General features: G+C 48.0%; 1 protein-coding gene across 1 annotated transcript; it reads left to right on the forward strand.

Moving 5' to 3' along the window:
- Positions 1 to 5,869: 5,869 nt before the first annotated feature.
- On the forward strand, positions 5,870 to 50,108 carry LOC116941051 (uncharacterized). Its single transcript, XM_032951642.2, has 12 exons — positions 5,870 to 6,847; positions 8,785 to 8,924; positions 10,254 to 10,447; positions 20,574 to 20,734; positions 23,880 to 24,020; positions 24,449 to 24,570; positions 28,185 to 28,353; positions 30,494 to 30,642; positions 41,779 to 41,894; positions 44,008 to 44,134; positions 46,293 to 46,426; positions 48,114 to 50,108. Exons 1-12 carry the CDS (start codon positions 6,345 to 6,347, stop codon positions 48,243 to 48,245), a joined length of 2,088 nt encoding a protein of 695 aa, XP_032807533.2. The 5' UTR covers positions 5,870 to 6,344; the 3' UTR covers positions 48,246 to 50,108.
- The last annotated feature ends 94,071 nt before the right edge of the window (positions 50,109 to 144,179 follow it).

A 144,179-nucleotide genomic window follows, 5' to 3' on the forward strand; every position in this document is an offset into this window, starting at 1 on the left:
CACACACAAACAAATAAAACCACCGCACGTAGATCTTAGACACCGCGGGTATAGACCCCCGGGTTCTCTGCGTGCGCGCACCGCATCCCGATGCGGGGATCGCGGCAGCGACGGAGTGAGCAGCGAGCTGGGGAGCAGCAAGGGGACACGTGGAGGAGGGACGAGGGAGGGAAGGGGGGGGGGGACTCGGACAGACGGTTGGATGGGTGGGATGGTGGTAGGGGTGCGGTCGGGATGGGTCCTGGGGTCTCACGGAGGAGAAGGCCGGCTGCTGCAAGTCGCGCCGTAACGGGGCCAGGGGCGCATCCTCCCAGGCGCGCTCGTGGCTCAGAGCGCACTGCGCGACGAGGGCGGCGGCGAGTGCCAGGGCGAGCAGACGATTCATGCTGCTGATGCTGCTGATGATGATGCTGATGATGAAGAAGAAGCTTGCGAACTCTGGAAGAAAACGCGCGCAACAACAGCCGGGATTAGCTCTCTCGTACGTCTGTTTCGGGCTGTACCGCGTGTTGTACATCACGATGTCCGACGTTTCGCCGCACGTGGTCCTCAATGAGCTCCCAGCAGGTGAAGTAGCTGAACGTAAGAATTCGTGCGGTACAAGCCAGATAAGCATCCGAGAGCTATGTCGTACAACGGAACCGCGAAACATAATCAGTGACACTGCTCTCTTCTAAACCGAGCGTCGGATGTAAATGCGCAACTTGCATTCACTTTTATGGGGTTTGGGTTCCAGCCCGGCGCTGTCCATTACGCGAAAGAGTTGCCAGCGTGCGCGCGCGTGTGTGTGTGTATGTGTGCGTGTGTGTGCGTGTGTGTGTGCATGTGTGCGCGTGTATGTGCGTGTGTGCGCGTGTATGTGTGTGTGTGCGCGTGTATGTGCGTGTGCGTGTGTGCGCGCTCAGAAGAAAGAAAACACCTCCGACGGCCCCTGTAGACAATCATTAACACGCAGTATAGAAACATGGACACTGTCACATGCTTACAGCAGCCAGGCTGGCTGGGGTATAGACGAATTCTAGAATTAAAAAAACACGCGCGCGTTCAATATGCAGACACGCAGACTCGCACATCGATAACACGGCAGCACAGAGTATGCTCGTAACTACAGGCGCAATTAAAATGAACGATGCACGCATGAATTGCACTCTGCGTCGATGCGATTACATTTCGTGAGTACATTGGTACGTGGGGACACGCGCGTTCACCAAGCTGCACCTGTTGCGTAAAAGTCTCGAGCGTTAATGCGTCTCTAAGCGAAGACAAGCAACGCGTGCCGTTGTTTCTAATTCAGTGGAAATGCGCAATTCACCCGAGTCGCTGTATTTCCCGCAACAGCTGAAGACCGTGCTGCTGTTGCTGCTGTTGCTGCTGCTGCTGTCTTCTGCTGCTGCTATGCCCGTTACTGCGGTGCCTGCTCGTGCCCGGACAGCCTGCTTCTACTTTGCGCACGAGCTGTTCTGCTCCAGTCTCTCTTCGCTCCCGGATCTCTGTTCGCCCTCCCTGTGCGCTCCCACGTTTTTATTGCCCGAGGCTCGAGTGACGGGGCTCATCCTCCCGATAAATAATTTAAGCAACGCAGCGCGTGATGAACGGACGCACACACACACACACCCACACACATGCAGACACACGCGCAACTGACGCGCACGCCGCACTGACACGCGAGGAACCTGCGCACGTCAAGAGAGACGTCAGCACTGGCTCCACCACTCTCCCAGCTACACTCCTCCGTACGGGAGACTGTGTCGGACGCAGGTGCGGAGCTATTGAGTGTGCAGGCGGTGCAATTGAACAGAGGGCCAGCGGACGGGGGAAGACCAGGTGCCGAAGAGCGGTGAAATTTGACTTAACTTTTTTTGTATGTTATTTTACCAGGTAAAGCAAATTGGGCTAGATAGCTATTTTTTAGAAGCGACCTGTCCACAAATTATAGCCCAATGAAGTGGCTTATCATGTGGACATTTATAGCATCCAAACATTCTAAACGCACGTTGATTCTAAATGTGGAGGGGAAAAACCCGGAGAACCCTGAGAAAAATCTACGCGACCACAGGTGAGAGAGACACGCAAACTCCAAATATACAGCAGGCATCAGGGTCGGGATCGAACCCACGACCTCCTGCATACCAGGCGATGCAGTCAACATCTCGCCACGTGCCAACTTCGCTACGCCATGCACTGGCCAGGAGAAGCGAACCGCGTGACAAAAGAAGGGACAGGCACGTGCTGGCATCGATGAGTCTCTCACCATGATCTCGCGCGGAAGCCGCAAAGCACTTGCGTTCGATTGCCGCTCACGGGCACGGCTCATGCTCAGATGAGGGTCTGCAGTCTGTGGTGTTCTTTGGACTCAATGCGTTCGTGACATCAAGAAATCCGTCTTCAAGACAAATCTTAAGAAGTCCGGGTTTTTTTTTACACTGGAATTTCCAGAATGAATCATATTCAATGGCAGAATGATTTTGTTTGAGCACAATTATGAGAGCACTGCTCTATTAACCCGACCATATAAATTCGATTTCCGGCCACGGTTAGCATCGATGGCGAGTGATATCCGAACCGGTGATGATTCCTCTTTACTAACCCGCATTGACAAGCTAATGGTGAAACCACCGTCACGACCTACACGGCATGGGGGAGGCCTTCATGCAGAAGCGAATTGACAATGCGGCAGATGTTTGTTTCGAATTTCACATAAGTGTTTTTTTTGTAATGTTTCAATGCACATTATTCACGTCGTAATTTGCCGTCATTCAAAAAATGCACCGAGATTCGGTTCAATATTTTGGGCACAATTAAAAAGAACGTGTTGTTGTTGTTGTTATTAGGGCACCAGATGCGCCGCGAACGTCACCACGGGCACTTGTACACGAAAATACACTCCAAGAGCACAACCTAGGGGCCGTCCATAAATGACGTCACGCACCTGGGGGGGGATCAGACATTTGTGTTGAGAAATGTGACGTCACATCAAAATGCGCAACTTTAAATAACTATAGACAACACGTTCTCCTTGATTAAATATACTTTTTAATATTTTTTTTCTCCTACAACACCAGAGTGCAGCGCCACATTGCATACGCACTACAATGGAAATAGTTTAAAGCGATTTGAAGCATGTTTTATTTTCAAAATGGAAATATGGTTTCGGGGGGGGGGGCAGGGCTTTGTGACGTCATACATGAGGGGGGGTTTAACTTTTTGTGACGCCGTGTGACGAAAGGGGAGGGGTCAAAAATCGTCCAAAATCGCGTGACGTCATTTATGGACGGCCCCCATAATGAATTTCCTCTCGACAAAGTTTCACTTCGTAGCAGTCGTGACAGCACCGGGGGGGGGAGGGGAAACTCGCACCCTTTTTTGTAACGCAACTCTGGTTTCTGTCAACAGAGGGGGCCTTGATGGCATCGCGTGGCTGGCATGAGCACGAATACGAACTGGACGGTACGGATTAGGAAAATGAAATGGAGGAAATACCGGTGCAGTTGCACCGCCTGCACACTCGCTAGCTACGCCAGGGGGGGCGACTAGCCAGTGCGTTGATGACGGGGACCAGATCAGACTTGGGGAAAACCGGTGCCACGTGCTGGGGGTTTAGGCTTTTAGTCCCAAAGCCGTTCAATTACAATAAGTTGCATCCCAGCCTATGGATGGCCAAATCACCTGAATCTCGTAATCTCAGTTGAGCCCAGATAGTGGCTGGATGGGCGATCACCATGCATAATATGTATTATCGGCAGCTGCGAGGCTACGTGGTGGGTAGCAGAGGGAATTGCAATATAATTCATTGTTGTACTGTGCTTCTACGCCCCCACGTTTATTATTCACTGCCTTCAATCCGCACTGACTGGAGTGGTGAAGTATGGTCAAAATAATTCCCACCACCCGCACGGCGTGGGGAGGCCCTCATCCAGCAGTTTATTGACGCAATGCCTCTACTAACACACAGTTGTACATTGGCAGACTCAAGCGGCATCCAGTTAACTACCGCTCACTAATAATGCTGAGAGCCCAAGAATGTTGCCATTAGTCAGCCACTATAATGTCATCAAGAGTTAAGTGCTTCAATGCACTTCAGTTAAAAGTCTCAACACGTTTGACCACACACTAGCTTAATGCTAAAGAGTATTTCCAAAAAAAAACTATCGTATCCAAAACATCGCAGGACCGTAAATAAGTACGCTTAGAGAACAGCTGAACAAATCAATTGGTTGACCAAGCATGATATTGTGCATCCCGTCGCGCCAACGACACCGTTATAATCCATCATCACCATCATCATACAACCCGTAAATCGAGTTTGTCCTGTGTGAGTGTGTGGCGTTGTTGCACGACTCCACTGGAGGCTGTCGAGCCTGAACCCGCACGGATTTCTGCAGTTTGCGTCAAGGATGTTGCACATTGGAGGGGGCCATCAACCGCACTGGGAGGCCATTAACCACTGTCGTGTCCTGTTGTGATGGGTTGGGGTCCGAGGCTATGTGTACTTTAAGGCCACGTGAAGTGTCGAACGCCCCGCTGGCAGGAGGTCAAAGGACATACCTAGGTGCCCATGGGTCGACTGACTGAAAGTGAACCTAGCCTGGTACAAGCACCGCGGTGACGTCGCCGCCACTTATGTCGAGTGTTGTTGTTGAGGGGTCCGCGAGGGGGTGGGGTTGGGTTTGCGTGGGGGGTGGAAACATTTAATGAATAACCCTGTAACAAAAGACATGTTCCTGGGTAGTGTTATTTCTAATTGCGTATGCTTCAAAAGTACATAAAATTGCTATTATTCCCCACAAACTTTACTTTTGTGACCAGGACAGTTATACAGGGTGTTTGAAAAAAATTGACCCAATTTCAAAGCAGTATATTTCACGATGGCAACATGTTACAATTAAATTTCGATTTAAAGCTTTCGTGACTGCAATGATTCATCTTCTTTGGTTCTTTCGGTAAAGTCACGTAGAATGATAATAAAATAATAATAAATTTAATAAATTGATAACATTTATTATTTTATTATCATTCTACATGACTTTACCGAAAGAACCAAAGAAGATGTTACAATTACACAAAAAGTTACAAACGGTTTAATGAGTTATCGAGTTTTACTAACCATTTTATAAATGCTCTATGTGCCCTCCATCTGCTGTACGGACAACATCGAGACGATAGTTGAATTTGTCCCAAACGCCTCTCAAAGTGAAGTCTTCTCTTCCACTGAAGTCACCGCTGCCGTGATTTTGTTTTTGAGGTCATCCAGATTAGTCGCTAATGGTGGCACAAAAACACCACGGGTCTTTGACGTATCCCCACAAGACAAAGTCGCAGGGTGTGGTGATGTCTGGGGATCTTTGGGGCCAAGAGTGTAGCCACAAGTCTTGGGGTTCCGTGCGACCTATCCAACTTTGAGGCAGTGTTGTCTTGTGAATGACTGAGGCTAGGGGCTGTTTGTGCGCTGGGAGAGGCATCTGGTGGTCATCATTTGAAACTCCATGCCCCGCCATTTCAAGTGGTAAGCGTTTCATTCATGGGCGGTTCGTGCTTGCAGAGATATAGCGATTTCAATCGGGTCCATCTCTTAAAAACACCCTGTATTTTTAAATGTACATATTTTCGATGTGAAAACGTGTGCATTTGCGTCATTCCTTCATGTAAAGTCCTGGTCACGAAAGCAAAGTTTGTGGGGAATAATAGCCATTTTCTATACGTTTTAGGCATAAACAATAAAAAAATAACACTTTGTACTCAGGAACACAAATTGTGTTACATAATGTTATTCCTTCCCCCCCCCCCTCGTTCCCACCACGAGACCGAGCGCGTGACGCTCGCAGGCAGGGCAACTGGTGCGCTGTTGTTAGTGGCGGCTTCCCGACCCCACTATTATTAGTATAACACGCTGGCCTCGCTATTATTAGCATAATAACACGACGGTTCCGCTATTAGTAATATAATAAACACGCTGGCCCCGCAGCAGCGGGACACGTGCTCACAACACGGAAGTGAAACCATCTCGTCAACTTCCACTTCTCCACACCCCCCCCCCCCCCCCCTTAGTCACGGGGCTTCTTAGGCTGACACTCAGCAGACACTCAACGCATTGCGCGCGCGTGTGTGTGTGTGATCTGCCTCTGTCTTGTCTCCGTGTGCTGCCCGTGTACACGTTGATCGTCGCGGACGCGGTTTTCAAGACACAGCGGAGTTGACGTTCTCGCTCGCTCCCTCCGCTGCCGTGGCTCTCCCCGTGAACCCACCGTCAGCCGGCTCCTGCCCGGACGTGCGAGGAGGTCTCGGGGCAAGACGTCGGTTGCCTCCTCGGTGCCACAACTTATTCTCAAGATCGTCCTCCAGTCACGATGACTGCCGCGCTGCTACTTCTGCTGCTGCTGCTATCCCAGACGCCGTCCACAAGCGCAGCAGACCATCAGATCGACGGCGACGACTACGACGATGACCATCACCACCCGGCTCGCTACTCCCGCATCAGCGCCTTCGTGAGAAGCCGCCACCACCATCACCACCACCACCACGACGCAGTGGGCGCTGGGGCGAGCTCCCCAAAGCCTCGCGACTCCAAGTTCGAACCCGGAGCGAGTGCGCAACCCTTCGCGTTGCAGACCCTCAACGGCTCGTTCGTGTTCCCCGACGGCCTGCCCGACAACTCGTCCGTGCTGGTGCACGCGTTCACCAACAGCTCGGGTTTCCTCGAGTGCCTGTGGGCGAGCGCGGAGTCCCTGAGGACCCTGGTGGAGGCGCTGCCCCGCAACGTCGTGCTGCTCGTGCTGTCGCTGGACGAGAGCGCGGCGGCTGACGTGGCGTGGCTCCGGGAGCGAGTCGACGCCGCCGTAGCGCACAGCGGGTGCGGGTGACCTCCACTGACCCCCCCCCCACACTGACCCCCCCCCCACTGACCCCCCCCACTGACCCCCCCCACTGACCCCCCCCCAACTCCTTCATGCTTTGGGGGGGGGGTGTGAGCAGACATTGAGTTTTGTTGTGTAGCCTGTGAGCCCTATGGGGAGGGAAGGGTGGTCAACCCTCCGCCGCACGACGAGATCGTCACGTTTATAGAGACGAGTTTTATTTTTTAGTCGTGACATTGTGTTGAGAGCGCATTCCGAATGAATGCAAGTCTTAATCCGAATGAATACGGATTAAGACTTGTCGGGTGGTGGAGGGTTTTTATATGACAATCGTTTAACCACCGCGTGGCCTGCCCAGAAACAAATATGGATCATTGTGTCGTCAACTAAACCCTACGCTTTGAGTCAATGTGTACATCCTGAATATATCTGTCGATACGTGTCAGCCCCACGGGAGTGCATTATTTCAGCAGCATTGATTCCGTTAAAGGAAACTCTGGACCCGGTTGCAACACACGATGTCTTATCGGCAAGCAGAGACTTGCTTGAATTCACGTGTGCCTCCAATTGCACACAAACTCAAATACACGTGGTCGCGTGTTTATTATTAAGCAGCGGATCATAAAAGCCTCATGGGGGAACGCCTTGTTAATAATTTGTCTGCAATTGGGACAAAGCACACCCGTAGTTAAACAACATTCTGGGGGACACGCAGGTTGCCCCATTCCTCAGTGGACATACTACGTACAATGATCGGATGGTAGTGTAGCGAGGCTGGCATTAGGCCCTCGTGCAAGGAATGAGATGGGGCCCCATATTCCCAGTTCCTCCCCTTCTCTCTGCAGACCAGCACCTGGGCCCGTCTGACCTGTGGGCCCTGGTGCAGTTGCTCCACCAGCACACCCTACGCTAGGCACCGTGTTGACAGATTACCTCTACCTTGAGAGTTATCGCTGCTGCTCCAGCCTCTGCCACCCCCCAACATTATCAATGCCGTGGCTGCCTCTTGAACCTGGAGGTACTCGTGTAAGGAATCGGAGGAATGTTTGAATTTATTCGGATAAAGCTTTGGCAAAATAACAACAAAAAGCCCCACACTGCTTTCCTAGGTTATTTTACGAGTTGCTATGGCCCCTTGAGAATTGAGTGGGATTACTGTGATATACACTGCAGTGTCTTCTTCATTGCTGCCACCTGACAACTGCATGTTATGGGGCCCTTATGAAAGTCATGGAGAAAACAACTTTAATCCGTACAACTAATGAACGACGCGATGTTTACTGCTGTAATTGGCCGCTGGAGTCCTCGCAACGCGCTGCTGTAATTGGCAGATGCTTCCCCGGCGACTTTTTACGGATTGTAAATTGGCCAAGAGTCTTACCGAGAAACATTTGCAAGCCCTTAACGCAAATTGGATGGAAGGGCCATATTTCCACAGTTTTAATGAATGAATACATCCTGCAGATTTTGCACTTTTACAAACGAATTCCTTGAAGCTTGTTTGACAACTCTCTGAGGGATGCATGTTAAAACAATGCCACATCAGGGTTTTCTGAGGCTATTATGAGATTGGAGAAGGAATATTAGTGTAAAAAGGAACTATGGCTAAAAAGGGACATCACAGATATTATGAAAGGATACGATCATACTGCCGTGGCATGTATGATGGATGAAGAACGATTTCCCAACATTCTACTGCATGACGAGGGCTAGAGGATGTCCGAGGGGGAAAAAATGGCTCCATAGCATCAAAAAAAGTCCGGAACTGGGAATCGCGTTTACAAAAGTGGAGAGGCGATAGACGGAGACTCGGTGTGAAGTTGACCGTGAGTGGCCTGCCCGCGCCTGCAATTAAATCAAGTAAAGTTAGCATGAGATTATCACAAACGTAACACCTCCCCCTGTTGTCGGTGACATTGCTGGGCCCTGGCAGGAGGTGGGACCTGCAGGAACGCATCCACTACGTCCCCGTGCAGGTGTCCAGCCTGGGGAACTGGATTCCCTCTCTGCTCTACGAGTGGCAGTGCGACGACCACAACTGCGGCCTCGCGCAGGTCGCCTTCCACTGCACAGGTGCCCCCGCGTCCAAGCTCGGCGCCGTGCCCGCCACCGCGCCGAAACGGCGGCGCGGCTATCGAACGTGCGGGCGGTTCCAACCGCGTCGGGCCCACGGAGCTGGAGAAACCCGAGCGCAGGTTTACGATGAGGGGAGAGAAATTGGACTGGGGTGGGGTGGGTGGGTTGGGGGCAGTTAATGTCTTGCACCAGGACGTTTGCCAACCAGGCTACTACGCTACTGCCTCCAGCCAGGGTGTCATCGTGACATATCCACAAGATGATCACACATGTGCGATGTTTTTTGTAACGGTGTTAAAAATGGTCAAAATGATAATAATAATAATCCAGCTGAAAGGGAGAAGATTACATTTTCTTTCCCACTATTTGGTGAGTCAAATATCACGCTTCTGCTGGCATTCATGTTGAGAGCGCTTTTATTGGGGGTTGGCCAGGTGGCTCCGGCGTGCCGTGCTGGCAAAGCACCGAGCTGGCAAAGCACCGAGCTGGCACCACTGGGCTCCTGAGTTTGAGATTGGGCAGCCACCTGTGATGGAAAGCACCTCCAATTAGCACGGTTGGCTATGTACGGTGTGAAAGAAGTTCAACATCCATGCACACGTACGTACAAACCGGGTTTGTCAAGTACGGCGAGTTGACGGTCTCAGTGCAGTCACTCATAACTGTACACAAAAAAAAAACACACGTTAAATTATTTTAAATATTAAATCTACTTGATTTGTTTTTAGAATTTCAACCTAATTAATCTCCATGTCATGTCACCATGTGTTACGACATGCTGTTGATAACAAAATGACGATGTACACGTACAGCACTTTTGTCAGTCCACTGCTGGATGATGGCCTCCCCTGGCCGTGTGGGCTCATCGGGGCAAATTCACCAAACTGTCACCAAGCTGGTAATTACGGGATGGTGGAAGCGGAGCGGTGCATGGACATTGGGGCATAGTAGAGTACAACATTGGATTAGGCTGCACTGCCCTCTGCTGAGAACATAGCACCGCAGCAGCCTACAGCAACTTGGAGTGCATGGTGGTCTCCCATCCCAAGCTCTATCCAGACGCAACCCAGTCAGTCTCCCAGATTTGACATATGTACGTACGTATGTTTAACGTCTTTCGCACCATACGTAGCCAACCATGCTATTCGGAGGTACAGGCGGGAGGGTACAACAAACTTAACACTAGATCGGACCCATTTCAGGTGATTTGGTCATCGGAAATTATACCGTAATTGGCGGGGAGGGGGAATTACAAATGAAATGAATGGCTTTGTTGAGCTGAATTTGTGATGGATGTTGCTGCGTGCCATGTGTCCCGTGCGCCAGGGTGGAAGCTGCCGCTGGTAGTGAAGCGTTTGGACGCACGCTACGACTGGCTTACGGGCTCGTGGGCGGACCAGCCACTGAGCCTTGTGGACGGCGGGGACGGGTGCAGCCGCCGCCGGAACGGGCGGGACGGCGGGCTGGCGGGCTCCGTGGCGTGGGTGTCCGCGGCCGGCAAGTGCTCCTACTTCACGAAGGTTCGCGGGAGACGTTTTTACGACGCGTCGATTCGTCGGCCGCAGACCGATTGTTACGCTCGAGATATGCGCGCACTCTCATCATCGCCGTCATCGTCAGCAGCAGCAGCAGCTGCTACTGCCATGATTAATCCGCTGCTGGGCGGAGGCCTCCCTGAGCCGATGAAATGATCCACTCCAGCACCTGCGCACGACCCAAATTCGTCGCTCAGTCTCTGCGTCGGACGTACCCCAGGATGGGTTTGCGGGTACGAATTGTTTATTATTAATATATGAATATATATTATATATGAATATATATTAAAAGATTTGTGGACATTTATGTAAATGCAAATAATAGTGATTTTTTTTTCCACGTTTAGGTTAACTGAGCGAGCGAGACAGAACGTATATGACAGTGCACACAATACGGGGAATACTCGCTTGATAGTCCAGTACAAATGAGACAAAAATAATACATTCTTAAATAAAGTGACAGCCCGAACCATGATAATTCATCTATGCACATTTGGGGGGGGGGGGGCGGGGGGTTGAGGTGAATAGTTTGTTTTGTTGGTTTTGAGAGCAGTGTTGACAAACCCAGCTGATGCCCGGTGAGAACCAGTTGCAGGGGGCCCTCCTGAGTTGTAGCATGGAAGTGCAAGTGGTGGCGTAGAAGTGTCAATCAGGGGCCTCAGGCCTGCAGAGCTGTGCTGGCTGGTTGGTGACGTGTAGCTTGCGGGCATGGATTACGAATGGACAGTCTCCAGCCTGAGAAGGCCACACTGCTTGCCTTGTCTTCCGTGTTTTAGCTTGCCTACGCGAGGCCGATTAATAACATTACAGATAATGTTTAACACGTAGGCTTTCGCGACCAATATTCATAATAAAGGTTTTTTTGGGTTAGATTTTAAATGATGTTAATTCACTATTCAACGCACCGGTGGGCTAAAGTATTGAACTTTTTGTCTTTTGTAAACGTGGCAAATTTTTTACTGTTTGGCCGTGTCGGGTGGTGGAGGGTTACGGAACATTTATAAATAACGCGATCTAACCCAAAAAACCTTTATTGTGAATGACAGATAATGTTTGTGACACCCATTCACCAACTCGCACTGCTCACCGGCGTGGTGAAGTATGGTCAAGCAGGGGAGGCCTTCATCCTGGCGATGGATTTGCTGAAGGGCTGGGAATTATTGATTTATGTTTTGGTGTATCACATAAATTGGGTTCTGATAAGTGACACAGCTGTCGGGATTGAGGCTTGCGGCTCAGGCTTCCTTGCTGAAAACAACCAACCCCTCTCCACCGGGACGTAAGTCATGGGATTAAGTGGATTAGGTCCGGCGCTCGTGTCAGAAATGAAACTCTGGTCGCCGCGCTCAAGCGCACGTGCAGTCGCACCTCGGTGCCAGATTTAAAAATAACGGCATCATGCTCAGCCACAGCACGACTGATCGTGTTTAAAATAAAAATAAAAATGCATGTATATTTGACAAGGACAGGTTGATGGCATGTGCTCAAGTGCAGACATTTAAAATTAAAAAATTTTAGTTAGTGTCGTGACATCGTAAAACAATGTCGACGTTTTCGCTCGGCGTGAATGCGTATATATTTTTTTTATCACGCCCCCGTGGCTTGTGAGTCAAGTTTCCGAGTGAAAATTTACAGGCTGGGCTTATGCAAGGAGCAAAGGTTCATTCCATCAGCAGTCCCATTGTTGTGTCAGCCAGAGCCGTGCATGTTGTTGTTGTCCCTTTGTTGTGGGAGGAGCGGTAGCGGTTAGCGCGCTGTGACACGAACCTGGCAACACGAGTTCTGTTCCTACTCACGACCAACACCAGTGACGATTATCCGAACCGGTCCTGGGCCATCCCTAGGTCGACTCGGCCTCAAATAAGTACCTGGTGCGGGCGTGGTGTTGACCACCCACCCCCTCGTGTGCTGTCGGCCTACCTAGGCGCTCGCAAACAGCACTTGCCCCAAAAGCCTGTTAAGGCTATATGGGGTGGGGGGAACATTTGTCTTTGTGCACACTTGTAGAGCCGGGTGTGTGAGGATTCACGCTGCTCGTTTGCGCGAACGCAACAAAGACGGTCACTGCATGCACTTCTACGGCCGTCTGGAACGCTCTTCCCTTCCGATATTAGGAAGCCACTGGAGCTATGCACTTTTAAATGTATATTGAAAACGCATTTCTTAAGAACAACTTTTTGTCCTCAGTTTGTTGTCCTTCCCCCGCACCTCCGATTAGCGCGGTTGGCTACGTACGGTGCGAAGGAAGCTCAACGTAGTACATACACACGTACAATACGAGAGTACGTGCTGCGCTCGGGGTAAGTAGTTTTGTGAGAAGACACCGTGCTTCCATCGCGGCAAGCCCACAGCAATGATCGGAAGCGTTGGCTCGTGACGCCTGCGTGCGGATGTGTGCACGTCCGCAAGACCACAACAAGTTTTCGTTTTAGCCCTAAGGAAATCGATCGGGTTTTCTTTTCCTGCACGAAACGCATTTTTGCAGCCTGAATTCGCTTCACTTCACGCCACACGGCACTTTGTCAGTCCGCTGCTGCTTGAAGGATTTCCAGTGCAGTGTCGGCGGCAATGGCAGTTGTTCGACCATACTTCATCTTGCTGGTAAGTGCGGGTTGACAAGTATCTCATAGTTATATACCAGACTGTATGAACCCATCCCTTTAGTCCTAAAAGTGAATAAGGCAGTGATATAGTTGCATTATATTATCTGCTACATTTCACATACACGATATATATATACCTACAAACATACACACATCGTAGGGATGCGGACCTAATTTGTGCAATGATCCAAAAAGAATCAAGCCTAGAGGATTTGAAATTTGATCCACAGAATATGTTTTTGCTTTCAGATTGCCCTGAAAGCCAGAAGTGATGCCAATTACGCAGTTTTCCTGCAAAAAAACTATTGTCACATGACATTGGGTGACATAAATCAAGGTATCTGCCATGAGTACATAACGGAAATGGTCCAAACAAGTACTTAAATTGTCCTTAAAAATATATATTCCTAATATATACAAACTAGTAAATATGGACCGTATAGTAAACCAATGTGGTCTGTACTCCATCAAAGGATGAGATATCGCAACACTACACGAACTCTCTCCCGAAGCCCTCTCGTCGTGGCTAGCAGACCTCGACATTGGCATTTAGCTCACGAACATATTGCCGCCAGGCGCAAGAATTCAATATTAATAACCGCGTAAAATGAACTTTGCCTTGTTACATGTTACCTCGCACAGTGAAGGCAAGCACAAGAACAATTGTTCCCTTTTCGTTTAGATCCGATCTCTTCGGCTTTGCACGAGAGACGGTTGTTGTTGTTGTTGTTGAGAAGATTCGGCAGGTTGTGTGATCTTTAAACGAGGTACAATGAGGACAATTCAAATCGATCGTGGCGATGAGGCCTGCGAAGGCGCGCATCCCACCCTTGTCCGCTCACTGCAGCCTGAAATGGAACCGGCGGCCCTAATGTTGCCACAGCGAGCCACAGAAGTATGATTTTTTTGTCAATAGCTTTACCAATCCACTGTTTGATGGAGCATTCCCCAATGCCATGTTGGTTGGTTATGATGGGGGTTGGGGGGGGGGGTTGTTTGACCATACTTCAGGGTTGTTAAAGATGGCGAATCTTGACCGGATAGTTCAGATGTCACTCGCCACTGGTGTTAGCCGTGACCAAGGAATTGAACTCGGATACCCGGAGACATTCGTGCAATGTGCTGTCCACTGCGCCACCGCTGTGTGGTATTCAAAATAAGTCCTTTCGATATGTGCCGGACAGCATATTGGTTATATTTGTAACGTAACTCTCCAGTTCAGATATCGCTCGCAGGCTGATGTTCGCTACAGTCGGGATTCAGCCTCTCATGCTCGATAGTTTTAAATGCTCCAAATAAAACTTGATCATTTCCTTATGCAAGGCACTCCAAAGGGTTTAATTCCAATTACAAGAGGAAAAAAGAAAAGGTTTTGCATTAGGCTTGGAAGTAGAAGGTATTGATTACCGTTGACTGTAATTCATCATCGCCCACCCACCGAGATGCAGCGCTACGCCGGACGTGCCCTTGAACGTGCCGCCGATGGCCCACATTACGACAGGATTGGGGCTCGTTCAGAGGAAACCTGCACTCCACGATCATTCTTGACCAAACGTTCAATCGAGCTCTCCGCCCTGCAGAGCTGTGTACTTCAGTTTAACACGTAGTAAGCTTTTGCGACCAACATCATCCATAATACGGGTTTTCTGTGTACTTCATTTCGTTCCGCGTGTCCACTGCATACCCGGTCGTAAGCGTAGCGGACGATTGTGTCATTTCATCATGGGACCTCCTTTGCCAGTACCGAAATATGAGAATAGGTTTTTATCCTTTTTTCTGGCAACAAACTGAAATCTTTTACAAGGAATCATGTCTACGTTAATCACAATACCTGTGGTCAGAATGCAAACTTAAAACATACTCTGATAATATATGCATTGTCTTTGAAACTGATTGGTCCACACCAGAGTCTCAAAACGGTGTTAGACCAGAGGATGCCAAAAAGCATCCTCTGGTCTAACACCGTTTTGAGACAATGCATATATTATCAGAGTGTGTGTTTTTGTTTGCATTCTGACCACAAGTATTGTGGTTAATGCATACATGATTCCTTGTCAAAGGTTTCAGTTTGGTGTTTTAACATCTTAACACCTGTTTTGAATGTGCCATTCTTTAGAAATCCCCGTAACTTAACACCCAACGACATTTATTGAATCGCTGGGGGCGGGTGGGTTGGGGGGGGGGAGGAATTTCCCAAAAATCGATATTGGAAACCCCATCGTGGCATGGTTACAAATCCACATTCGTAACTCTTAGGCGGGTCCCCCCGGGGGCATCTCTCCGGGTCCCACTTGCGCTAATTGGCACTCGTCGGCACTAATGGCACCAAGGCTTGGAACTCAAGCGTGCGCTCCAGGGAAGGAGAATCCACAGTGGAGGGAGGTGCCGCTCCCCGCTCGCTCTACCACGGCGTACGTGCGTGAGGTGTTCATTATGTCGCGAAGAAAGTCGCGGCGATTTTCTGCGCCAATGAACATCAGAGGCTGGTGCTCATCTCCCGTTTGCATCCCTAAGCCAGTGGTGGAGATTCCTCATTTCTATAGAAGAGGGTGAGGGCCTATCTAGAGGAGATCAACTGTTGACTTCTCCGCAGTGTGAGTACTCAATTTGTCGACACCAGAGAGATGATGGGAAGAGTCAACCGCCCCCCCCCCCAACCAGGAATTTAACTCATAACCTTCCAATTGTGAGCCGCTCGGCTGCTGCTTGGCCACCTGGCCCAGATGGCATTATTTAAGGGAGAGAGACGTTACTGTGAGGGTGCCTCTGAAAAGATTGCGACGCAGCGATTCTACATTGGCTGATTTACAATGAACGATTGACACTCGCACGCGCTCGTGCGAATTAGCGGTGGCGGCAGCGGTGACGCGGGGGGGCCCTGGCGCGATCGGTGGCCACGTGGAGCGGGGTCGCTCGCTTGACGCCGAATAGCGAGCGGGGAAGTCTGACGTGACGACGTGGTTGGGAATTGCACGGACGTGGTTTTCTTGTTTTCTCGCTCTTTTTAAAACTGGAGCCAGAGGAGCGACCAAACGTAGAAACAGAAAAAAAGGTTGCACTTAGAAGAAGACGACCTGATGATGCGGGCAGAGATGAGAAGGAAACCGGCACTGTTTGGACACACACGCGTGATAGGATGGACAACAACAGGAAAATTAACAGCGAGTTGTTCGGAAAAAATAGAAGGAACCGGAAAGAGAGGAAGACCTCACGGAGAATGGGCTTGACGACAGCATGAGAGATCGAAGCCAGAAGGATGCGGCCACTACTTGACCGTATTGCCACAAGACGGAGGAAAGCGGAAAACAAATTACGAGATGTGCAGTGGACAACCTACGGGCAATCTGCCCTTGGATTATGATGATGATGAAGTGTGTGATTATATTCGGGAGAATTCGCTCTCATAATCGAGCGAAGTGCCTTCTTTTCTTATCCTGCGAAGTGCAACTCGGTCGTGTGCAGCGCAGGGAAATCCCATCGTTAGGCTGTACTTCTACGCCCCCACGCCTACGCTGCCCTCCTTCAGCTCGTATCGACCAGTGGAGGAGGGGGGATCCTTATCCAGCAGCGGATTGACAGAGGGCTCTATATACAGTATGAGCGGGGGGGGGGGGGGGTGGCGGGGGAGGGGGCGGAGAGGTCAAAGGTTGCTTGTTAGACATTTCCATTAAAAAAGTTCACCAGGCTATCGATTACACGGGGACAGGTGAGGAGTGTGGGGGATGAGAGCAGTGTGGGGGGCGTGAGGAGTGTGCTTCCGGGAGGGTAGTCATAATAAAAGCGCTTTAATTTTATACAGCGTCATTCATGCTTATAGCATCCCATAACGCTGTACATTTATTATATAAAAGGACTAAATCCTGCATACAGCCACTTACCAAGCAAATGAAAACCCTCCTACCAAGAAACATCAAAAGCTAATAATTAATCAAATGAGGTAATGGCAGCTGTTGACTGCAGGGCACAGCTCTGACCTTTTGACCTCTTAACACCTCGTTTATGGTGCTGAAATATGCTACCTACGAGCGAGGCCTTGGAATGATTTCGGTAATGACCGTGGCATTGCATCTCCCGCCGTAGCATAGCAGGAGGTGAAAATGTGACGGCTTGTGAGAGGCTTGACAGGCTGGATAAGTGGCATTTCTAGTCATATTTTTACACAAACTGGAAAAAGAAAAGGGTTGGTGATTGAGCTGATGGCTGTGATAATAATTGCAGGTCGCCCCTTCCACGTGGAACATTACCTGCCTGCAGGCTCGGGGCTTCTAGTTTGGTGGCGTGAGTTATGGGGAAGAGGGGGGGGGGGGGGTGACTGCGTTGGACGCCAAATGCGTTTTGGTTATTGCCAAGGTCACGGCGCGTACATCGCAAGGATTCCGTTGAGAATTTCGCGCATTTTCTGCGATGACTCATCGCCGGAGCCCCCGCGTTTTTGCGTTTGTTAATCGCTCCTTGGAATGTTGAATCGCGGTAATCTCCAGCCTTCGCCATCGAGACTCCCGTCCAAGCCTTCATCGCATCACCGCTCCCCGCCACGACCTCTCCAACTCCCTCGTCGCCAAACTTCAGATGATCCAGCAGGCTGCTACTAGACTTCTCGCCCACACCCATGAACGAGGACACTTCACCCAAAGTATTCCAATGCCAAGTCGTAGCTCGCCACGCTCTGGTGCCTGGGGCAAGTTCCTGCTCTTGCCCGCTCGCTGCTTTGTTCACAACAATTCGGTCTACGGCACGGTTCCAAACTCTCCACCTGCGTGTATGTGTAATGACGACTTGACACACTTCTCTTGAGATGGCACTTTATTGAAGACACGTTCACTTGATATCAGGTGGAAATCCCACTGCAACAGTCCTGAGTCTCCATCTCCCTTGTATATCAACACGAGGCCACGCCCCTCTCCTCGATCATTCTCGGTGACTCTGGACGCTCACTCCACCGCCAGGCTCCACCGTCCTCTTCCGTCACCTGACGACGCTCCCTTTTAAAACATTCCCGTAGCCACCAGCCTGATACCCCCGTCACTACCTCCCGTGGCCACTAGTCCCCTCACACCGCATGCAGGCTCTATTGTCATTACATATGTATTCAGAACTTCTTTTGCACCGTACGTAGCCAACAGTGCTAATCGGAGGTGCGGGGAAATTGAAGATGTTTTGGCTATAACTGTTCATGAATTTTACCATCAATTTTCGTTCAATTTTCCAATACGGAATTAACAGGATATTCTATTATGTTAAAAATTAAGAAGACAAATTTCGATTTAAAGCTTTCGTGACTGCAAGGATTCATCTTCTTTGGTTCTTTCGCTAAAGTCACGTAGAATGAGAATAAAATAATAAATTGATAAAAATAAAATAACACAATAAAATTCTTACGACGTTTCGGCCACAACACAAGCGGCCTTCATCAACTCCAGCGCTGTCCTACCAGACAGTCTCGTCCCTTCACCTGATGAAGGCCGCTTGTGTTGTGGCCGAAACGTCGTGAGAATATTATTGTTTTATTTTATTTTATCAATTTATTATTTTATTCTCATTCTACGTGACTTTACCGAAAGAACCAAAGAAGTTGAATCATTGCAGTCACGAAAGCTTTAAATCGAAAAATACAAGCGGCCTTCATCAGGTGAAGGGACGAGACTGTCCTCCAGACAGTCTCGTCCCATCCTTTGCTGTGTCCAAGGACAGAATGGTTTCTCAAATTATTAACTCTAATAAAATAGCATGTATTAAAGAATTTGATAATCAATAGAAAGTATGAGCAGTTTAAACTTGCTTCCAATACAATCCTGAATCAACTTCACAACCGTTCTCGCCATGTAAAGATCCTCCATGAAATTAACCCTACGTACCTCTCGCATCTCACTCTACTCCCCACCCCCCGCGCACACTCTCGGCTCCAGCGACCGAGGCATTCTGTCGAAGCCCCCAGTCACCCTTCGCCGAACGGGAGGGTCGTTCATTCTCCTCTGCTGGTTCCATAGTCCGGAATTTTATTGGGGGGGGGGGGCTTCCTTCCCCCAGCCACCAGTGCTGTTGACTCAAAATCCAGCCTCCAGATCTTCCTCTTTCGCCTCTGCCTTTGACTGGCGGACTCTTCTCACTGATTCTCGCTGCGACGTAAATTTGCCCACGGTTTGTGTGTAAGGCGCTCCGAGACGCTGTGGCATTTAGACGCTGCGTACATTCGCGTTGCATTGGAACAAAAAAAGAAGAAACCCCCCCTGCAATGCAGGCAGGCGAGCACAGCAGACACTGCGAAAATATGATACAGAGCTCAGGTGTGACCATAGCATAGCCACCACTGCATGGCGGTGTATAACTGGCGATGCAGTAGTTGGCATTCGAATATGGAATGAGGGGACAAAATTCCCACGGAACACACTGTCTTCCTCTCAGCCAGAAGTTCCATTGCTGCACTAAACTATTTAATATTTTTTTCCAGGTAAGGCCCACTGACTGAGCTACATAGCTCTTTTGCAGAAGCGACCTGGCCACAAATGATAGTCCAATGAGAAGTGGCTTATCTTGTGGAAGTGTATAGCAGCCAAACACTCGAAACGCACGTGTTTTTTTAAATGTGGAGGGGAAAACCGGAGGACACGGAGAAAAATTCACGCGACCACGGGGACAGAGACATGCAGACTCAAAATATACAGCAGACGTCAGGTTCGGGATCAAACTCATGACCTCCTGTATACCAGGCAAGGTAGTTAACATCTCGCCACCACGGTGGGCAGGGAGTCAGTTGCTCGGATTTTCTCTCTCCATGAGCTTCTCCTCTGCGTCTCTTCTTGAGTCGCGTCTCATACCTCATCCCACCGCATCCTCCCATCCCTCGCTCGGTCCCCCCCTGCTCCTCCCTCCCTGCACTGGAGGCATCTCCACGGCTCTTCTCGCTGCGTCTTCTCTGTCTCTTCTCAACACGTGCCTGAACCATCTTGAGTCTCGCCTCCCGGGCCTACGCAAGAATATTAGTTACCCACCCTCTATCTACCAATGGGTAATTGTTAGTATGCTGAAATACGACAGTTAATAGCGTGGTACCATTATAAAATTAACATTTCTACCAGTGCCCCATGGTTTATAGTGCAGTCTTCAACGAGAAATTCACTTAGTTGCTCTGGCCTCTCTATCTCTTGGCTATAAAGTAGAGCCACTTCCCAAAACGTTAGCTGTTATACAACCTATCCTCTTTCGGGCAGTGTTATCGTCAAATGCTTGTTGAGTGTTTTTTTTTTAAATATACCTATTTTTTGTAAGTTATATTTTTCAAGAAAGCAAACAGAAACACACCAGCAGGACACAAGAGCTCACCGTGTCAGCAGTAAGACAACCAGAGTTGTTATCTAGAGCAGGGTCGAGAGAGAGACAGAGAGCTGCGGACGAGAATGTGTGGAGCTTTCCGCGTGTATGTTGAACTCGTTTGGCACCGTGCGTAGCCAACCGTGCTGATCGCGGCGCCCCACATGCGACCGCGTGTGATGTTTGGCCTCCTCCCGCAGGTGCATAACATGATGGCGTCAGGGGCAGCCGGCGTGCTGGTCCACGCCGAGCCCGGGGCCAGCCTGCAGGACATGAACTGCGTCGGGCGGGAGTGCGACACGATCATCGACATTCCCGCCACCATGGTGCACGACAACCCCGACGTCACGGCCCAGATGAGGTGCGCAGCACAAGGCCCCATCAACGTCCAGTGGCGTAGCCTGGTTGGCGCGGGCCCTGGTACGAGGAATTAAATGCACCCCGCCCCCCCCCCCATCCTGTGCAATTGCCCGTGGGCACCGGTGCAGTCAAAGTGCCTGCACACGCAATACAAGGGGTGCCGCGGTGGTGAGATGTTAACTACCTCCCGTGATATACAGGAAGTTTTGGGTTCGATCCCGACGTAGACGCCTGTATAATAGGAGTTTGCGTGTTCTCCCCGTGGTCGTGTGGATTTTATTCAGGGTCCTCCAGTTTTTCTCTCCACATTTAGAATCAACATCACGCCTTTAGAGTATTTGGCTGCTCTACATTTCCACGTGATAAGCCATTTCGTTGAGCTGTCATTTGTGGCCAGGTTAAAAAGAGCTATATAGCTCAGTGGGCCTTACCTGGTGAAATAAAAATAGTTACGTTATTTTACATTTTTCCACTTTACAGCAAAGCGGGGGGCGCAGAACGCCGCCCGTGCTTGTTAGCGCCGTATCGCTTGACTCGACGCGACCGTGGATTGTGAGCGGTGTACAAATTGTGGTATTACACCAATGTGCCTGCGGTTCTCTCACGAGACTCGTTTTGCTGCCGCGTGATGAACGTGTTTAGCCTTCGTCAAAATGAAATTAAACACTTTGTCGTTTCTCAAATTTGGCTGAGAAGAAAAAGGCAAGTTACTTGCGGGGGGGGGGGGGGGACGGGGGGGACGTGTTGATTAAAATTAAACATGCAAGAGTGTTGCCCATCGTCAGACCCTAGGGGATCTGGTGTTTGGACGAACACGACTGATAACTAGCATGGATATCTTTTTTTTCTCTTTTTCTTTTCTCTTGCACTTTAACTGTTGAAGTCTGTTACAGTGGAATATGAATAAATAGGGGTCACTCGGCATACACGAACGCAAAGGATGAGGTCGCGGCCGCGCTCGCGCGCGCGCATGGCCCGTCACGGCGGGAACGCGCGCGGACCCACGAGGCTGCCGGAAACACGGCCCGGACCATCTGGCCCTCTCCGGTGAAGCGAGCCAGAGCCTGGCATCACATGGGGATGAAGTGGGAGATTTGTTGTTCAATTTAAAAGAATTGCGATGAGTTTGTTGCGCTGTTTAATTTGTCCCGGATAGGAAATCGCCGCGGTAATCCGGGAAGTAGCCTTTTCGTTTCGATCTCCTGGCATGGCATTTGAGATGATGGCGTCAAATTTCTTTCAATCCTCCCCGCCCCCCACCCACTGATCCCCCCTCATCTGTTCAGTTGGTGTAAGTACTCGGGTCAGCTTGGGAAAAATGTGGATACTCCTACCTCCACCAAGATGGAGGGGGGCCTCGAGGCCGTCCCACCAGCAGTGGTGTGAGCAAGCAATTCCCAGGCTGCACCATTACCTTCCTGCCAACCCCCCCCCCCCCCCGCTTTTGGAGGCTGTGATTGTTTACTCTCATATCTTCACAGTGCCACTGGTAAATGTACACTTACCCCGAGCCAGCCTGTCAAACTAACGATAGTAACTATGTTTTATTTTGTCCAGGTAACACCCACTGAGCTATATAGCTCTTTTTCATATGCGACCTTGCTATCACAAATGAAAGCCCAACGAGTGAGATTTATCGCGGCCAAATACTCTAATGCGTTGTTCAAAATGTGAAAAAAAAATGCACGCGACCACGGGGAGAACATGCAAACTCCAAATATACAGCAGGCGTCAGGGTCGAGATCGAACCCACGACCTCCTGCGTACCAGGCGAGGTAGTTGACGTCTCGCCGTGGTGGTGAGACGTTAAGAAGCTGCCCCGACTGCACGAAGCGCAGGACACGCTCGGCAGTAGCACACCTCTTTGCTGGTACGGCGCCGTCGTTTGTAAACATTAAAACACACGCTGACGATGTTGGCAGAGGTCACTCTCCAACCCACCCCACCCCCGTCAAGCCATGCAGAGAATGAGGCGTCTGCCTTCTGCGCTAAACTGCACACTCTGCCGATTGGACGGCACGCCGTACAGTGCTGTCTTGCGATAACAATGCATCCAAAATAAAAAAATAAAAATTAAGAAAACGACCAAATGCACAAAGTTCCCCAGGGAAGTTGGCCGGCGAGAGAAGTTTCTGCGGCAGCCGTGCCAGCTGGACAGCAATGGCCGCCATCCATCCCTCCACTCCCTCTTGCCGTTGATCATTCTGAGTCCAATGAAGCCATTTGTATGCCCATGACCCAGGGCAGCTTCTGTCGGGTTGTGGCGGTGCAGTTTTTCGCTAGCTGCGCTATGAACGCAGCGACACGAGTTCATTTCCCGACCACGGCGAACATCGGTGGCGAGTGACATTTGAACCCTGAACCGGTCCTGACCACTACCCCCTCGCCCTCCCCACTTCACCAACCCGCAATAACCAGCATGTTGAAGTATGGTCAAGCAATGCTCAGGACCGACACATCATATGGAAGCTCTCATCCAGTCGAGGATTAACCAAGGGCTGTAAATTATTCACGTTACATTATTATAGTGACTGTATTGTGGTTATAGCGTGGTCTACGACTTCATCTGGAAGCTACAGCTACTTTTAATTTCGTAGGTGGTGATTCAGAGCAAGCAGGAATAACGAGAGACACACGCCGATGATAATGCACGGAAGCTGCGAATCGTATAACTTTGACTGCATATATCTGTGAAAGCTACACTGCATTCTATAGAACCGCGACAAAGCAAAGATAGCTTTAGTGTTGTGCCGACTCAGCTGCTGGTTTCAACATTTGTGTAAAGATCTCATGAGCAAAATAGTTTATTTTCCTGTCTCACAAGTGCTTTGCGCGAAGCACCTATGCTTGGACACTTTCGCTTCTCTGCTGGAGATTAGTTTCCCCACAAGAACACACTGTATTCACCCGGGCTCAGAATCACACTTGGCAAAGTTTGCACTTCCACTTCCTATTTGCACGGCCGGTTCACACGTTCCATGGCACAGGTGGGTTACCCCGGAGCCGGCCACGATTCAATTTATTTGCCCATGCGGCACCGTCTCCCTTTGTTTGATCCCATTGCTCTTGTTGATAACAAAAAAAAAGTTCCTCCTCGCGTCGCTAAAAGTAATAAACCGCTGCTAACCCCTTTCTCGCCACGGCAGAGCCGGGGTCACGGTGAACGTCACCTTCCAGCACACTCCGTCGCCCACCTTCTTTTTTGCCATCGATCCGCAAGGCCGGCTGGCTGAGACCGGCTGGTTCCTGTACCCGAGTTTCAACTTCCTGGCGTGGCAAGCCCAGTGGTGAGGCGTCGGGGCCGTAGCGACGGTCGATTCCTCCGCCCTTGGTGAACGTGTCAGCGCATCGTCATACGCGTGGGAAATACATTTTCGCGCGCGCCCGGTGTTTTGGTAATGGGTTCCCATGATGCCCGCTACGTTCACAATATAAGCAAAAATATAATTATATTTCGATAATATTTTCTGCTCCTCCCCACCACCCACCTACCACCCGTGAAAAGTAGTTCACGAAAGCAGATATCGCAGACCTACTTCTAAATTCCACCAAGTGACCACTGGTCTACACAGCAGGGGGCAGCACTTTCCCACCAGTGCTGCCCCTTGCTGTGTTGTTAGTGAAGTGGACCTCGTGGAACTACTGCTGAAATCCCTTCACCCGCGCTGCACAGCAATCCCTCTTCAGTGCTCTGGGTGTGCTGCTGCGTGTGCAGGTTCAACTACCTGGGTGGGCTTTACATGCGACTGGCCGACAGAGCGAGCGTGGTCAGCGTGCTGGACAACGCGGTCATGCAGGGCGAGGACGGGGCGGCCGCCACGGTGCTGCTGCCTCCCGGTAGGCTCCCACTCTCCTGCTCTCCCACTCTCCCTTTCTCCCGCTCTCCCGCTCTCCCACTCTCCCACTCTCCCGCTCTCTCGCTCTCCCTTTCTCCCTTTCTCCCGCTCTCCCACTCTCCCACTCTCTCGCTCTCCCTTTCTCCCGCTCTCCCTTTCTCCTGCTCTCCCACTCTCTCGCTCTCCCTTTCTCCCGCTCGCCCGCTCAACCGCTCTCCTGCTCGACCGCTCTCCCACTCTCTCGCTCGCCCGCTCTCCCGCTCACTCGCTGTCCTGATTGCTGGCTCTCCTGCTTTTCCGCACACCCGCTCAGTCGACTCTGGAAAGCGCCCCCACGTTCCCGCACATCCCAACGGTGGCTTCGCCCACGCTCGTTGGCACCGTTGCAGAGAGCAGCGTTGCGTTTTTGTTTTCACGTTGCCCACACAAATGCATGCTGCCCTCAACTCGTCCTGCACCCATCCGCACACTCGGTACATCTAAACTTGACTGCTGTGACTCTCCTCCATAGCCTCCTCTGTGGCCTCCAGAAAACGCTGCTGCCAGAATTCTCACTCGCACCTGTAGAAGAGACCACAACCACTCCTTGACTCCTCTGATCCCTTCACTGGCTCTCGGTCAAATGCAGGGAAGTGTTCGAAACTCAAGCTCAAATTCTTCAAGATCCTTTGTGAACTCACCCTCCTGCCTGCCGCTCTCCTCCCATCTCACTCTGCTCCACTCCACGTGCTCTCCAACCTCACATCTCACTCTACGTCCCTCCATGCACTCTCCGCTTCAGCAACCGAGGATTTATCACGGGGCTCCATGTTTACATTTGCTCCGTGGCAAGTCGCTCATTCTCCTCTGCTGCCCCCACAATCCAGCCCTCCATCCTGCCCCTGTTCAACTCTAGGTTTAAGACCTTCCTCTTTTTCTCTGTCTATGACTAACTTCCCTTTTCTCTATATGGCATATATGCCCACGTGCTATGTAGCAGAGTCTTGAATTGCCATCGTACAAATCCAAACTACAGTGCGTTGTAACGTGAGCCCAGAACAGGAGTGGAAAGTTCCGTGAACCTACTGTACATGTTAAGGGAGATGGCAGCGTTTTGAACAACAACATCAACCAAAACATCTGCTTTCACAATCGTGGATCGCTTGCACAGTCACAAGCGCTGCTCTGGGAGAGGAATCTTGGCGCAATTCGTAGAGCCCGCTCACCGCGCGCTTGGCCAACGCAGGTCCAAACCTGTATCCCCTACGCACCTCGACGCAAACACAACCCCCCTCACCCACCCCGCAAGTCCCCGCTGAAACGGTCCCTTGTTGCTGTCATAGCAGAGTGACGATCGATATGTTATTCATTTGAGTGTGCAAACTGTCCCCGCGTTTTTATTTTTTTAACTCTGCAACGGCCCAGATTGCAACTAGCCGTGTGCCACTTTCACCTTGCGGCGTTCGCAACAGGTGAATTGTCTCTAAATTATGATGCAAAATGACTGTTTAATTCGCCGTACGAATAGCCTTGCGCATGCATGTGTGTGTGTGTGTTGAACGTCTTTCGTGCCGTGCGTAGTCAACCACGCTAATCGGAGGTGCGGGGGAAGGACAAACTAAACACAAAAAACAGAAAGAAATGCGTTTTCAATCAAGATGATTTAAAAGTGCATAGCTCCCAGTGGCTTTCCAATATCGGAAGGGAAGAGCGTGCCAGACGGCCGCGGAAGCGCATCTGAAAGCACGTGCGACACCGGCGCGTCAGTTCAGCGCCGTGAAATAAATGAGCAAGCTTTGTCTTTTCGCGCACGCCCACCTCCCGTGTGGAGAAGGACAGCGTTTGAAGTGCACCCTGCGGCCCACACGTTAATGGATTTTGCTTGTTACACAAACGTGGGTTTGCAATCCATGCACGGCGATCCATTCCGATGCATTGACCGTCGCTCGTAATGTACTTTTAGGGCTCTCAATGGGAGTCAATTCACCCGCGAATCATTTTTTTTTTTTTACAGCCCACTAAATACGTTAAGTAGATGCAAAGTAAATAAATATATTCGGGACCCGATCTGCGTTTCGTACGCTGCAAATCGATAGCGAAAAATATCGCGTTGCAGCAATTAAAGAAATGTCACCGCCAGCACGCGGAGAGCGCAGCCGTTGAATTTTAACGATGGCGATCGCAGCGATCGACGGAAGCTCGTCGTTACAAATCGTTTCATGCGTCCCGTGAAGGTGTTTCGGTGTTGGCCACTTCAAAAATTGCGCTGTCGTTCTAGGGACCTTCACTCGGTTTCTGCCGGATCTTTCCGTCGCTCGTTTTGTTGCAGTGAAATATTTACGGTGTGAAATTGCAATCTCAACAATGTAACGTTTAAAGAGCCTTAACTCGTGTAATTAAGGTATTGTGAAATGTGAAATGTTTTGACGGCACGGCGAATGCTGTCCATGATGCCATCACTTTCACGGTTTAATTATTTGGTTGCGAACTGACAGCGTTTGTGTCACGAGCGTTTCGAGATTCTAACGATTAGAAGTGCACTAGGATTGGCTTATGTCGAATTAACTTCAGTTTGAAAAACTTTTAAACTAATATTTATCTCGTAACATATCGCACTTTTTTGTGATACTGTATTGACAGTGGCTCATTAAAAAAATAACATTTGACAGTAACATTGCACTATAAAGGGATTAAAAAAAAATAATAATGATAGGTGAGTTTTTGGACAAAGGAAGATAGAGCCTAAATTTTGACTTAAAGCTTTCGTGACTGCAGTAATTCATATTCTTAGCTCTTTCGGTAAAGTCACGTTGAAGGGAAACAATAAAATATTAAAATATATATAATATTATAATATTTTAATATTTGATTGTTTCCCTTCAACGTGACTTTACCGAAAGAGGTAAGAATAAGATAGAGCCTGTGAAGAAGGTCTATTGTCCGAAACGTCTCCAGTAACTCCTGCAGTGGAGTTTACACAGTGGCCATCTCCCCCCTATTCCTTATATTTTGGTGGGGATCTCCTTTAAAAAGGATTCATCAGACGCAGGTTTTCCTAGGTAAACGAGTGTAATGATGACGATGATAAATGTATTTACTTCTACTGGAAGTACAGTAAAGCACAAAAACAACACGGTAAAACACGTGACGTACATTTTACAGTCGAGGGAATCTATTTCCGCGATAATCAACACGTCGCGAAAATAAATGTGATCAGAATCTGAATGTTTATTTATACTGGAGGAATCCGATGAGCTATAAAGTTCTGTCCCGCGGGTCAGAACTTTACAACTACAAACATAAAAAAATACAAACAAAACTCAACTTTTTTTTAATCGAAGCTGCTAAAGCCCACTGAGCTATTAACTCATTTTTTCAGAATCGACCTGGCCACAAATGATAGCTCAACAAAGCGGCTTATCATGTGGAAATGTATAGCTGCAAAATAATCCAAACAATCTAAACGCATGTCGATTTTAAACGAGGGATACGCTGGAGGACCTGGAGAAAAAAAAATCCACGTATGTTGAACTTCTTTCGCACCGTACGGAGCCAACCGCGTTAATCGGAGGTAGCGGAATGACGTTGCGGTCAAGATCGATGCGCCGGTGACGTTGCGCCGCTATCGCGCTGCAGACCTGCTTGCGTACAACGTGCTGGAGCTGGAGCTGGCGCTGTCGTGCCCGGGCGACCGGGACGAGGCCTGCGCCCCTTGGGACCACACGGTGCACCTCAGCGTCTGCTGCTCTCCCGCCGGGGAGCTGTGCTCCACGGAGCTGGGGAGGTGGATCACTCCGTTCCGGAGGTACGTCTCCAGCCAGCCAGCCCGCCCGTGCGGTGCGCGGTGCGCGGTGGCGGTAACGGGCGCTGCGCTGGACTCGCGATTCCAGAGGTTTTTGATTCGATCCCGCAGTTGAAACCGACGGTTGAAACAACGGTGCCGGTTTCTTAAATCTCGTCCACACCTGGAACTGCCTCTCTCCGCCCAGCGGTGCAGATGGGTTCACGGCATTAAAGTCGACGGGCAGGTCAAGCGTGGGTGCTCCCACCTCTTACAAGATGGACGAGTAGGCCAAATGCCCTCTAGAGGGGGCTCTCCAGAGCTCTGGAACTCCCTCTAGTGGAGTCCTAGTCTGCTCACTGCAGCAGTGGAGTGAGCAAAGCAATTGCAGGGGCTGCGCCTTTACCCTCTTATCCTGTGCCAGGTCACCGGTTGAAAGAGATGCAACCTGAAAAAAAAATTGGCCGCTTGTCTTGGACATGCGTCCCGAGGCTCTGTCCCAGGCTGAGCCTGAAGTCTTGTTAATGGGTTAAAGACTTTTAAATCACAGGTCAAGCACTCTATCATTGCACCGAATTGACGTTGAATTGACGTAAGTACTGGAGTGATGTTAGCAGAGTGCCTCGACGGTGCATTTGACCGTGACTTTATAATTATAGAGTTTTTCGTGAACGAAGCCGCAAACCTGTGTTGTACACTCTGGTGTGTAGCTGCAAGACAAGATCTGCTTGCCCTGTGTGTTGTTTTCCTTTAAGCGGACACCAGTCACCGCATGCTGGAATCCAACTGCACAAGAAAAGTTAATGAGTTCCTGTGCATTGTTCAGTGAGTGTTATTATTAATTCACTGTACACTTGCAAAAGTGATTTGTGTTTTTGGGCTGTGGGACCAGGTCTCTCTCTCTCGGAGTGCACGTTGCTCATAAAAAAAAAAGATTTAAAATTATTGCCAGGGCCTCGTCTCCACGCATGGATAAGTAACCCAGGATTTGCCCAACGTGATTCCGGTCATCCCTGTGGACTCGTCGGACAGGGCTTTGATCCAGAAACACGATACATAATTAATAAGACTCTCTGTGTGTGTATTTGTGTGACACATTGACAGCTTTCCCACTGACATGCTAGACAAGGCCCATCCCTGTCACCATTCAGCTGCCACTTCAATACCGCCCAGTATCCACCAGGGTGCAATGGTTACTTTTTTTTCCCCCCAGAGTGTGATTGAGGCTTCTAACCCAAGACAGATGCGTCAGACTCTCTGCAGTACCTTGTCTCTTTCTTGATGCCATGTCTTATTTCTCCCCCACCCCCTCCCATATCCTTGTTTGTACCAGGTTAGGGAAAACTTAAGAATAAAAAAAGGGATGTCAAAGGCTGTATCCAAATCAAGTGGGGTAGCTGTTGAGTGTGAAGGCGGTGCAACTGCACCAGGGGGCCAACATCTGGCCAGAGCGGGGGCCAGGTGCTGGGCTATGAAGAGGGGGATGATTGGACAGGGGTGCCCCCCCCCCCCCCCATTCTATTCCTCACATCAGAGGCCATGCGACCAATGCTATGCCACGAGCCACCGTGGCACTGCATTCGAAAGCAGATGATTGCCTTATTTCCCGAACGTAGGATGGCACCATCAGTGGAACGAGGAACGAGGGCCCGAGGACGTGAAAGTGAAACAAAAATATTCGCTCGATAGTGTCAAACAAGATTGTCTTTGTCTGGGAATTACACTCCCAGAAGTGGACAGGCCATCGAGAGAAATGGACGCCGCTGTGAAGGTGGCCTTGAGTGGGCTGCCACCGCGAGTCGACGTATCGGTGTCTCCGGGGGCAGTAAGCCATGAGGTGAAGACGTGAACCGGGCAGGTGGAGTGGTCACACTGCGCTGTGGACCTAGCCCCGCGAATTCGATTCCCTGCCACGGATAACGTCGGAGGCGAGCGACATCCGAACCGATCCTGGGCCACCCACCCCTTCATCGGGCAATACTGTTGTACGGCGTGGTGAGGAATGGTCTAACGACCCTTCCCATGCTGTCGTGGCACAGAGATGCCTGCATCCAGCAGTGGATTGACAGTGGGGCTGTATTTATTTGTGCGTGCACCTGGCGTGCGGTCAGCGCACGCCTGCCGTGCGCCCCCTGACGGGGCCCCTCGATTGTGCTCGCCGCAGGCGTGTGGGCCACTGGCTGACGGACGTGTCGCCCCTCCTGCCCTTGCTCGACGCTCGCACCTGCAACCTCACGCTGAGGACGGTGCCCTGGGCCAAGCCCTGGAGGCCGACGCTCAACCTGCGCTTCTCTCGCCGGACGCAGCTCCCCGGTGCGTAACAACGCGGGTCGTCCGTTCGCGGCGATTGTGGTCCGGGCGCGGGCCCCGTGGCGTTAACGGATCCCTGGGCCAAATAAGGTATTTGTTGGCGCCCCTTGAGAATAATCACCTGGGATTGTGTCCGTACATGTGTATATTTATATATATATAAACAATTGTAATTTATGTATGTATGTTGAACTTCTTTCGCGCCGTACGCAGCTAATTGGAGGCGCGAGGGAAGGAAAGCAAACTCAACACAAAAAGCAGCTCTAAAGAAAAGAGTCTTCAATCTAGATTTAAAAGTGCATAGCTCCAGTGGCTCCCTAATATTGAAAGGGAAGAGCGTTCCAGACGGCCGCAGTAGCACATCTGAAAGCACGCGATGCTGCGACTGTTTTTGTTCAATGTGCGAGCCAAAAGCCGCTGTTGCGAGGATGACCGGAGTTTGCTTGGTGGTGCTAGGTGGAACCTTAAATCACAGGATTGTGAAAGATGGTGGAGGCTTGGGGAAGTCTTCTTCCAGCAGTGGATTGATATTGGCTGGTGATGATGATGATGCGTTGATTGAGACCAGAGTTCTTTATTTTGCAAGTGTAAACATAGGTTTAAATAAGTGCAGCAAACCGACGAGATTTCAAATACAATAATGTAGTATGTATAATTGTAAAATATTGGCAACATTATTACTTATTGCATTTAATAATAATAATAATACAAAAATAAAATCACATCATGGTTGGGCATTATCAACCCATCATCATTCCTTGGTTGATAAATGAGTACCGCTTTGTGGAGAGTCAGAAATGGTTGTATGATGGAGAGATTGATTGACCCTTCCATATGAATGTGGCAATTTCGACCGACTGGGTCACTGTGGAAAATGATTTCTGTACCCAATGTTCATTTCAGGACGTTGACACTTTGACATTTAACTTTACTCTGCACAATAACATGTGCTCATAGAGTGAGAAATAATATTACTACTTGCGGACAAATCAAGCTCGCGCAAGATCATTTCACAACGCGGATTTCATTACCTCAACAAATGTCGTGTGAACTGATGTGTGAAAGTTATTCAGATAGAAATATGTACAAACCGTTATGATAGCTTCCATTGACCTTGAATTTGTGTTAAACAGGCCTTGGCTGGCCACAGTCAAGGCCTGCGTTACGTGGGAAATATTTACGCATTTTTATTCATTATCGTGCTGGTTTAACGCTCCAAAGTGTGAAATATCATGATTATACGATTTATGATCGGGAACTTCAAATAAGTTTATAGATATATTTTAACAAATAAAATGCACATTTTTAACAGGTTTACTTTCATGCAGTACACATTGTTGTTTTTTGTTTATCCACCAATAAGTTGTTTATTTTGAATAAATCACCATTAATTTAAGGTTTTTTTCTCTACTAGTAGCAATTACATTTATAATAATAATTTACAGTCGTTAGTCAATCCACTGCCAGACGAAGGCCTCTTTACACCACGCCACACATGGTGGTGTTTGACCATACTTCACCACCATGGTCATTGTGGGGTGAGTGAAAGGAAGAGGCCAGGTGTGGTGGGGGAGAGGGGGGTCAGGACCATTTCAAATATCACTCGCCACTGATGTTAGCCGTGACCGACAATCGAACGCAGATCGTGGCATTCAGAGTGCAGTACTGTAACCGGTGCGAGCCTCCCCCCCACCCCAGCAGTAATGAACCCACCATGTACACACTGTTTAATCTCACTTGTCACATCACACGAATCGCACCGGGCGAGCGAAAATTTTAACCATTGATGAATTGTTCCCAAGTTATTTCAAGACGGCTTATCGGATGTATTTGTTTTGGCAGCCATTGTCATTTGACTGCCGAGGGCTCGCCGCTCGCGCGCGAGTAGCTGGCCGCAAATAAAATGTGGTCTTTACTCCGCTTTAAATTATTTAACTTGTCGCAGGGCCTCGCACGTCCAGTGCGAAAGAAATAATATTAACCAACAAAAAAGTTGCGAGCTGTTTTAAACCATTGATGAAATTGTTCTCGAGTTAATTTGTCGCTGCGCGAGGTTTCTTTTGTGGCGGTTTGATGGACGAGCGCTTGATGAACGTGTGCCTTATTGCCGCACGAAATGGGGCACGCGATAAACGGCGCCCCAAGCTCTCCGTTTCCACTCCCCGGTGTCACTGCTTGGGCCCCCCCTCGTCCTCCCCCAGTGCCCGAAGTAGACGGCGTCCTGATGAATGAGAACCAATAAAGAAGCCATTTCTGTCGCTGTGTGCCTCTGGAGAGCCGCGCTCGAACTGCTGTCATTCGCGCAATCAGGTTCAGCTGCTGTAATGAGATCTCTCCCTCCAACACCGAGCCATTGGTGGTGGTAGCAGTGGTGGTAGCGGTGATGGTAGCGGTCTGCACAGATCCCAACATTCCTTATTCATTAACATGTCTTGGCTTCGTAATGACTTTTCATACCATGCAATTCTCACAGAACATTTAATATTCTTGGGTCTTTCGGTAAAGTCACGTAGATTGGTTCAGAGAAAATAACAAAAAATAACAAAAAACTCAGACGTTTCGTTCGCAACACAAGTGGCCATCTTCAGGAAAAGGGAGGTGAGCTTCCAAGGCAAAATGTTTATAAGGGTTGGAAATGGGCGTAGCCCAAATGTCAACAGCCAATGGCAATGTAAGTGGTGGGCAGCCAAACCGATGGTGGTTGGTTTTCCACCAATGAAAGGGCTGCCAGGTGAAAATTAGCATATTGAAGAGAGATTAGCGTATTAAAGAGAGATCAGCATGTTAATGGTAGATTGGCATATTAAAGAGAGATTAGCATATTAAAGAAAGTTTAGCATATTAAAGAGAGCTTAGCGTGTTGATGGGAGATTAGCATGCTAAAGCGAGATTAACATGTTAATGAGAGATTAGCATGTTAAAGAGAGAATATCATGCTAATGGGAGAATATCATGTTAATGGGAGATTAGCATGTTAATGGAAGATTAGCATGTTAAAGAGACAATAGCATGTTAATGGGAGATTAGTATGTTATGGCAGATAGCAGAGCCGCAACCAAGGGGTCGGCGCACGAAGTGACTGTGAAAGCACAAGTTTGAAATGGGAGTAAAGTACAACTAACATCAGAAGGTGGTAGGATAGGAACATCATAGCCAATTATGACTGGTTGATAACGTCCTTGCAATAATTGCTCAGTTTGTACCCATCTTCTCGGTTTAAATTGTGTCTGTGTCTATTTATGGATGGCTTTATGAACGAATCTTTGTTGATAGCCAGAGGGCTTGCAAAATACCTTCATCTCTAAGCCAGTGGGCTTGTACTTTTTAACTTGTGCATGAAGAGCTGTGCTTCGTGGTAACCTTTTCCATGATGTGTGCCATGTGTGGGAAAACACGTTGTGTGGTCAGCCATTCCCATCATTGTCATCACATCGTCATCGCCACCCCATCATCGCCGCATCGGCATCACCGCATCATCATAGCATCGTCATCATGATTCTAATTCTTCGTCATCCACCAACGGAATGACCATTGCTAAAGCCAGACCAAGGGTGTTGTCAGTTTTAAATTAATTATTCTGTCCGGGATTGAGTTTGACAATTTCTGTAATCCACCTGCAGTAGAAATGGTCTACACCAAACCTACCCAGCTTGGTAGTGTAGCGGTTAGCGCAATGCGCTATGAACCCGGGGACCCGAGTTCAATTCCCGCGCATGCCCAACACCAGTGACGATTATTTGACCTGGCCCTGGGCCTCCCGTAGGTCGACTTAGCCTCAAATGAATACCTGATGTGGTGGGTAAACATCGCCACTGGAGCAACAGAGGGAGTGGTGCTGGCCGTTACCACCCCCTCGTGCGCCGTGCCAACCTTCATAAGTGCTCGCTCACTGCACATGTCCCAACAGCCTGATAAGGCTATACGGGGGATCATTGTCTTTGTGCTGACATCAGCCATAAGTGAGTACGTGGTGCTTTGTGTAAATATCAGTACGGGGAGATGAAGACAGACAGGCGTGGTCCTGGCCACACCACCTCCTCGTGCGCCGTGCTGGCCTTTCTAAGTGCTCATGAACAGCACTTGCCCCAACAGCCTTTACAGACTACACGTGGGTCTTTATATGTGTATGGATGCATCAGGCATAACTACTTCCTCGGGGGAATGAGTTATGCCTGAATTATTTCACTACTTCGTTGAGCTGGTTTGTTACTATGTCCGTGATTTGCATTGGTCTCGTAATTACAGTTCCTTAGGTGTGCACTTTTTAAGGTAGGTCATAATGGGCTGTTAGGCACAAAATTACACACCAATGTTTGCGAGTCCTTACAAACAACGGATTGCCATTACCACCCTACTGGGTGCCAGTGTGTGCAGTAGTGTAGCGGTTGACGCGCTGCACTTCGAACCCGGCGACCCTAAATCGATTCCCGCTCACGGCCAACACAAGTGGCGACTATGTTAACTGGTTCTGGGCCTCCCCTCGGTCGATTCAGAGCCTCTAATGAGTGCCTGGTGCGGTGTGTAGACATCGCCACTAGGGAGACAAAGGCGGTCGGGCGTGGTGCTGGCCACCTACCCCCTCGTATGCCGTGCCGGCCTTCATCGGTGCTACTCACTAACAGCACTTCCTCCTCCAGTCTGTTATCCGTCTTTTGTGTGTACACAAAAGATGGAGGTCCCTGTCACAAGACTGTTGAAACAGGCGTAGTTAGCGATCACCTAGTAAGGCTGTCACGACCGCCTGTGTCGCTCCAGTGCTGGCGTTTGCATATTCTTACCGGGCTCTAATTTCAAGGCTGAGTCAGCCTACGGGAGGCCCAGGGCCGGGTTCATTCGCCATTGATGGCGAAAATCGAAATCAAACGCCGGACTGCCAGGTTCATAGCGCAGTGCGTGAACCGATACGCGCACGTGCAGACACGCATTCCACAGAGTATGCAGAATACGTGATCGAGTTGCACAAGCAACCGTCACATTCCAGACAAAGCTAAATGTATTATACGGCAAGACGTGTCATGCTCTAAATCCATTTGTGAAAGCCATAAATCGCTGAGAGTAAGCTCAACGGAGAGGGATCTGTCCACGGTGCTGAAACAAGCTGGCATTTAATATGTATCACTATTATAAATTTACTTGTTGTAAATATTACGCACTTAAGCCAAGGCAGTAATAGCGATCGTGAGGTAGCATGCAATTAGAGCATTACATATTCGTGAAGCTGTAACTTGAATCATCATTCTGGGCTTCACTGCTTAGGGGACTTGCAAATTTAATTGACCAAGCACTTGATGAGAAACCCGAGGCCAACACTGCTCTTTCTCTGGACAGGCAAGCCACTGTTTCTCCCCAGATGATTTTTTTTACCACTTTGGAATTGATTCTTTATCCCCGAGTCCAAACAATTCTGAAATCAACTGCCGACGAAAAGTAATGAGTGTAATTATTTTTTTTCCAGTTTTTTTTTTATTTTGGTATAGCCCTGTGAGCCCTTCGGCTCTTGAATCGGGTGCAACCACAACAAACAAAAAACAAAAACACGAACAAGAAAAACATCTTAAAGTGACTATGTGACTGTGCAAACAGAAAATCCAAGAAAAAAACAGCAAAATATTCCTGATAAAATATCAATTTATTATTTTATTCTCATTCTACGTGACTTTACCGAAAGAACCAAAGAAGATGAATCATTGCAGTCACGAAAGCTTTAAATCGAAATTTAGAAATGTACGTGTTTGCTGTAATTATAAAGGGCTACATTTACTTTCCTTATTTCTTTTACAGTTGGGCTTGACCATTGTTCACCATACTCTTTGGTTCTTTAGTTAAAGTCACGTAGGTATAAAATTCATCACACATAAATGCAAGTAAATTATCTTTCACAATGATTCAGTTATTCATTTAGAAATGGCACACAGCTCTTTAAGCAGGAATTGTTTGTGCGACTCACGGAGGCGTTTGCGACGAGACGGTAGAGGTTTTTTTTTTATCTGACCTCCTGCGAGCTTTTTTAAATCTTCCTGGTCGGTAGCGGAGGGGCTGAACAATCTCCCGTGAGCTGTGATCGGAGCTCCCCCAGATTTTGCACAGCAGAGGCGCGGCAAAGCACAGCACCCTGAGCACCACTGGAACCGTGCAATTACCCAGGCGTCCCTCATTACCGAGCAACTCTGCGCGTGCGAAATGCAGTTGTGAAAGTTTTGTTTCTATTATTAATAACATTGGGCATCGTTGTGGGCCGAGTGAGAGCGATTGGAGTTACTGTGGCGGGCCAGCCTTATCGTGATGATTACAACCGTGGCACATATCCAGCTGTCGTTGACATGCAGCGCTACGGCGTTATTACAGCCGAGTGCCGCATGCGGTGAAATATGACATTAATAAAAGCTCTGACATTGGGTGAGGAGATGAACGTATTCTCCTATAAAGAGATGAATGTACTTTTTTTTCATTAAGCTTTTACAAAAGTGCCTGTTCAGGTTACATTTTAAAGTAGATTTAGTTTTTTCCGTAAAAAGTGCAAGCGCAGATGTTATTGTAGCTGCTGCTTTTGACAGCGATAGCACGATGTGGAATCACTCAAATTTAGTTTGTTGTTCATTTTTGGGGTTGAACGATGTTTTCAGAAATGCAAGTGTTTGGTACGTGGTGACTTTGTGCTGGGCTTGTGGCCATGCAGTCGTGATGGTGAAGAAGGAACTGTCAAACTCGCCCACCCCGTGAGAGTTTCGGTCATTCATCACGACACAGTGCACTGTCAATATTGTGGCATCAGCTCCCCCTGCGCATATATAGAAGTAAACATCATGCTTATGTAATGCATATTACATCATACGGGCAGTCCTCGGGTTATGAACCTAATTCGTTCCTGAGGCCTGTTCGTAAGTCGGAACACAAAAACGCATTATTTAAATGCCCATACGGTCAGCGGTATGAAACGTATTCCGGTTTAACAAAAAGGGAAGCATTGTTAAACTCATAATTATGAAGAAATATTGTACATTTGCATGTAAGTCTGTTAAAAATTATGTATAGTAAATAAAACAGAAATTAACATAAATAGAAAAAAACACTTTTTAGTTTCACTTGCCTTGAGTCCTGATGCTAGCTTGTAGTCGGACGGGGGGCAATGGATCACCACACTTGCACACATGGACGCACGAAGACAAAGATACACACACACCCCAACGACAATGATCCCTCATGTAGCCTTAACAGGCTGTTGGGGCAAGTGCTGTTAGCGAGCAGCACCTATGAAGGACCATTCAGATAATCGTTACTGCAGTTCATTGTTAGCGGGAATTTCACTTTTTTGGCCAAGGTTGGTAACACAGCATGCTAACCGTTGCACTACCGCTCCCCCCGCAAACACACTCACGCGACAAAAAGACAACGACCCCCGTATAGCCTTAACAGACTGTAGGAGCAAGTGCTATTCGTCAGTAGAACTTATGAAGACCGGTACGGCACATGAGAGGGTGGGTGGCTAACACCACACCCGGCTGCCTTTGTCTCCCCAGTGGTGGTGTTTACACACCGTACCAGGTATTGGTGTTGGCCGTGAGCAAAAATAAAACTCGGGTCGCCGCTATGCTACCGCTCCCCACACAACAACAACAACCGCCATTTGCCACTAAGTGGCGGTGACATCACCACGACGCTTGTGCCAGGCCATGTGCACCTTGAGGCCACGTGAAGTATCGAACGCCCGCTGGCAGGAGGTCACGGGGCAGACCCAGGTGCCACGGGTCGACTGACTGAGATGACTGGCTGATGCACCACCTGTGCCTCCTACTGTGCCAACCCGTTGTGCTTCAGCCACCCAGCGCTCCGCTCGTTGTAGTGAGCGTCGCTCCTCCGCCCTCCGTTGTTGTTGGAGGGCGACTACCTCCAACTGCCCAGCAGCGTCCTTCACGAGCCTCCTCCACAGAGGCCGATCTTGACACTGCTGGTACCAGTCATTGGCAAGTCCACTCAGCTCCACGTCCTCCTGTACCACATCACTCCATCTCCTCTCTAGCCCGTGCCGCGCCCGTTTAGCCCCCTCAATCCGGCCGAACAAAAGCTGTTTCGGCATGCGGTGGCTGGGCATGCGGGCTACATGACCCAGCCATCGCAGCCTTGCCCGCCGGAGGAGCTCACCGATGGGACCTTGCCTAGATCTTTCAAGGATTTGTGAGCTCCTCACACAATCCAGTCTGGTTAAACCCAGGATGGATCGTAGGCAGGCCAGCCTAAATGTTTCTAACCAGCGAAGATGTTCCATTAGGAGGGTTCACGTTTCGCAAGCGTAGAGAAGGGAGGGAATGACCGTGGCCGAGAAGACCTGAAGCTTAGTGCGGAGTGACAGACCAGGTAGCTTCCACACAGCGTTACGCAACCGATGAAAAGATATTGCCGCTCGACTGATTCGGAGTGAGACCTCTGCTGTTAAACTGGAGCCGGTCATAAGCACACTGCCCAGGTATGGGAAACTCTCCACTCTCTGCACAACTGCCCCATCACCGATTGGGAGTTGTGGGGGTGAAGTGTCCGATGGTACAAAATACCCAGGCAGGTGCTTAGTTTTGGTGGGGCTGATGGTAAGGCCCCACCTCTTAGTGGCACACTCCAGTCTCAGCAGCAGCATCTCCAACTCCTCCTCTGAATGAGCAGCTATTACCAAATCATCAGCATACATAACGTGGTTAAGCAATAGGGAGCCATCCCTTGACCGCACCCGGGCATCGATCAGCCTCCCATTATATCTGTACCATATGGAGATTCCCCCGGTACAGCTATTGAAGGCTTCACGAACTACGTGGTCAAAATAGATGTTAAATAATGTGGGAGCCAAAGGACATCCCTGTCGCACCCCAAGGTGTACAGGGAACGGCTCTGACTCCCAGCCATGTAGTTTTACCCGGGCCCGCTCACCATCATGAAGGTCGTTAATGATCGTGAGCAGAGGGTCAGGTCCTCCAAAAGCACGAAGAACAACCCAGAGCCCAGGCCTACTGATGGTATCATAGGCCCCACACACACACACTTTCACACACTCACACTTTCACACACACACTTTCACACACTCACACTTTCACACACACACTTTCACACAAGACAAATATCCCCCGTATAGCCTTAACAGACTGTAGGGACAAGTGCTGTTAGCGAGCACCTATGAAGGCCGGAACGGTACACGAGGGGGTGGGTGGCCAGCACCACGCCCGACCGCCTTTGTCTCCCCAGTGGCGATGTTTACACATTGCACCAGGTACTCATTTCAGGCTGAGTCGACCTAGGGGAGGTCCAGGACCGGTTCAGATAATCGTCACTGGTGTTGGTCGTGAGCGGGAATCGAACTCGGGTCGCCAGGTTCATAGCGCAGGGGGTGTGGAGTAGAGGGAGTGGAGTGCTGCCAAGTGGAGCGCTACTAGTAGCACTCCACTTGGTAGCGCTCCACTCCCCCTACCCCACACCCCCCTCTCTATCTCTCCTCCCTGGCTCCTCCCCCCTCTTACCTATATAGCCTCTTGTTACAGCAGCCCTTTTGGCGACTTCAGCAATTGTTCCTTGCTGTGGTTGTCCCACCTGATGACGGACACTTGTGTTGCCCCCGAAACGTCGTGATTTAATTTATTTTATTTTATACCCACGTGACTTTACCAAAATAACCAAAGAGTATGGATCCCTGCAGTCATGACAACTTCAAATCTAGATTAAGCTGGTTAATAACGTCCTTCCAATGATTGCTCAGTTTGTACCCATCTTCCTGGTTGAAATTGTGTGTGTTTATACATCTGGATGGCTTCATTAACTAATCTTTGTTGATAGCCAGTAGGTTTGCAGAGCACCTTCGTCTTGGAAAAATTAATTTCGTGTGAGCCCACAGCGTTAAAACAATGATCAGCCACGGCCGAGGTATTGGTCCTACGGTGTTTCAGATCTGCCTAGTGTTCACGAACACGGTCCGAGACATGTCGCTTAGTTTACATTGACATGCTAAACTTACATTAACAGGCTAAATGTCTCGTTAACACAGCCACCATTACGGTGGTTTTCTTACATTGACATGCTAATCTCTCACAATACAATGGCCACTTCCACAGCTTCGTCGTCATGGAGATAAAACAGCTCTCCGATCTTACATTGACATGCAAATTCCATCTCTGCCCCGCCCACTTACCCTTGGGCTACAGCCATCTCAAGCCACGCCTACCTACCCTTGGGCTACACCCATCTCTAGCCACGCCCACTTACCCTTGGGCTACACCCATCTCAAACCTATATAACATCCTGCTTCAGCAGCTCTCCGATCTTACATTGACATGCAAATTCCATCTCTAGCCCCGCCCACTTGCCCTTGGGCTACACCCATCTCAAGCCACGCCTACCTACCCTTGGGCTACACCCATCTCTAGCCACGCCCACTCACCCTTGGGCTACACCCATCTCAAACCTATATAACATCCTGCTTCAGCAGCTCTCTGATCTTACATTGACATGCATATTCCATCTCTAGCCCCGCCCACTTACCCTTGGGCTACGCCCATCTCAAACCTATATAACATCCTGCCTCAGCAGCTCTCCAGCTATATTTTTTCACCTGATGACGATTGCTTTTGTTGCGACCGAAACGTCGTGAATTTTTTTTTTTCTATCTACGTGGCTTTACCGAAAGACCCAAAGAATATGAATTCCTGCAGTCACGAAAGTTTTAAGTCAACAATGGAGTATATTTGAACTGAATAACTACTAAAACTATTCCGTGCAATATCCCGTACAGACGCAAATCTACACACGTATCGTGAGCTGAAGAACGAATGATGATCGACGCATTGCCGTCTCACCGGCAGGCTCCACTGAGAGTCCTCGTCTCTGTCTGAGCGCGCAGCTCAAAATACGGAGCGGGGTAAACTGCATTCATTATGCGAGCGACCATTCACTTTAATAGATTTGAAAGGTCAGATAAATAATTCAAATGGTAAACAGAGGCCCATTTAGGGTGGCATTTCGTTTTGATTGCGAGTCAGCGCAGCCCCTGGAAGCATTTTCACAATTGAAAAACAACAACAACAAGACTCTGAAACGATGGCGCTCATGAGAGATGTTGAAAACCGTGATATTAATTGACGTTTTTTCTTTCTTTTCCACGGGGGACAGATGGAGCATTGTTCCCCGTCAAGGTGAAACCTCTCTTCACTGGAGGCACCTTCAACAGCAGCTACAACAAGAAATATTTGCCGGTGCTGTTCAGCATCCCTCCAGCCACCGTCAAGGTAAATTTTTAATCCCAAAAGTTCGTGTAAATGATAAGAAGAAAAATCTCCCCCCCCCCCCGTCTCAACGGGAGAACACGCGCAGGCTGATGAACAATTAAAGATGTTTCGGCGTGAAATGTCACGTGGCCATCGCAACATGAGGGCCTCGTGAATTATTGCGGGGTGCGTTGGTCACGTGACATCGCACCGCCAGGCCAGACGAGTTGTTGCCTTCCTGCTGTTTGTGAGCGCAGCTCTCGCCGCGTGCTGTTAACTCTTTGACTGGCAAGGTGCTCGGTGAGATCACTTTCAATGTTATTGCTTTGACGATACATGCCCATCACGCCTGCGCATAGCATATCCGTGTTACGGTAATGTGTATGATCTTATATATAATAATATATTTTATCATGCCATGTTCCCAACACGTGACGTGTGATATCTCTGCGCTGGCTTTCATCTTTTTTTTTTACTGCAGTTGCTGAGCATAGGCCCCAAAGCACCAGAACGCCAAGCGGCCGGCAACAAACAGCCCTTTTAAAGCCGTAATAGACAAAGAAGTTGACACGTTTTCGCGATTTGGGCGAGGATGCAAGAACTTGGGCGGGGGGGGGGGGGGGGTGGGAAATAGACGATGGGTGAGAGAATTCCAGAGCGGAACAGCGGAGAGAATGAGTAGCGTTTTGACCTTCAGGTGTGGTGGTTTTGAACACAGCGCGGTTGACATGACAATATGAGTGGATATCCTCACGGACGCACCGCATTCATAAAGTAAATTAACATTGCAGCGAACAAAACAAAACCATGACAGTCGCTGTTAAATGAAATGCGATGTTTGAAGTAAACAATTAAAATGGCATGAAATGGGGGTTCTTGAAAGCATATCGAACAGTTCGATTAGAATTAACATAATAACAACGGTTCCATTTGTCGTTTGAAACATGTGCCGGGCCCGCCATGAGTCACACAGTCACACGACGATCGCCACGTGCCCCCCCCCCACCCCTTCCTCCTCTCCCTGGGCTTTTACGAAGCCTGGGCATTCACGTTGCTCCCTTGGTAACGTCCCGTTGAGCCCCACGGCCGGACAGAGGCCCGCTGTCACATGCCACGCAGTCGCATCCGATCGCCGCTTAGTCACGTCAAATAGCTGCCTAGTCACGTCCGGTAGATGCCTAGTCACGTCCGGTAGCCGCCTGTGGGCGTCTGAATCAATTCTCAGGTCGAAGGCATCAGCTATCTTGACGATGCACGCGCGAACGGACTGACGGAGAGAGAGAGAGAGCGGCCGTGGCATATTTACAATGCGTGTACATATTGCTAAAGCCAGCCAATTTTTCACAAGCCTCTTGGGGTCGACTATAGCATTTTCATTACGACGCACTACCCTGCAGGGACTGGGCTGATATAAGGGACGTGACATGGAAATTATGATTGGTTTTTTTTGTTGCTGCTGTTGTTTCTGTGCTGCTTGCGACGGTAACGCATTGCCCTATGGGCACGGTAAATCTCACAGGCAATAAACTCATAGGGAGCATATTTGTTGTGGGTTAAGAGTGGCGGTGCTCCTGAACTTTTCACCTGAAACGCACAAGACCTCTCGTACAGCCTTAACAGACTGTTGGGGCAGGTGCTGTTGGGTATCACCTATGAAAGTCGGCACGGCACACGAGGGGGTGGGTGGCCAGCACCCACACCCAGCCACACAAATGCACACACAGTGTGATGGAGCCCGCGATGGTACCATAAACACGCCGCGTAAAAACGCCACGCCGAGCAACTTTATCGCCAACCCGTTGAAAGGCGTAATGAGTTTCGGCGCTCCCTTGATCGCGGCGCGGCGTACGAGATGAGCGAGTCCTGCCCAGAGGGCCCAAGGCCCTGTCCACGGTTATTGGAACGTTTTGTCTGCACATCGCGCCCATAAAAAAAGCCAATAGGCCTAATTGGGGGGAGGGGGGGGGGTGTATTGCGCTCAATAAATCACGCTTAGTTGAAGGCCCACGTGCTATTAAAATCCCACTTCCGGGGGCCATTCGCGATGCACGCCATGGAAGATCGATGAGACCTTCTGCCTGTCAATTGATTTATTAATAGGTTTATTAATCCTCGCGTAATGGGATTGCCGCAGGTGGAGCTCTACGCCGTTATAACGGGGCACGGCAGCGACGAGCATGGCTGCGGAGAGTTCTGCGTGACGTCCCACCACTTTGTCGTCAACAGGAGGTTCACCAACTCCATAACGTTCAACAACGCAGGTACCGGAGCACACGATGCTCCCAAAAGCACGACGTTTTTTGTTTAGCTCGCCCTGCGGCCGTGGCTACGCCACACGTGGCTGCCTGTGACCCAGCGCTGTGGAGGTAGCAGCAAGGTTTGGTGGATCACCGCACGAATGTTGCAAAACTCCCTTCATAAGGGTGTCCAGGTGCCAGACCGGTGGCGAGATGTTAATGACCTCGCCTGGTATACAGGAGATTGTGAGTTCGATCTCGACCCTGATGCCTGTATATTTGGAATTTGCGTGTTCTCCCCATGGTCGCGTGGATTCTTCTTCGGGTCCTCCGGTTTTTCCCTCCACAGTTAGAAACCTGCGTTTTAGAGTATTATTTGGCTGCTATAAATTTCAACGTGATAAGCCACTTAATTGAGTGATAATTTGCGATAGCCAGGTCGCTTCTGAAAAAGTGCTTTTTAGCTCAGTGGACCTTCACTGTAAAAATATAAACATTTTCAGAGTTAAATTTATAACCGGCCTTTCTCGTTGGCCGTAACACAAAAATGTGGACTACACTTGTTCGTTCTGTACGGGATAGAGCGTTTCCCCTTTGCATGCGTGGGTTTTCTCTGGGTGCTGCAAGTTTCCTCTCCACATGTAAGCACGCTTTAATTGGTTATTTAACACTTAAGTATATATAGAGGATCACAGAGCTTGGGTAATTGTTGGCATCACGTGGCTGCTGCATCTTCCTGCTTGTCTGTGGTTCCGAGCAAATAATTGGCGACACGTTATGAGTTAAAATTCTTATTATCTTGCGTTGACATGTTTCATGTATGTATGCTGAACTTTTTTCGCACCTTACATAGCCAACCGTGCATGGAAAGGACAATAAACTAAACACAAAAAGTAGTTGTATAGAAATCCGTAAAGTATCCCATCGGTTATCTCCAGAACGTGGTGAGAGTGATAAACACAGCGGTGCATTGCAAACAGTAGTCCGGATGATCTTACATTGTAAGTTTTGAAATTCTTCAGCACCTTACGGTTTCCTGTTACATCAAACAAATGTGACACAAACGCAGAAAGTATTTGCGAGCCAATCTCCGGGAAAGCGACGTGAGAGTGCTGAACATTGTGGTACAGGTTTATTACAAGTGGCGAGTGAACGACTCAGCTCTTGCATATTATGGCGCTGGCATGCAAGCGCTTGCATTTATATGCGAGTGTCAGTTTATTTGTCTTTTGTCTGTTTTGTTTGGAAACGTACGGAAGCTATGAAAGCACGCAAAGAGTTACGGAGAGGTGCATGCTGGGAATTAACAGCGCGAGACTTGAAAGAGAAACCCGTAGATTGGTGAAGAAACGCAAAGTTATCGGGGCATAATCTTGACTGTTCGTCAAAGTGTAAGTGGGCTTTGGGCGGGAGACATCGCTACGAAAGGAACGTGGCAGGCGGTTGAGACCATCGACGGAACGGCAGCAAAAAGGGGTTCATCCTGGTCCTTGATTTTTGCCAGGATTGTCCTCTTGTTGAGGTAGCTGTGCTTGCACGGTTGGCTACGTACGGTGCGAAAGACGGTCAAGGTACATACGTACGTACGCGAAGGGAGGTACGTGCCCCCAAGTCATTCCTTGCACCAGGCCCCATCCCAACCACGCTATGCCACTGATTTTATGTGCAGTGTGTGTACTATATAGTGTACATATATCCTGCGTGTCTATATGGAATGTATGTATGCTGAACTTCTTTCGCACCATACATAGCCAACCGTGCTGGTCGGAGGTGCGAGGAAAGGACAACAAACTAAAAAAAAGCAGTGGGTGCATATATATACTGTAATGTGTATATATGTGGTGTGTGTGTTTATGTAGTGTGTGTAGTGCAACGGCATAGCCGTATGGGTGTATGTTCAACTTCTTTCACACCGTCCGTAGCCAACCGTCCTAACCGCAGGTGCGATTGAGTGTGCAGGCAATGCAACTGCGCCGGGGACTCGTGGGCTTGGCCCCAAGAGGTCCAGGCATCGGACGATAGAAATATAGGGCAAATTGGAATGGTGGGGAGGGCCCAATGTAATCCCGTGCCGCTGGGCCCTTGGCACCCACGGTAGGCCACTTCCTAAGGGGTGGTGGTGGGGGGGCAAGAGAGAGAATCGTCGGCGTTGTGTGCGTCTCTCGCCGGATGCCCGCTGCAGGAACGCCGCTGGGGTGTGCGGAGCGCGTGACGACCGGCGTGGTTCCCAACGAGCACGGCACCTGGCTGTACGGAAGGAACGGTTGGTGCGACGGGCAGGAGGTCGAGCCGTGGAGGGTGGACATCACCTCGCAGGTTTGCTCGGTCACACGAGCGTTGCCCTCACGCCGGTGTTTTCTCGATCCGGCGCTCGCAAACCACGCGCCGACTGTGGCTACTACGAGGCGCGTGCCGACTTGCCACGGAAGAGAGCGGACCGTCTACGCGTCAAGGAGCATAGCCCATCATCACGTGAAGTCTGGTCATCCTCATAGCGGCTTTTGGCTCGCCGTCGAACAAAGATGGCCATCGCATCACTCACTTTCAGATGCGGTTCCTGTGGCCATCTGGAGCGCCTTCCTTCTGATGTTCGAAATCCACTGGAGCTATGCGCTTTTTTAATCTCGATTGAAAACTCATTTCTTTACAACGGCTTTTTTTTCTGTTTAGTTTGTCCTCCTTCGCCCGCACCTTAGATTAGTGCGGTTGGCTACGTATGGTGCGAAAGAAGTTCAACATACATACAATACATACCTGCAGAGCCGGGATATATTAGGCGAGAAATATTGCGTGATTTACCAATCTTTTCTATTTGTATGCAAATTAATCCGCTGTGCTCCGAGTTCTCCCACGATGGTTGGTAATCATGGCAGGCGGAAATTACGGGGCCTACTTCATTTTTTTATGACCGCGAGCGCGCCGGACTTCCAAGTGGCGGAGTTGTCAGTCGGCCGTTGTGTTGCCATTGGGAGGAGCCCTCGGCCCCGATTTCCCCCTGGGAATGATTCGCTGTTGCGAGATCGTCCACAACGCGATCGTTTTTTTCCTTCGGGATGTAATTGCGTTAAAATAAAAAAACAATCGCTGGAAGTTAGATGAAAAATTGGAGCTTCCTTTATTGAACTTGGTATCTTTTCGCAACCATTATTTCACCCGGTATCTGCATGAATGAATTAATTAAACGGACGCGCTCGTTGTAGGTTTTAGCTAACGTTAATGGCATTTATTTTAGTTTCAAATGACACCAACTGTTCATTGAATAATCATTGAAATGGCTGCTTCCAGCCAATGTCTCAGTTCCATTGAGGAGGTTAAGCCAGTTCACATTTTACGCTGTGCTTGGGCTTGCTAATGCAAATGTATTTATATGTGCTGTTATCAAATAAATAAATTGACTTGGCTTGACGCCTGTTATACAAATTCACACCATGTACATAAATTGTTTCTACCGGAATTGAACAAATTTCATAATTAAATTACAAAATTGTTTGTTAGTGAATATCTATACAATTTAATACAACCGATCCATCTCCCTGCTTCTTAGCATCATTTCCATTTGAATGTTGTTCATTTCCAATTCGTCTCAATCATCAGCCACGATCAATCGACTGCTGCTGCTGCATGAAGGCCTTGCCGAGATGCCATCAACCTCTCCTGATTCCGACAATGCAACAATCCATCCATCGTCCGCACACGAACCCACTTCATTTATACCCTCCGAATTCACCAACCCGCACTGACCAGCGTGGTGAAGTATGGCTAAATAACCCTCAAAACTCACGAAGCATGGGGAAGCATTCAGGTGGTCTGGCTTGACCACCTGAATGTGAAACTGCAGTTTTTGCTCTGCATCTACATCAGCCGTACGTTTAGAAGGAAGCGGAGAATTTGACAAAGGGCTGTACAATGCACAACATCGCTTGCCCCCGGCGGTCTGCGCTGCTACACGGGGGACCTTTGTCTTTGTGTCTGCGTCATTGTTCGCACGCACGCACGCACGCAGGTGGAACGCGCGGCAAGCAACACCGTCGCTTACTACGGCTGGTTCAACGGTAGCGACCCCAACCCGAAGCAAAATCCCGGCGAAATCACCATGTCCTCGTTCCTGGTGTTCTACAGCGAGCGAAAGCGCTGAGCCCCGGCGACGGCCGCGGCACCGACGGCGCGCCGCCGCCGCCGCCGCCGACCGCAAACTCTCAACGCGGAGCGACCGCGAGTGAGCTACATCTTTCGGGAGCGGCCGTGCCGCACACGCGCGTGCGCTCGCTCGCGCCTCCAGTGTCCATCGAGCGTCTCCTACGTCCGTTTTTTTTTTATGAAAGAGTTAGCTCTGTCCCCTCTGGCTGTCCGCCGTGATAATGGGGGGGGGGGGGGGGGGGTGGCCGTGATGTCGCTCGTAGAGACGATCCAAGATGGATGAAACTGTGGTGTAAAGATGTGTTGCTGTGAGGGACTCGCTCCGTTGGCAACCGCACCGAATTCATCGAGGCATTGCCCAAAACTTGCAGACGCGAATGAGAGTATCAAAGCACTGTTGGTTCAATCTGCAGACCTCTTTTGAGCCCCGACAGCCGCCTCGACAGCACCAGTGCTGCCGAGTGAAATACCCTCGAATTCAAGCGCACGCTGGAAAGTAGTGTTAGTTTATAACCACGCTTGGTAAGTGATTTGTCCCTCGAGTGTTCCGGATGTGTTTGGTATGCAGTGCCGACCGGCGCTGCTCGTACCTGCGGTGAGGTGCGGCAGTTGATTCGAATATCTCACCGTTGTGAAATGTTGGGGTTTTATTTTGAAGATGATCATTGCCTTTACCCTGCGGTATCATCGCCGCGAGTGATTCGAAGGGAATCTTTCTCCTCAACAGGTTCGTTATTACTTCGAAGTTTATTGACTAATCCCGCGCATGATACATTTTCCGATCGCTCTTTCTGTCGTACGTATGGGCACGTTTCATAACTTGAAATGGTGCAGGGTAATAAAATGAAGTCGTTAAAAATACTACGCAAAGTTGCTGCACTCCCTTGCATTAGTTCGCAGCATTTTTCCATTTAAAGCTTTCGTGACTGCAGGGATTCATATTCTTGGTTCTTTCGGTAAAGTCATGCAGAAGGGATATAACAAAATAATAAAAATATAAAGAATTATTTTTTATTATTTAAAAAAACATTATTTGTATTATTTTATCGTTTCCCTTCTACGTGGTGACTTTACCGAAAGAACCAAGAATAGTGAATCCCTGCAGTCACGAAAGCTTTAAATCAAAACCAAGAATATAGTTCGCAACACTTTGTGCTTAAAAGAGGAGCAGTGGTGAAACTGAAAGGCAGATCGCATCACTCCTCGTGTCTCCAAAACATTGGCTGTTTTGTTTGTAATGAAACTTCTTCTGTGGCCCCGCGATGTTGCCTGAATGCGTGTGTGTGATCAATGGTAAGCACCTCTTAGCGATGGCATTGATTGCAATATTTTTGATGCGGTAACAATGAAATCTGTCGACTGTTTATTTTTTTAAGTAGAAAAAAAAACTGCACTCGCATCGCGATGAAATTGCCCGAAAGTATCGACTTTTCTCTCTGCGCAATTGTCGTTAATGAAGACATCGGGGTGTGTTGTGGAAAATATTGACCGAAGTTGCAGAATTTTACACAACGTGAAACCGAGGCCAGTTTTATTATTTTTTTGTCTCACAACAACAACAATATATGTGTATGTATTCGATGTAAGTTTTGGATTAAACCGAAAGAAATTGCAAACTAAAAAAAACACTTGACATGACTTGTCTTTGCGGTCTTCAAATGAAATGCTAAAACTCGTGTCGTTTACGAATTTAAGAACGCGCGATGACAAATGATGACGGTGATAAATGAAGGGGCTGGTCAAGCGACACGGCTGCTGTTGGTCAACGCTGACGTCTGCAGGAGCCGATGGCTCATTCACACACGCGACGTCGATTCCCTACTCGTCGGCTTCATTAAATGCATCCAGCCCTTGAGTATCACACGGCCTTTTTTTAAATGTTTTAGTGCTTTCCAATAAGCGGGACAATTGTTTTGGCAGCGTTTTGATTAAATGTAATCTATTACCTCCGCTGTGCAATTGGAAATGCGCGACGCAATTGACATTTCCACGGACAAAGGAACCTTTGCTAAATAATGAGGAGGCAATTACTTTTTTTTATATCCCCCCCCGTACGGTCATGTAACAGGTCTGAAAAGTGCTTCTAATTTCTGTGGAAGCAATACAGCGGTAGACAAAACGGAGTAAAAAAATCTGGAAGGAAAATTAAATGGATCGTACAATTATTTGTTTAACGTTGGCCTTAATTTACTATCCATCTCTCTGCAGTGGTATGATCGTATTAGCAGGCTTTACGTGCAGCAAGCAAATAAATAAAAGAATGAAATGCCTGCACAAGTTTAATTTAACACAAAGGCAGCTGGGCTATTGGTCCAATTCGTACAACTGCACGGACGTGCTGCATTATTTAAACACGTTATATTCCGGTACAAATATATATTTCATACTCTCAAATGTTTGACATCTTTGTGAAAGATTTTGCTTTGAGGCGGGAGACGTGTCAACACATTACTCATAATGCATGGTGGGGGGGGGGAACACATCTGTCAAGTGCCGTGGAAAATTAATTTGACTCCCAGGCACTATCAAAAAAGTCAAGCTTTGTAATTGATGGCACAAATTTGTGCACGATTTTATGCCAGGGCGTCCGTAGATCGATACAGCTGGGCAAGGAGATGCGAGGCGCGCGCGGATCGCGACTTTTAACTGGAAGCACCGCTGGGCCAATCCCTGCATTGCCGACTGGATATTAAAGAGCTGGTGAGAGAATTGTCGCGCTCGGATCTACGGGCCGGAGTAAATGCCTGGAATTTTCAACGCATGCAAAGGGTAAAGGTGCACCCCTCCCCCCATGCGCGCTCAGGGAGGCCAAAGGAATACTCTTTGGTTCTATTGGGTAAAGTCACGTAGGAGAAAATAAAATAACAAAAAATCACGACGTTTCGGCCACAACACAAGCGGCCTTCATCAGGTGAAGGGACGAGACTGTCTGGTAGGACAGCGCTGGAGTGAAAGAGCCACGTTCAGATCACGACCTTTAAGCTGTGTGAGAGGAAACAAAGTGCCTTGACAAAGGAGCAGAATCTGTTTAGAATTCGGAGAAGATACAGCAGCAGAAGTGAGTGTGAAAGCGATGGGTATTACCTTGTGATCGCGGCATCTTTTGAGGAAGGTCAGCGTCTCGATGAGCTGTGACTTCTTGTCCCGTTGTCTGTTAAAAGCTCTAACAGATAGGTGAAAGCCCTCCCCATAGAGGTTATCAATTCTATATTTAAAGCTTTCGTGACTGCTAGGATCCATACTCTTTTCTTCTCACACAGCTTAAAGGTCGTGATCTAAGCGTGGCTTCTCTCACTCCAGCGCTGTCCACCAGACAGTCTCGTCCCTTCACCTGATGAAGGCCGCTTGTGTTGTGGCCGAAACGTCGTGATTTTTTGCTATTTTATTTTCACCTACGTGACTTTACCCAATAGAACCAAAGAGTATGGAACCTAGCAGTCACGAAAGCTTTAAATCTAGAAAGGCCAAAGGAATGTTGCCGAATCGTCGAGGGGCTGTATTACTCTCTACCCTTAAGCGACGCAATTGAACCGTCGCCACGTAACAAGTGGAAATCAATATACTGCCACTTAAGTGTGGGGCAACTTGTCATCGGAAATGTCGGCGATAAAAAAAGAGCATTTGTACCGGAAGATGTGCGGGCATGAAATAGAGTTGCGCACCATTCGGATCTTACCTGGCGTCTCAATTGCGACTGAATTCTAAGACGAAATGCAGAAACAGTGGGCGAAGGGAAATAATGGTCTTGCGCCTTGAATTGAACAGGGAGTTAACAGCACGGACGGCTGAGGGGTCATGTCGTTCTAGACTATGATGGCAGGAGGGGAGGCTGAGAGGGGGATTAATTAGAGAGCCTCAGTTGATGGAGTGGAGAGTGCGTGGAGGGGGTGTAGATGGAGTTGAGAGTGGAACGTGAGGAGAGTGCATCGTGGGGAGTAGAGCGAGATGAGAGGGGTGAGGTGGGAGAGTGCTTAGGGGGAATGAGAGAGATGGGAGAGTGCGTTGGGGGGAGTAGAGTGAGATGAGAGTGGAGAGGTAGGCAGGGGTGATTGTGGAAACAACTCTAAAATAATAAACCTTGCGAGCAACAGCTTCGCGATCATTGGATTCACTCAGTGGGACTGCACTAAGCAGATAGCTTGATTCAAGCAACAGCTCCATTGATATGGGGACACGTCCGTCAAACAAAACCACACCATCAGTACTGCAAAATCAAAAAGCATGTATTAAACTTAAAAACGAACTATGATAAATTTATATTTGAATGATCGCTCATGTCTCAGTGGGGAGACTTTGCCTCGAATAATAAAATCAAATAAATCCGTGAGATAATCCCCCCAGCAAATATTGGGTTCTGTTTAATGAGAGAACTCGTTGGCCGTGGCTTTTGTTTTGCTCAACTTTTGCGACCACCTTCGTGAAGTTTTTCAAAAGTTGCCTGCGTCTCATTGTTTTATAAACGACTGTGTCATCAGTAAGTCTGAGATGATGATTATAATGTCTCAATGTTTACATGTTATGACATTATTCCAAACCAACATTTGGAAGGAACTCCTTAAAAATATTTTTTTATAACAACGGTTTTATTAACAGCTTCGTTTAATTCACGGTCGAGAATTACGTCAATGATGCGCACCTGCTCCCACATCAACACTTTAAATAATAGATTACTTCTGTAACTCGTGGACACGGAGCAGGCGCGCCTGAGACACGTGGCGCCTGCTTCTTGGGCGAGGCGATTCGAGAGTTTAGGGACCGCGGTGTATTTTTACCTACACAAATATATATAAATAAAAAGGCGTCCATACAAAATGTAAATTGCTTTAAAGTAGCGAATTAATTGATTAATTTATGCCTATTTTGATACAGGCATGCATTGTCACCGGATCTGAGTACGTGTGCAACATTTGGAATTGATTGGACAACGGGAAGTGGACGAAATTTTGATTACAAGATTTGATCACGACAAACACAGGAGTCAAGTTAAGTAAAACCGTTGACAAAAAACCCCATCTGATAATTCTAAAATTACAGCCCGAATTTTGACAATTCATCTAATAGCTGGGGGCTGTGACTCATTACATAAGTCGAGTCAGAGTTATGTTCGGCTCAAATGAGCAATAAAGCGATACTCAGTTCCTGTTTAAAGTCCTGAGCATGGGGTGGAAATTCCACGTTCCTATGATGGGGGTGAGTCTATCTATAAGACAACCACAGCTGAATTATTCACAAAGTGGTCAATATTTTATCGACCCCAGTGGGATCATGAGCTAAGTCGATCCTGATTGCAAGCCGCTCGCATCTACCGCTGAGCCACCTGACCGGTTGAATTATGATTTAGCTCCTGTTTCCCCTATTAGTCACGCCTGTTGGGTTCCAGCCAATGTCTCTGATTGGCAGCTTGGCACGCCGGAGAGATCGGCTTTAATTCTGTCGCCTCTGAGCTAAGAATTAGCGTCGCCACATTTCCCCATGCGACTTGGGTCCCGATTAACTGTTGACCTTGTTTCCATCCAGCATGAACACAGCGTACACACGGAAGGAATATGCATGTTGAACTTATTTCGCACCGTACGTAGCCAACTGTGCTAATCGCATTTGTCACTTAGAACTCGCTGAGTAATTTACCCATCCGCTGCTGACACTGTGAGTGAATTGTATTTTCAGGGTGTAAAAGCTTAACATCACCTTCAAGTCACGAGTGATTTTGATACCGTATATTTGTTTATGCCAACCTGTGGGGCGAACATAGATTACTGGAGCGTTTCAATTTAAATGCAATGCTACTTTGAACTACTGCACAAAAGCCTTGTCTTAAAATGACTAAAAAAAGAAGACAACAGCTATAAGGATGACCCAAGAAGTTTTGGAAATTTGAATTGTTTAACAAATGTTTTATTAAAAAAAAAACAATCTACAAAGTGTAGTTTAGCAGGTACCTATTAGCGAACGGCTCACCTCGTGGGCCCCACACGTCACGTGACCCGCTCCTTTCGTTTCTTATTCCCTCTCTACCCGCCATGCAAACTCAAGCCGCGGGTCAAAATTTGTTGTTGTTGCATATTTACGCATTCAATTATGCGCCACGCGTAATTCATTTTTCTTATTCTTTTAATTCCTGGAAAAAATAAAACATGTTTACGGCCGCCTCCTTTGTCGAAGCGCGTCGTCGACACGGACGGCACCGCCTTGGATAAACGTCGCGCGCGTCCTTGCCCACTTATCGTTTCCCAGAAAATAACGGTCATGACAAAACGAAATTAATTTCGCCGCTAATGTGAGCGCGCGCGCGTAACATGAAGAGAGAGGGCCACTCCAGCTCGCACCAGGACACCTGCTGTGCCTCGGCGAAATTGCTTTTTTTTGTTAATCAATTCCCGCTACCCCCCTCCTCCTCCCGCACCAGTGAAGAAGTCTGATGGGCAAATGGCCCATACGGCCAGAGAACACAATCGCCACTTGAAATTCTGAAAGCGCGTCGCTCGCACACCTGTGCTAACAATTAAACATTGGTTTAAAGGGTTTTGTAACCTCTGGCCCCCACTGTGTAAATCATGCGGCGAGTAAAAAATATATATATAAAATATTCGCGCCGTCGCAAGGACGAAGCGAAAGTCTGTGGACGGCTCGTGGCTTGAATCGCTCCCGTGGTGAATGTCATTCAAGAATCCAAGGATTCGTGCCAAACAATGTCAAAACTTATCGCTGACCGCATTACCATATCGAACCTAAAACAACCATCTAAATACATAAAGTGCATATCGTCGCCAAAAGTATTATAATAATGCACGTATCTCATCTGTTCTGCGTCTTTATTTTATTTTTGAACGACCCAGGCATCACCGTTCATTGATATCGTGAGTAACAATCCTGTTTCCTGACCTGATCATTACAACTAGGCCTCACTCTCGCTGGCCTCCCAACAGTTGCCTCCGTATTCACAAACAACCTACAGTTGGTGGAAAACACAATTTCTGAGAAATACACTTACATAACAACATCGTGTGTGAACGCGAGAAGCCGTTCTCTGAATGCCTCACTCGATGAAATATTGAGGAGGAATGAAAATCAATAGCTCTCTCTCTCTCCGTGGCCGTATTCCACCAGTGTGCCACGACTCACAGCTATCACGGCGAGCAGCCCAGATACATTGCAACGCTCGGTCTGCATTACTACACAATTGCATTGTGCTGCTCAGGTTCCACACTTTCATTTTTTTTTTCAGTTGACGCTGATCCGTGAAAAGGAAAAATGATGTCAAAATCGCGGCACGCTTTCACTCGCAGCTCGGGGCCAAGAGGTGATTATTTAAAAAAAAGGGTTTCTTTCAGTTTCGACCTCCAGTGGGTCTTTCTTGTCAGTCACCTGTGCAACTTCATTTACGCAGTACATTACTCGTAAGCCGTGTTAGTCTTTCGTCTGCGTAAATCGAACCAAGCAGCCATTATAAATATGCATTTGTCCGCGCTGTCTGGATTACAGCGCTTTCGCTTAATCCTGGAATTACAATTCCGATAAGGATTCACAACTCCAGTGTATACCCAGATAATCCTATTTCTTTAATAGAAGCCGAGTGTAGCTTACATTTTTTTTGTATTTATTCATGGAAATGTCATCAAAATTCTGTATTTTTCAACGGTGAAGAAAGGCAGCCTTTGTGATGATAATGATTATTATAAATACAAACTCTCAAATTGTATTACTGTTGAGTCGGAATGACTCAAAAGTAACACGGCTAACAAATCACAAGGTTGTGAGATCACATCCTGGTTGGGTAGGGTGTGGAGTCGACCCAGCCCATCATCGCTCAACGGTTAATAAAATTGAGTACCACTTTGTGGGGAAAATCATTGGTGATTGTCCTATGGACGAATCTCGTTCGCACCATATGAATGAGACATTTCCAACCACTGACTCGACACCGCTGTACACGTGAGACGAACGCCAATGCCTCAAAGCTCACGGTGGCGAGATGTTAACTTCCTCGCCTGCTATACAGAAGGTCGTGGGTTCGATCCCGACCCTGACGCCTGCTGTATATTTGGAGTTTGCATGACTCTCTCCCCGTGGTCGTGTGAATTTATCTTCGGGTCCTCTGGGTTTTCCTTCCACATTTAGAAACATGCGTTTAGAGTATTTGGTTGCTATAAATTCCCACGTGATAAGCCGATTCGTTGAGCTATCATTTGTGGCCAGGTCGCTTCTAAAAAAAGCGCTACATAGCTCGGTGGGCCTTACCTGGTAAAATAAAAAATAATTTAGTTTAATTTTAGCAGAAGGGAAATCACTGCGACTGCACTTTTTTTAGATCATCATTATTATTGCTGTTTGGCCAAAGAAAACTAACAAAAAAATAACTCTCAATTTCTAAACAACATCTTTAACAATTTGTGGGCTGCCACTTAAGGGTTTGCTATAAGGCAAGTAATGCTTCCGGTATATGAGCTCTCCGCTCGCCGCTAACGGCAAGGCACTCTGTAACATTAACGTCGGCGAAATCTCTCCCCCGACGGCTTTGAAATGAACACCTCATCCATCATCACCGTCACTCTATTGTATTATCATGCAGTGCATTTACACGAAGCGCCCGCTGGCCACAGTTAGCCTGTAATTACCGTGGCATTATTGCCAGAGTTCATCAGAGGCCTGACAGTTTGCCATAGGAAAAGCTTTGCAGCCCGAATGAAGATTCAAACTAACAGGCGACCTGGGCTACCGGGCCATGTTTTCTGTCATTTGATATAAATGCCCTTGAATTTTCTAGGAAAGCCTCACTTGAGTACCATGATTACTTTTCTTGATAGTCCTTGCATGGGTGTATTTGGGCAGTGCCATTAGTCATTGTTTTTGCTTCACGCGGCAGGAACCGCAGAGAGCCTGGAGAAAGTCCATACATATGAGAGGATGGCATGATAAGTTCTGCACAAATAGAATCATTACTCCATTTCTTGTTACTGCCATCTCTTACCCGCCTTGCTACCCGAGCCTCCCAACACCGAGTGTCCCCAGGCAGTCTGCCATCCAAATACAAACCAGGCTCACTCTTTGCTCAGCTCCTGAGGTCTGATGCGATCAGGCACATCATGTAGGGTGATGACGGTAGTGAAGCCTGAGTAAAAACCACAACAACAACACGCAGTACGGGTGTCCTCTGCTCCAGAGGCAGCATGTTATCTCTCGCAATACTGAGACCACAATAAATCCGTTAATTACGTTTGCATTAATTGCACAGACAGACAGACAAACAAAAATAATTCAGAAGTGCTACACGCTCGCAAGACGGGGGGCGACACTGGGGCACCGCCGTTTTTTTGTGTTCGCAGCGAGCGAGCAGCCGTCACGTGCATCGCAAAAGAATGGAAGAAAAAAAAGATGAATTTCCAGTGTTTCCAGGATTAATGGTAGGCAGGAAGATTTGCTTCCTCCTTTCCTTGATTTGCTCATCTATTTTCCTATTCGGCTGTTTCATCATAGCATACTCTTCGTCGTGACGTCCCCTCTTCATTCTATGCTCTCAAGTCCTTTCCCTTTTTATCAACTCCTTTCTCGTTTCCTTCTGTGTCCCGAGATCAGAGCTGGAGAACACTGCGATTTTAATGCGAGTGCGTTTGTCATTTCAGTAAATGTCTTCCGGTTCTGTTTGATTCTGCGCTGTTGTTGAAAACAATGATATATATGTACATAAAAATAAAAGTATTGCAAGTGTTTGCAATGTAAAACAACACCTCATTTGACCGTTTCGATTTATATATACCTGAAGCAGTCCATGCAAAATTCAACAGAGAACAGCAAACCTAATGAATTATTGAATCTGGGATGACAAGCATACTCCAGTAATTGTCCAGTGTGGGGAATGGGTTATCTGGGTAATTTAGAAAGTAAGCTATCAGGCCAAAAGACAGCCACTACAAGCGTGCAGCAATGTGATGTTATTGCGTATGTCATTTTACGTTAAATATCTCTTAACCGAGGAGGATTCCACAGCTGTAAAAGTTGCCACGTGAGCCATGACGTGTTATTTGTAATGCGACGTAAATTTGAGATATTTCTATTTTTTTTTAACGTATATATCATCATAATCATCATGCACTATCCCTTGCAGGATGAAGTCATCCCCGTGCGGTGGCTAGGAGATGTTAACTACCTCGCCTGGTATACAGGAGGTCGTGGATTCGCCTGCTGTATATTTGAAGTTTGCGGTGTCTCTCTCCCCGTGGCCGCATGGATTTCTCTCCGGGTCCTCCGGGTTCCCCCCCCCCACATTTATAAACACGCGTTTAGAGTATTTGGCTGCTATACATTTTCCCGCGATACGCCACTTCGTTGAGATATAATTTGTGGCCAGGTCGCTTCTGAAAAAGAGCTATGTAGATCAGTGGGCATTACCTAGTAAAATACAAAATATATATTTTGAAATAGTTTAACAGTTTTAGTTAATGCCATCCACATTTTTTACAGCCCAGTGATGTATACTTTCCAAAATTACTGGAAAGTTACATAATATAAATGCATAATCCGTTGCAGGATGAAGGCCTCTTCACCTGGTGTCAGTCAAGTGGGTTGTCATGCCATACTTCACCACATTGATCAGTTTGCGTTAGCAAAGGTGGACGACCCAGGACCGGTTCAGTTAAGAACTCGCCACCGATGTTAGCCGTGGCTGGGAATCAAACTCAGTTTGACGAGTTCATATAGGAGAGTGTTCTTCAGTCATTTTCAGAGGGAGTGGTGAGGGGGGTCGGCACTTTCGCTGACAAGACATCGACAGTGTGAGGGCCGCCACGCCGCCTACAAGGGGCATTGTTTTTACACGCGTTGTGTATTGTCTGAGGCCGCACGTCAGGGGCCGCACTAACAGGCCACCAGGGGTCGCCAGTGGCCCGGGGGCCATGCAATGAGGAACACTGCAAAAGTGCTTGGAGCTCACCACTGTTCCACCTCCAATTGGAAAGAATAATTCACTGACCCCCTTGTGATTTGTCACAATTTGGGTTCCCAATTCGATCTAGACTCGATTCCTATTTATAGTTGATGTGAATGCAGCGCCTCTATCGGCCGCAGGGGTCACGTGAACCGCTTACAACGCACACGAATTGGTCCCTAGTGTTTACCTTCTGGGTTAAGCTGCGGTGTTGAGCCTATCTTGTACACCATGCGCTACTCCTGGAGTTGACGTGCACACGGATGCACCCAATGTACAGGGACCACCATGCACGGACCAAGAACACAGGCCACCAGCGTAGGACCAGAACTTTCGAGAATTTGTCTGCAATAGATTTCCACGTGATAAGCCACTTCGTTGAGCGATCACTTGTGGCCAGCTCTCTTCTGAAACAGAGATGTTAAGCTCAGTCGGCCTTACTTGGTAAAATTAAATTGAAATTATTTTTTGTTTTAGCTTAGAACTGGAGACTATTGAAGAGCTCAGGCAGAAATATTGAGTGGCAAGGATGCAGGCCAAAAATCCAGATTCATACCGCAAATATTCTCAGCTACTGTTGTATTTATTCTCCGACATTTAAAAAATATATAAATATTGGACAATTATTGTATTCAGATTAATAAAATGTGCTATGGTTGAAAGTATAAAGCAACATGTGATAGTATGAGGCGGAATGCTATGTGTTGCTTTAATATACCGATGTGCCAGCAATATGTCTTCGTGGAGTCAATTTAGATTTGTACACAAAATATCATGAAGACGTTCATCTTATTAAATAGAGATTGGTGATAGAAAGATGTGGCACTACCTGAGCTATATTGGCACAAGACAGATGAAAGTGGAAACAAATGATGAAGTGTGCAGTGGGCGCCTTACGGGCTGTCTGCCCATGGGTCGTGACGATGATGAGCATTCGAAACTGGCTGTTCTAATCAGCACGTCTGCGCCATAAAGTGGGTCAGACACTTCCAACATTATCATACACAAAATGAAATCCAAGCACAAAACATTAAAATGTACATTTTAGATCTAAGAGGGTAATATATATGTGTGTGTTTAAACGGGTCGCTCCGCATGTAATAGCCATTAAGCCATCTCGTTTAAAGAAAAACACGCGAGTCATTATTTTTTAACCGTCTCGTTTTGCTGTGGTGGGATTAAGGTTCTAAAGCCACTTCTGTGCATTGGGGCCTTTTAAAAAGCAGAGTCACGACGCCCATTATCGGTGTCTTACTCAGCCCGCCTCTCCCGCCACTACCCCCGCCGCTCATTCAACATTCAGCCGACTCGCGCGTGGACAATGCCTCGCATCCCATTCAATTCCCCCCCCCCCGCCATTTAACCCACGCCTGGCCACCTGACATTCGATGTCATCCCCCGGGCACAGCGTGCCGGCTAAGCATATGCAGGTATATTACTCATGTTTAAGTTCAGCTGCCAATACAAATACCAACAGACAGTCCCACGGCGGACACCTCGCGAACGCAGTGCCGGGCCGCGCGTCCTCACGGCCAAAATAGAATTGCAGCGGATTTGCTGAAGCATTGCCCACGTCCCATGAAGTCGTCACGATCATCATTATCAGCAGCAGCGGCAGCAGCAGCAAGCGACGGTTAATCAACTGCTGGATGAAGGCGTTCGCGCCTAGCCGCCGTAATGTCTCGCAATCTCGCGATGTTAATTAGACGTGCATTTAGTAGCACGCGTGCGTGTGTGCGTGTGCCGACACACGCGGTAGTGTAGTGGTTAGCGCGCTGCGCTACGAACCTGGCCACCCCGAGTTAGATTCCCGCTCATGGCCAACACCGGTGACGATTTTCTGAGTCTCCCCTAGGTCGACTCAGCCTCGAATGAGTACCTGGTGCGATGTGTAAACATCGCCACCACGGGGACAAAGGCGGCCGGGCGTAGTGTTGGCCACCCACTTGCCCCTACAGTCTGTTAAGGCTACACGGGAAGTCTTTCAGCATTGATGCACTTTCGAACGTCGGAGCGGCAAGCGCGAAAATGTGACACACTCGTCAACAACACTGTGGCCTTAAAATATAAAAATATATAATGGGCGACATTTCGGGCAATGGCCCTTCTTCATAGCACATCAGTAAGGGTCATTGCCCGCCGATTATATATTGTTTTTGTATTGTCGACGAATGTGTTGAGTTGTATTTATGTATTAAGTGTCCTTGTGCATCACCGCCAACGTAGCAGCAGCAGTAGCAACGACAGATGCGCGAAGAGAATTCGAGTGATACGCGCACACGGAGAGGCGCGTCGAGAGAGAGGGGGTTTGGTAATGCGGGGCTTCTCTCGGCTGTCGCGTGCAAAAAGCTCGTGCTGCCATCTAGCGATACAAATATACAGCACACCGCAGTGCCTTCCAAGTCTGCTGATGCGCACACGACATTGAGCAGTGACCGATTGTCGTGATCACATATCGACGATTTTTATACAGCTGCCAGGACAACATCACGAGCTAGTTGGTCCGACATTCTGCCCGGGCCACATTGCGTGATGGTCCAAAACTACAAACGGACGAGTGCTAATTTTATTTTAAAGTTGCAAATACTCAGACGAAACCTCTGCAGGTAATACAATTGTTAATAATTAGTTTATATTGGGTTAGGTTGTGCGCTTGTGATATCAATTTGATTTGAAACAAACGTACGCATCGCGCGCTTTCAGATGCCCTTCTGCGGCCGTCTGAAACAGGATCAGAATGTTTTTTTTGTTGTACCGGAGTAATCCGAGGAGCTATGAAGCTACTTTTCACAGATGTCCAATAGTTTCACAGATCAACGCTCTTTTTTCCGATATTAGGACGCCACGGGAGCTATGCACTTCAAAATCTATTCTGAAAACTCACTTCTCTAAAACTGATTTTTGTGCTTAATTCGTTGTCCCTTCCTCCACACCTCCGATTAGCACGGTTGGCTACGTACGGTACCGAAATAAGTTCGACGTACATACATCGAAATAACGTCGCACCAGAGCACCGCGTTGTCCCGCTCTGCGCCGGTCTTACATTTCAGATGGCTTCGGCTGCGCCGCACGAGATATCGCACACAGCAGATTCCCAGCAATAGCAAGCGACGGGCGCGTGCCATGTGGACAGCCCCTGGTGGGAATATAGCGCTTTAAATACCGAATATGATACTACGCAGATGCTGTTTTGTACGAAACGATCAAAGAGATAGCATTTTCTTTTTTTGAATAATGGAATTTTTTTTTTGGTCTGAGCTCTCGGAGGCAGCGGCTAGGGAGCCAGGACATGTGTTGAACACAACGCTTTTTTTTTTTAAAAGGAGTTATTTGCACACGGGAAGGCACGGGCGGCCCCGGCGACTGCGGCCGTGGTTGTGATGGTGCGGTGCAAGGCGCGGCGTGATGAATGGGCTCGCGGATGAAGGACGCTTCGCCCGTAATTTGCAAAGCGGGGGGGGGGGGGGCTTTTACCCGACCGCCTTCCCCAGTGTCTGGTTTCTCCCTCTCATTACTGAAGGCATTTCCCCTTCCCTGATTGGGTGCATACAATACCTGTGGCCTCCTGCGACCGCGCAAGACGTTTGCTTTGATGGATCGTCAAAAGGGGTTAACGGGCGCCGCTATTCGTCTCTTAATTCAGTCATCAAGCAATCCATGCATTGTTCCGAACGGTTCGTGTTGTTTTTGAAACGTCGCGTCTTTTTTAAACCGAGTGATGTGCTTTGACGGTCAGGGTGTGTGCGTTAAGTTTAGTCAATTAGCAAGAAAATAACACGATATATTGTTTTGTAACTGTGAGATTTTTTGAGAAAAAAACCGGGAACCCACCGCTGCAACCTATCGCTCTGCAGCGGGGGGAGGGGGGTGTCTGAGTGATACATACTTGGGCCGCGCGGTGGCACCATTTCCACGTTGTGTAAAAATATAAAAAGGGAAAGGATTTTGCATTTAATTTGTGCTCTCAAGAGATCGCCGTGAGTGGATAAACAAAGCGCGTTTAATGTTCGCTCACGCTATAAATAGTCATCGTTCAGCAGCAGCAGCAACAACAAACACAACGGTCTCATTGATCTCCTGCTGCTCAAATGAGCGTTTGAGGCATCGCTGCTCATCTCCTGTTTACGGCCCCGCAAGAGGCCAGTGGTAGAAATCCCACAGATCCTTTGGCAAGGAGTGAGTCTCTGCCATAGGACAAGCACTGTTGACATCTTAACAAAGTCGTACTAATTTTATCGAACTCCCCCTAAGTGTATCAGTAACAGTTCCCAATGGAAAATACTGAATTGTGCTTTCATGTATTTTATACGATATACATTGTTTTAAGATGTGCATATTCGCATAGCAAAGCTATCCTGGACAACTGTGCTATTTGGATAAATAAATTATACATCTGAATCCCGGCAAATAGTTATAACGAAGTAAGTGCAATTCACCAGCCGGACTGATCACGTGTGTGAAACATTGACACACACACGACACGATGCTTCATATCCAACACCGACGGTGGCTTTCGCCAACCCGTTGCGCGAGAGCTCTCACGGCCGGGTCTGGCACGGACAGGGCCCTCCCCCCTGTGCCCAATCCTGGGCCGGGCATCTCACCGGCGATTGCCGTCAAACCTGAATGGGGGCGGTTGCGACATCCCAACTCGGGTTACGGTGGCTGCTGGCTGACTGGCTGCTGCTGCTGCTGAAACATAATAGGAAGGGCGATCCCAGCGCCACACCCCGCGCGTGCGACCACTCACCCGTGCACGATGAGGGTTTACCTGAGACTCGCTAAACAAGCATGCCGCCGTGTAGAGTCACATTTCAGAACTCAAGTTGTGCAAAAAGTTGTAAAATGACGTGCCCCCACCCCCCGCTACCGCTTGGCTCTGCCATAGCTTCCAATAGAAGCAAAAAAAAAAGCCCCTTTCTTTTCTCGCTTCGACTGACCGTGCACGTGACGTTCGGAGCACCTCGCTCAAAGAAGAACACAACGCGCCAGGACGGTATTGTGGGCACGCAGGGCGTGTGAGCTCTTGTCGCCTCGGGGAAAGAGTCCCGCTTTGGTCCGACCGATTTGACCCGAGTGGTTTCTGTGCAATGGTCGTCAGGGGTTGTGGCGGTTGAGATGCCCTCTGCGTTGGTGATCACGCTGATTGCCACTCCATCTATTCAGCTCGTGGTGTTGGGTTTTTCTTTTGGCTTCATTTAATGTTGTCTAACATTTTTGCGTCAGTGTGTACTGATTATCAACGGCATCTTGGGATGCACTAGTATTTAAATGCGTTCGACATTTAAAGGTGAGCTCAAAATAGAGTAGGATGAGGTAATATCAGGCCTACGTGGGGTAAAAGGTAAGTTTTGTTGTTGTTGTTGTTGTTTGTTGTCCTGGTGCTAACAGAAATGATGTCATCAAGAATAATCCGCATAAGCTGCAGGTTGGGTATATCTCTCGAGGCCCCTGGTGCTGGTGGTGGTAGTGGTGCTGGTGGTAGTGGTGGTGCTGGTGGTGGTGGCGGTGGTGGTGCTGGTGGTAGTGGTGGTGGTGATAGTGGTGGTGGTAGTGGTGGTGGTTAGCTCCAAAGCCACATGCGCGCACCAGGAGAAAAAAAAACGGCCTCTTACTCCACCCTCCTCTACGATACATATGAGAATAAATAACAGTTGTAACGATGATGACAATTTGTACAAGTTCATTCATTACGGATGTCTGCCGGAGGGACGCAAGTGTGAAACACAGCTTGGGGTGGTCTTCATCCAGCAGTAATGATACACTTTAATCATTCACTCGCCCAGTGCTTCTTTCTTTTAAGCTCTTTTTTCCAAACAAGGAGAGTACGTTTTCTTTATTTGCTATATAGTACATTTTTAAGTGGACAAAATAATTACTTGTTTTGAGGCCCAAACATATGCCAACTATCGAGCAGTAGAGTTCGTTCCTGGCCACTTGACGTGTTGGGTTATTGGATCTATGCTCAGCAACCGATGATTTAAAAATACGTGTATATACATACGACAGAAAAAATACTGCAACGTATTTTGTACATACATTACAAAATAAATCATATCAGATAACTGAAACGTAATAATTGTATTATATTCTTGCTTACGGCAACATGTTCAGGAGCTGAATGCAAACGAGAGGGCTTCAGGAGAGAGAGAGAAAGTTCGTGTAGTTTGGCTGTTCCTCCAACCCCTCCGTTGAAAGAGCGCACACACACACTGGGTTTCTGTGCGCTCCATAGTTTGGGTTGCATGGCCAAGAACATCAGTAGGCCGATGCACACATCTACTTCGTAGATGGCAACAACAGTTCGTTCGTGGGAGACGGCCGCTGCCACTTTGTGGACACGTCGCCCCGTCTCGATGCGCAAACTCCAGCAGCAGATTGCGCTCACTTCCGTTGGCGGTCGAAGTGGGACTGCGACCCTCAAAGGAATGGCCCCGCCCCCCCCGTGGTCGCCCCCCCCTCCCCCTGTGGTCGCCCCCCCCCCCTTGATCCGTGGATCAAACAAATCACTCGAAACACGCCGGTGTATGGCAGCAAGAGCAGATTATGGATTATTATTATTCGAATGCTGTCGAAGGAGGTCACACGTTTGGCGCAACGGGTCCTTCGCAGGCTATGCGTTATGAATGAATACTGTAATAGGTATAGTGCTGCTTTATTAATGCATGTATCTGTCAGAAGCCCTTTGGGAAGGTGGCACAAGCGAGGGGCACTTGATGCTTTCTTTGACCCCAGGGACCGTGATATTGAGGACGTTGGGTAGGCAGACATGGGAGAGATCGTGGTGAAACAGCGTACACACGTCCTTTCACAGCGCGCCGTTCATTCGGTGTGCACAAGGAGGGATTCCCGTGTAATGTAAAGGAATGGCTGCAACTTTGTTTTCACGGAAAGTACTTTTTTATGTAAACGCTGCCAATTTCAGCACCACAAAGGCGAGTGCCGTCATTTCTGGACGGATCTGTGGCTTCCCCGCTGATTTCGATACCGTTCCATCGTTAGCAGTGCTCAGAAGTGGTTTGGCAACTGCTGCAAGTTCAATTACAATACAATGGTGGAAAGCAGGTCCAGATGGCAAAAAAATGATTCAAAGCTTCCTTTGCTTAGAATTAAAGTCATCTCTTTGGTATTTTCTAATTTGTTAAATAAATGCACTATTCTTATATGCCAGCAACTTGTCTTACGAATAATAATAAAAATTGCATGTATTTATTATTTTGTACAGCCACCAAATTACAGTACACACAAATACAAATGCGCGTGTAAGCTCAACACGATTAAAGCCATAAGCTACCTAACGTGCTGCTTGAAGAAATCGAGCGCTCAGCACGTGCAGTGAAACGTCGGACTTCAGGCCATAACAGCACAACACGCGAAAGCCCAAGCAGCACAAATTGAGCAACGCTTCAATGAGCGACTTAGTTTGTTCGTGAATCCTCTTCATCCCCTATGGAACATGAGGCCGCGATGAGTTCCCTTCACTTCTTCCTGCCCTTGGCAATATCTTGTGCCTCGTCCCAAAATAATTGACCGCTGATACCAGCTCGTCCATCACGGTCTTGCGCCAGGTGGTCTTGGGCAGGGCCGTGTTAGCCAACAGGCCATAGTAGGCACTGTGCCTAGGGCCTACAAGAACCTTAATCCGGCCCTGCTCTTGGTTCTCCCAGGTTTCTTTTTGCCCGGTGGTGTCCATGATCGGGGCAATTTTTGGTAAACGGTACTGGTCCATTCTGAGTACATGTCCGAGCCATCTTGACGTCTTGCGTGATAATAGGACAGCTTCAATGCGCTGCAGAGGTTTAAGTCTGCCAGCCTTGGACAAAAGCTGTGCACACATTTTTTTTGCTGTTGTGGAAATTAAATCCAGTCGCAAATCCGCGGAATTGGGTCGACAGGAGCCCATGCAGGGAAACGTTCACACCCAAACCGCACACTACCCACAATTACGAAACACAATCGTGTGCTGCCCACTCATAGCAAACTGTTTAGGTCATGCGATTCACTTTTGGCCGAAAACTTCGTTGAGGCATATGTCGTTTAACTGAAAGCCAAGAAAACGTTGTTGTTATAAGATAACAAATCCAAAGAATCGAATTCTATTGAAGAGAGAAGTGAACAAAATTCATTATAGCTGGAAAAACAAAAACCTTTTGTGAGGTAAATGTCTAACGCACTAAAGCATGGCCAAAGATACGAAGTGCAAAGAATTCAGTAAAAAATAAACGTTCAAAAGGACAAACTAAACGTTGATTAATATTTAAATACAACGTAATAACATGTTCATTTGATGACGCAGCAAACATTTACTTGAAGTGCATTTACACGGCCTGTTATTTATATGTACCTCACATGAAAGAAGGCATAATTAATGTTGCATATAGTTGGCATACATTTAACTGTATATTTCATTTCAACTTTGGTGTGTTGCAAAAAAATCTTATCGCAGCAGCAGCAGCAGCACCAAGATTCTAATCAAAAACTGCACTGCGTTATTAATGTGGTTTATGGTAACGCACTCATTCCGTCATGAATGGAAGCAGCGCTTGGACTCTCAGAAATCACAGGGCCCAGTGATCGCATGCCAAGGCGGTCCACAAGGAATAGCATTTAGCATCCAACGGCGCACAAAGTTGCGATGCCCAAAACGTCTAAAAACGACTCGATGAACCGTATCGCGGGGTCGGCAGATCTTGGATGGGAGTGGGGGGCGTGCGGGGCGTGGGGGGGGTGAGAGAAAAATGAGCTGTCTGGATCTCCAGGCTCGAGACTTTGCCGGGTGGTGTCACGGTGGCCGTGAGGTGGCCCGAAAAGTTGCACGCTATAACCGGGCCGAGGAACTCGCAGCGAGCCGCTGGCATCCTGCCCCCAGCGAGCCGATCATTTCCCCGCGGGTAATTACGCCGACGATGATTTATGAGCCTGGTGCATGTGAACTTCCCTGCTCGTTGGTGCACGAGAAGTTACGGTACATCTGCAGGGCTCCCGACGCTAATTATCCGAACGTTAAAAAAGAAAAAAGTTCCCCTCTTCCCCGGCTCCTTCAGGGATACACCATCGAAAGAAAAACACGCGGATCAAAGGTGGCTCTCGTGATTAAAGCCCTCCTCTTCATCCTCAAAAAGATTTAGCTTTCATTTTAATGGCTGATACATATAATGAAATAAAAGCGGCAAGTTTGCATGGCGTAAAATTATGTTAGCGACTGTACAAAAAAAGTTTTATATATAAACCAAAATAGGAGTCGGAGTGATTCAAAATCAACAACGATGGCAAAGTTGTAAATAAGCGATATGTTTTAACAAATCGTACCGTCATTACGTAAGAGGAGGACTCAATTAATACCAAATTAATAGTGAAATGTAGATTTGTTTTCAAATTAAACGGTTGTTTGCAAATCAATTCCATTCCCTTCAAATCAAGCGCAGCACGAGCTTCCATTTCTGGTGGGGGGGGAGGTGTCGTTTTTTTGGGGTCCCTGCAGCTCGGAGGACAATGGCCATTTCAGTTACCCGAGATTTCAATGCCCCCCCCATTGGCAACGATGCGCTTGTGTGTACTTTTCAATGTCACAAACAAAGTGACTCCTCAACGGCAAGAATGGACCCAGCGCCGCTTGTCATTCTCGTCAAGCAACGCTGCAGGGCGGCATCCTGTGGGAGGCTGTGCGACATTGTCACTTTTTTTCGTTTCCATTGTGGTCAAAGTTGCAAGTTGTCTCAGCGGAGTGAGCGAGCAAACGCCGTCTCTGCCCTGCGGGCTCGGGCTTGACTTAGGAGAGAGAGAGGGAGAGAGAAACAAAATACCCGCTTACCTAATATTTAACGGCCAACAATATATATGTGTGTGCGTGTGTCCACATTTCACCACCAAACGACTAAATCCCCTGCACGTTGGTTAAAGGTGAGGCAAAGCGAAGGCAAAAGCCGCAGCTCTACCGGGCCGGGGGTTGGTGTGGGAGGGGTGGGGGGGGTGAATATTGTTGCGAGGCCGTTGTCCCCGTCGATGGCTTGCGGTGAGTAAAGGTCGGGCGATTGTTGCTGCAGGCGAACAACGCCTCGCGAACGAGGACTCACGCGACGCTACCCCCACGCCATTTGGTGTTGAGGGGGTGGTGCGTTTCACTCCATTCTGAGCGAAGCGCACTTCGTTTTCATGATTTTTTTTGGCGAAGATGAGATGAAGCAAAATTAACAGCTTGTTTGAAACATATTTTAACTATTTTTGTTTTTAATTCGAGCAGGTAATGCCCACTGAGCTCTATAGCTCTTCTTTCAGAAGGAACCTGGCTACCGTAAATGATAGCTCAACGAAGTTGGCTTATCGTTGTGGACATTTATGGCATCTAAATACTTTGAACGCACGTTTATAAATGTGGAAGGAAAAATCGGAGGACTCCCGCAGAAAAATCCACGCAAAATCCAAATATACAGCAGGCGTCGGGGTCGAACCCAAGACTTCCTGCATACCAGGCGAGGGAGTTAACATCTCCTAGCCACCACGGCGCCCCATATACACGTGAGATCCACCGTAGTAATGGAGCGATGACATCAGCTGACACGCATGGTGTGGAAGGAAAGATGCACCACGAGTCCATGCGAGATTTCAGCCAGCAGGGGATAGATCATGGCTAATGGTGATGAATACAATTTGCTTGTGTCCCCTTCTGACATTCAATTGTCTGGAACAATTACCGGCACTAAACTTTACAAATATTTTGAAAATGTTTGCTATTTTCTTACCCCCCCCCCCCCCAATAAGTAACCAACATACAGGGACTCCTCTACTTACGAACGAGTTAGGTTCCAGAGGTCTGTTCGTAAGTCCATTTTTCGTCCAACTTTACTCCTGTCGATTCCAAACATGTTGTACTCCCTGTACATTAAACACAAGGAATGGCTTTAAAAGTTGTGTAAGGGTTTCGATTTAAAACTTTCGTGACTGCAGGGATTCATCTTCTGGGTTCTTTTGGTAAAGTCACGTAGAATGGAGATAAAAGAATACAAATAATAATAATAACAGAATAAAATTCTCACGACGTTTCAGCCACAACAAGTAGCAACAAGTAGCTACTTGTGTTGTGGCCGAAACGTCGTGAGAATTTTATTCTGTTATTATTATAATTATTATTTTTATTATTTTATCTCCATTCTACGTGACTTTACCGAAAGAACCCAGAAGCTGTGTAGGAGTATTATAAGCACCCATATCAAAATAGCATAAGAGATAGCAGAGCTGTCACGTCCATGGACAAGGGGTGGAGACATGTCAGAGGGAGGAGAGGAGGCGAGGAGGGATGAGCTGAGAGGAGAGGCCAGGAAAGGTTGGAGGAGGGGCAGGGAGAGAGAGAGGAGGAGGATGACAAGATAGCGGCTGAGATCCATGTGTGAATAAAGAGCCCTTCTCCGTATGTTGAGATTCTGTGTTCCTTCTTACAGTTGTATAATCTCCTGTAGATGCCACTGGCTCTTCATGTTCTGCAGATGTAGATGCCACTGGTTCTTCATGTTCTGCAGATGTAGATGCCACTGGATCTTCATGTTCTGCAGATGTAGATGCCACTGGTTCTTCATGTTCTGCAGATGTAGATGCCACCGGTTCTTCATGTTCTGCTGATGTAGATGCCACTGGTTCTTCACGTTCTGCAGATGTAGATGCCATTGGTTCTTCATGTTCTGCAGATGTAGATGCCACTGGTTCTTCACGTTCTGCAGATGTAGATGCCACTGGTTCTTCATGTTCTGCAGTTGTAGATGCCACTGGTTCTTCACGTTCTGCAGATGTAGATGCCACTGGTTCTTCACATTCTGCAGGTGTAGATGCAACTGGGTCTTCACGGTCTGCAGATGTAGATGCCACTGGCTCTTCATGTTCTGCAGATGTAGATGCCACTGGTTCTTCACGTTCTGCAGATGTAGATGCCACTGGTTCTTCATGGTCTGCAGATGTAGATGCCACTGGTTCTTCATGTTCTGCAGATGTAGATGCCACTGGTTCTTCATGTTCTACAGATGTAGATGCCACTGGTTCTTCATGTTCTGTAATTGTAGATGCCACCACCATCATCTATTGCGCGGCGGTTGAACTTACGACTCTCGGTCCGAACGAGCAACTGGACATATCTCTGAAAGTTTGTTGGTAAGTAGAGGTGTCCCTGTACTGTCATTAAGTGAAACTGATGGAAAGCAATTATTTGGGTTAATGAAGGTAAAACCATGTTATACATTACACATATTCTAAACATAAACAAAGAAAACACCATCGCTATTTCTTACATCGCCATCATCGTTATCATACCCATCCACCTTGGCGCTTTGAGTGGCAGATTTTGTGCCAATAACAGGTGCCACGTATTAACCAAAAATAAATCGACTTTTAGCTCGCATCTCAATCCTCGTGGCTTCAGACACTCCAGCGTGAAATGCGTGTTTGGCGCACGTGCAAAGCGATTATTTCAAAAGACACCCCTCCGGTGGCACTTGGACATCGTGCATCTCCCTGCTGTCACCATGTCCGGCTTGGGGACAGATCGACTGGCGCGGGCAACAGAGACCAATGCCTCTCTCGGACGCACACGCGGCACTTGCGTGAGATGTCTCCCCCACCCCCTGCCCCCCATCGTTTGTCAATTGTGGCGCGCACCGTAATGCGGGTTGTGTCGTCGCCAAGTATCTTCGGAGACCGTTCGGGGATCCCCTTGCATTCCTCCCAAGCAGGTGGGAGCGAGCAACATCCGCGCAGGTCTGCGGAGACAAAACACCACAGATAAGGTGGTCTTCACCTGCTCCACCCTCCTCCTACACCGCCCCCCCCCCCCATCTTCGCAGACGCTCAGCTGTCTGGAATTTGGGCGACCCGTTTCGGAGGAGGCGTTTTTTTTTCTTTTTGGCTGCACAAAGTGGCATGCGATTTTGACGTCGGCGAGAGAGCCCTTCCCCCCCTCCTCTCTCTCTCAAGACAGCGCCGTTTACACGGCTCCTCTCCGGCGTAATTGGAAGGATTAGGCGAGTCGAATAGATTCGGTGGCCACGTCAGCGGGGGGGACACAATGCGACCCTTGGCGCGCGGTGCGCTGCCCGCCCGCCCGCCCGCCCCCGTTGCTCGATCGTGAGAGCCAAAGACGCCCACAACGCGCTACACTTTGCCGAAAATCCGAAAAGGAAAAAAAACCCGCGTGCGCCGGGGAGAAGTTTACGCAGTTACGGTCAGCGTCCCTCAGCGCTGACACTGATTGGGCCGTCAAGCAGCTTCTTCTCACGCGTGTCAGCTGCTAATCCCGGGCTCACGGGCGAGTGGATGAGGAGGAGGAGGGGGAGGAGGAGGAGGAGGGCCACCGTTTCCTGTTTTAAGGAGGCCGTGAACTCCGCGTCGGGCGGTTTTCCTGTTTGGAGCCGACGGGCGCAGGTGGTCGCTTGATCAGTGGGAACGCGATGGCTGTGGTTTCATCAGAAGGCTCCTCTCTCCACCGCGAGCTGCGGCCAAACTTAAAACAAAAAGTCACACGAGCGGCCCCTCCACGGAGACGCAGGTTGCGCCCTCGAGTCCACTGAAATATTTATGAACACGCGCCGATTTTTCACGCGCTGAGCGCCACCTGCGCCGCGGAGCGAATTAATCTGTTGGGGAAAAAAAAAACTGGAGGTGGAGCTGCACTCCTCAAACTGAGAGTGTCGTCGCGGAAGTGCTGCAAAGGAAAGCGAGTTACGATTCAAATGACACAAGCAGGGGGCTTAATTTCAGCCGGGTCTCATCGGATCAGTGACCCGGTAAAAACAAAAAAAAACTTCCGTGCACAGGACACCACCACATCCAACGGTTCCTCCTCCTCGCTATCTGCTGTAGCTATTCTAGTCACGTGGCGGCTACTCCAGTCTGCCCCAGAGTCCTGGAAAATGTTCAGTTTGTGAATTTAATCCCTGCACGACAGGCTCGTTAACCTTGACATTGCTGGGGGGAGGCGCGGGGCAATCGGCGGCTATGCTACCGTTGGGCTTGCTGGCAATGCCACAATTTTTATTTTTGTTTCACTCCTGGAAATGTCATCGTGATCACTGTGAACCTGGCGGCTACGGTTTTTTTTGTTGGCACCGGTGGGGGAGGTCGATTCCTAAAAGACGAATAACTTGAACTCCAACAGTGGTCGGCTGCGTATATTCATGATCGTATCGTAGATAAGCGATTAACACACACGAGGGCTGTTCACCACCGACTAAATTCTCTATGTCGGTGGTACTGTGAGCAAGCCCAGCAAACACATTTGTTTGTCTCGCTCTCTCTCTCTCGCTGACAGCAAAATAGAAAAAAAGGCAATGTTTCAGTCGACTGGCCATCTTACAGAATAATAAGCACTCCCACCCACCCTTTCCAGGAAAAAAAAATCCATAAAAAAGACGAGCACTCAGCGTGTAAATGTCACCAAAGGCTAACTGGTGGAAACCTATGTTTTTATCTTCTTTGTGAGAAGAAAAATACACGCTCGTTCATTATATTTGGCCTACAAATCATGAGCGAAGCAGCAGAACTCTCTGGCCAAGCCAACTCTATGTTTACATTGCATCTCTCTGCTCAAGCGGACTCTATGTTTAAATTGCATCTCTCTGGTCAAGCCAACTCTATGTTTAAATTGCATCTCTCTGGTCAAGCCAACTCTATGTTTAAATTGCATCTCTCTGCTCAAGCTAACTCTATGTTTAAATTGCATCTCTCTGCTCAAGCTAACTCTATGTTTAAATTGCATCTCTTTGCTCAAGCTAATTTTATGTTTAAATTGCATCTCTCTGGTCAAACTTACTCTATGTTTTCATTGCATCTCTCTGGCCAAACTAACTCTATGTTTAAATTGCATCTCTCTGCTCAAGCTAACTCTATGTGTAAATTGCATCTCTCTGCTCAAGCTGACTCATTGTTTAAATTGCATCTCTTTGCTCAAGCTAACTCTATGTTTAAATTGCATCTCTTTGCTCAAACTAACTCTATGTTTAAATTGCATCTCTCTGCTCAAGCTAACTCTGTGCTTAAATTGCATCTCTCCGCTCAAACTATAACTGTGACACGGACTGAGCAATTTTGCAACCGTTGTGGACAGGGTGATCCATTTGCAGATATCCCACCAAATGAATGCGGAGAAGTTACAGAGAAAGCAACATTTAATTTCACAGATTCTACACGACCTCCCACCAATAATACACTTATTAAACATTTCAACACTCGCCTCCATAGAATATGGACCCCCATCTTTTCACAATATTCAATCCCTGTTGACACGGGCCCCCGAAAAGGTTACTGGCGGCCCGGGTGCACGTGGGGTCCTCCGTCTTCACCCATTCGTGACGAAAAAACCAGCGCCATTATGGGGCGCCGAGGTGGCGAGATGTTAATTCCGTCGCCTGGTATACAGGAGACGTGGGTTCGAACCCTGACCCTGACGATGCCTGATGTACATGTCGAGTTTGCGTGTGTCTCTTCCCGTGGTTGGGTGGAAAATTCTCCGGGTCCTCCGGTTTTTCCCACCACATTTAGAACGAACATCACGGGTTCAGAGTATGTGGGCTGCCATACATTGCCACGTGATGAGCCACTTCGTTGAGCTATCATTTATGGCCAGGTCGCTTCTGAAAAAAATAGCTATCTCGCTGAGTGGGCCTTACCTCGTAAAATAAAGATAGTTTAGTCTTTAGTTGATCGTTTTCAAATTGGGCCCCTTTTGCCACCGGCTCTCGGCAGCCCTGCCTGTCGCCAAGAGGGAAATTAGAAATCGGTTAGCTATCTATAAATTGATGGCCCCTGTATATCGTGCACGCGTAGAAAGTCTGTCAATATCAGGCAACTGTATTCGGATTGGTCTCGTGACCACACCCCTGGCAGACGCGGAGCAGAGCGAGCGGTGCCCGCAGGGACGATGTTTACAAGTGTCAGGTGAGAATACGATCGGTGAGAGGCGACGATGGGGGTGGGTGATAAGGAGGGGACGCCCCCCCCACCATGGTTCATACTTCCAGGTGTTCACATGCGAGGCGATCGTGTTAGGCAGGCAGGCAGACAGCCACGGGGAGAGAGGGATCCTGTGCGAGTAACTCTCTCTCTCTCGCTCACCGGGGCTGATGCACGCAGCATGAGGCCCGCGCGCGAGCTGGAATGCGATAACGCTGTGACGTCACAATCTCATTATGTGCTTACGGGGGCTTGCGGTCGAGGAGAAATTCTTGCCCGGCGCCGGGCAGTCTGAGCCGGGGTAGACCGCGGTAGCGAGCGCATTGCTCCCCGGGCTTGTACGACATAATGCCCAAATCGACGACCGCGTGCTCCCGTCTGCACGGACTCTGGCCGCGAACGTGCCAAGAACGTACGCCCGCCACGCCATCGCCTGTCATATCCTCTCGTTTCCTGACAGCTGACAACGCAAGCTTTATCTTTTATTCTTTTGTTCTCGGTTAGAAAAGAAGATCGGATATATATTTTAATAATAATAACGTCGATATGCTGCTACTGTAATTGTCTTACAAACAAACCCGGGGTGCATTAATGGTTAAGCAAACAAACAGAATAACATGGTAGATTTGTACGTGTGTGGTTTTTTTGTTTTGAACTTTCACAAAGAAAGTTTAAAAAAAACATTAACTTTATTCTGCTGCTGTAATGATGATTGCCTTCGGAAAAGGGAAAAAAAACTCATCTTCATCATCACAGAGTCAACAACATACGGTTTCTTAACTGGCCCCCTTTTGTTGTTATTGTTGTTTCAACTTCTGCCACAAATCGTCGTGTTTAAACATTTAAACCACGCAGTATATTTTACGTACAGTGCTTCCACAATTATACCGAGAAGTATACGAACGAATAGAGCGCCGCAATTGCAACTTTGTAAAGCGACGGCAAAGGGGAGAGAGAGAGAGAGAAATAAAAACCCAGTTTTTTTTACTTTTTAGATGGCCAAAAGGAGACAAGGGTGGCGTGCCACTGTCGGTCCTTGTGAAGACTCTTAAGCGCCATCTGATTACGTTCTTGAGGTTAATCGTCAGTGAATAAAACAGTCTAATGCTCGTAACTTTTTTTTTGTAAGGTAAACAAGCTCCGAGCCAATGCGCTTCACTGAATGAGGCCTTTTTCTTCTTCTTCTTGAGTGATTCAAAGATAGCGAGGGGGGGGGCTGGATAATTTGGCCGCAGTTGGCCACATGTGTTTGTGGTACAGTCCCGTGCCTGCAGGGCAGGAAGGAAGTCGGGTGGAGGAAGGGAGTTTGGGAGCACCCCACCGTCTGCCAGGCCACCCCTGTCACGGAAGGATTAATTGGCGGAAACGAACCAAATTGTGTGTAAATGCCAACACTGGCATCACTATGGAAGGAAGCCATTGACATCCTATTGGCGGTGGAATTAATAAACTTCTTGATTTTTCAATGGAGGTTAAAGACACTGACTTCCATAAAACTATTGGGTGGTGGTTTATATTTCATTCGCAATAATTGTATAATGGTGATAATTGTTCGATGTCTTTACTCGGGAAAGCCTCACTAAGTCTTGGGGATTTTTTAATGTGATGCCGTATTTTTACATTTTTAACCCGTGTTTACACACACACACACTTCATTTAAACGGTGTCCACAACGTCCTCGTCCGTTCCTAAACAATTCTAATTAGATGACAATGTGAGCTAGGTTTATACAAAAATAAATAAACTACACACTTAACACTTTTGTAGTTGGAAAGTTTTATTGTTTAAGTTTCTGTCTCTCTCTCTCTCTAAACCACCACGTGTCCACCGTGGCGTTGGCGACACAGGTCGTCTCAAGATTTGAGAGAGGGCCCAATACGTTCGCCAACATCTCAACTTTGTGATCGTTTCGAACGTTCCTGTTTTTGCGCCGTTGAAGATCGCTCGAGATTTTTCGCTTACATCTGTCACGCAGCACCAGCAATTCAACCGACACGGTTCGAACTGCCACACACTTATAATTGTATGGCAGTTCGAACCTTTGTATATTTACAGGTAAAAACATAACAATGACAAAAAAGCCTTTAAACTATACAGTAAACATTTAATTTCCTGCAGATGCCCATCCTCCACAGAGTAAAGTCACCGCGCACTGGGGCAGTTGGCAATAAAAACACATAACGGGGGTTTTGTTTTGTTGAAGAAAGAGGTTTTAGAGATCGTATTGGGGGTGAATTTGCTTGAAAACTCAACGACAAAAAATTACAGCCAGCCTAATCGGCCGTTGGGGCCTGCATGCCCTGGTAGTCAGCACCTATTAAGGACCGCACAGTGCACGAGGAGGTGGCATGGCCAGACTCACGCCAGCGCTGATGTTTATACACCACGCCATGTACTCATTTAAGGCTGAGTCGGCCTTGGGGCGGCACATGTGGATAGGTTCTGACACCACCTTGCCCCTGGTGTTTATCATTGGCTGGGAATTTAATTTCGTTCACGGGGGGATCATTGTGCGGTGAGCCAACCGGTGTGCCACCACTCCCTACGTGACAACACTCTAACAGCACACCTAAAGCACGTCAGATGTCATTAAACCACTGCGTGTTATTTGGCACAGAAGCCATGCGGGTTGTGTAGAGACTTGTGATAATTATTTTGAGCTGATGACATCATGAACGGAGGGGAGAGTGAGGGCGCAGCAGTTAGTGCACTGCGCTTCGAACCGGGCGAACTAAGTTTTGGGGCCACCCGAACTGACCAGAGTGGTGAAGTATGGTCAAACACAGCGTCAACGACTGGTGGGGTAGTGGAGAGGCCTTCGTGAAACGATGACACCAAATGTCACCTGCTGTCGCGTACAGTGTGACAGAGCTCATCACTTCAAGACACGTCGTTGCTATTTGACCTTAGTAATCCATTGGATACACGACAATTAAGCGAACTAGTTTTTGGAACGCGGATGACGATGGTGTAATGCTATACCAGTGTGCGCACGCCGACATCAATAGGTCCTCTGTCACTGAGCAGCGACACTAAAGTGTCTTTCAAAGCAGCTCTGCCTAACACGCCGGCTCAGAATTGGCAGGGACGGGAAAAAAATCAAGCTACGGTTTCTGACGTCCAGAAAATAATGTTCTTAAGCTTTTTTTTGTGTTCCTTTCAAATGGAGAAGTTTAACTCTGCCACCGAACCTGCATTTGAGCGAGATTAAACACCGTTGCTGCAAATGGGCCTGTTGCAGAACACACACACACACCCACAAAAACAAAGACAAAACCATCTGAATTATTAAAAACCACAAACATTTCCATTTATTACACGGGAAGTAGCCCCACAAGTCTACTTAAGAGTGTAACGAGTGATTGTGTACTTAGCTCATGCCACTTGCCTTGGATTGTTAACAGCAAGCCCTTCAAGCCCTAATCCCTGCGTTAACAAAACAAATTCGATTACTACGCGGGCCCAAGGTTACATTGCCAATGAAAAAATACGACACGCGTAGCACTCAAGGAGCCACGTTTTAAGGCCATCATAACTCTATCAATTTCTGTGTCAATTTTGTTTTATTTTACCAGGTAAGGCCCCACTGGGCTCTATGAAGCTCTTTTTCAGAAGCGACCTGGCTATCGCGAACGGTAGCTCATTCGAAGTGGCTCATCGTCATCGTGTGGAAATACATGTCAGACAAATACTCTAGACGCAATGTTTGTAAATGCGGAGGGGAAAACCCCGCAAGGCCTGGAGAAAAATCCACGCGACCACGGGGAGAACATGCAAACTCCAATTATAGAGGCATCAAGGTCGGGATCAAACCCACGGCCTCCTGTATACCGGGCGAGGCAGTTAACATCTCGCACCCATAACTCATATGAACCCTGTAACCATGCGACATGATTGGTTATTCAAATATCATTTTAGTGGGCGTTAATTTTTACAAACCGTTATTTTTTCCCATTTTTACATTACCTATGAACGTCAAGCAATGTTTTGTCCACTTGGGCTAAGGACGCCAGAGGTTCTGACCTCCAAAGCCTCAGCCACGGGAGACGCACAAGTCCAGATTGGCAACGAGCAGAGACAGAGGCAACACCGAGGCTCCGACACCGACAACTGTGGCAGAATTGGGACTCTGACCCAGTGGTCTCACAGTAAAAATAAAAAAAATAAACGTAAACTAAACCTATGACAAACGTCATTATTCCCCAAATAACCCAGAATTAGTTTTAGACTTCAATCCGTCCGGGGACACTGACTCATCGGGCAACCCATCGCCTTCACTTGTCACATCATGTGCCGTCACTCAGGACTCTTCCCACATGTTGCACCTACAGATGTTCTAGCATTCTTAGTCCGTGTGCCAGAGCAGGAAGCGGTATCACAGAAGGTAAAACTAATACAAAAAAAATAATCCAGAGCAATTCCTCTTTCTTTATATTTCCAAAAAGAGTGAATTCTTTAATAATCCACTCAATTCTTTGTTGTCCTTCCCCCGCACTTGCGATTAGCACGGTTGGCTACGTGCGGTGTGAAAGAATTTCAACATATACATACAATTAAAATGGTTATCGCACAAGTTACTATTATATTCTTGGTTCTTTCGGTAAAGTTACGTAGAAGGGAAACAATATAATAATAAAAATATAAAACAATAAAATTCTCACTATATTTTTATTATTTTATTGTTTCCCTTCTACGTGACTTTACCGAAAGAACCAAGAATATGAATCCCTGCAGTCACGAAAGCTTTAAATAAAAAGCACAAGTTACTGTTATTGGCCGCAAAAAGAAATTGGTACCGCTCAAGTGATGCCACCTCAAGTGGTAGCGACAGCTGAGATATCTGGTCTGGGCTCACGGACTATCTGCACGCTCATCGGCGATCGATCTCACCTTCATTTGCCATTCTCCGGGACCCACATAAGGCCCACAAATAAGAAGCGGATAAATTCCACTCGCCTGCGTTGGCCTTTCAACCGTAAACACTGCCCTCGCTACGGCCACAGCAGAGGGACGATCCTCGTAGGATCTGGACATGCGACCGGCGTGCCATCATGGGCGATGTGTGTGACACAACGGGTACGAAATAAACTACAATCGCCTTGTCCAGACGCCGCCGGCTGTGACCCCCCCCCACCCCTCCCCCCAAGATAAAATGTATTATATTATTCACACGCCGAGATGCCGCTTTGTTATTTCGTTTGACAATTCCTTGGGGCGGGGGGTCGCAGTAAAAGCAGCAGACGTACAAAGTGGAGAGAAGAAGGGGCGTGAGGGCCCCACAAACTTGGTCACGCTGACACTGCTGTATGAGAAATGCGTCGGCACCGAGATCCATTTCCCGTGCACCGTAGGGACATCTAGGGCAGGTCACGGTGGCGAGCGGCGAGCCTCGTCGTGTACGCTACACGTGTGTGTGTGTGCGTGAGTGTGAGTGAGTGTGTGTGTGCGAGTGAGTGTGCGTGTGAGTGATGGGGCAGTTGTGGAGAGAGTGGATAATTTTCATACCTGGGCAGTGTGCTCATGACCGGCTCCGATTTGACAGCAGAGGTCTCATTCCGAATCAGTCGAGCGGCATGATCTTTTCATCGGCTGCGTAACGCTGTGTGGAAGCTACCTGGTCTGTCGCTACGCTTGCGAAACGCAGACCACCACCCCCCCCCCCCCTAATGGAACATCTTTGCTGGTTAGAAATATTTAGGCTGGCCTACGATCCATCCTGGGTTTAACCAGGCTGGATTGTGTGAGGAGCTCACAAATCCTTGAAAGATCTGAACAAAGTCCTATCGGTGAGCTCCTCCGGCAGGCAAGGCAGCGTTGGCTGGGTCATGTAGCCCGCATGCCCAGCCACCGCATGCCCAAGCAGCTTTTGTTCAGCCGGAGAGAAGGGGCTAAACGAGCGCGGCACGGACTAGAGAAGAGATGGAATGATGTGGTACAGGAGGGTGTGGAGCTGAGTGGACTTGCCGATGACTGGTACGAGTGGTGTCAAGATCGTCCTCTATGGAGGAGGCTCGTGAAGGACGCTACTGGGCAGTTGGAGGCAGTCGCCCTCCAACAACAACGGAGGGCAGAGGGGCGACGCTCACAACAACGAGTGGAGCGCCGGGCGACTAAAACACAGCAAGTTGGCACAGTAGGGTGCATAGGTGGTGCATCGGCCAGTCGTCTCAGTCAGTCGACCCGTGGCACCAGGGTCTGCCCCGTGACCTCCTGCCCGTGGGCTTTCGACACTTCGCGTGGCGTTAACGTGCACCTAGCCTGGCACAAGCGCCGTGGTAACGCCACCGCCACTGAGTGGCGAATGAGGTTTGTTGAGTGTGTGAGTGAGAGTGAAAGCGGTAGGGTAGCTGTTAGCGAACTTGAGTTCGATTCCAGCTCACGGCCAACGCCAGTGACGCTTATTTGAACCGGTCCTGGGCCTCCCCTAGGTCGACTCAGACTCAAATGAGTACCTGGTGCGGTGTGTAAACGTCGCCACTGGGGTAACAAAGGCGGTCGGGCGTGGTGCTCGCCGCCCACCCCCTCGTGTGCCGTGCCGGCCTTCATAGGTGCTGCTCGCTAACAGCACTTGTCTGTCACAGGCGGATCTTTGTCTTTGAGAGCGGCGACTCACCGCTCCCTTAGCGCCCGCATCGCCTTGCCCGTGGCACACCGCACCACAAAGGGAACCCCGTGCGGCCCGACTCACGAAGACATTGTTCGCGAACACAATGCTGCCATTACATTGTTGCCCGTGGCCTCGGATGGAGGTGGAGGGCCGGGGGGGGGAGGGCGGCCGGCGAGAGGCGTCGCGTGCGGCGCTTGATGCGCGTGGGGTGATTAGAGCGGTGAGTGATTCCGTGAACTATTCCCGTGAAATGGGTCCCTGCAGACTGCGAACAAGGCGGGCTCCATCGCGAAGCACCGTGGCTCGCCGACATCTGAAGTGACTCATTCGCGCTGGTGTTTTGCATAATTACATTACGGAACGCCTGCTTCTGCTTCTGGCTCCGTGTCGACCCTTTCCTTCATTGGCATTTGACCTTCATTCTAAAAGGGATTTGTTTTTTAAAGTTACGAAGACTGTGGCTCAAATCCCCTTGTGATGTTACACGATACGCGCGGTGTGATTTGCTTTGGGATTTAACAGATTTTTCCCAATTTCCCGGAATATATATTTTTTTACGAAGAGAATATAATGTTTGTAAAAGCTTGGACGATTGCAAACGCCCGTTCATAGTCTACAAAAAAATCTAGGTATGAAGGTAATTGATGTCCACAAGTATTTTTTCTGAATCTCATTGATAGTGTATCTGTATGTGGTCTGTGGTAGAATATTTTTTTTCTAAATGAAACTTGCACGTGTGGTTTATATGGGCCTCCAAACTGTCAATGATGCCGTTCCCAACTCTATTTATGATCACATTTACGTATGCGTGATAGGAGACTGATAGTTGCATAATTCTTCAAGTGAATATATTTTTTCATTACTTTTAATACTGAGGACTGAATGAAAAAGAACACAGACACATTTAGACATTATTGAAAACGATGTATCATATATTCTTGCGTGTGGGTAACATGTTCAGGAGTTAAATGCCAATGTCAGGATCTGCTGGCCGCGACTAGAGGGCTTCAGGAGTGGGAGGTTCGTGGCGTGTTTCTGTTCCTCAATCGACTGGGTACAGACTACGGTGGTTTACTTCACGGCCCGTATGGCTACAATCGTACCACCATGGCTGGTCTGTATCTTTCTATGTAGGAAGAGGGATGTTTTGATGCGGTTGATGGTTAGACCTACACTGAGATTGCAAGACGTAAACACAATGCACACAGTATCAATAATTGAGTTGTATGCATATATGTACGAGCTATATAGCTCTTTTCCTCCTGGTATACAGGAGGTTGTGGGTTCGATCCCGACCCTGACGTTTGTATATTTGGAGTTTGCATGTTCTCCCCGTGGTCGCGTGGATTTTTCTCCTCCGATTTTTGCCTCCGCATTTATAAAACATGCACGTAGATTATTTGGCCGCTATAAATTTCCACATGATGAGCCACTTTGTTAAGCTATCATTGATGGCCAGGTCGCTTCTGAAAAAAGAGCTGTGTAGCTCAGTGGGCCTTACCTAGTCAAATTTTAAAAAAGTGATTAGAAGTAATGTATGTTAAACTTCTTTCGCACCGTACGTGGCCAGCCGTGCCGATCGAAGGTGCTTGTTGAACAAGGAGGCTCGCTCTCTCGAGCTATTCACAAAGGCATGGATTTCAAGAGGGAGAATATTCTAGATTTGAAGCTTTCGTGACTGCGAGGGTCCATACTCTTTGGTTCTATTCGGTAAAGTCACGTAGGTAAAAAATTAAATAACAAAAATCACGACGTTTCGGCCACAACACAAGTGGCCTTCATCAGGTGACAGCATGGTCCCTTCACCTGATGAAGGCCACTTGTGCTGTGGCCGAAACGTCGTGATTTTTTGTTGTTTTATTTTTTGCCTACGTGACTTTACCGAATAGAACCAAAGAGTAGGGAGAATATTATTCAACTCAGCCAAAGACATCTAACATGCAACCCATTTACGTCCTGTGCCTAATAATAATAATGATGATAAGCAGTGCCTTGTCATTCCGCTGCTGAATTAAGGCCTCCCTACAGTGTATTGATCATGGAGTGGGGTGGGGGGCGGGGGGTTGATCATGCTTCACCACTCTGGTCTGCGTGGGATTGTGATCGCAAGGAGCATAAACGTGGGAGCATATAGGTACAGTACAACAAAACAGGTCGCTGTACTGCCCGCAGCATATTTATAGTATTTGGCTGCTGTTCTACATTTCCACATGATAAGCCACCTCGTTGAACTCTCAGTTGTGGTCAGGTCGCTTCTTGAAAAAGAGCTATTATAGCTCAGTGGGCCTTACCTGGTAAAATATGAAAAAAATAGTTTATTTTTTATTTAGTTTACAACGTAGCTTGGCAGCAGCCTATCGCAACTGCAAATGCGGTCGCCCGTGCAAGCACCATGTAGGCACACACGCATACGTATATATATATAAAACCCTGCTTCGCTTAGCTTCCGAAATGTGACCAGATCGGGTGCTTTCCGGGCTCACTTCACCCCACTGGCCGAATTCTCGTCACCCCCTCTACCTCCGTCCCGCAGTCAACGAAACCCGTCTTGCCACGGATGCCTCTGCTTGCGGAACGATTCATCCCGCAAGCACAACTCCTCTGCGAGTCGCAGTCGTGCCACGACCCCTAGGTGGCAGCATGGCATCGTGTTTCGTCAGCCGAGGGCCGTAGGAACGCCTCGCCACGCATGCCAAGTTTCATGGGACGCAGAAATTGAGTAAACGACAGTTTTAAAATTCCCTCGCCTGCAATCGCCGAATTTTAAGTTCCAGGGTGCTATTTATTTTCGTTCGCGAAGCTCGTGGCGATTATTTACTTGTGAGGTCAAGTCTGATATATGTCTGCCGTGTTGTAAGGGGGAGTTGGTGTGTTATCAAGGGAATATAACCGCGGCATTTCGAAGAAATGTAGTTTTAGTTGCACGCTCGTGAAGTAAAATACGGTACACTGCACATGCAGGTGACAGAACACCAATATCCACGTACAAGGTGCATGTTTATACACTACAGTTAAACAAAAGTAATTACGCTTAAGTACACAATCTTGTAAAATAAGTGGCTCTCAAATGACAGGTACATGTGTAGTAGATATATAAATAGATGTTTTCTTTGTTTACTCAAAACATTCGTCAATAACTCTGGGACTTCAAAAGGAAAAATATTAACTAGGCGATGTTTTGGGCAATGACCCTTCGTCAGAGCACATAGGTGCATCGGTGTGTATGGGGGTTGGTAAGTATGTGTGCATGTGGGTTAGTTGGTTGGTGTGGGTAGGTAGGTAGGTGTATGTGTGGGATGGTAGGTAGGTGTGTATGTGGTTTGGGGGGGGGGGGGTAGGGGTATGTGGTGTTGTAAGGTCGGTAGGTGTGTGGGGTCATAGGCAGGTGTGTGTGGGATGGTAGGTAGGTGTGGGTAGGTAGGTATGTGTATGTGTGGGATGGTAGGTAGGTGTGTGTGTGGGTTGGGGGGTAGGGGTGTGTGGGTTGTAAGGTCGGTAGGTGTGTGGGTTCGTAGGTAGGTGTGTGTGGGATGGTAGGTAGGTGTGTGTGTGTGGGTTCGGGGAGTAAGTATGTGTGGGTTGTAAGGTCGGTAGGTCTGTGTGGGTTCGTAGGCAGGTGTGTGTGTGGGATGGTAGGTAGGTGTGGGTAGATAGGTAGGTGTGTGTGTGTGGGTTGGGGGAGTAAGGGTGTGTGGGTTGTAAGGTCGGTAGGTGTGTGGGTTTGTAGGTAGGTGTGTGTGGAATGGTAGGTAGGTGTGGGTAGGTAGGTGTGTGTGGGATGGTAGGTAGGTGTATGTGTGGGATGGTAGGTGTATGTGTGGGTTGGGGGAGTAAGTGTGTGTGGGTTGTAAGGTCGGTAGGTGTGTGTGGGTTCGTAGGTAGGAGTGCGTAGGTTGGTAGGTGGGTTGGTTTGTGGGTGGATACGGGAGATGTAGGTATTTAAATTGGTAGGTGTGTGGGTGAGTAGGTAGGTAGACACAAAGGTTGGTGAGAGGTTGGGACATGACACCTCACTCCCTTTGTAATTCATTGATTTACCGTCATTAATCTGCACTTCAATTGCATTTTCATTTCTACATTATAGTAGTGGCCTCTAGTGGCTAGAGCGGTCTTTAAACTCATTACATGCAACACGCACAATGTGAAAAGCATCGAATCTCTCTCTCATACACACAAACAAATGCAGGTCTTTTGCGCTTAAGAATCAATATGAATCGATCCATTATCGCTTAGTAGGTTACATAGGCAGATGGGCAATCCATATCGAGGCGAGTGTCTTAATCCAACTAAGACCTAACAAGAAGTAGCAGCGGCGCCCAGCGTCCGTAGAAATAATTGAAGAGGGCCTTTGGGGAGAGTTAGTTGTTTTTTTTAACGCTGACATAAATATTTAATACTTGACATAAAACGTTAATATGTATGAGAGGGGGTGGGGGGTGTATAGAAAAGGGGGTATAGTTTACGGAACGCAAATGTGGTCCCCTGGTTGGTTTTGAAACTGGGTCTCTGACGGACAGGGGCAAAAGAGGTGCGTTGGGAGGCAGGAGGGCTTAGAGCAACATTCGAGGGGACGGTGATGTCAGCGAATAACAGACTCACATGACGCCATGGGAACACGGCCTACTGCAAGCTTGAGGCCGGCACCGCTGGAATATATATAATATGTGTGTGTGTACGCTACCGCGCCCCAAACCTATTCCACGTGTGCCCCCGAATTGTGTGAGCTACTTTGTGAGCATGTTTGTTGGGGTGGTGGTGGTGGGGGAAGGGCAAACATGCACGCGTAAGATTTTTTTTTTAACGTGTGAAATATTTGTTACCGAATAATTTTACATTGAATGGAATCTGATCCGTTGCGGACTTTCTCCACGCTAACATTGTTGTGAAAAAAAATTGGGTGACAGCATTTTTTTTTTCAAATTTTACCAGGTAAGGCCCAATGAGCTACATAGCTCTTTTTCAGAAACAACCTGGCTATCGCAAATGAGAGCTCAACGAAGTGGCTCATCATGTGGAAATGTATAGCAGATAAATATTCTAAACGCATGTTTCTAAATGTGGAGGGAAAAACCGGAGGACCCGGTGAAAAATCCACACGACCACGGGGAGAGAGACGCGCAAACTCCAAATATACAGCAGGCGTCAGGGTCGGGATGGAACCCACAACCTCCTGTATACCAGACGTGTTAGTTAACATCTCGCCACCGTGGAAATAAATAATTGGGCCACGTTTTATTTTACGTGGAATACAACTTGAAAAACAGAAAGATCTGTTAGCAGCCGGCGGCGATACGACATTTAACCGAGGTAGGAGAACGCAAGCTGCTCCGTTCAATTCCCCCAAAGAAGCGTAAACGTCGGACTTCGAGCCGAACGTCATGCGGTACACAACCCAAAAACTCAGCGGTCAGAGCGGCGTTCGTCGTTCGCTCGTAAGCCTGAAAATCTACGAGCGCTAAACGTCCAATCCCCAATTCGTTCAGCCCCCAATTCTTCGCCTCGCCTCCGGCATTGGGTGTACACCACCCAGACAAAAGGGCCGAGTTCGGGTCGCTGGGTCACAATGGTCCACGCGGCAACAGGGCTGGTCGAACCATTGTTGTTGTTGAACGCCAATTTAGAAGGGGGGCAACAATCCCCTGAACGCATCGTCCGGCGATGCCGAACAGAAGGGTACGTCGCTTGGCCACGCTCAGCACAAACGCCAAATGTGGTAAAACAAAATAATTCAACCACGCGTTTTGCCAGTTACTTCCCCCCCCCCACAAATAAATGGAAAATATTCAAGTGACACCATGAGTGGCAGGAATATATTTACTCCACAACGGCGCTACGTGTTTATTTTGTGTAATTTACTACTATGAGCCAAGAATGTCTGTGTGTCCCGCACGTGACGTAACTCCACGTCGGCCAGCCCCCCTCATTAATAATCATAAACAGGTGGCGTCCTCCACATGGATCCCCCCCCTCATTAATAACCATGAGCGGGTGACGTCACTCCATATGTTGCACCCCCCCTCATTAATAATCATGAGCAGGTGACGTCACTCCACATCGAACAGCCCCCCTCATTAACAATCATGAAGAGGTGACGCCTTCCAAATGGACACCCCCCCCCATTCATAATAATTAGCGGCTGACGTCACTCCACATTGGGGGGCGAGGCGCCTCCTCCCCCCTCATCGGCGTCAACTAACAACTCTCACTACAAAGGCAGAACCCTCACGTCACGTGATCTCCGTAACGCGATTGAGACATCAAAGTAAAAAGGACGTCGTGATGAACAAGGGATTATAACCTTAACATGAAATAGGTCTGTGTCACCGCGCCCTTACAAATTGCACGCGCATTGATGCAATAAATATCACATCGCGGGCTGCTTTTCGCTTGCAAGTTTCAGATTTACTGCAATACACCCGTCCTTGGACGGGCAATAGGCTAGTTAGTGTATTATATAAGATCGCGTCGAACGCGGGCGCATATCCTCAACAGAGGGCACTTGCCTTTAATATCTGGGAAGTTCACCAGCATTGATTCGTGCAAGACCGACTCCGTTGCCGATGAGACGCTTTACGTCGAAACCGATCCAGAGTTTGCTTTCACTGCACCCAATGCTGCTGAAATTATTCACTCCCGCAAGGCCGTGGGGTCCGAGCATAGGTATGCAAATAAATAAATACATTTAAATCGAGCTCTGTTAACCCCTGCAATTGCGTCGACGGCGCCGTGAACGTAGAATTTGAATCACGCGGAGTCGAGTGCGAACCCAGAACGACTTTAAATCCAAACAAACGTGCCACTTACAGCGGCTGCAAGAGACAACGAGAGGTTTTCAGTGCATTCGAATTGCGCGGCGTCGCTGCGAGGACATTCCTGTTCGCGCACACAACTAAGATCGTTTTTCAGCGCTGAAAGAACGTTTTGCACTTGCTTCCAAAAAAACTGCTCCGAGAGCAATGGAGGTCCCGGGCCATGTGTACGACGCTTTAACGCTGCTCATGCAGGGCGACTTCGGTTTCTTTTTGTTCTGTCCGAGTCCTCCGGCTATGAAGCAGCGCTTAAAGCAAGCAACGGGGGGGGGGGGGGGGGTCGGCGTTGCGTGCGTTCACGCGCACGCAACGGTACAAACCCGTTGACCCGATTTCGATTCCCGCTCACGGCCAACAACAGTAACGATGATGTGTGAGCCGGTCCTGGGCCTCCCCTAGGTCGACAACAGCCTCAAATGAGTAGCTGGTGCGGTGTGTAAAGATATCGTCACTAGGGAGACAAAGGCGACCGGGCGTGGTGTTGGCCACCCACCCCCTCGTGTGCCGTGCCGGCCTTCATAGGTGCTACTCGCTAACAGCACTTGCCCCAACAGCCTGTTGTTTGTTAAGGCTATATGGGTGGGGGGCTTTGTTTTTGTGCCCGTTTGGTGGTCACTGGAGCAGAGATTGTCCTCCAAACACGAAGCACTGGAAGATGACGATGGTGCCACTCCCGCATCGGACCACACAGTGAGAGGTCAAGTCCCCCCGCTGCACATTTCTTGTAAGGAAAGAGAACGTGATTACAAACGGCGAGAGCTGTCGTTGGACCAATCGACCATTGCTCGTGTCCGTCACGACAAAATGCTGGCATCTAAAAAAAATGACTGGGGCACATTTACCACACGCCACTGGAATGGCCATGGAACACCTGACGACTCAATGCCCGTTTCACGAATACGAAGGAGGAAGTATCATCACAGCGATGCAGCACTCTGCTAACCCCAACGCAATTGTCTGACTCCAACACCTAGATGTAAAACAAATAGTTGTTGCTCTGCATCAACATTAGCGATTGGAAGAAAATAACTTCGCGCGAAGTTGGGAGAGAGAACTGTGTAGCAGCTTGGCGAGCCTTTTTAGTGGTTAGTTATGTCAAACCATTTCTGAGGTCCGTGTTTAATTTTTTTTCACTGTGCATTTTAAGTGACATAATAAATTGTTCCCTGCCTGCGGAAAAGTATTCCTACTGATGTTTGGAGTGGTGAGTGGGCTTTTATCGACAAATTGTGGCTGAATTGTTCATTTGATAATTCACCATTAACAGCACCAAATGACATAACTGTTTTTATTCTATCTGAAATTTTTCTGTGTACCAGCCGAAAAAAAGTATATAAGCACTTGCAGACGTGAAATTATGCGACTCGATTTTGTGAATTCCATCTGAAGGTTCAAAGGTTTTTTTTTTTCCAGCCACATCCTCGATCTAAAAAACTATCGGTCGGCATTCATGTGCTCGGAAAAAAAAACGATGCATCAAGTGGTGCTCTCTGGAAGTTCAATGCCACTACGAGAGATGCAAAAGTACAACAACATACATGTACGGCCCGTTTTGTCAATCCACTGTCGGATGAGGGTCTTGTGGGGTGTGAAGGAAATACGACCATACTGCACCACGTTAAATTTCGATTTAAAGCTTTCGTGACTGCAAGGATTCATCTTATTTGGTTCTTTCGGTAAAGTCACGTAGAATGAGAATAAAATAATAAAATAAAATAATAAAATTCTCAGGACGTTTCGGCCACAACACAAGTGGCCTTCTTTAGGTGAAAGGAACAAACCTGTCGGGACGACAGAGCTACAATGAACGCTAAGATTCGCAGCGTCTTTTAAGCTGGTTGAGAGAAGTGAGGCACCTTGACAAAGGGGTTTACATATCAAACAGGAGAATTTAGCATTGAAACAGTTGAGGTATTAGCTTGTGACTGGTCACATAAATAGCTATGTTAAAGTCAAAGCCTACACATCCACAGAGGCACCTCGTACATGGACGCCAAAGGGGCTGCAACAACTCAACTATCATACAGTAAACCGATGTGAAAAAAAGTCTAAATTACATCAATCTAAATTACATCAATATAACAAATGTACTCAATATATTATTCAATAAGCAGAGCTATTAACAGCAATTGGGTATACACTACACTATATAATGAAGACCATATAGTAAACAGATTAAAAAAACGAAAATATAAACTACCTCAATGTTATTAATAAACTCTATATATTCTCCAATCAGCTGAGCTACCAACAATAAGTCGTTATATATCACGATGCTATATGGCTTCTGAACACCCATAGCACCTTCTAAACACCCATAGCGCCTTCTAAACACCCATAGCACCTTCTAAACAACCATAGCACCTTATAAACACCCATAGAACCTTATAAACACCCATAGCACCTTCTAAACACCCATAGCACCTTCTAAACACCCATAGCACCTTCTTAACACCCATAGCACTGACTAAACACGCATACCACTGTCTGAACACCCATAGCACCTTCTGAACACCCATAGCACCGACTAAACACCCATAGCACCTTCTAAACACCCATAGCTCCTTCTGAACACCCATAGCTCCTTTTGAACACCCATAGCATCTTCTGAACACCCATAGCAGCTTCTGAACACCCAGAGCAACTTTTAAACACCCATAGCACCTTCTGAACACCTATAGCACCTTCTGAACACCCATAGCACTTTCTGAGCACCCATAGCACCTTCTGAACACCCATAGCACCTTCTGAACACACATAGCACCTTTGGAACACCCATAGCACCTTCTAAACACCCATAGCACCTTCTGAACACCCAAACCACCTTCTAAACACCCATAGCACCTTCTTAACACCCATAGCACCTTATAAACACCCATAGATCCTTGTGAACACCCATAGCATCTTCTGAACACCCACAGCACCTTCTGAACACCCATAACACCTTCTAAACACCCATTGCCCCTTCTGAACACCCATAGCACCTTCGAAACACCCATAGCACCTTCTAAACACCCATAGCCCCTTCTGAACACCCATACCACCTTCTGAACACCCAGAGCACCTTCTAAACACCCATAGCAACTTCTGAACACCCATAGCACCTTCTGAGCACCCATAGCGCCTTCAGAACACCCATAGCACCTTCTAAACACCCATAGCTCCTAATGAACACCCATAGCACCTTCTGAGAACCTTCAGCACCTTCAACACACCCATAGCACCTTCTAAACACCCATAGTACCTTCTAAACACCCATTGCCCCTTCTGAACACCCATAGCACCTTCGAAACACACAGAGCACATTCTAAACACCGATAGCCCCTTCTGTACACCCATAGCACCTTCTAAACACCCATAACACCTTCTAAACACCCATTGCCCCTTCTGAATACCCATAGCACCTTCGAAACACCCATAGCACCTTCTAAACACCCATAGCCCCTTCTGAACACCCATACCAGCTTCTGAACACCCACAGCACCTTCTAAACACCCATAGCAACTTCTGAACACCCATAGCACCTTCTGAGCACCCATAGCACCTTCTAAACACGCATAGAACCTTCTGAACACCCATAGCACCTTCTAAACACCCATAGCACCTTCGAAACACCCATAGCACCTTCTAACACCCATAGCACCTTCTAAACACCCATAGCACCTTCTGAACACCCATAGCACCTTATAAAAACCCATAGATCCTTCTGAACACCCACAGCACCTTCTGAACACCCATAAAACCTTCTGAACACCCATAGCACCTTCTAAACACCCATAGCACCTTCTGAACACTCATAGCGCCTTATGAACACCCACAGCAGCTTCTGAACACCCAGAGCACCTTCTAAACACCCGTAGCACCTTCTAAACACCCATAGCACCTTCTGAACACCTATAGCACCTTCTGAACACCCACAGCACCTTCTAAGCACCCATAGCACCTTCTGAACACCCATAGCACCTTCTGAGCACCCATAGCGCCTTCAGAACACCCATAGCACCTTCTAAACACCCATAGCTCCTAATGAACACCCATAGCACCTTCTGAGAACCTTCAGCACCTTCAAAACACCCATAGCACCTTCTAAACACCCATAGTACCTTCTAAACACCCATTGCCCCTTCTGAACACCCATAGCACCTTCGAAACACACAGAGCACATTCTAAACACGGATAGCCCCTTCTGTACACCCATAGCACCTTCTAAACACCCATAACACCTTCTAAACACCCATTGCCCCTTCTGAATACCCATAGCACCTTCGAAACACCCATAGCACCTTCTAAACACCCATAGCCCCTTCTGAACACCCATACCAGCTTCTGAACACCCACAGCACCTTCTAAACACCCATAGCAACTTCTGAACACCCATAGCACCTTCTGAGCACCCATAGCACCTTCTAAACACGCATAGAACCTTCTGAACACCCATAGCACCTTCTAAACACCCATAGCACCTTCGAAACACCCATAGCACCTTCTAACACCCATAGCACCTTCTAAACACCCATAGCACCTTCTGAACACCCATAGCACCTTATAAAAACCCATAGATCCTTCTGAACACCCACAGAACCTTCTGAACACCCATAAAACCTTCTGAACACCCATAGCACCTTCTAAACACCCATAGCACCTTCTGAACACTCATAGCGCCTTATGAACACCCACAGCAGCTTCTGAACACCCAGAGCACCTTCTAAACACCCGTAGCACCTTCTAAACACCCATAGCATCTTCTGAACACCTATAGCACCTTCTGAACACCCACAGCACCTTCTAAGCACCCATAGCACCTTCTGAACACCCATAGCACCTTCTGAACACCCATAGAACCTTCTGAACACCCATATCACCTTCTAAACACCCATAGCACCTTCTGAACACCCATAGCAACTTCTAAACACCCATAGCACCTTCTAACACCCATATCACCTTTTAAATACCCATAGCACCTTCTGAACACCTATAGCACCTTCTGAACACCCATAGCACCTTCTGAGCCCCCATAGCACGTTCTGAACACCCATAGCACCTTCTGAACACCCATAGAACCTTCTGAACACCCATAGCACCTTCTAAACACCCATAGCACCTTCTGAACACCCATAGCACCTTCTAAACACCCATAGCACCTTCTAACACCCATAGCTCCTAATGAACACCCATAGCACCTTCTGAGAACCTTCAGCACCTTCTGAACACCCATAGCACCTTATGAACACCCATAGCACGTCTTGAGCACCCATAGCACCTTCTGAACACCCATAGCACCTTCTAAACACCCATAGCCCCTTCTGAACACCCATACCACCTTCTTAACACCCACAGCACCTTCTAAACACCCATAGCAACTTCTGAACACCCATAGCACCTTCTGAGCACCCATAGCACCTTCTGAACACCCATAGCACCTTCTAAACACCCATAGCTCCTAATGAACACCCATAGCACCTTCTGAGAACCTTCAGCACCTTCAAAACACCCATAGCACCTTCTAAACACCCATAGTACCTTCTAAGCACCCATTGCCCCTTCTGAACACCCATAGCACCTTCGAAACACCCAGAGCACCTTCTAAACACCGATAGCCCCTTCTGTACACCCATAGCACCTTCTAAACAGCCATAGCTCATTCTGAACACCCATAGCACCTTCTGAACACCCATATCACGTTCTGAACACCCATTCCACCGTCTGAACACCCATAGCACCTACTGAACACCCAAAACACCTTCTAAACACCCATTGCCCCTTCTGAACACCCATAGCACCTTCGAAACACCCATAGCACCTTCTAAACACCCATAGCCCCTTCTGAACACCCATACCACCTTCTGAACACCCACAGCACCTTCTAAACACCTATAGCAACTTCTGAACACCCATAGCACCTTCTGAGCACCCATAGCACCTTCTAAACAGCCATAGCTCATTCTGAACACCCATAGCACCTTCTGAACACCCATATCACGTTCTGAACACCCATACCACCGTCTGAACACCCATAGCACCTACTGAACACCCAAAACACCTTCTAAACACCCATTGCCCCTTCTGAACACCCATAGCACCTTCGAAACACCCATAGCACCTTCTAAACACCCATAGCCCCTTCTGAACACCCATACCACCTTCTGAACACCCACAGCACCTTCTAAACACCCATAGCAACTTCTGAACACCCATAGCACCTTCTGAGCACCCATAGCACCTTCTGAACAACAATAGCACCTTCTAAACACCCATAGCTCCTAATGAACACCCATAGCACCTTCTGAGAACCTTCAGCACCTTCAAAACACCCATAGCACCTTCTAAACACCCATAGTACCTTCTAAGCACCCATTGCCCCTTCTGAACACCCATAGCACCTTTGAAACACCCAGAGCACCTTCTAAACACCGATAGCCCCTTCTGTACACCCATAGCACCTTCTAAATACCCATAGCAACGTCTCAACACCCATAGCACCTTCTGAACACCCATAGCACCTTCTAAACACCCATAGCTCCTTCTGAACACCCATAGCACCTTCTGAACACCCATATCACGTTCTGAACACCCATACCACCGTCTGAACACCCATAGCACCTACTGAACACCCATAGCACCTTCTAAACACCCATAGCACCTTCGAAACACCCATAGCACCTTCTAACACCCATAGCACCTTCTAAACACCCATAGCACCTTCTGAACACCCATAGCACCTTATAAAAACCCATAGATCCTTCTGAACACCCACAGCACCTTCTAAACACCCATAGCACCTTCTGAACACCCATAGCACCTTATAAAAACCCATAGATCCTTCTGAACACCCACAGCACCTTCTGAACACCCATAAAACCTTCTGAACACCCATAGCACCTACTGAACACCCATAGCACCTTCTAAACACCCATAGCACCTTCTGAACACCCATAGCACCTTATAAAAACCCATAGATCCTTCTGAACACCCACAGCACCTTCTAAACACCCATAGCACCTTCTGAACACCCATAGCACCTTATAAAAACCCATAGATCCTTCTGAACACCCACAGCACCTTCTGAACACCCATAAAACCTTCTGAACACCCATAGCACCTTCTAAACACCCATAGCACCTTCTGAACACTCAAAGCGCCTTATGAACACCCACAGCAGCTTCTGAACACCCAGAGCACCTTCTAAACACCCGTAGCACCTTCTAAACACCCATAGCACCTTCTGAACACCTATAGCACCTTCTGAACACCCACAGCACCTTCTAAGCACCCATAGCACCTTCTGAACACCCATAGCACCTTCTCAGCACCCATAGCGCCTTCAGAACACCCATAGCACCTTCTAAACACCCATAGCTCCTAATGAACACCCATAGCACCTTCTGAGAACCTTCAGCACCTTCAAAACACCCATAGCACCTTCTAAACACCCATAGTACCTTCTAAACACCCATTGCCCCTTCTGAACACCCATAGCACCTTCGAAACACACAGAGCACATTCTAAACACCGATAGCCCCTTCTGTACACCCATAGCACCTTCTAAACACCCATAACACCTTCTAAACACCCATTGCCCCTTCTGAATACCCATAGCACCTTCGAAACACCCATACCACCTTCTAAACACCCATAGCCCCTTCTGAACACCCATACCAGCTTCTGAACACCCACAGCACCTTCTAAACACCCATAGCAACTTCTGAACACCCATAGCACCTTCTGAGCACCCATAGCACCTTCTAAACACGCATAGAACCTTCTGAACACCCATAGCACCTTCTAAACACCCATAGCACCTTCGAAACACCCATAGCACCTTCTAACACCCATAGCACCTTCTAAACACCCATAGCACCTTCTGAACACCCATAGCACCTTATAAAAACCCATAGATCCTTCTGAACACCCACAGAACCTTCTGAACACCCATAAAACCTTCTGAACACCCATAGCACCTTCTAAACACCCATAGCACCTTCTGAACACTCATAGCGCCTTATGAACACCCACAGCAGCTTCTGAACACCCAGAGCACCTTCTAAACACCCGTAGCACCTTCTAAACACCCATAGCACCTTCTGAACACCTATAGCACCTTCTGAACACCCACAGCACCTTCTAAGCACCCATAGCACCTTCTGAACACCCATAGCACCTTCTGAACACCCATAGAACCTTCTGAACACCCATATCACCTTCTAAACACCCATAGCACCTTCTGAACACCCATAGCAACTTCTAAACACCCATAGCACCTTCTAACACCCATATCACCTTTTAAATACCCATAGCACCTTCTGAACACCTATAGCACCTTCTGAACACCCATAGCACCTTCTGAGCCCCCATAGCACGTTCTGAACACCCATAGCACCTTCTGAACACCCATAGAACCTTCTGAACACCCATAGCACCTTCTAAACACCCATAGCACCTTCTGAACACCCATAGCACCTTCTAAACACCCATAGCACCTTCTAACACCCATAGCTCCTAATGAACACCCATAGCACCTTCTGAGAACCTTCAGCACCTTCTGAACACCCATAGCACCTTATGAACACCCATAGCACGTCTTGAGCACCCATAGCACCTTCTGAACACCCATAGCACCTTCTAAACACCCATAGCCCCTTCTGAACACCCATACCACCTTCTTAACACCCACAGCACCTTCTAAACACCCATAGCAACTTCTGAACACCCATAGCACCTTCTGAGCACCCATAGCACCTTCTGAACACCCATAGCACCTTCTAAACACCCATAGCTCCTAATGAACACCCATAGCACCTTCTGAGAACCTTCAGCACCTTCAAAACACCCATAGCACCTTCTAAACACCCATAGTACCTTCTAAGCACCCATTGCCCCTTCTGAACACCCATAGCACCTTCGAAACACCCAGAGCACCTTCTAAACACCGATAGCCCCTTCTGTACACCCATAGCACCTTCTAAACAGCCATAGCTCATTCTGAACACCCATAGCACCTTCTGAACACCCATATCACGTTCTGAACACCCATTCCACCGTCTGAACACCCATAGCACCTACTGAACACCCAAAACACCTTCTAAACACCCATTGCCCCTTCTGAACACCCATAGCACCTTCGAAACACCCATAGCACCTTCTAAACACCCATAGCCCCTTCTGAACACCCATACCACCTTCTGAACACCCACAGCACCTTCTAAACACCCATAGCAACTTCTGAACACCCATAGCACCTTCTGAGCACCCATAGCACCTTCTAAACAGCCATAGCTCATTCTGAACACCCATAGCACCTTCTGAACACCCATATCACGTTCTGAACACCCATACCACCGTCTGAACACCCATAGCACCTAATGAACACCCAAAACACCTTCTAAACACCCATTGCCCCTTCTGAACACCCATAGCACCTTCGAAACACCCATAGCACCTTCTAAACACCCATAGCCCCTTCTGAACACCCATACCACCTTCTGAACACCCACAGCACCTTCTAAACACCCATAGCAACTTCTGAACACCCATAGCACCTTCTGAGCACCCATAGCACCTTCTGAACAACAATAGCACCTTCTAAACACCCATAGCTCCTAATGAACACCCATAGCACCTTCTGAGAACCTTCAGCACCTTCAAAACACCCATAGCACCTTCTAAACACCCATAGTACCTTCTAAGCACCCATTGCCCCTTCTGAACACCCATAGCACCTTTGAAACACCCAGAGCACCTTCTAAACACCGATAGCCCCTTCTGTACACCCATAGCACCTTCTAAATACCCATAGCAACGTCTCAACACCCATAGCACCTTCTGAACACCCATAGCACCTTCTAAACACCCATAGCACCTTCTGAACACCCATAGCACCTTCTAAACACCCATAGCACCTTCTAACACCCATAGCTCCTAATGAACACCCATAGCACCTTCTGAGAACCTTCAGCACCTTCTGAACACCCATAGCACCTTATGAACACCCATAGCACGTCTTGAGCACCCATAGCACCTTCTGAACACCCATAGCACCTTCTAAACACCCATAGCCCCTTCTGAACACCCATACCACCTTCTTAACACCCACAGCACCTTCTAAACACCCATAGCAACTTCTGAACACCCATAGCACCTTCTGAGCACCCATAGCACCTTCTGAACACCCATAGCACCTTCTAAACACCCATAGCTCCTAATGAACACCCATAGCACCTTCTGAGAACCTTCAGCACCTTCAAAACACCCATAGCACCTTCTAAACACCCATAGTACCTTCTAAGCACCCATTGCCCCTTCTGAACACCCATAGCACCTTCGAAACACCCAGAGCACCTTCTAAACACCGATAGCCCCTTCTGTACACCCATAGCACCTTCTAAACAGCCATAGCTCATTCTGAACACCCATAGCACCTTCTGAACACCCATATCACGTTCTGAACACCCATTCCACCGTCTGAACACCCATAGCACCTACTGAACACCCAAAACACCTTCTAAACACCCATTGCCCCTTCTGAACACCCATAGCACCTTCGAAACACCCATAGCACCTTCTAAACACCCATAGCCCCTTCTGAACACCCATACCACCTTCTGAACACCCACAGCACCTTCTAAACACCCATAGCAACTTCTGAACACCCATAGCACCTTCTGAGCACCCATAGCACCTTCTAAACAGCCATAGCTCATTCTGAACACCCATAGCACCTTCTGAACACCCATATCACGTTCTGAACACCCATACCACCGTCTGAACACCCATAGCACCTACTGAACACCCAAAACACCTTCTAAACACCCATTGCCCCTTCTGAACACCCATAGCACCTTCGAAACACCCATAGCACCTTCTAAACACCCATAGCCCCTTCTGAACACCCATACCACCTTCTGAACACCCACAGCACCTTCTAAACACCCATAGCAACTTCTGAACACCCATAGCACCTTCTGAGCACCCATAGCACCTTCTGAACAACAATAGCACCTTCTAAACACCCATAGCTCCTAATGAACACCCATAGCACCTTCTGAGAACCTTCAGCACCTTCAAAACACCCATAGCACCTTCTAAACACCCATAGTACCTTCTAAGCACCCATTGCCCCTTCTGAACACCCATAGCACCTTTGAAACACCCAGAGCACCTTCTAAACACCGATAGCCCCTTCTGTACACCCATAGCACCTTCTAAATACCCATAGCAACGTCTCAACACCCATAGCACCTTCTGAACACCCATAGCACCTTCTAAACACCCATAGCTCCTTCTGAACACCCATAGCACCTTCTGAACACCCATATCACGTTCTGAACACCCATACCACCGTCTGAACACCCATAGCACCTACTGAACACCCATAGCACTTTCTAAACACCCATAGGACCTTCCGAACACCCATAGCACCTTCTGTACACCCATAGCACCTTCTGAGTACCCATAGCACCTTCTAAACACCCATAGCACCTTCTAAACACCCATAGCACCTTCTAAAAACCCATAGCACCTTCTAAACACACATAGCACCTTCTGAACACATATAGCACCTTCTGAACACCGATAGCACCTTCTGAGCACCCATAGCACCGACTGAACACTCATAGCATCTTCTGAGCAACCATAGCACCTTCTGAACACCCACAGCACCTTCTAAACACCCTAGCACGTTCTGAACACCCATAGCAACTTCTGAACACCCATAGCCCCTTCTAAACACCTATAGCACCTTCTAAACACCCATTGCACCTTCTGAACACCCATAGCACCTTCTAAACACGCATAGAACCTTCTGAACACCCATAGCACCTTCTAAACACCCATAGCACCTTCTAAACACCCATAGCACCTTCTGAACACCCATAGCACCTTCTAAACATGCATAGAACCTTCTGAAAACCCAGAGCACCTTCTAAACACCCGTAGCACCTTTCAAACACCCATAGCACCTTCTAAACACCTATAGGACCCTCTGAACACCCATAGCACCTTCGAAACACCCATAGCACCTTCTAACACCCATAGCACCTTCTAAACACCCATAGCACCTTCTGAACACCCATAGCACCTTATAAAAACCCATAGATCCTTCTGAACACCCACAGCATCTTCTGAACACCCATAAAACCTTCTGAACACCCATAGCACCTTCTAAACACCCATAGCACCTTCTGAACACTCATAGCGCCTTATGAACAACCACAGCAGCTTCTGAACACCCAGAGCACCTTCTAAACACCCGTAGCACCTTCTAAACACCCATAGCACCTTCTGAACACCTATAGCACCTTCTGAACACCCGCAGCACCTTCTAAGCACCCATAGCACCTTCTGAACACCCATAGCACCTTCTGAACACCCATAGAACCTTCTGAACACCCATAGCACCTTCTAAACACCCATAGCACCTTCTGAACACCCATAGCAACTTCTAAACACCCATAGCACCTTCTAACACCCATATCACCTTTTAAATACCCATAGCACCTTCTGAACACCTATAGCACCTTCTGAACACCCATAGCACCTTCTGAGCCCCCATAGCACGTTCTGAACACCCATAGCACCTTCTGAACACCCATAGAACCTTCTGAACACCCATAGCACCTTCTAAACACCCATAGCACCTTCTGAACACCCACAGCACCTTCTAAGCACCCATAGCACCTTCTGAACACCCATAGCACCTTCTGAACACCCATAGAACCTTCTGAACACCCATAGCACCTTCTAAACACCCATAGCACCTTCTGAACACCCATAGCAACTTCTGAGCCCCCATAGCACGTTCTGAACACCCATAGCACCTTCTGAACACCCATAGAACCTTCTGAACACCCATAGCACCTTCTAAACACCCATAGCACCTTCTAACACCCATAGCTCCTAATGAACACCCATAGCACCTTCTGAGAACCTTCAGCACCTTCTGAACACCCATAGCACCTTATGAACACCCATAGCACGTCTTGAGCACCCATAGCACCTTCTGAACACCCATAGCACCTTCTAAACACCCATAGCCCCTTCTGAACACCCATACCACCTTCTTAACACCCACAGCACCTTCTAAACACCCATAGCAACTTCTGAACACCCATAGCACCTTCTGAGCACCCATAGCACCTTCTGAACACCCATAGCACCTTCTAAACACCCATAGCTCCTAATGAACACCCATAGCACCTTCTGAGAACCTTCAGCACCTTCCAAACACCCATAGCACCTTCTAAACACCCATAGTACCTTCTAAGCACCCATTGCACCTTCTGAACACCCATAGCACCTTCGAAACACCCAGAGCACCTTTTAAACACCGATAGCCCCTTCTGTACACCGATAGCACCTTCTAAACAGCCATAGCTCATTTTGAACACCCATAGCACCTTCTGAACACCCATATCACGTTCTGAACACCCATTCCACCGTCTGAACACCCATAGCACCTACTGAACACCCAAAACACCTTCTAAACACCCATTGCCCCTTCTGAACACCCATAGCACCTTCGAAACACCCATAGCACCTTCTAAACACCCATAGCCCCTTCTGAACACCCATACCACCTTCTGAACACCCACAGCACCTTCTAAACACCCATAGCAACTTCTGAACACCCATAGCACCTTCTGAGCACCCATAGCACCTTCTAAACAGCCATAGCTCATTCTGAACACCCATAGCACCTTCTGAACACCCATATCACGTTCTAAACACCCATAGCCCCTGCTGAACACCCATACCACGTTCTGAACACCCACAGCACCTTCTAAACACCCATAGCAACTTCTGAACACCCATAGCACCTTCTGAGCACCCATAGCACCTTCTGAACAACAATAGCACCTTCTAAACACCCATAGCTCCTAATGAACACCCATAGCACCTTCTGAGAACCTTCAGCACCTTCAAAACACCCATAGCACCTTCTAAACACCCATAGTACCTTCTAAGCACCCATTGCCCCTTCTGAACACCCATAGCACCTTTGAAACACCCAGAGCACCTTCTAAACACCGATAGCCCCTTCTGTACACCCATAGCACCTTCTAAACACCCATAGCAACGTCTCAACACCCATAGCACCTTCTGAACACCCATAGCACCTTCTAAACACCCATAGCTCCTTCTGAACACCCATACCACCTTCTGAACACCCATATCACGTTCTGAACACCCATACCACCGTCTGAACACCCATAGCACATACTGAACACACATAGCACTTTCTAAACACCCATAGGACCTTCCGAACACCCATAGCACCTTCTGTACACCCATAGCACCTTCTGAGTACCCATAGCACCTTCTAAACACCCATAGCACCTTCTAAACACCCATAGCCCCTTCTGAACACCCATACCACCTTCTTAACACCCACAGCACCTTCTAAACACCCATAGCAACTTCTGAACACCCATAGCACCTTCTGAGCACCCATAGCACCTTCTGAACACCCATAGCACCTTCTAAACACCCATAGCTCCTAATGAACACCCATAGCACCTTCTGAGAACCTTCAGCACCTTCCAAACACCCATAGCACCTTCTAAACACCCATAGTACCTTCTAAGCACCCATTGCCCCTTCTGAACACCCATAGCACCTTCGAAACACCCAGAGCACCTTTTAAACACCGATAGCCCCTTCTGTACACCGATAGCACCTTCTAAACAGCCATAGCTCATTTTGAACACCCATAGCACCTTCTGAACACCCATATCACGTTCTGAACACCCATTCCACCGTCTGAACACCCATAGCACCTACTGAACACCCAAAACACCTTCTAAACACCCATTGCCCCTTCTGAACACCCATAGCACCTTCGAAACATCCATAGCACCTTCTAAACACCCATAGCCCCTTCTGAACACCCATACTACCTTCTGAACACCCACAGCACCTTCTAAACACCCATAGCAACTTCTGAACACCCATAGCACCTTCTGAGCACCCATAGCACCTTCTAAACAGCCATAGCTCATTCTGAACACCCATAGCACCTTCTGAACACCCATATCACGTTCTAAACACCCATAGCCCCTTCTGAACACCCATACCACGTTCTGAACACCCACAGCACCTTCTAAACACCCATAGCAACTTCTGAACACCCATAGCACCTTCTGAGCACCCATAGCACCTTCTGAACAACAATAGCACCTTCTAAACACCCATAGCTCCTAATGAACACCCATAGCACCTTCTAAGAACCTTCAGCACCTTCAAAACACCCATAGCACCTTCTAAACACCCATAGTACCTTCTAAGCACCCATTGCCCCTTCTGAACACCCATAGCACCTTTGAAACACCCAGAGCACCTTCTAAACACCGATAGCCCCTTCTGTACACCCATAGCACCTTCTAAACACCCATAGCAACGTCTCAACACCCATAGCACCTTCTGAACACCCATAGCACATACTGAACACACCTAGCACTTTCTAAACACCCATAGGACCTTCCGAACACCCATAGCACCTTCTGTACACCCATAGCACCTTCTGAGTACCCATAGCACCTTCTAAACACCCATAGCACCTTCTAAACACCCATAGCACCTTCTAAAAACCCATAGCACCTTCTAAACTCCCATAGCACCTTCTAAACACCCATAGCACCTTCTGAACACCCATAGCAGCTTCTGAACACCCAGAGCACCTTCTTAACACCCGTAGCACCTTCTAAACACACATAGCACCTTCTGAACAAATATAGCACCTTCTGAACACCGATAGCACTTTCTGAGCACCCATAGCACCGTCTGAACACTCATAGCATCTTCTGAGCAACCACAGCACCTTCTGAACACCCACAGCACCTTCTAAACACCCTAGCACGTTCTGAACACCCATAGCAACTTCTGAACACCCATAGCCCCTTCTAAACACCTATAGCACCTTCTAAACACCCATAGCACCTTCTGAACACCCATAGCACCTTCTAAACACGCATAGAACCTTCTGAACACCCATAGCACCTTCTAAACACCCATAGCACCTTCTAAACACCCATAGCCCCTTCTGAACACCCATACCACCTTCTGAACACCCACAGCACCTTCTAAACACCCATAGCAACTTCTGAACACCCATAGCACCTTCTGAGCACCCATAGCACCTTCTAAACAGCCATAGCTCATTCTGAACACCCATAGCACCTTCTGAACACCCATATCACGTTCTGAACACCCATACCACCGTCTGAACACCCATAGCACCTACTGAACACCCAAAACACCTTCTAAACACCCATTGCCCCTTCTGAACACCCATAGCACCTTCGAAACACCCATAGCACCTTCTAAACACCCATAGCCCCTTCTGAACACCCATACCACGTTCTGAACACCCACAGCACCTTCTAAACACCCATAGCAACTTCTGAACACCCATAGCACCTTCTGAGCACCCATAGCACCTTCTGAACAACAATAGCACCTTCTAAACACCCATAGCTCCTAATGAACACCCATAGCACCTTCTGAGAACCTTCAGCACCTTCAAAACACCCATAGCACCTTCTAAACACCCATAGTACCTTCTAAGCACCCATTGCCCCTTCTGAACACCCATAGCACCTTTGAAACACCCAGAGCACCTTCTAAACACCGATAGCCCCTTCTGTACACCCATAGCACCTTCTAAACACCCATAGCAACGTCTCAACACCCATAGCACCTTCTGAACACCCATAGCACCTTCTAAACACCCATAGCTCCTTCTGAACACCCATAGCACCTTCTGAACACCCATATCACGTTCTGAACACCCATACCACCGTCTGAACACCCATAGCACATACTGAACACACATAGCACTTTCTAAACACCCATAGGACCTTCCGAACACCCATAGCACCTTCTGTACACCCATAGCACCTTCTGAGTACCCATAGCACCTTCTAAACACCCATAGCACCTTCTAAACACCCATAGCACCTTCTAAAAACCCATAGCACCTTCTAAACTCCCATAGCACCTTCTAAACACCCATAGCACCTTCTGAACACCCATAGCAGCTTCTGAACACCCAGAGCACCTTCTTAACACCCGTAGCACCTTCTAAACACACATAGCACCTTCTGAACAAATATAGCACCTTCTGAACACCGATAGCACCTTCTGAGCACCCATTGCACCGTCTGAACACTCATAGCATCTTCTGAGCAACCACAGCACCTTCTGAACACCCACAGCACCTTCTAAACCCCCTAGCACGTTCTGAACACCCATAGCAACTTCTGAACACCCATAGCCCCTTCTAAACACCTATAGCACCTTCTAAACACCCATAGCACCTTCTGAACACCCATAGCACCTTCTAAACACGCATAGAACCTTCTGAACACCCATAGCACCTTCTAAACACCCATAGCACCTTCTAAACACCCATAGCACCTTCTGAACACCTAGCACCTTCTAAACATGCATAGAACCTTCTGAACACCCATAGCACCTTCTAAACACCCATTGCACCTTCTAAACACCCATAGCACCTTCTTAACACACATAGCAGCTTCTGAAAACCCAGAGCACCTTCTAAACACCCGTAGCACCTTTCAAACACCCATAGCACCTTCTAAACACCTATAGGACCCTCTGAACACCCATAGCACCTTCGAAACACCCATAGCACCTTCTAACACCCATAGCACCTTCTAAACACCCATAGCACCTTCTGAACACCCATAGCACCTTATAAAAACCCATAGATCCTTCTGAACACCCACAGCACCTTCTGAACACCCATAAAACCTTCTGAACACCCATAGCACCTTCTAAACACCCATAGCCCCTTCTGAACACCCATACCACCTTCTTAACACCCACAGCACCTTCTAAACACCCATAGCAACTTCTGAACACCCATAGCACCTTCTGAGCACCCATAGCACCTTCTGAACACCCATAGCACCTTCTAAACACCCATAGCTCCTAATGAACACCCATAGCACCTTCTGAGAACCTTCAGCACCTTCCAAACACCCATAGCACCTTCTAAACACCCATAGTACCTTCTAAGCACCCATTGCCCCTTCTGAACACCCATAGCACCTTCGAAACACCCAGAGCACCTTTTAAACACCGATAGCCCCTTCTGTACACCGATAGCACCTTCTAAACAGCCATAGCTCATTTTGAACACCCATAGCACCTTCTGAACACCCATATCACGTTCTGAACACCCATTCCACCGTCTGAACACCCATAGCACCTACTGAACACCCAAAACACTTTCTAAACACCCATTGCCCCTTCTGAACACCCATAGCACCTTCGAAACACCCATAGCACCTTCTAAACACCCATAGCCCCTTCTGAACACCCATACCACCTTCTGAACACCCACAGCACCTTCTAAACACCCATAGCAACTTCTGAACACCCATAGCACCTTCTGAGCACCCATAGCACCTTCTAAACAGACATAGCTCATTCTGAACACCCATAGCACCTTCTGAACACCCATATCACGTTCTAAACACCCATAGCCCCTTCTGAACACCCATACCACGTTCTGAACACCCACAGCACCTTCTAAACACCCATAGCAACTTCTGAACACCCATAGCACCTTCTGAGCACCCATAGCACCTTCTGAACAACAATAGCACCTTCTAAACACCCATAGCTCCTAATGAACACCCATAGCACCTTCTGAGAACCTTCAGCACCTTCAAAACACCCATAGCACCTTCTAAACACCCATAGTACCTTCTAAGCACCCATTGCCCCTTCTGAACACCCATAGCACCTTTGAAACACCCAGAGCACCTTCTAAACACCGATAGCCCCTTCTGTACACCCATAGCACCTTCTAAACACCCATAGCAACGTCTCAACACCCATAGCACCTTCTGAACACGCATAGCACCTTCTAAACACCCATAGCTCCTTCTGAACACCCATACCACCTTCTGAACACCCATATCACGTTCTGAACACCCATACCACCGTCTGAACACCCATAGCACATACTGAACACACATAGCACTTTCTAAACACCCATAGGACCTTCCGAACACCCATAGCACCTTCTGTACACCCATAGCACCTTCTGAGTACCCATAGCACCTTCTAAACACCCATAGCACCTTCTAAACACCCATAGCACCTTCTAAAAACCCATAGCACCTTCTAAACTCCCATAGCACCTTCTAAACACCCATAGCACCTTCTGAACACCCATAGCAGCTTCTGAACACCCAGAGCACCTTCTTAACACCCGTAGCACCTTCTAAACACACATAGCACCTTCTGAACAAATATAGCACCTTCTGAACACCGATAGCACTTTCTGAGCACCCATAGCACCGTCTGAACACTCATAGCATCTTCTGAGCAACCACAGCACCTTCTGAACACCCACAGCACCTTCTAAACACCCTAGCACGTTCTGAACACCCATAGCAACTTCTGAACACCCATAGCCCCTTCTAAACACCTATAGCACTTTCTAAACACCCATAGCACCTTCTGAACACCCATAGCACCTTCTAAACACGCATAGAACCTTCTGAACACCCATAGCACCTTCTAAACACCCATAGCACCTTCTAAACACCCATAGCCCCTTCTGAACACCCATACCACCTTCTGAACACCCACAGCACCTTCTAAACACCCATAGCAACTTCTGAACACCCATAGCACCTTCTGAGCACCCATAGCACCTTCTAAACAGCCATAGCTCATTCTGAACACCCATAGCACCTTCTGAACACCCATATCACGTTCTGAACACCCATACCACCGTCTGAACACCCATAGCACCTACTGAACACCCAAAACACCTTCTAAACACCCATTGCCCCTTCTGAACACCCATAGCACCTTCGAAACACCCATAGCACCTTCTAAACACCCATAGCCCCTTCTGAACACCTATACCACGTTCTGAAAACCCACAGCACCTTCTAAACACCCATAGCAACTTCTGAACACCCATAGCACCTTCTGAGCACCCATAGCACCTTCTGAACAACAATAGCACCTTCTAAACACCCATAGCTCCTAATGAACACCCATAGCACCTTCTGAGAACCTTCAGCACCTTCAAAACACCCATAGCACCTTCTAAACACCCATAGTACCTTCTAAGCACCCATTGCCCCTTCTGAACACCCATAGCACCTTTGAAACACCCAGAGCACCTTCTAAACACCGATAGCCCCTTCTGTACACCCATAGCACCTTCTAAACACCCATAGCAACGTCTCAACACCCATAGCACCTTCTGAACACCCATAGCACCTTCTAAACACCCATAGCTACTTCTGAACACCCATAGCACCTTCTGAACACCCATAGCACCTTCTGAGCACCCATAGCACCTTCTGAACAACAATAGCACCTTCTAAACACCCATAGCTCCTAATGAACACCCATAGCACCTTCTGAGAACCTTCAGCACCTTCAAAACACCCATAGCACCTTCTAAACACCCATAGTACCTTCTAAGCACCCATTGCCCCTTCTGAACACCCATAGCACCTTTGAAACACCCAGAGCACCTTCTAAACACCGATAGCCCCTTCTGTACACCCATAGCACCTTCTAAACACCCATAGCAACGTCTCAACACCCATAGCACCTTCTGAACACCCATAGCACCTTCTAAACACCCATAGCTCCTTCTGAACACCCATAGCACCTTCTGAACACCCATATCACGTTCTGAACACCCATACCACCGTCTGAACACCCATAGCACATACTGAACACACATAGCACTTTCTAAACACCCATAGGACCTTCCGAACACCCATAGCACCTTCTGTACACCCATAGCACCTTCTGAGTACCCATAGCACCTTCTAAACACCCATAGCACCTTCTAAACACCCATAGCACCTTCTAAAAACCCATAGCACCTTCTAAACTCCCATAGCACCTTCTAAACACCCATAGCACCTTCTGAACACCCATAGCAGCTTCTGAACACCCAGAGCACCTTCTTAACACCCGTAGCACCTTCTAAACACACATAGCACCTTCTGAACAAATATAGCACCTTCTGAACACCGATAGCACCTTCTGAGCACCCATAGCACCGTCTGAACACTCATAGCATCTTCTGAGCAACCACAGCACCTTCTGAACACCCACAGCACCTTCTAAACACCCTAGCACGTTCTGAACACCCATAGCAACTTCTGAACACCCATAGCCCCTTCTAAACACCTATAGCACCTTCTAAACACCCATAGCACCTTCTGAACACCCATAGCACCTTCTAAACACCCATAGCACCTTCTAAACACCCATAGCACCTTCTGAACACCCATAGCACCTTCTAAACATGCATAGAACCTTCTGAACACCCATAGCACCTTCTAAACACCCATTGCACCTTCTAAACACCCATAGCACCTTCTTAACACACATAGCAGCTTCTGAAAACCCAGAGCACCTTCTAAACACCCGTAGCACCTTTCAAACACCCATAGCACCTTCTAAACACCTATAGGACCCTCTGAACACCCATAGCACCTTGGAAACACCCATAGCACCTTCTAACACCCATAGCACCTTCTAAACACCCATAGCACCTTCTGAACACCCATAGCACCTTATAAAAACCAATAGAACCTTCTGAACACCCACAGCACCTTCTGAACACCCATACAACCTTCTGAACACCCATAGCACCTTCTAAACACCCATAGCACCTTCTGAACACTCATAGCGCCTTATGAACACCCACAGCAGCTTCTGAACACCCAGAGCACCTTCTAAACACCCGTAGCACCTTCTAAACACCCATAGCGCCTTCTGAACACCTATAGCACCTTCTGAACACCCACAGCACCTTCTAAGAACCCATAGCACCTTCTGAACACCCATAGCACCTTCTGAACACCCATAGAACCTTCTGAACACCCATAGCACCTTCTAAACACCCAAAGCACCTTCTGAACACCCATAGCAACTTCTAAACACCCATAGCACCTTCTAACACCCATATCACCTTTTAAATACCCATAGCACCTTCTGAACACCTATAGCACCTTCTGAACACCCATAGCACCTTCTGAGCCCCCATAGCACGTTCTGAACACCCATAGCACCTTCTGAACATCCATAGAACCTTCTGAACACCCATAGCACCTTCTAAACACCCATAGCACGTTCTGAACACCCATAGCACCTTCTGAACACCCATAGCACCTTCTAAACACCCATAGCACCTTCTGAACACCCATAGCACCTTCTGAACATCCATAGAACCTTCTGAACACCCATAGCACCTTATGAACACCCATAGCACGTCTTGAGCACCCATAGCACCTTCTGAACACCCATAGTACCTTCTAAACACCCATAGCCCCTTCTGAACACCCATACCACCTTCTTAACACCCACAGCACCTTCTAAACACCCATAGCAACTTCTGAACACCCATAGCACCTTCTAAACACCCATAGCTCCTTCTGAACACCCATACCACCTTCTGAACACCCATATCACGTTCTGAACACCCATACCACCGTCTGAACACCCATAGCACATACTGAACACACATAGCACTTTCTGAACACCCATAGCACCTTCGAAACACCCATAGCACCTTCTAAACACCCATAGCCCCTTCTGAACACCCATACCACGTTCTGAACACCCACAGCACCTTCTAAACACCCATAGCAACTTCTGAACACCCATAGCACCTTCTGAGCACCCATAGCACCTTCTGAACAACAATAGCACCTTCTAAACACCCATAGCTCCTAATGAACACCCATAGCACCTTCTGAGAACCTTCAGCACCTTCAAAACACCCATAGCACCTTCTAAACACCCATAGTACCTTCTAAGCACCCATTGCCCCTTCTGAACACCCATAGCACCTTTGAAACACCCAGAGCACCTTCTAAACACCGATAGCCCCTTCTGTACACCCATAGCACCTTCTAAACACCCATAGCAACGTCTCAACACCCATAGCACCTTCTGAACACCCATAGCACCTTCTAAACACCCATAGCTCCTTCTGAACACCCATAGCACCTTCTGAACACCCATATCACGTTCTGAACACCCATACCACCGTCTGAACACCCATAGCACATACTGAACACACATAGCACTTTCTAAACACCCATAGGACCTTCCGAACACCCATAGCACCTTCTGTACACCCATAGCACCTTCTGAGTACCCATAGCACCTTCTAAACACCCATAGCACCTTCTAAACACCCATAGCACCTTCTAAAAACCCATAGCACCTTCTAAACTCCCATAGCACCTTCTAAACACCCATAGCACCTTCTGAACACCCATAGCAGCTTCTGAACACCCAGAGCACCTTCTTAACACCCGTAGCACCTTCTAAACACACATAGCACCTTCTGAACAAATATAGCACCTTCTGAACACCGATAGCACCTTCTGAGCACCCATTGCACCGTCTGAACACTCATAGCATCTTCTGAGCAACCACAGCACCTTCTGAACACCCACAGCACCTTCTAAACCCCCTAGCACGTTCTGAACACCCATAGCAACTTCTGAACACCCATAGCCCCTTCTAAACACCTATAGCACCTTCTAAACACCCATAGCACCTTCTGAACACCCATAGCACCTTCTAAACACGCATAGAACCTTCTGAACACCCATAGCACCTTCTAAACACCCATAGCACCTTCTAAACACCCATAGCACCTTCTGAACACCCATAGCACCTTCTAAACATGCATAGAACCTTCTGAACACCCATAGCACCTTCTAAACACCCATTGCACCTTCTAAACACCCATAGCACCTTCTTAACACACATAGCAGCTTCTGAAAACCCAGAGCACCTTCTAAACACCCGTAGCACCTTTCAAACACCCATAGCACCTTCTAAACACCTATAGGACCCTCTGAACACCCATAGCACCTTCGAAACACCCATAGCACCTTCTAACACCCATAGCACCTTCTAAACACCCATAGCACCTTCTGAACACCCATAGCACCTTATAAAAACCCATAGATCCTTCTGAACACCCACAGCACCTTCTGAACACCCATAAAACCTTCTGAACACCCATAGCACCTTCTAAACACCCATAGCCCCTTCTGAACACCCATACCACCTTCTTAACACCCACAGCACCTTCTAAACACCCATAGCAACTTCTGAACACCCATAGCACCTTCTGAGCACCCATAGCACCTTCTGAACACCCATAGCACCTTCTAAACACCCATAGCTCCTAATGAACACCCATAGCACCTTCTGAGAACCTTCAGCACCTTCCAAACACCCATAGCACCTTCTAAACACCCATAGTACCTTCTAAGCACCCATTGCCCCTTCTGAACACCCATAGCACCTTCGAAACACCCAGAGCACCTTTTAAACACCGATAGCCCCTTCTGTACACCGATAGCACCTTCTAAACAGCCATAGCTCATTTTGAACACCCATAGCACCTTCTGAACACCCATATCACGTTCTGAACACCCATTCCACCGTCTGAACACCCATAGCACCTACTGAACACCCAAAACACTTTCTAAACACCCATTGCCCCTTCTGAACACCCATAGCACCTTCGAAACACCCATAGCACCTTCTAAACACCCATAGCCCCTTCTGAACACCCATACCACCTTCTGAACACCCACAGCACCTTCTAAACACCCATAGCAACTTCTGAACACCCATAGCACCTTCTGAGCACCCATAGCACCTTCTAAACAGACATAGCTCATTCTGAACACCCATAGCACCTTCTGAACACCCATATCACGTTCTAAACACCCATAGCCCCTTCTGAACACCCATACCACGTTCTGAACACCCACAGCACCTTCTAAACACCCATAGCAACTTCTGAACACCCATAGCACCTTCTGAGCACCCATAGCACCTTCTGAACAACAATAGCACCTTCTAAACACCCATAGCTCCTAATGAACACCCATAGCACCTTCTGAGAACCTTCAGCACCTTCAAAACACCCATAGCACCTTCTAAACACCCATAGTACCTTCTAAGCACCCATTGCCCCTTCTGAACACCCATAGCACCTTTGAAACACCCAGAGCACCTTCTAAACACCGATAGCCCCTTCTGTACACCCATAGCACCTTCTAAACACCCATAGCAACGTCTCAACACCCATAGCACCTTCTGAACACGCATAGCACCTTCTAAACACCCATAGCTCCTTCTGAACACCCATACCACCTTCTGAACACCCATATCACGTTCTGAACACCCATACCACCGTCTGAACACCCATAGCACATACTGAACACACATAGCACTTTCTAAACACCCATAGGACCTTCCGAACACCCATAGCACCTTCTGTACACCCATAGCACCTTCTGAGTACCCATAGCACCTTCTAAACACCCATAGCACCTTCTAAACACCCATAGCACCTTCTAAAAACCCATAGCACCTTCTAAACTCCCATAGCACCTTCTAAACACCCATAGCACCTTCTGAACACCCATAGCAGCTTCTGAACACCCAGAGCACCTTCTTAACACCCGTAGCACCTTCTAAACACACATAGCACCTTCTGAACAAATATAGCACCTTCTGAACACCGATAGCACTTTCTGAGCACCCATAGCACCGTCTGAACACTCATAGCATCTTCTGAGCAACCACAGCACCTTCTGAACACCCACAGCACCTTCTAAACACCCTAGCACGTTCTGAACACCCATAGCAACTTCTGAACACCCATAGCCCCTTCTAAACACCTATAGCACTTTCTAAACACCCATAGCACCTTCTGAACACCCATAGCACCTTCTAAACACGCATAGAACCTTCTGAACACCCATAGCACCTTCTAAACACCCATAGCACCTTCTAAACACCCATAGCCCCTTCTGAACACCCATACCACCTTCTGAACACCCACAGCACCTTCTAAACACCCATAGCAACTTCTGAACACCCATAGCACCTTCTGAGCACCCATAGCACCTTCTAAACAGCCATAGCTCATTCTGAACACCCATAGCACCTTCTGAACACCCATATCACGTTCTGAACACCCATACCACCGTCTGAACACCCATAGCACCTACTGAACACCCAAAACACCTTCTAAACACCCATTGCCCCTTCTGAACACCCATAGCACCTTCGAAACACCCATAGCACCTTCTAAACACCCATAGCCCCTTCTGAACACCTATACCACGTTCTGAAAACCCACAGCACCTTCTAAACACCCATAGCAACTTCTGAACACCCATAGCACCTTCTGAGCACCCATAGCACCTTCTGAACAACAATAGCACCTTCTAAACACCCATAGCTCCTAATGAACACCCATAGCACCTTCTGAGAACCTTCAGCACCTTCAAAACACCCATAGCACCTTCTAAACACCCATAGTACCTTCTAAGCACCCATTGCCCCTTCTGAACACCCATAGCACCTTTGAAACACCCAGAGCACCTTCTAAACACCGATAGCCCCTTCTGTACACCCATAGCACCTTCTAAACACCCATAGCAACGTCTCAACACCCATAGCACCTTCTGAACACCCATAGCACCTTCTAAACACCCATAGCTACTTCTGAACACCCATAGCACCTTCTGAACACCCATAGCACCTTCTGAGCACCCATAGCACCTTCTGAACAACAATAGCACCTTCTAAACACCCATAGCTCCTAATGAACACCCATAGCACCTTCTGAGAACCTTCAGCACCTTCAAAACACCCATAGCACCTTCTAAACACCCATAGTACCTTCTAAGCACCCATTGCCCCTTCTGAACACCCATAGCACCTTTGAAACACCCAGAGCACCTTCTAAACACCGATAGCCCCTTCTGTACACCCATAGCACCTTCTAAACACCCATAGCAACGTCTCAACACCCATAGCACCTTCTGAACACCCATAGCACCTTCTAAACACCCATAGCTCCTTCTGAACACCCATAGCACCTTCTGAACACCCATATCACGTTCTGAACACCCATACCACCGTCTGAACACCCATAGCACATACTGAACACACATAGCACTTTCTAAACACCCATAGGACCTTCCGAACACCCATAGCACCTTCTGTACACCCATAGCACCTTCTGAGTACCCATAGCACCTTCTAAACACCCATAGCACCTTCTAAACACCCATAGCACCTTCTAAAAACCCATAGCACCTTCTAAACTCCCATAGCACCTTCTAAACACCCATAGCACCTTCTGAACACCCATAGCAGCTTCTGAACACCCAGAGCACCTTCTTAACACCCGTAGCACCTTCTAAACACACATAGCACCTTCTGAACAAATATAGCACCTTCTGAACACCGATAGCACCTTCTGAGCACCCATAGCACCGTCTGAACACTCATAGCATCTTCTGAGCAACCACAGCACCTTCTGAACACCCACAGCACCTTCTAAACACCCTAGCACGTTCTGAACACCCATAGCAACTTCTGAACACCCATAGCCCCTTCTAAACACCTATAGCACCTTCTAAACACCCATAGCACCTTCTGAACACCCATAGCACCTTCTAAACACCCATAGCACCTTCTAAACACCCATAGCACCTTCTGAACACCCATAGCACCTTCTAAACATGCATAGAACCTTCTGAACACCCATAGCACCTTCTAAACACCCATTGCACCTTCTAAACACCCATAGCACCTTCTTAACACACATAGCAGCTTCTGAAAACCCAGAGCACCTTCTAAACACCCGTAGCACCTTTCAAACACCCATAGCACCTTCTAAACACCTATAGGACCCTCTGAACACCCATAGCACCTTGGAAACACCCATAGCACCTTCTAACACCCATAGCACCTTCTAAACACCCATAGCACCTTCTGAACACCCATAGCACCTTATAAAAACCAATAGAACCTTCTGAACACCCACAGCACCTTCTGAACACCCATACAACCTTCTGAACACCCATAGCACCTTCTAAACACCCATAGCACCTTCTGAACACTCATAGCGCCTTATGAACACCCACAGCAGCTTCTGAACACCCAGAGCACCTTCTAAACACCCGTAGCACCTTCTAAACACCCATAGCGCCTTCTGAACACCTATAGCACCTTCTGAACACCCACAGCACCTTCTAAGAACCCATAGCACCTTCTGAACACCCATAGCACCTTCTGAACACCCATAGAACCTTCTGAACACCCATAGCACCTTCTAAACACCCAAAGCACCTTCTGAACACCCATAGCAACTTCTAAACACCCATAGCACCTTCTAACACCCATATCACCTTTTAAATACCCATAGCACCTTCTGAACACCTATAGCACCTTCTGAACACCCATAGCACCTTCTGAGCCCCCATAGCACGTTCTGAACACCCATAGCACCTTCTGAACATCCATAGAACCTTCTGAACACCCATAGCACCTTCTAAACACCCATAGCACGTTCTGAACACCCATAGCACCTTCTGAACACCCATAGCACCTTCTAAACACCCATAGCACCTTCTGAACACCCATAGCACCTTCTGAACATCCATAGAACCTTCTGAACACCCATAGCACCTTATGAACACCCATAGCACGTCTTGAGCACCCATAGCACCTTCTGAACACCCATAGTACCTTCTAAACACCCATAGCCCCTTCTGAACACCCATACCACCTTCTTAACACCCACAGCACCTTCTAAACACCCATAGCAACTTCTGAAGACCCATAGCACCTTCTGAGCACCCATAGCACCTTCTGAACACCCATAGCACCTTCTAAACACCCATAGCTCCTAATGAACACCCATAGCACCTTCTGAGAACCTTCAGCACCTTCCAAACACCCATAGCACCTTCTAAACACCCATAGTACCTTCTAAGCACCCATTGCCCCTTCTGAACACCCATAGCACCTTCGAAACACCCAGAGCACCTTCTAAACACCGATAGCCCCTTCTGTACACCCATAGCACCTTCTAAACAGCCATAGCTCATTCTGAACACCCATAGCACCTTCTGAACACCCATATCACGTTCTGAACACCCATTCCACCGTCTGAACACCCATAGCACCTACTGAACACCCAAAACACCTTCTAAACACCCATTGCCCCTTCTGAACACCCATAGCACCTTCGAAACACCCATAGCACCTTCTAAACACCCATAGCCCCTTCTGAACACCCATACCACCTTCTGAACACCCACAGCACCTTCTAAACACCCATAGCAACTTCTGAACACCCATAGCACCTTCTGAGCACCCATAGCACCTTCTAAACAGCCATAGCTCATTCTGAACACCCATAGCACCTTCTGAACACCCATATCACGTTCTGAACACCCATACCACCGTCTGAACACCCATAGCACCTACTGAACACCCAAACCACCTTCTAAACACCCATTGCCCCTTCTGAACACCCATAGCACCTTCGAAACACCCATAGCACCTTCTAAACACCCATAGCCCCTTCTGAACACCCATACCACCTTCTGAACACCCACAGCACCTTCTAAACAACCATAGCAACTTCTGAACACCCATAGCACCTTCTGAGCACCCATAGCACCTTCTGAACAACAATAGCACCTTCTAAACACCCATAGCTCCTAATGAACACCCATAGCACCTTCTGAGAACCTTCAGCACCTTCAAAACACCCATAGCACCTTCTAAACACCCATAGTACCTTCTAAGCACCCATTGCCCCTTCTGAACACCCATAGCACCTTTTAAACACCCAGAGCACTTTCTAAACACCGATAGCCCCTTCTGTACACCCATAGCACCTTCTAAACACCCATAGCAACGTCTCAACACCCATAGCACCTTATGAACACCCATAGCACCTTCTAAACACCCATAGCTCCTTCTGAACACCCATAGCACCTTCTGAACACCCATATCACGTTCTGAACACCCATACCACCGTCTGAACACCCATAGCACCTACTGAACACCCATAGCACTTTCTAAACACCCATAGGACCTTCCGAACACCCATAGCACCTTCTGTACACCCATAGCACCTTCTGAGTACCCATAGCACCTTCTAAACACCCATAGCACCTTCTAAACACCCATAGCACCTTCTAAAAACCCATAGCACCTTCTAAACTCCCATAGCACCTTCTAAACACCCATAGCACCTTCTGAACACCCATAGCAGCTTCTGAACACCCAGAGCACCTTCTTAACACCCGTAGCACCTTCTAAACACACATAGCACCTTCTGAACACATATAGCACCTTCTGAACACCGATAGCACCTTCTGAGCACCCATAGCACCGTCTGAACACTCATAGCATCTTCTGAGCAACCATAGCACCTTCTGAACACCCACAGCACCTTGTAAACACCCTAGCACGTTCTGAACACCCATAGCAACTTCTGAACACCCATAGCCCCTTCTAAACACCTATAGCACCTTCTAAACACCCATAGCACCTTCTGAGCACCCATAGCACCTTCTGAACAACAATAGCACCTTCTAAACACCCATAGCTCCTAATGAACACCCATAGCACCTTCTGAGAACCTTCAGCACCTTCAAAACACCCATAGCACCTTCTAAACACCCATAGTACCTTCTAAGCACCCATTGCCCCTTCTGAACACCCATAGCACCTTTGAAACACCCAGAGCACTTTCTAAACACCGATAGCCCCTTCTGTACACCCATAGCACCTTCTAAACACCCATAGCAACGTCTCAACACCCATAGCACCTTATGAACACCCATAGCACCTTCTAAACACCCATAGCTCCTTCTGAACACCCATAGCACCTTCTGAACACCCATATCACGTTCTGAACACCCATACCACCGTCTGAACACCCATAGCACCTACTGAACACCCATAGCACTTTCTAAACACCCATAGGACCTTCCGAACACCCATAGCACCTTCTGTACACCCATAGCACCTTCTGAGTACCCATAGCACCTTCTAAACACCCATAGCACCTTCTAAACACCCATAGCACCTTCTAAAAACCCATAGCACGTTCTAAACTCCCATAGCACCTTCTAAACACCCATAGCACCTTCTGAACACCCATAGCAGCTTCTGAACACCCAGAGCACCTTCTTAACACCCGTAGCACCTTCTAAACACACATAGCACCTTCTGAACACATATAGCACCTTCTGAACACCGATAGCACCTTCTGAGCACCCATAGCACCGTCTGAACACTCATAGCATCTTCTGAGCAACCATAGCACCTTCTGAACACCCACAGCACCTTCTAAACAACCATAACAACTTCTGAACACCCATAGCACCTTCTGAGCACCCATAGCACCTTCTGAACAACAATAGCACCTTCTAAACACCCATAGCTCCTAATGAACACCCATAGCACCTTCTGAGAACCTTCAGCACCTTCAAAACACCCATAGCACCTTCTAAACACCCATAGTACCTTCTAAGCACCCATTGCCCCTTCTGAACACCCATAGCACCTTTGAAACACCCAGAGCACTTTCTAAACACCGATAGCCCCTTCTGTACACCCATAGCACCTTCTAAACACCCATAGCAACGTCTCAACACCCATAGCACCTTATGAACACCCATAGCACCTTCTAAACACCCATAGCTCCTTCTGAACACCCATAGCACCTTCTGAACACCCATATCACGTTCTGAACACCCATACCACCGTCTGAACACCCATAGCACCTACTGAACACCCATAGCACTTTCTAAACACCCATAGGACCTTCCGAACACCCATAGCACCTTCTGTACACCCATAGCACCTTCTGAGTACCCATAGCACCTTCTAAACACCCATAGCACCTTATAAACACCCATAGCACCTTCTAAAAACCCATAGCACCTTCTAAACTCCCATAGCACCTTCTAAACACCCATAGCACCTTCTGAACACCCATAGCAGCTTCTGAACACCCAGAGCACCTTCTTAACACCCGTAGCACCTTCTAAACACACATAGCACCTTCTGAACACATATAGCACCTTCTGAACACCGATAGCACCTTCTGAGCACCCATAGCACCGTCTGAACACTCATAGCATCTTCTGAGCAACCATAGCACCTTCTGAACACCCACAGCACCTTCTAAACACCCTAGCACGTTCTGAACACCCATAGCAACTTCTGAACACCCATAGCCCCTTCTAAACACCTATAGCACCTTCTAAACAACCATAGCACCTTCTGAACACCCATAGCACCTTCTAAACACGCATAGAACCTTCTGAACACCCATAGCACCTTCTAAACACCCATAGCACCTTCTAAACACCCATAGCACCTTCTGAACACCCATAGCACCTTCTAAACATGCATAGAACCTTCTGAACACCCATAGCACCTTCTAAACACCCATTGCACCTTCTAAACACCCATAGCCCTTCTGAACACACATAGCAGCTTCTGAAAACCCAGAGCACCTTCTAAACACCCGTAGCACCTTTCAAACACCCATAGCACCTTCTAAACACCTATAGGACCCTCTGAACACCCATAGCACCTTCTAAACACCCATAGTACCTTCTAAACACCCATAGCACCTTCTAACACCCATTGCACCTTCTAAACACCCATAGCACCTTCTGAGCACCCATAGCGCCTTCTGAACACCCATAGCACCTTCAAAACACCCATAGCTCCTTCTGAACACCCATAGCTCCCAAATGAACACCCATAGCACCTACTGAACACCCAAAACACCTTCCAAACACCCATAGCACATTCTGAACACCCATAGCACCTTCTGAACACCCAGAGCACCTTCTGAACACCCATAGCACCTTCTAAACACCCATAGCACCTTCTGAACACCCAAACCACGTTCTAAACACCCATAGCACCTTCTTAACACCATAGCACCTTATAAACACCCATAGATCCTTGTGAACACCCATAGCATCTTCTGAACACCCATAGCACCTTCTGAACACCCATAACACCTTCTAAACACCCATTGCCCCTTCTGAACACCCATAGCACCTTCGAAACACCCATAGCACCTTCTAAACACCCATAGCCCCTTCTGAACACCCATACCACCTTCTTAACACCCACAGCACCTTCTAAACACCCAGAGCAACTTCTGAACACCCATAGCACCTTCTGAGCACCCATAGCACCTTCTGAACACCCATAGCACCTTCTCAACACCCATAGCTCCTAATGAACACCCATAGCACCTTCTGAGAACCTTCAGCACCTTCAAAACACCCATAGCACCTTCTAAACACCCATAGTACCTTCTAGGCACCAATTGCCCCTTCTGAACACCCATAGCACCTTCGAAACACCCAGAGCACCTTCTAAACACCGATAGCCCCTTCTGTACACCCATAGCACCTTCTAAACACCCATAGCCACTTCTCAACACCCATAGCACCTTCTGAACACCCATAGCACCTTCTAAACACCCATAGCTCCTTCTGAACACCCATAGCACCTACTGAACACCCATAGCACCTTCTAAACACCCATAGCCCCTTATGAACACCCATACCACCTTCTGAACACCCACAGCACCTTCTAAACACCCATAGCAACTTTTGAACAACCATAGCACCTTCTGAGCACCCATAGCACCTTCTGAACAACCATAGCACCTTCTAAACACCCATAGCTCCTAATGAACACCCATAGTACCTTTGAAACACCCAGAGCACCTTCTAAACACCGATAGCCCCTTCTGTACACCCATAGCACCTTCTAAACACCTATAGCAACGTCTCAACACCCATAGCACCTTCTGAACACCCATAGCACCTTCTAAACACCCATAGTACCTTCTAAACACCCATAGCACCTTCTAAGCACCCATAGTACCTTCTAAACACCCATAGTACCTTCTAAACACCCATAGCACCTTCTAAGCACCCATTGCTCCTTCTGAACACCCATAGCACGTTCTGAGCACCCATAGCACCTTCTGAACACCCATAGCACCTTCTCAACACCCATAGCTCCTAATGAACACCCATAGCACCTTCTGAGAACCTTCAGCACCTTCAAAACACCCATAGCACCTTCTAAACACCCATAGTACCTTCTAGGCACCAATTGCCCCTTCTGAACACCCATAGCACCTTCGAAACACCCAGAGCACCTTCTAAACACCGATAGCCCCTTCTGTACACCCATAGCACCTTCTAAACACCCATAGCCACTTCTCAACACCCATAGCACCTTCTGAACACCCATAGCACCTTCTAAACACCCATAGCTCCTTCTGAACACCCATAGCACCTACTGAACACCCATAGCACCTTCTAAACACCCATAGCCCCTTATGAACACCCATACCACCTTCTGAACACCCACAGCACCTTCTAAACACCCATAGCAACTTCTGAACAACCATAGCACCTTCTGAGCACCCATAGCACCTTCTGAACAACCATAGCACCTTCTAAACACCCATAGCTCCTAATGAACACCCATAGTACCTTTGAAACACCCAGAGCACCTTCTAAACACCGATAGCCCCTTCTGTACACCCATAGCACCTTCTAAACACCTATAGCAACGTCTCAACACCCATAGCACCTTCTGAACACCCATAGCACCTTCTAAACACCCATAGTACCTTCTAAACACCCATAGCACCTTCTAAGCACCCATAGTACCTTCTAAACACCCATAGTACCTTCTAAACACCCATAGCACCTTCTAAGCACCCATTGCTCCTTCTGAACACCCATAGCACGTTCTGAACACCCATACCACCGTCTGAACACCCATAGCACCTACTGAACACCCAAAACACCTTCTGAACACCCATAGAACCTTCTGAGGACCCATAGCACCTTCTAAACAGCCATAAGCACCTTCTAAACACGCATAGCACCTTCTGAACACCCATAGCACCTTCTAAACACCCATAGCTCCTTCTAAACACCCATAGCACCTTCTGAACACCCATATCACGTTCTGAACACCCATACCACCGTCTGAACACCCATAGCACCTACTGAACACCCATAGCACTTTCTAAACACCCATAGGACCTTCCGAACACCCATATCACCTTCTGAACACCCATAGCACCTTCTGAGTACCCATAGCGCCTTCTAAACAGCCATAGCACCTTCTAAACACGCATAGCACCTTCTGAACACCCATAGCACCTTGTGAGAACCTTCAGCACCTTCTAAACACCCATAGCACCTTCTAAAAACCCATAGCACCTTCTAAACTCCCATAGCACCTTCTAAACACCCATAGCACCTTCTGAACACCCATAGCAGCTTCTGAACACCCAGAGCACCTTCTTAACACCCGTAGCACCTTCTAAACACACATAGCACCTTCTGAACAAATATAGCACCTTCTGAACACCGATAGCACTTTCTGAGCACCCATAGCACCGTCTGAACACTCATAGCATCTTCTGAGCAACCACAGCACCTTCTGAACACCCACAGCACCTTCTAAACACCCTAGCACGTTCTGAACACCCATAGCAACTTCTGAACACCCATAGCCCCTTCTAAACACCTATAGCACTTTCTAAACACCCATAGCACCTTCTGAACACCCATAGCACCTTCTAAACACGCATAGAACCTTCTGAACACCCATAGCACCTTCTAAACACCCATAGCACCTTCTAAACACCCATAGCCCCTTCTGAACACCCATACCACCTTCTGAACACCCACAGCACCTTCTAAACACCCATAGCAACTTCTGAACACCCATAGCACCTTCTGAGCACCCATAGCACCTTCTAAACAGCCATAGCTCATTCTGAACACCCATAGCACCTTCTGAACACCCATATCACGTTCTGAACACCCATACCACCGTCTGAACACCCATAGCACCTACTGAACACCCAAAACACCTTCTAAACACCCATTGCCCCTTCTGAACACCCATAGCACCTTCTGAACACCCATAGCACGTTCTGAGCACCCATAGCACCTTCTGAACACCCATAGCACCTTCTCAACACCCATAGCTCCTAATGAACACCCATAGCACCTTCTGAGAACCTTCAGCACCTTCAAAACACCCATAGCACCTTCTAAACACCCATAGTACCTTCTAGGCACCAATTGCCCCTTCTGAACACCCATAGCACCTTCGAAACACCCAGAGCACCTTCTAAACACCGATAGCCCCTTCTGTACACCCATAGCACCTTCTAAACACCCATAGCCACTTCTCAACACCCATAGCACCTTCTGAACACCCATAGCACCTTCTAAACACCCATAGCTCCTTCTGAACACCCATAGCACCTACTGAACACCCATAGCACCTTCTAAACACCCATAGCCCCTTATGAACACCCATACCACCTTCTGAACACCCACAGCACCTTCTAAACACCCATAGCAACTTCTGAACAACCATAGCACCTTCTGAGCACCCATAGCACCTTCTGAACAACCATAGCACCTTCTAAACACCCATAGCTCCTAATGAACACCCATAGTACCTTTGAAACACCCAGAGCACCTTCTAAACACCGATAGCCCCTTCTGTACACCCATAGCACCTTCTAAACACCTATAGCAACGTCTCAACACCCATAGCACCTTCTGAACACCCATAGCACCTTCTAAACACCCATAGTACCTTCTAAACACCCATAGCACCTTCTAAGCACCCATAGTACCTTCTAAACACCCATAGTACCTTCTAAACACCCATAGCACCTTCTAAGCACCCATTGCTCCTTCTGAACACCCATAGCACGTTCTGAACACCCATACCACCGTCTGAACACCCATAGCACCTACTGAACACCCAAAACACCTTCTGAACACCCATAGAACCTTCTGAGGACCCATAGCACCTTCTAAACAGCCATAAGCACCTTCTAAACACGCATAGCACCTTCTGAACACCCATAGCACCTTCTAAACACCCATAGCTCCTTCTAAACACCCATAGCACCTTCTGAACACCCATATAACGTTCTGAACACCCATACCACCGTCTGAACACCCATAGCACCTACTGAACACCCATAGCACTTTCTAAACACCCATAGGACCTTCCGAACACCCATATCACCTTCTGAACACCCATAGCACCTTCTGAGTACCCATAGCGCCTTCTAAACAGCCATAGCACCTTCTAAACACGCATAGCACCTTCTGAACACCCATAGCACCTTGTGAGAACCTTCAGCACCTTCTAAACACCCATAGCACCTTCTAAAAACCCATAGCACCTTCTAAACTCCCATAGCACCTTCTAAACACCCATAGCACCTTCTGAACACCCATAGCAGCTTCTGAACACCCAGAGCACCTTCTTAACACCCGTAGCACCTTCTAAACACACATAGCACCTTCTGAACAAATATAGCACCTTCTGAACACCGATAGCACTTTCTGAGCACCCATAGCACCGTCTGAACACTCATAGCATCTTCTGAGCAACCACAGCACCTTCTGAACACCCACAGCACCTTCTAAACACCCTAGCACGTTCTGAACACCCATAGCAACTTCTGAACACCCATAGCCCCTTCTAAACACCTATAGCACTTTCTAAACACCCATAGCACCTTCTGAACACCCATAGCACCTTCTAAACACGCATAGAACCTTCTGAACACCCATAGCACCTTCTAAACACCCATAGCACCTTCTAAACACCCATAGCCCCTTCTGAACACCCATACCACCTTCTGAACACCCACAGCACCTTCTAAACACCCATAGCAACTTCTGAACACCCATAGCACCTTCTGAGCACCCATAGCACCTTCTAAACAGCCATAGCTCATTCTGAACACCCATAGCACCTTCTGAACACCCATATCACGTTCTGAACACCCATACCACCGTCTGAACACCCATAGCACCTACTGAACACCCAAAACACCTTCTAAACACCCATTGCCCCTTCTGAACACCCATAGCACCTTCGAAACACCCATAGCACCTTCTAAACACCCATAGCCCCTTCTGAACACCTATACCACGTTCTGAAAACCCACAGCACCTTCTAAACACCCATAGCAACTTCTGAACACCCATAGCACCTTCTGAGCACCCATAGCACCTTCTGAACAACAATAGCACCTTCTAAACACCCATAGCTCCTAATGAACACCCATAGCACCTTCTGAGAACCTTCAGCACCTTCAAAACACCCATAGCACCTTCTAAACACCCATAGTACCTTCTAAGCACCCATTGCCCCTTCTGAACACCCATAGCACCTTTGAAACACCCAGAGCACCTTCTAAACACCGATAGCCCCTTCTGTACACCCATAGCACCTTCTAAACACCCATAGCAACGTCTCAACACCCATAGCACCTTCTGAACACCCATAGCACCTTCTAAACACCCATAGCTCCTTCTGAACACCCATAGCACCTTCTGAACACCCATAGCACCTTCTGAGCACCCATAGCACCTTCTGAACAACAATAGCACCTTCTAAACACCCATAGCTCCTAATGAACACCCATAGCACCTTCTGAGAACCTTCAGCACCTTCAAAACACCCATAGCACCTTCTAAACACCCATAGTACCTTCTAAGCACCCATTGCCCCTTCTGAACACCCATAGCACCTTTGACACACCCAGAGCACCTTCTAAACACCGATAGCCCCTTCTGTACACCCATAGCACCTTCTAAACACCCATAGCAACGTCTCAACACCCATAGCACCTTCTGAACACCCATAGCACCTTCTAAACACCCATAGCTCCTTCTGAACACCCATAGCACCTTCTGAACACCCATATCACGTTCTGAACACCCATACCACCGTCTGAACACCCATAGCACATACTGAACACACATAGCACTTTCTAAACACCCATAGGACCTTCCGAACACCCATAGCACCTTCTGTACACCCATAGCACTTTCTGAGTACCCATAGCACCTTCTAAACACCCATAGCACCTTCTAAACACCCATAGCACCTTCTAAAAACCCATAGCACCTTCTAAACTCCCATAGCACCTTCTAAACACCCATAGCACCTTCTGAACACCCATAGCAGCTTCTGAACACCCAGAGCACCTTCTTAACACCCGTAGCACCTTCTAAACACACATAGCACCTTCTGAACAAATATAGCACCTTCTGAACACCGATAGCACCTTCTGAGCACCCATAGCACCGTCTGAACACTCATAGCATCTTCTGAGCAACCACAGCACCTTCTGAACACCCACAGCACCTTCTAAACACCCTAGCACGTTCTGAACACCCATAGCAACTTCTGAACACCCATAGCCCCTTCTAAACACCTATAGCACCTTCTAAACACCCATAGCACCTTCTGAACACCCATAGCACCTTCTAAACACCCATAGCACCTTCTAAACACCCATAGCACCTTCTGAACACCCATAGCACCTTCTAAACATGCATAGAACCTTCTGAACACCCATAGCACCTTCTAAACACCCATTGCACCTTCTAAACACCCATAGCACCTTCTTAACACACATAGCAGCTTCTGAAAACCCAGAGCACCTTCTAAACACCCGTAGCACCTTTCAAACACCCATAGCACCTTCTAAACACCTATAGGACCCTCTGAACACCCATAGCACCTTGGAAACACCCATAGCACCTTCTAACACCCATAGCACCTTCTAAACACCCATAGCACCTTCTGAACACCCATAGCACCTTATAAAAACCAATAGATCCTTCTGAACACCCACAGCACCTTCTGAACACCCATAAAACCTTCTGAACACCCATAGCACCTTCTAAACACCCATAGCACCTTCTGAACACTCATAGCGCCTTATGAACACCCACAGCAGCTTCTGAACACCCAGAGCACCTTCTAAACACCCGTAGCACCTTCTAAACACCCATAGCGCCTTCTGAACACCTATAGCACCTTCTGAACACCCACAGCACCTTCTAAGAACCCATAGCATCTTCTGAACACCCATAGCACCTTCTGAACACCCATAGAACCTTCTGAACACCCATAGCACCTTCTAAACACCCAAAGCACCTTCTGAACACCCATAGCAACTTCTAAACACCCATAGCACCTTCTAACACCCATATCACCTTTTAAATACCCATAGCACCTTCTGAACACCTATAGCACCTTCTGAACACCCATAGCACCTTCTGAGCCCCCATAGCACGTTCTGAACACCCATAGCACCTTCTGAACATCCATAGAACCTTCTGAACACCCATAGCACCTTCTAAACACCCATAGCACCTTCTGAACACCCATAGCACCTTCTAAACACCCATAGCACCTTCTAACACCCATAGCTCCTAACGAACACCCATAGCACCTTCTGAGAACCTTCAGCACCTTCTGAACACCCATAGCACCTTATGAACACCCATAGCACGTCTTGAGCACCCATAGCACCTTCTGAACACCCATAGCACCTTCTAAACACCCATAGCCCCTTCTGAACACCCATACCACCTTCTTAACACCCACAGCACTTTCTAAACACCCATAGCAACTTCTGAAGACCCATAGCACCTTCTGAGCACCCATAGCACCTTCTGAACACCCATAGCACCTTCTAAACACCCATAGCTCCTAATGAACACCCATAGCACCTTCTGAGAACCTTCAGCACCTTCCAAACACCCATAGCACCTTCTAAACACCCATAGTACCTTCTAAGCACCCATTGCCCCTTCTGAACACCCATAGCACCTTCGAAACACCCAGAGCACCTTCTAAACACCGATAGCCCCTTCTGTACACCCATAGCACCTTCTAAACAGCCATAGCTCATTCTGAACACCCATAGCACCTTCTGAACACCCATATCACGTTCTGAACACCCATTCCACCGTCTGAACACCCATAGCACCTACTGAACACCCAAAACACCTTCTAAACACCCATTGCCCCTTCTGAACACCCATAGCACCTTCGAAACACCCATAGCACCTTCTAAACACCCATAGCCCCTTCTGAACACCCATACCACCTTCTGAACACCCACAGCACCTTCTAAACACCCATAGCAACTTCTGAACACCCATAGCACCTTCTGAGCACCCATAGCACCTTCTAAACAGCCATAGCTCATTCTGAACACCCATAGCACCTTCTGAACACCCATGTCACGTTCTGAACACCCATACCACCGTCTGAACACCCATAGCACCTACTGAACACCCAAACCACCTTCTAAACACCCATTGCCCCTTCTGAACACCCATAGCACCTTCGAAACACCCATAGCACCTTCTAAACACCCATAGCCCCTTCTGAACACCCATACCACCTTCTGAACACCCACAGCACCTTCTAAACAACCATAGCAACTTCTGAACACCCATAGCACCTTCTGAGCACCCATAGCACCTTCTGAACAACAGTAGCACCTTCTAAACACCCATAGCTCCTAATGAACACCCATAGCACCTTCTGAGAACCTTCAGCACCTTCAAAACACCCATAGCACCTTCTAAACACCCATAGTACCTTCTAAGCACCCATTGCCCCTTCTGAACACCCATAGCACCTTTGAAACACCCAGAGCACTTTCTAAACACCGATAGCCCCTTCTGTACACCCATAGCACCTTCTAAACACCCATAGCAACGTCTCAACACCCATAGCACCTTATGAACACCCATAGCACCTTCTAAACACCCATAGCTCCTTCTGAACACCCATAGCACCTTCTGAACACCCATATCACGTTCTGAACACCCATACCACCGTCTGAACACCCATAGCACCTACTGAACACCCATAGCACTTTCTAAACACCCATAGGACCTTCCGAACACCCATAGCACCTTCTGTACACCCATAGCACCTTCTGAGTACCCATAGCACCTTCTAAACACCCATAGCACCTTCTAAACACCCATAGCACCTTCTAAAAACCCATAGCACCTTCTAAACTCCCATAGCACCTTCTAAACACCCATAGCACCTTCTGAACACCCATAGCAGCTTCTGAACACCCAGAGCACCTTCTTAACACCCGTAGCACCTTCTAAACACACATAGCACCTTCTGAACACATATAGCACCTTCTGAACACCGATAGCACCTTCTGAGCACCCATAGCACCGTCTGAACACTCATAGCATCTTCTGAGCAACCATAGCACCTTCTGAACACCCACAGCACCTTCTAAACACCCTAGCACGTTCTGAACACCCATAGCAACTTCTGAACACCCATAGCCCCTTATAAACACCTATAGCACCTTCTAAACACCCATAGCACCTTCTGAGCACCCATAGCACCTTCTGAACAACAATAGCACCTTCTAAACACCCATAGCTCCTAATGAACACCCATAGCACCTTCTGAGAACCTTCAGCACCTTCAAAACACCCATAGCACCTTCTAAACACCCATAGTACCTTCTAAGCACCCATTGCCCCTTCTGAACACCCATAGCACCTTTGAAACACCCAGAGCACTTTCTAAACACCGATAGCCCCTTCTGTACACCCATAGCACCTTCTAAACACCCATAGCAACGTCTCAACACCCATAGCACCTTATGAACACCCATAGCACCTTCTAAACACCCATAGCTCCTTCTGAACACCCATAGCACCTTCTGAACACCCATATCACGTTCTGAACACCCATACCACCGTCTGAACACCCATAGCACCTACTGAACACCCATAGCACTTTCTAAACACCCATAGGACCTTCCGAACACCCATAGCACCTTCTGTACACCCATAGCACCTTCTGAGTACCCATAGCACCTTCTAAACACCCATAGCACCTTCTAAACACCCATAGCACCTTCTAAAAACCCATAGCACCTTCTAAACTCCCATAGCACCTTCTAAACACCCATAGCACCTTCTGAACACCCATAGCAGCTTCTGAACACCCAGAGCACCTTCTTAACACCCGTAGCACCTTCTAAACACACATAGCACCTTCTGAACACATATAGCACCTTCTGAACACCGATAGCACCTTCTGAGCACCCATAGCACCGTCTGAACACTCATAGCATCTTCTGAGCAACCATAGCACCTTCTGAACACCCACAGCACCTTCTAAACACCCTAGCACGTTCTGAACACCCATAGCAACTTCTGAACACCCATAGCCCCTTCTAAACACCTATAGCACCTTCTAAACAACCATAGCACCTTCTGAACACCCATAGCACCTTCTAAACACGCATAGAACCTTCTGAACACCCATAGCACCTTCTAAACACCCATAGCACCTTCTAAACACCCATAGCACCTTCTGAACACCCATAGCACCTTCTAAACATGCATAGAACCTTCTGAACACCCATAGCACCTTCTAAACACCCATTGCACCTTCTAAACACCCATAGCCCTTCTGAACACACATAGCAGCTTCTGAAAACCCAGAGCACCTTCTAAACACCCGTAGCACCTTTCAAACACCCATAGCACCTTCTAAACACCCATAGTACCTTCTAAACACCCATAGCACCTTCTAACACCCATTGCACCTTCTAAACACCCATAGCACCTTCTGAGCACCCATAGCGCCTTCTGAACACCCATAGCACCTTCAAAACACCCATAGCTCCTTCTGAACACCCATAGCTCCCAAATGAACACCCATAGCACCTACCGAACACCCAAAACACCTTCCAAACACCCATAGCACATTCTGAACACCCATAGCACCTTCTGAACACCCAGAGCACCTTCTGAACACCCATAGCACCTTCTAAACACCCATAGCACCTTCTGAACACCCAAACCACGTTCTAAACACCCATAGCACCTTCTTAACACCATAGCACCTTATAAACACCCATAGATCCTTGTGAACACCCATAGCATCTTCTGAACACCCATAGCACCTTCTGAACACCCATAACACCTTCTAAACACCCATTGCCCCTTCTGAACACCCATAGCACCTTCGAAACACCCATAGCACCTTCTAAACACCCATAGCCCCTTCTGAACACCCATACCACCTTCTTAACACCCACAGCACCTTCTAAACACCCAGAGCAACTTCTGAACACCCATAGCACCTTCTGAGCACCCATAGCACCTTCTGAACACCCATAGCACCTTCTCAACACCCATAGCTCCTAATGAACACCCATAGCACCTTCTGAGAACCTTCAGCACCTTCAAAACACCCATAGCACCTTCTAAACACCCATAGTACCTTCTAGGCACCAATTGCCCCTTCTGAACACCCATAGCACCTTCGAAACACCCAGAGCACCTTCTAAACACCGATAGCCCCTTCTGTACACCCATAGCACCTTCTAAACACCCATAGCCACTTCTCAACACCCATAGCACCTTCTGAACACCCATAGCACCTTCTAAACACCCATAGCTCCTTCTGAACACCCATAGCACCTACTGAACACCCATAGCACCTTCTAAACACCCATAGCCCCTTATGAACACCCATACCACCTTCTGAACACCCACAGCACCTTCTAAACACCCATAGCAACTTTTGAACAACCATAGCACCTTCTGAGCACCCATAGCACCTTCTGAACAACCATAGCACCTTCTAAACACCCATAGCTCCTAATGAACACCCATAGTACCTTTGAAACACCCAGAGCACCTTCTAAACACCGATAGCCCCTTCTGTACACCCATAGCACCTTCTAAACACCTATAGCAACGTCTCAACACCCATAGCACCTTCTGAACACCCATAGCACCTTCTAAACACCCATAGTACCTTCTAAACACCCATAGCACCTTCTAAGCACCCATAGTACCTTCTAAACACCCATAGTACCTTCTAAACACCCATAGCACCTTCTAAGCACCCATTGCTCCTTCTGAACACCCATAGCACGTTCTGAGCACCCATAGCACCTTCTGAACACCCATAGCACCTTCTCAACACCCATAGCTCCTAATGAACACCCATAGCACCTTCTGAGAACCTTCAGCACCTTCAAAACACCCATAGCACCTTCTAAACACCCATAGTACCTTCTAGGCACCAATTGCCCCTTCTGAACACCCATAGCACCTTCGAAACACCCAGAGCACCTTCTAAACACCGATAGCCCCTTCTGTACACCCATAGCACCTTCTAAACACCCATAGCCACTTCTCAACACCCATAGCACCTTCTGAACACCCATAGCACCTTCTAAACACCCATAGCTCCTTCTGAACACCCATAGCACCTACTGAACACCCATAGCACCTTCTAAACACCCATAGCCCCTTATGAACACCCATACCACCTTCTGAACACCCACAGCACCTTCTAAACACCCATAGCAACTTCTGAACAACCATAGCACCTTCTGAGCACCCATAGCACCTTCTGAACAACCATAGCACCTTCTAAACACCCATAGCTCCTAATGAACACCCATAGTACCTTTGAAACACCCAGAGCACCTTCTAAACACCGATAGCCCCTTCTGTACACCCATAGCACCTTCTAAACACCTATAGCAACGTCTCAACACCCATAGCACCTTCTGAACACCCATAGCACCTTCTAAACACCCATAGTACCTTCTAAACACCCATAGCACCTTCTAAGCACCCATAGTACCTTCTAAACACCCATAGTACCTTCTAAACACCCATAGCACCTTCTAAGCACCCATTGCTCCTTCTGAACACCCATAGCACGTTCTGAACACCCATACCACCGTCTGAACACCCATAGCACCTACTGAACACCCAAAACACCTTCTGAACACCCATAGAACCTTCTGAGGACCCATAGCAACTTCTAAACAGCCATAAGCACCTTCTAAACACGCATAGCACCTTCTGAACACCCATAGCACCTTCTAAACACCCATAGCTCCTTCTAAACACCCATAGCACCTTCTGAACACCCATATCACGTTCTGAACACCCATACCACCGTCTGAACACCCATAGCACCTACTGAACACCCATAGCACTTTCTAAACACCCATAGGACCTTCCGAACACCCATATCACCTTCTGAACACCCATAGCACATTCTGAGTACCCATAGCGCCTTCTAAACAGCCATAGCACCTTCTAAACACGCATAGCACCTTCTGAACACCCATAGCACCTTGTGAGAACCTTCAGCACCTTCTAAACACCCATAGCACCTTCTAAAAACCCATAGCACCTTCTAAACTCCCATAGCACCTTCTAAACACCCATAGCACCTTCTGAACACCCATAGCAGCTTCTGAAAACCCAGAGCACCTTCTTAACACCCGTAGCACCTTCTAAACACACATGGCACCTTCTGAACACCTATAGCACCTTCTGAACACCGATAGCACCTTCTGAGCACCCATAGCACCGTCTGAACACTCATAGCATCTTCTGAGCAACCAAAGCACCTTTTGAACACCCACAGCACCTTCTAAACACCCATAGCACGTTCTGAACACCCATAGCAACTTCTGAACACCCATAGCACCTTCAAAACACCCATAGCACCTTTGAAACACCCAGAGCACCTTCTAAACACCGATAGCCCCTTCTGTACACCCATAGCACCTTCTAAACACCCATAGCAACGTCTCAACACGCATAGCACCTTCTGAACACCCATAGCACCTTCTAAACACCCATAGCTCCTTCTGAACACCCATAGCACCTTCTGAACACCCATATCACGTTCTGAACACCCATACCACCGTCTGAACACCCATAGCACATACTGAACACCCAAACTACCTTCTGAACACGCATAGAACCTTCTTAGGACCCATAGCACCTTCTAAACAGCCATAGCACCTTCTAAACACGAATAGCACCTTCTGAACACCCATAGCACCTTCTAAACACCCATAGCTCCTTCTGAACACCCATAGCACCTTCTGAACACCCATATCACGTTCTGAACACCCATACCAACGTCTGAACACCCATAGCACCTACTGAACACCCATAGGACTTTCTAAACACCCATAGGACCTTCCGAACACCCATAGCACCTTCTGTACACCCATAGCACCTTCTGAGTACCCATAGCACCTTCTATACACCCATAGCACCTTCTAAACACCCATAGCACCTTCTAAAAACCCATAGCACCTTCTAATCTCCCATAGCACCTTCTAAACACCCATAGCACCTTCTGAACACCCATAGCAGCTTCTGAACACCCAGAGCACCTTCTTAACACCCGTAGCACCTTCTAAACACACATAGCACCTTCTGAACACCTATAGCACCTTCTGAACACCGATAGCACCTTCTGAGCACCCATAGCACCGTCTGAACACTCATAGCATCTTCTGAGCAACCATAGCACCTTCTGAACACCCGCAGCACCTTCTAAACAGCCATAGCTCGTTCTGAACACCCATACCAACTTCTGAACACCCATAGCACCTTCTAAACACCTATAGCACCTTCTAAACACCCATAGCACCTTCTGAACACCCATAGCACCTTCTAAACACGCATATAACATTCTGAACACCCATAGCACCTTCTAAACACCCATAGAACCTTCTAACCACCCATAGCACCTTCTAACACCCATAGCACCTTCTAAACACCCATAGCACCCTTTGAGCACCCACAGCACCTTCTGAACACCCATAGCACCTTACAAACACCCATAGCTCCTTCTGAACACCCATAGCACATTCTGAACACCCATAGAACCTTCTGAACACCTATAGCACCTTCTAAACACCCATAGCACCTTCTGAACACTCATAGCGCCTTATGAACACCCATAGCAGCTTCTGAACACCCAGAGCACATTCTAAACACCCGTAACACCTTCTAAACACCCATAGCACCTTCTGAACACCTATAGCATCTTCTGAACACCCATAGCACCTTCAAAACACCCATAGCACCTTTGAAACACCCAGAGCACCTTCTAAACACCGATAGCCCCTTCTGTACACCCATAGCACCTTCTAAACACCCATAGCAACGTCTCAACACGCATAGCACCTTCTGAACACCCATAGCACCTTCTAAACACCCATAGCTCCTTCTGAACACCCATAGCACCTTCTGAACACCCATATCACGTTCTGAACACCCATACCACCGTCTGAACACCCATAGCACCTACTGAACACCCAAAATACCTTCTGAACACCCATAGAACCTTCTGAGGACCCATAGCACCTTCTAAACAGCCATAGCACCTTCTAAACACGAATAGCACCTTCTGAACACCCATAGCACCTTCTAAACACCCATAGCTCCTTCTGAACACCCATAGCACCTTCTGAACACCCATATCACGTTCTGAACACCCATACCAACGTCTGAACACCCATAGCACCTACTGAACACCCATAGGACTTTCTAAACACCCATAGGACCTTCCAAACACCCATAGCACCTTCTGTACACCCATAGCACCTTCTGAGTACCCATAGCACCTTCTATACACCCATAGCACCTTCTAAACACCCATAGCACCTTCTAAAAACCCATAGCACCTTCTAATCTCCCATAGCACCTTCTAAACACCCATAGCACCTTCTGAACACCCATAGCAGCTTCTGAACACCCAGAGCACCTTCTTAACACCCGTAGCACCTTCTAAACACACATAGCACCTTCTGAACACCTATAGCACCTTCTGAACACCGATAGCACCTTCTGAGCACCCATAGCACCGTCTGAACACTCATAGCATCTTCTGAGCAACCATAGCACCTTCTGAACACAAACAGCACCTTCTAAACAGCCATAGCTCGTTCTGAACACCCATACCAACTTCTGAACACCCATAGCACCTTCTAAACACCTATAGCACCTTCTAAACACCCATAGCACCTTCTGAACACCCATAGCACCTTCTAAACACGCATATAACATTCTGAACACCCATAGCACCTTCTAAACACCCATAGAACCTTCTAACCACCCATAGCACCTTCTAACACCCATAGCACCTTCTAAACACCCATAGCACCCTTTGAGCACCCACAGCACCTTCTGAACACCCATAGCACCTTATAAACACCCATAGCTCCTTCTGAACACCCATAGCACATTCTGAACACCCATAGAACCTTCTGAACACCTATAGCACCTTCTAAACACCCATAGCACCTTCTGAACACTCATAGCGCCTTATGAACACCCATAGCAGCTTCTGAACACCCAGAGCACATTCTAAACACCCGTAGCACCTTCTAAACACCCATAGCACCTTCTGAACACCTATAGCATCTTCTGAACACCCACAGCACCTTCTGAGGACCCATAGCACCTTCTGAACACCCATAGCACCTTCTAAACACCCATAGCCCCTTCTGAACACCCATACCACCTTCTGAACAACCAGAGCACCTTCTTAACACCCGTAGCACCTTCTAAACACACATAGCACCTTCTGAACACATATAGAACCTTCTGAACACCGATAGCACCTTCTGAGCACCCATAGCACCGTCTGAACACTCATAGCATCTTCTGAGCAACCATAGCACCTTCTGAACACCCACAGCACCTTCTAAACACCCTAGCACGTTCTGAACACCCATAGCAACTTCTGAACACCCATAGCCCCTTCTAAACACCTATAGCACCTTCTAAACACCCATAGCACCTTCTGAACACCCATAGCACCTTCTAAACACGCATAGAACCTTCTGAACACCCATAGCACCTTCTAAACACCCATAGCACCTTCTAAACACCCATAGCACCTTCTGAACACCCATAGCACCTTCTAAACATGCATAGAACCTTCTGAACACCCATAGCACCTTCTAAACACCCATTGCACCTTCTAAACACCCATAGCACCTTCTGAACACACATAGCAGCTTCTGAAAACCCACAGCACCTTCTAAACACCCGTAGCACCTTTCAAACACCCATAGCACCTTCTAAACACCTATAAGACCCTCTGAACACCCATAGCACCTTCTAAACACCCATAGTACCTTCTAAACACCCATAGCACCTTCTAACACCCATTGCACCTTCTAAACACCCATAGCACCTTCTGAGCACCCATAGCGCCTTCTGAACACCCATAGCACCTTCAAAACACCCATAGCTCCTTCTGAACACCCATAGCTCCCAAATGAACACCCATAGCACCTACTGAACACCCAAAACACCTTCCAAACACCCATAGCACATTCTGAACACCCAAACCACGTTCTAAACACCCATAGCACCTTCTTAACACCCATAGCACCTTATAAACACCCATAGATCCTTGTGAACACCCATAGCATCTTCTGAACACCCATAGCACCTTCTGAACACCCATAACACCTTCTAAACACCCATTGCCCCTTCTGAACACCCATAGCACCTTCGAAACACCCATAGCACCTTCTAAACACCCATAGCCCCTTCTGAACACCCATACCACCTTCTTAACACCCACAGAACCTTCTAAACACCCAGAGCAACTTCTGAACACCCATAGCACCTTCTGAGCACCCATAGCACCTTCTGAACACCCATAGCACCTTCTCAACACCCATAGCTCCTAATGAACACCCATAGCACCTTCTGAGAACCTTCAGCACCTTCAAAACACCCATAGCACCTTCTAAACACCCATAGAACCTTCTAGGCACCAATTGCCCCTTCTGAACACCCATAGCACCTTCGAAACACCCAGAGCACCTTCTAAACACCGATAGCCCCTTCTGTACACCCATAGCACCTTCTAAACACCCATAGCCACGTCTCAACACCCATAGCACCTTCTGAACACCCATAGCACCTTCTAAACACCCATAGCTCCTTCTGAACACCCATAGCACCTACTGAACACCCAAAACACCTTCTAAACACCCATTGCCCCTTCTGAACACCCATAGCACCTTCGAAACACCCATAGCACCTTCTAAACACCCATAGCCCCTTATGAACACCCATACCACCTTCTGAACACCCACAGCACCTTCTAAACACCCATAGCAACTTCTGAACACCCATAGCACCTTCTGAGCACCCATAGCACCTTCTGAACAACCATAGCACCTTCTAAACACCCATAGCTCCTAATGAACACCCATAGCACCTTTGAAACACCCAGAGCACCTTCGAAACACCGATAGCCCCTTCTGTACACCCATAGCACCTTCTAAATACCTATAGCAACGTCTCAACACCCATAGCACCTTCTGAACACCCATAGCACCTTCTAAACACCCATAGCACCTTCTAAACACCCATAGTACCTTCTAAACACCCATAGCACCTTCTAAGCACCCATTGCTCCTTCTGAACACCCATAGCACGTTCTGAACACCCATACCACCGTCTGAACACCCATAGCACCTACTGAACACCCAAAACACCTTCTGAACACCCATAGAACCTTCTGAGGACCCATAGCACCTTCTAAACAGCCATAAGCACCTTCTAAACACGCATAGCACCTTCTGAACACCCATAGCACCTTCTAAACACCCATAGCTCCTTCTAAACACCCATAGCACCTTCTGAACACCCATATCACGTTCTGAACACCCATACCACCGTCTGAACACCCATAGCACCTACTGAACACCCATAGCACTTTCTAAACACCCATAGGACCTTCCGAACACCCATAGCACCTTCTGAACACCCATATCACCTTCTGAGTACCCATAGCGCCTTCTAAACAGCCATAGCACCTTCTAAACACCCATAGCAACGTCTCAACACCCATAGCACCTTCTGAACACCCATAGCACCTTCTAAACACCCATAGTACCTTCTAAACACCCATAGTACCTTCTAAACACCCATAGCACCTTCTAAGCACCCATTGCTCCTTCTGAACACCCATAGCACGTTCTGAACACCCATACCACCGTCTGAACACCCATAGCACCTACTGAACACCCAAAACACCTTCTGAACACGCATAGAACCTTCTGAGGACCCATAGCACCTTCTAAACAGCCATAAGCACCTTCTAAACACGCATAGCACCTTCTGAACACCCATAGCACCTTCTAAACACCCATAGCTCCTTCTAAACACCCATAGCACCTTCTGAACACCCATATCACGTTCTGAACACCCATACCACCGTCTGAACACCCATAGCACCTACTGAACACCCATAGCACTTTCTAAACACCCATAGCCCCTTCTGAGTACCCATAGCGCCTTGTAAACAGCCATAGCACCTTCTAAACACGCATAGCACCTTCTGAACACCCATAGCACCTTGTGAGAACCTTCAGCACCTTCTAAACACCCATAGCACCTTCTAAAAACCCATAGCACCTTCTAAACTCCCATAGCACCTTCTAAACACCCATAGCACCTTCTGAACACCCATAGCAGCTTCTGAAAACCCAGAGCACCTTCTTAACACCCGTAGCACCTTCTAAACACACATGGCACCTTCTGAACACCTATAGCACCTTCTGAACACCGATAGCACCTTCTGAGCACCCATAGCACCGTCTGAACACTCATAGCATCTTCTGAGCAACCAAAGCACCTTCTGAACACCCACAGCACCTTCTAAACACCCATAGCACGTTCTGACCACCCATAGCAACTTCTGAACACCCATAGCACCTTCAAAACACCCATAGCACCTTTGAAACACCCAGAGCACCTTCTAAACACCGATAGCCCCTTCTGTACACCCATAGCACCTTCTAAACACCCATAGCAACGTCTCAACACGCATAGCACCTTCTGAACACCCATAGCACCTTCTAAACACCCATAGCTCCTTCTGAACACCCATAGCACCTTCTGAACACCCATATCACGTTCTGAACACCCATACCACCGTCTGAACACCCATAGCACGTACTGAACACCCAAAATACCTTCTTAACACCCATAGAACCTTCTGAGGACCCATAGCACCTTCTAAACAGCCATAGCACCTTCTAAACACGAATAGCACCTTCTGAACACCCATAGCACCTTCTAAACACCCATAGCCACTTCTCAACACCCATAGCACCTTCTGAACACCCATAGCACCTTCTAAACACCCATAGCTCCTTCTGAACACCCATAGCACCTACTGAACACCCAAAACACCTTCTAAACACCCATTGCCCCTTCTGAACACCCATAGCACCTTCGAAACACCCATAGCACCTTCTAAACACCCATAGCCCCTTATGAACACCCATACCACCTTCTGAACACCCACAGCACCTTCTAAACACCCATAGCAACTTCTGAACACCCATAGCACCTTCTGAGCACCCATAGCACCTTCTGAACAACCATAGCACCTTCTAAACACCCATAGCTCCTAATGAACACCCATAGCACCTTTGAAACACCCAGAGCACCTTCGAAACACCGATAGCCCCTTCTGTACACCCATAGCACCTTCTAAATACCTATAGCAACGTCTCAACACCCATAGCACCTTCTGAACACCCATAGCACCTTCTAAACACCCATAGCACCTTCTAAACACCCATAGTACCTTCTAAACACCCATAGCACCTTCTAAGCACCCATTGCTCCTTCTGAACACCCATAGCACGTTCTGAACACCCATACCACCGTCTGAACACCCATAGCACCTACTGAACACCCAAAACACCTTCTGAACACCCATATAACCTTCTGAGGACCCATAGCACCTTCTAAACAGCCATAAGCACCTTCTAAACACGCATAGCACCTTCTGAACACCCATAGCACCTTCTAAACACCCATAGCTCCTTCTAAACACCCATAGCACCTTCTGAACACCCATAGCACCTTCTAAACACCCATAGCTCCTTCTGAACACCCATAGCACCTACTGAACACCCAAAACACCTTCTAAACACCCATTGCCCCTTCTGAACACCCATAGCACCTTCGAAACACCCATAGCACCTTCTAAACACCCATAGCCCCTTATGAACACCCATACCACCTTCTGAACACCCACAGCAACTTCTAAACACCCATAGCAACTTCTGAACACCCATAGCACCTTCTGAGCACCCATAGCACCTTCTGAACAACCATAGCACCTTCTAAACACCCATAGCTCCTAATGAACACCCATAGCACCTTTGAAACACCCAGAGCACCTTCGAAACACCGATAGCCCCTTCTGTACACCCATAGCACCTTCTAAATACCTATAGCAACGTCTCAACACCCATAGCACCTTCTGAACACCCATAGCACCTTCTAAACACCCATAGCACCTTCTAAACACCCATAGTACCTTCTAAACACCCATAGCACCTTCTAAGCACCCATTGCTCCTTCTGAACACCCATAGCACGTTCTGAACACCCATACCACCGTCTGAACACCCATAGCACCTACTGAACACCCAAAACACCTTCTGAACACCCATAGAACCTTCTGAGGACCCATAGCACCTTCTAAACAGCCATAAGCACCTTCTAAACACGCATAGCACCTTCTGAACACCCATAGCACCTTCTAAACACCCATAGCTCCTTCTAAACACCCATAGCACCTTCTGAACACCCATATCACGTTCTGAACACCCATACCACCGTCTGAACACCCATAGCACCTACTGAACACCCATAGCACTTTCTAAACACCCATAGGACCTTCCGAACACCCATAGCACCTTCTGAACACCCATATCACCTTCTGAGTACCCATAGCGCCTTCTAAACAGCCATAGCACCTTCTAAACACCCATAGCAACGTCTCAACACCCATAGCACCTTCTGAACACCCATAGCACCTTCTAAACACCCATAGTACCTTCTAAACACCCATAGTACCTTCTAAACACCCATAGCACCTTCTAAGCACCCATTGCTCCTTCTGCACACCCATAGCACGTTCTGAACACCCATACCACCGTCTGAACAACCATAGCACCTACTGAACACCCAAAACACCTTCTGAACACGCATAGAACCTTCTGAGGACCCATAGCACCTTCTAAACAGCCATAAGCACCTTCTAAACACGCATAGCACCTTCTGAACACCCATAGCACCTTCTAAACACCCATAGCTCCTTCTAAACACCCATAGCACCTTCTGAACACCCATATCACGTTCTGAACACCCATACCACCGTCTGAACACCCATAGCACCTACTGAACACCCATAGCACTTTCTAAACACCCATAGCACCTTCTGAGTACCCATAGCGCCTTCTAAACAGCCATAGCACCTTCTAAACACGCATAGCACCTTCTGAACACCCATAGCACCTTGTGAGAACCTTCAGCACCTTCTAAACACCCATAGCACCTTCTAAAAACCCATAGCACCTTCTAAACTCCCATAGCACCTTCTAAACACCCATAGCACCTTCTAAAAACCCATAGCACCTTCTAAACTCCCATAGCACCTTCTAAACACCCATAGCACCTTCTGAACACCCATAGCAGCTTCTGAAAACCCAGAGCACCTTCTTAACACCCGTAGCACCTTCTAAACACACATGGCACCTTCTGAACACCTATAGCACCTTCTGAACACCGATAGCACCTTCTGAGCACCCATAGCACCGTCTGAACACTCATAGCATCTTCTGAGCAACCAAAGCACCTTCTGAACACCCACAGCACCTTCTAAACACCCATAGCACGTTCTGAACACCCATAGCAACTTCTGAACACCCATAGCACCTTCAAAACACCCATAGCACCTTTGAAACACCCAGAGCACCTTCTAAACACCGATAGCCCCTTCTGTACACCCATAGCACCTTCTAAACACCCATAGCAACGTCTCAACACGCATAGCACCTTCTGAACACCCATAGCACCTTCTAAACACCCATAGCTCCTTCTGAACACCCATAGCACCTTCTGAACACCCATATCACGTTCTGAACACCCATACCACCGTCTGAACACCCAGAGCACGTACTGAACACCCAAAATATCTTCTGAACACCCATAGAACC

The sequence above is a fragment of the Petromyzon marinus genome, chromosome 10 (assembly GCF_048934315.1).
Source record: "Petromyzon marinus isolate PM22_M1 ecotype Great Lakes invasive population chromosome 10, UKy_Petmar_22M1.pri1.0, whole genome shotgun sequence".
NCBI lineage: Eukaryota > Metazoa > Chordata > Hyperoartia > Petromyzontiformes > Petromyzontidae > Petromyzon > Petromyzon marinus.

Excerpts from the sequence above, each read along its gene's own strand:
- LOC116941051 (XM_032951642.2), top strand. The coding sequence starts at position 6,345 with ATGACTGCCGCGCTGCTACTTCTGCTGCTGCTGCTATCCCAGACGCCG. Across the intron at positions 20,735-23,879 it reads GACGTCACGGCCCAGATGAG|AGCCGGGGTCACGGTGAACG; the intron begins GTGCGCAGCACA and ends TCGCCACGGCAG. Across the intron at positions 30,643-41,778 it reads TCGCCGGACGCAGCTCCCCG|ATGGAGCATTGTTCCCCGTC; the intron begins GTGCGTAACAAC and ends CACGGGGGACAG.